Genomic DNA, 144,179 nt, shown 5'->3' on the forward strand with positions numbered 1-144,179 from the left:
CTGAACGAGAAGCCAGCGGTGATCTGCTTGTCTAAACACTCTGCATCAACGCTAAAAACCCAGCGGTGACGTCAGCGCTCATGCAGTCATTTAGATCTTCACGTCATCCAAAGCGCAGTCTTCTCACTAAAAAGTAGTTATCTGCTACGTTACAGTGGAACTACATCCCAATATCCCATCATTGTTTCTACAAGCTTGCTAGCTCACATTATACTTAGTCAGTTAGATATATCCCTCAATCTACTCTTGTTGCTGACATCAGCAGGAAAGTAGTAAAGGGCAAGAGTAATGGCCCTCACGATTCTCGTTTGCCCATGCGAATGAGCTGGTGAGATCATCACCAGCTCGTTCACTCTCGTCAAGCCTTTTTAAGACAGACATCATCGTTAGGAATCGTAAGCTTCTCATTCAGTGTTTCACATTCCCATATGTCAGGAGGGGTATTGACTTCGTCATTAAGGAGAGCACTTAGAAGGTGTGTGGAAACACCTAGAAGGTGAGTAAGGAGGCTTATAAGGCCATGCATGCTCCTCTGGGAAATATATGCAAATAAGGAAGATGGAACAGTACCTCTGCAGCGCCACCTGTTGGATGGCAGCATTCCTTCAAATCAATGTCAGACCCTTTAAACAAGTCTTTTAAATAATGAATGGGAATGGAAAACCATCCAATAGATGGCGCTGCAGAGGTATACTTACACTTACTATACCATTCAGTTCACTTAAATCAAAAGTAAAATCTATTCAAGATTCCAAGGTGGCAGCACCAGACTCGGCTCTATGTCAGTTTTCTATATCAGCCTCCATCAATTACCATTTATTGAAAGATAACCTATTGGTTTTTTATTTCAGAATTAGTTCAAGTGCCAAAACCAATTAGCTACAATGTAGCATTAATGATCACTCGGCCTCTGTTCTAGTATTAATGGAGTGTTCTTTATAAGGCGCCGTTCTATAACTATTACTATCTCTTGCTTTCTTTCTGAATGTTACATTTTAACATTCCTAGCACACACAAGTATTTTTCCTTAAAATTCTCAAAAATCAGCTTCTTGCTGCCTGTCCTCTCTGCGGGGACCCCTGAAAGCGGTATTACCAGTTTTCATGTATTTTTATTAGCCTGGTGGAACAATAAAGACTCAAATCTTGGTAAATATGCATTGCGTGAATGGATTATGCTGACACGGTGCTTCCCTGGCCTTCGTGAAATGAATAACTTTACGGCATGAATAAATCGCAATGCAAGGTCCAGTCCTCTCATTAAAGCAACCCCAGTGGAGAGCACAACAGGCTGGAGTATATTGCCTCTTTGTTTATAGTGTATATACTGGTTCCGCTGCAAGTTGCTCTCTGCAGTTTGGTTAATCCTACAACCTTAAAACGTATAAATGTCTGTGTTAATGGGTGCAGGATGAATTGTAAATGTTAAGAACTGAACTGCTAACAAGATTGTTGAAAGAAAAACTTTGAGAGCTTTCACTTAAAAAAACAGTCAGATCGAGGATTGTCTAATTTCTCATTATAAACACATTATTTCAGAATACATGAAAAAGTAACAAATGTCTATTTAAACAGAAAAAGCCATGCATGGGATACGAAAATGTAAAGGTAGTAGAGTATATAGAAGTCAAGGGGGCCAATGGCAAAGATAGAACATTTAGAGTTTTGGTTAACATTACGCACCCTAATCCTTTAGGACGAGAGGATTTGGAGGTGGTTTGCCCCCCTGTTGCTCTTGCATGATTCATGGGTTAATTTTGGGTCAACTTTGTAGCCTGAAGATTACATCTTGTACTAGTTATGTCACAAACATGCATCGGTAGCTGTAGCTCACAAAAGTTGGCTACTTTTTGACCCTTTCTACATTATGTAATGATTCCACTATATCAGAACCTGGTACTTGCCCCCTTTTATATAGCTACAACACTGCTGTGCTCTGCAGTTCAGGTGGCTAGTAGGACCAGCCATTTATGAGAAGGTGGATGCTCTCTCCATAGGATAGTTGAGAAGTAGAGATGAGCGAGCACCCAAATGCTCGAGTCCGCGTTATTCGAATTGAGCTTTTTGTAAAATTCGAGAGCTCTACTTGAGTAACGAACCCCATTGACTACAATGGGAGACTCGAGCATTTTTGTATGTGGGACACCGGGTCCCAAGCTTTTTTTTTTCCTCGGCCAGCCGTCCAGCAGCCTATTTGCCAATGACGCGCACTGCGTCGCGGCGGGGAGGGGCCAAAACAGGCACGTCACAGTGGGGAGGAGCCAAAAACTGGGGCTGGGTCAAACACAGCTTGATGCTTGTTCAAGTAATGAACGAGAATCAAGTACGCTAATACTCGAACGGGCATCAAGCTCGGAAGAGTATGTTCGCTCAACTCTATTGAGAAGTCTGTTTCTAAAACGGACATCTCTTATTCTCTGTATAGTTTCAAGTTGTACAAATTTCCAGTGTAGTTTTTTTATTTACGGATTTCTACCCTCTGGAAGTATACAGAAGTTTCTGATTATTTGACTCTGCAAGCGGAGATCTTAGAAACCATGAGGTTTAAGAAAGTAGATTTGATAATTCTTCAGAAAAATCAGTGTAAGAATTTGGGACAACCTTCCTATTCAAAATTGCAGCATAGGTTGCCCCGTTGGCCCTGGGAACCTCCATGCCGTCTAATTAAAAGTTAGTGTCCTCTTGCAGAGTTGTTGGTCACTCACACGAAATGGATTTGCTGCAGCTATTCCGCAGGAGACAATAACAAGCAAATCCGTACCAATTGGTGCAAATTTCGAGCCCTTATTTGAAGAGGTGGAATCCTAACTGAAACCATGCAGCACATATAGATGTGCGGTAGAATGAACATTCACATCGAATGGCAGTTCTGCTGCAGTTTTTCCTCACCTTGTGGACAAAATTTTTGGTACAAATATCACCCTCTCATTTGAAGTGGTAGGATCCACATTGAAAATCCACATTGCCTGTCACTTAGGGCTCTTTCCCACGAGCATATATCGCCCGCTGTTTTCACGGCCGGACGATATACGCTACATTGGGAGAGATAAAACTGGTGAATGGATGCGCAAATCAAACGTTTGTGCGCCCGTTCAGACGGCATGGGGCCCGGCGCATATGTGAACCGAGAGCAAGGCAGGTGGTTTGGTCTCCGCAACCAGAAAGGACGCACACGGGGTGGTCAAGTTAAGAAAAATGTATTTACTACAGGTTAATAAAGGCAAGTTAATGGTAAAAGAACAGGAATAAGGACAAGCAAAATACACAGTATAGTTGGAACAATTCAAGTTAGATTTCACAATATATTCCACGTTTACTATGTCCACCTCCACAGCACGGACACTGAAAGAACAATAGTCCCAAAACTATCCCTAACTGTCCCTAACTTCACATTTGGGTGCGCACCCCTCTTACCAGTGGTCCGGGTGGACTGCTTACAGTTTGTAGAAGCACGCGTTGGGGCCCAATGTCGTTCTTTCCTTGTATAGCGAAGCGTCCTCTCCTCACGATTATCACAACATCCGAGGCAATAAGATTCTTCTGAGCAGGCAGGAAAACAAAATGGATGAAATGGGATCCAATAGCAAGTAGCTCAGCACACTGACAGTCCTGCAGAATCCATACACCCCGGTGTGATATAAGCCAGGATTGTGCAGTTACCGTCCGGCACTCAACAGCACTGCCAGTCTTTAGCTTTGGCGGCAATGTCCACAGCCACAATGTCAGTATTACTGGTTAGCCACTGGGCACAGTCCTTTCAGCATGGCTCCACTGAACATACTGTCTCTTTACACTCTGTCTGCCTCTGGACTGAATTACACACAGGTTAGCTGCACAGGAAAGTCCTCTAAGATCTCCACACACTCTCCATGCAGCACAGACACTTGGTTCTCTCTGCAAAGATGGCTGCTGCTCTCTCTGTGTCGTCACATCCTGCTTCCTTCTCATACTGGGTCTGCAGACAGGCAGGCTGACCTCATAGGGGTGTGTCCCTCCAGCATCACATTCCCATTGCAGGGGCTGCTGACCAGAATCACAGAAACACATATACACTCAACTTTAACACAGTATAAACAAATGAAACTTGGCACATCATTGGGCTGTATATTAGTGCAAGTATATGCACAGAAGCAGCATTCCTATTGCCATAAGGCTGGGACACAGTCTGTATATTACATATTCCCCCCCACTTTAAGATTGGCAGTCCCTGCCAACGACTGAATATCCAGAGGGTTGTACTTTTATGCACAAAGTGGTAGTGTACCGTTGTATGGCAGGCCAAACAAACTCATCCTGCAAATACCGAACAGGGGGGGGTGCCAGCCTTTGTCCTAGTGGTCCGTCTGAGGACCTGTGAAATACTCTGGGGCACTTCAGCCATGGGCTGAGAAGTACTAGCAGACTCCGCACCAGTGGGGGCATAGGCTGGAGGCTCAGTAGTCACCGGTGGAACATCCTCAGGAGCAAGGATCGGCCAGCAATCATCCTCATCGACATAGGCCCATTCCACACCACCAGTCTCTGACTGTGGGAGCTCGTTGACGTTGGCAGTTCTGGTACAATTTGTTTCTTCAGAATGACATAGGCGCAGCATATTTCTGTGAAGTACTCGAACACAATCAGCTCCTTCCTTCTGGACTTGGTACACTGGCCCATTGGCATACTTGCGGCAAACAACACGATATGGCACAGCCTCCCATCTGCTTTCCAGCTTCCCTTGGGGCTTCTTGACACGCACCAGAACCAGGTCGCCTGGCTGCAATGGTGCTTCTTGCACTGGAGTCTTATCAGAATGAGAATGCTCTCGTAGACGCTGCCGCACCAATCGATGGATCGTCTCAAGTCTCTGCCGATGTGCTCGTACCCAGGAGTTTGGATCCCTTGGAGGGAACCCATCCACATCAGTCAGCTGTAATTCTCCCATACTTCGCCCAGAACGCCCAAAGAAGAGAGTATAAGGGGAGTACCCCGTTGTAGAATGGACCTGATTATTATAGGCCCAGACCATCTCAGACAAGAACTGAGGCCATTGTAACTTCTTGTCTTCCTCCAGCGTCCGCAGCATCTGTAGCAGACTTCTGTTGAATCTTTCACAGGCCCCGTTCCCTTGCGGATGGTATGGAGTTGTGTGCGACTTCTTTATTCCATAGATACGTTGAACTTCCTTCATTACATGGCCCTCAAAGCAGGCTCCCTGATCGGAGTGGATGGGTTGAGGACACCCATACACTCGAATGAAATCTTGACACAGAGCCCGAGCTGCTGACTCAGCTGTCTGATCCTTGGTGGCGGTTACCACTGCAAATTTGGTAAAGTGGTCCACCATTACGAGGCAATACTGATGCCCGCTGTTGGATGGGCCCACCATTAGATAGTCTATCATGACGATTTCCAAAGGTTCCTGGATCACTATGGTTTGCAGGGGAGCCCTCTGTTCTATTGCCTTATGGATCTCACAAGTTCGACAGCTGCGGAATACTTCTTCAACCATTTGACGGAGACCATGGCAGTAAATCAGACGCTGTAACCAACCAAAGGTCTTCTCGTGACCAAAGTGACCATTCTTGTTATGAGCCTCCATCGCCAATGAGCGAGCCAGTTCCCTAGGCACCACAATTTGGTATCGAACGTCGATTTCAGAAGGTAGATAAACCTTTCGGCATAGAACTCCATTTTTCATCTCCAACTTCTCCCACTGACTCAGAACCGATAATATCTCCCGTGTCAGTCGTTCTCTTTTCCTCTCTACAGGGCTTCTTGCCTTCCTCAACAAACATGATCATCTGTGCCAGCCCCTCATGGGCCTGCTGCATCTGTGCCCATTCCTGTCTTGAGGGACCAAAGAAAGGAGCCACCTCAGTCCCTTCCATTTCACACTGATTAGCGGTGGCCAAGGCCTGTGAAAATCAGCTGAAGTCAGGCACCTCCACATGCTCTAACTCATGATCCACATCTCCTGTGGGGGTCTGGGTAGTTACCCTAGAAAGTCCATCAGCATTCTGGTTCTCTGTCTTGGATCGATACTTAATGTGATAATTGAACTTAGACATTCGGGCTATCCACCTCTGCTCTAAAGCCCCAAACTTGGCATTTTCCAGATGAGCTAATGGGTTGTTGTCAGTCAGTACTAAAACTTCAGCCCCAGTCAAGTATTCAGAGAATTTCTCAGTCATGGCCCATACTAGTGCCAACAGCTCCAACTTAAATGAACTATAATTCTCAGGATTTCTTTCAGAATCCCGCAAAGACCGGCTGGTGTATGCTATAACTCGCTCCTGGCCATCCTGAACCTGGGAAAGCACTGCTCCGAGACCATACAGGCTTGCATCCGTATATAGCTGGAACGGTAAGTGGTAATCAGCGTACGCCAAGATTGGGGTCGTTGTCAGAGCATCCTTCAATTCCCGGAAGGCTTTTTCCTGTTCAGTTCCCCATTTCACAGGCCGGTTCTTCGGACCACCGGATGTGCCTCGTAGGAGGGCATTTAGTGGTGCTACTACCCTGGCAAAATCCTTAAAGGGGTTGTCCCGCGCCGAAACGTTTTTTGTTTTTTTTTCCAATAGCCCCCCCGTTCGGCCCGAGACAAACCTGATGCATGTTATAAAAAAAAAAAAACGTCCAGTACTTACCCGAATCACCGCGCTCCGGCGACTTCTTACTTACCTTAGTAAGATGGCCGCCGGGATCTTCACCCACGATGCACCGCGGGTCTTCTCCCATGGTGCACCGTGGGCTCTGTGCGCTCCATTGCCGATTCCAGCCTCCTGATTGGCTGGAATCGGCACACGTAACGGGGCGGAGCTACAAGGAGCAGCTCTCCGGCACGAGCGGCCCCATTCGGAAGGGAGAAGACCGGACTGCGCAAGCGCGTCTAATCGGGCGATTAGACGCTGAAATTACACGGCACCATGGCGATGGGGACGCCAGCAACAGAACAGGTAAGTGAATAACTTCTGTATGGCTCATAATTAATGCACAATGTACATTACAAAGTGCATTAATATGGCCATACAGAAGTGTATAACCCCACTTGCTTTCGCGGGACAACCCCTTTAATAAACCGTCGATAGTAACCGGCTACTCCAAGAAACGCCCTCACTTCTCGCAGGGTAGTTGGTGTTGGCCAATCCTGAATAGCCGCTATCTTGTCCCTCGACGGTCCCACCCCTTCTCCTGATACGCGATGACCCAAGTAATCAATTTCAGATTGAAACAACTGACATTTACTGGGTTTTAATTTGAGCCCGTGTTCCCGCAATCGTCGAAATACTTGACCCAGTTGGTAGAGATGGTCTTCAAAGGTTGCAGAATACACTATAATGTCATCCAAGTAGATGAGAGTGAACTCAAAGTTGAAGTCACCGAGACATTTCTCCATCAATCTCTGGAACGTTCCGGGTGCATTTGTCAGCCCGAAGGGCATCCGGTTAAATTCATATAGTCCCATGGGCAAGATGAAAGCTGTCTTCTCCTTGTCTTTCTCAGCCATTGGCAGCTGCCAATACCCACTAGCCAGATCTAGTGAGGAGAAGTACCGAGCTCTCCCTAGCGCTGAGAGGGACTCCTCAATCCGGGGTAAGGGGTAGGAATCTCTCACGGTGCAGGCATTTAACTTCCGATAGTCTACACAAAACCGAAGAGACCCATCTTTTTTTTTTACTAACACCACTGGAGCTGCCCAGGGACTTTGGCTTTCTCGGATGATCCCACCTTGCAGCATCTTAGTCAACAGTTCTTTCACTTCCTGATACAACCGTGGAGGAATTTGTGGGTAGCGCTCTCTAATTGGAGGAGTGTATCCTGTGGGAATCTCATGGCAGACCCCAGTTGTACATCCAAAATCATCAGCGTAACGCGTGAAAGTGGCTCTGTTTTCCCACAACAGCTCATCTATCTTCTGGACCTGTTTTGGAGAACACGAATAAGTCTCCATCTTCATCTGTTCTCGAATTGCACAGCCATTCCATTCAGAGGAGGGACCCCCATCTTCTCCCATAGACACGGTTATGGTCCACTCATCTCTTTCAGCCGGCTTCAGATGCATCGGCGTTACCCCCTTTACTTCTTCTGGAGTTACATAGATGTTAGCCAGCATCCTTCCTGGTGTCAGATCTACACTCTGGCCTGGGTGTTTACACATCGGAGTGGTACTCTCCCATTGCGAACTATTGCCAAGGAACGGGCTACCAGCGGATCAACACCTCCTTCGGCTGCCGGCAGTGGTTCTACCAAGACAGCTATGCCTTCTAATTTCCGACAGGTGCCTACAGGCATGGACACTATCATCTCCCGACGGGGTGGCAGTGTAACTTTTGTATGCATAGGGACAGAAATTCGTGCCAGAGGACGCTGTGCATCCAAGCTTTCCTGTAAGCCACATATCCAGATCAGCCGCTGGAACGCTGCTCGAGTAGGCCGATGGGTGGTAGTTTGTTTCCAATAACCATGACCTTTCTTTTCAAAGAGGATCTGAGCCAATTCTTTTAGCACATTCATCCCCAAAATGACAGGGGCCTTTACTTCATGTGGCTCCTGTACCACCACAATGCCTTTCTTACCTAGATCTTGACCACATAACCGGACATTCATCCAGGTCACTCCCACTACTGGGACTGGTAACTGGTTGCCTGCGACCACTCGTACGAATGTATGGGGATCATATTTCACATGTTGTCGGAAGTACCGTTCATAACAATCTCTACTCAGAGTCGTTACTTGAGAACCCGTGTCAATCATCCCGATAACCGGAATACCTTCTAATTCCATTTGGATGACAGGACTTGCAGCAATTAGGTCATCATCAGGGCATTTTTCCCACATAATCTCCTTCTCAGTCTCCCCTACTCTGTGCCCTACAGGAGCAGGGGACTTTAGTTTAACGGCAGTCTCTCATAAGCTTGTCGCTGGTCGGGACATCTGGCAGCAACGTGGCCCATCCGTCCACACTCCCAGCAGCGTATTTCCCGTCGTTTTGGACATTGATTTGGGCCCCTTCAGTAAGCCCCTTCGGTTTCTCCTGAGCGCTGTACTAAATTATTGGGACCCCTTCGGTAGGTCCTGTTCTCATCCCTCCAGCGGGGTTGTGGGTGGTTCTGACCTTCTTGGTGTGGACGGCCCACTCCATCTCTAGTTCTCTGGAATTCTGCAATTCTCATGGAGTTTTCATCACAACAGGTTTGCAAGCGTTCCATTTGCTCTTGCAATTTCTGCATTACTGTTAGAATTTCTTTAGCTGGCACTCTTTCTACTGTTTCTAGACTGGAGCTAGCCCCCTGCGACAAAGTGACTCCAACTGCGGTCTGGGGCTTTGGGACAATACTATTGGCACGTGAGATGGCCTCTACCTGCACGTCATGAAATTTAGCATTAGTCTCTCGTCGTATAAAGTCCTGCATAGCAACAGTCAAACTGCCGTCGCAGATCCCCAGAACAAACTGGTCACGGAGAGTCCGATCAGGGTTACAGAAGGCCGGTGAGCCTCTTTCCTTCCCTTGAATATCTCGGATCAGTTCTTGTAAGGCATTTGCATATTGGGGGAGACTTTCATTCTCCTGTTGCACTCTCTGGAAGAATCGAGCCTGCAGCGATCCCAGCAATGCTGTTTCTCCATAGATGGTTTCTAGAATCTGTACCACTTGCTCAAATGTCTGCCTTTGATCGAATGGCCTTAATATCACTGTGGTCTTAGCATCACCTTGTAACGTCAATATTGCTAGCTCTACTAGTACTTCTGGTGCGGTCTGGTACATTCGCTGGACCATTCTTATCTGCTCCACCCACATACTCACAGACATATTATTGCCATCAAATTTAACTAACTGACTCACTATAGCTCCTGCTGGCATTCCTCCTCTGGCACCATCCCCTCTAACTGGTGCATTGCCGTCCATTCTGGAAAGCGGATCCTGCCGACTAACGCCAATTTGTGAACCGAGAGCAAGGCAGGTGGTTTGGTCTCCGCAACCAGAAAGGACGCACACAGGGTGGTCAAGTTAAGAAAAATGTATTTACTACAGGTTAATAAAGGCAAGTTAATGGTAAAAGAACAGGAATAAGGACAAACACAATACAGTATAGTTGGAACAATTCAAGTTAGATTCCACAATATATTCCACGTTTACTATGTCCACCTCCACAGCACGGACACTGAAAGAACAATAGTCCCACAACTATCCCTAACTGACCCTAACTTCACATTTGGGTGCGCACCCCTCTTACCAGTGGTCCGGGTGGACTGCTTACAGTTTGTAGAAGCACGCGTTGGGGCCCAATGTCGTTCTTTCCTTGTATAGCGAAGCGTCCTCTCCTCACGGTTATCACAACATCCGAGGCAATAAGATTCTTCTCAGCAGGCAGGAAAACAAAATGGAGGCAATGAAATCCAACAGCAAGTAGCTCAGCACACTGACAGTCCTGCAGAATCCATACACCGCGGTGTAATATAAGCCAGGGGTTGTGCAGTTACCGTCCGGTACTCAACAGCACTGCCAGTCTTTAGCTTTGGCGGCAATGTCCATAGCCACAATATCAGTATTACTGGTTAGCCACTGGGCACAGTCCTTTCAGCATGGCTCCACTGAACATTCTGTCTCTTTACACTCTGTCTGCCTCTGGACTGAATTACACACAGGTTAGCTGCACAGGAAAGTCCTCTAAGATCTCCACACACTCTCCATGCAGCACAGACACTTGGTTCTCTCTCTGCAAAGATGGCTGCTGCTCTCTGTGTGTCGTCACATCCTGCTTCCTTCTCATACTGGCAGGCTGACCTCATACGGGTGTGTCCCTCCAGCATCACATTCCCATTGCAGGGGCTGCTGACCAGAATCACAGAAACACATATACACTCAACTTTAACACAGTTTAAACAAATGAAACTTGGCACATCATTGGGCTGTATATTAGGACAAGTATATGCACAGAAGCAGCACTCCTATTGCCATAAGGCTGGGACACAGTCTGTATATTACACATATACACCGATACTACCATGCCATCGCTCCTTTCCAGAGGCTCACCTCTGCTCTCTTCCCTGCTCGTTCTTTGCAATGGGAGGGGGGCAGGTCATGGGCAGAGCTAAGCCTTGGCCCGTCCTGCCTCTTCCCATTGATGGCTATGGACAATGGGCGGGAGCTTAGCTCCGCCCCGCCCTTGTCCGTAGCCAGCAATGGTAAGAGGTGGGACGGGTTGTCAGTTAGCTCCGCCCCCTCCCATTGCAAAGAACAAGCAGAGAGGAGAGCAGAGGTGAGCCTACACGGGGGGAGGAGAGCAGCTGCTAAACTCCCTTCCACCTCCGTCCGCTGTCATGGGCCCCCATAGGAGCCCATGCAGCGGACGACGTATTCCAGGACTATCTTTTGGGCCCGATGTAAAAACAGCCAGCACTATATTAGCCGTCCAGGTGCTTTTACGTTTCAGGAATACGGCCATGTCATCTGATGCATTGGAATCTAATGCGAAAACAGCTGGCTGATATACGCTAATGGGAAAGAGGCCTTCACTTTATTTCATATTTTACTGCAAAAATCAATGTTGATTAAGGCTATAGCTACATGGCAACTTTGACCGAAGATCACAGTGCAGCCCACAATCACCTAATCTAATAGAACTCAATGAGGGTGATGATGCAACCGGCAGATCACAAGAAATATAACTTTGCTGAACTTCTTGCAATCGGCTTTGACTTCTATTAGATTAGGAGATTGCAGGGCCATGTAAGCCTAGGCTACGGTTAACTTCACACAGGCGAGTGTGATATCAGGGTGTCAATCATGGCTCTATATCATGCTCGCCAGCATGCAACTTTCCCACGGATACGAGGTGTTTTTATATCAAAACTGCCAAGCATCACTTCAGGGGAAGTAGCGATCAGCTGCGACCGAGGATCGCGGAGTGTCTCCCATTGTTTTCAATGGGGAGGCCTTGAATCACACTCGGTGCCATTGAAAACAATGGGTGGTGTGATGCAAGGGCACGACCAAAGATAGGGCATGCCGTGTTTTTTTTACCATATCGTGGGGTGAGTGGGGGGGGGGGGGAAATCGCTCATGTGTATGACCCCATTCAACAGGGGTTCATATTCGTGCGAGATCTGTAGGTCTTGGAATGCACAAATCTCGGCCGTGTGAGGCTGGCCCAAGGGTGGGCCACAATACGGATATATAGTAAGATTCTCATTATACACACATGGAAAAATATTCATATTGTGCATTTGCAGGTGTCCCAGGTGTATTTTTCTCAGATGACAGCAAACTAAATCTTCTGACATGTCTACCACTACTTATCAAGAAAAATCGTGAGCTATGAATGTTAAGTATTTTGGCTGATGGGCCAGATTTTCATTGGTTGTAACAGATTTTAAAGTGCCATGGATATAACGGAGAACGAAAACTAAAAATTGCATTAAAATACATTGTAATGTAAAGCGAATGTTATGGACTAGGGATGTTTATTATGGCGAAGATCGTTTTCCCCTTTTTTGCAATGTAAAAATTCAGCATTCCCACTTATTTATATATATCTGGTGTAAAATACTAAAATGCTGATATGCGAAAAACAGCATATAGGATTTATTGATAGAGAAAATTGGTCTTCGCACATACATATCCCGCAGAACAGCTCATACATTACTCATATATTAGCGCTCCAGAGGGCACTTTAATGGATTGTAGATCAGCGATGAAAAATTGCAGTTCTTTGATAACAGAAAATCTGTGCTTCGGATGGCACAGTAAAATTGGAGCATTCACCATTTACATCCTGGGTATTTTATTTTCCGCTTATGCTTTACCCTAAACTAGCACAATATTTTATGTTGAGAATGCAGCAGACACGCAGGCAGGCAACGAGCAATGTACTACACATTGGATTGCTACCAATATAACTAGGGTAATATTGCCATTCGATCAGTTCCAAAAATTAGGGAAAGGTTCTAATTAGAGATGAGCGAGCATGCTCGGTAAGAGAACTTACGTGAGAAAGCAATGCTATTTTCGAGTAACTGCATGCTCGGAGAAAATTCAGGGGGACCGCGGGGGAGAGATCTCTCACTCCCCCCCTCCCCCAAATTTTCTCCAACGAGCATACAGTTACTCGAAAATAGCGTTGCTCTCTCGAGTAAATGCCCTTACCGAGCATCTCTAGTTCTAATCACATATTACATAGTAGCATAGCATGTAAGGCCAAAAAAGACACATGTTCATCCAGTTACCCCTAATGTTGATCCAGACAAAGGAAAATAAAAACAATGAGGTAGAAGCCAATTTTCTCCATTTAAGGCAAAAAATTCCTCCCCGGCTCCAATCTGGTAATCGGAATAATCCTCGGTTCATGTTATAATTATAAATATTGCTCAAGAAAAGTGTCCAGGTCCCTCTTGTATTCTTTTAGCGAGTTCTCAGTCACCACGTCCTCCGGCAGGGAGTTCTATAGTCTCACTGCTCTTACAGTAAAGAACCCCCTTTTATGTTGGTGACGAAACCCTCACCATCTTAAAAGGGTTTTCTCTTTTTGCAGACATAGAGCTCACATCCTTCTAAAGTGAAAAGTTATGCAATATATGCTTTGCCTTGCAGCTCACCATCTTAAGAGCTCTACTTGCTGTAAGCGAATGGAAATATTCTTTATGGTCACCAGCTGAAACAAGTGCACAGGTCATTACAGGCAAACGATGGGACACACTTGGACCTCATGCATATGGAAGGCACTCAGGGTGCCTTTTTAAGGTATCATATTATGGATCTATTCTCCCTTAGGCAAGCAATTGAAAATAGCAATATTGTTTTTTTCATAAACTCTGTATTACTTCATATGAAAAAGGAGGCAAATGGAGGTACAGTATGGACCCACAGACCTCTCAGTGCTCGGAGGTTGTAGCATGCAGTCAGAAGATAATCTTCTCATTGTATTCACCTTACAGATTCTTGCTCGATTTGTGCTGCCGATCCCACGTGGTCATCAATCCAGGAAGACTGATTCTACCCAGTCCATACAGCTCACATAAAATATTTTGGTATCTGGAAACAGAACCGACAACCGCAGCAAGGTACAGTCATCACCATGGCTCGGAGACTAGGGAGCTTGTGCCTAGTGACAAGTTGGATTATCTTGTTCAAGGATACCAATGGTGTCTCTGGCTTTTATGGGTGCGCATATTTTGTAATGATCTTTAAATATGTAGACACACTGCATGCTTTACAATCGAGACGAAGTAATGAAACACGACATATTTGCCATTTGCCAAAAGAGGTATCTACTGTTCCAGGACATCATTCATCACTTAAATGGACACTAACCTTTCACATAAACTTATGCTCATCTAGCAGTCTATGTGTAAGTTAGCAATCTTGTCATATATTTGCATTAATTTAATCTTTTTGTTTTACCATTTAAAATACAATTTGAAGTATCTGCCACTAGGGGTCCCCCTTCCTGCACTTTTGCAATCCACCACCTGTCGTTAGGCATTTGGCTTCTCTAGTAACAGGGTCATGGGACTCGGCGAGGTACTGCATCCAAAAGAGAGGCAGGCATTCAGATGCTGCCTTGCAGCTAATTGGAGCAGGGATATGAAAGGCACATGGGAAGTGTAAGAGAAGACGTCCTAGATAGTAAAGTACTAGTAGAATGGCTTAGGACATGCCTCTCATCTGTATATGGATTGCAAAAAGCAGGGCAACAGGAAAACTAGGAAACGCTACATAGAAAGCCAAATTGCTAGAACTCAAACGGAGTTCATACTGCAGAAAAGCAGTGACCAATGAGGACCTGGGCTGTTTTTGAAAATTTTTGAAAATTCAGATATACTTCAAATAGGTCCTATCGTAAATGGCAAGATGATCCAGAGTACTGGCCAGTAAAGGAATTGCCTGATACCAACTGCTCATATATCTTTAGTTTGAAAAAAAAAATCATATTTGTAACAGTATCCCATCTGATTAGTAAGCAGGGTGATAAACTTCTTGCATCCTTGAAACCAATGAACCTCGAGGCAATTTTTCCATAGGAATCAATGTAAATCCAATTAATTTGTTCTGGACATTCCAAAAAACACACCAAACCACATTTTTGTATAGCATTTAGCGCTGCTTTTTCAGCGCAGTGCTAAACACTGTACAACGCTCCCATTCATTTCAATGGGGCTGCTCACACAAGCGTTTTAGGCCCTGCGTCGCCCATTGAAATGAATGTACAACTTGGTACCATGTTTTTTGCAGCGCTACACTAACGGGTGCTGTCAGTGTCCCGGGGGCTGCTCTCCGGACCTCCAAGTCGGCTGCTGGGCACTTGTCAAGCCGGCAGAGCATCTTGCTAGTGACAGGGATTGAAATTCCCCACCTCCAGCAAGAGACTGCTCTGATTGGCTGAGTGACAGCCCGCTATGGATGCTTCAATTGCAGCCATTCATTCATGAATGGCTGGGATTTGAGCAATCCATGAATGGCTGTGATTGCACAGCGAGGTCACATGGGCTGGTGACAAAACTAGAAGCAGCCAGCGAGATTCTGTCTGGAAAAATCGGCGAAACTGGAAAATCGTCGAAAGAAGAAGTCAATGAAAGTAGAGGTATGACTGTATATATTTAGGTTCATAATAAGGAAAAAAGGTTAAAAATAAAGAGCCATCCTTGAACATCATAGTGTTTACATTTTTTTTTAATAAACAGAAAAACAAAAAAACGTGCTGTCTGTAGCAGCCACTAGAGGGAGCATAGATGCTAACCGCATACACTTATGACCAAGGCTTGTTAAAAGGTCTGACATTGACTTGCAGGAATGCTGCCTTCCAAGAAGTGGTGCCGTAGAGGCATTTTTCCATTTGTATATTTCCCAGAGGAGCATGAATAGCCTTATAAGTCTCTTCATACCTTCTAATTGCTCTCCCTAAAGAGAACGAATACCCTTCCCGACCCACATCTATAGGACTCTCACCTAGTCAAACTAGAAATCTGCTGCACACCGATTGGGTGCAAAAAAAATCCAAATCAGCGGTCTGTGCCTGGTTATCTTTCCCTTCTGGAGAAGATTCTGCTTTTAGCTCATAATTCCCAGTCATTGTTACAAGGCTTTTTAAAGTCTAGCATTGCCTTACAGGAATGCTGCCTTCCAATAGCTGGCACATTAGAGGCATTGTTTCATCTTCCCAGTTTCTTAGGATCAGAGGCATGGCACAGATTTAATATTGCAAATGTGCCAGTTTTCTGGCACGAATTGTTAATAAAAAGTTTTACATGCTTTACATGACATGTATGTGTTTTAAGACCCTTTCAGAAACTTTGACCATATTATGAAAGGAGGGACATGGAACGGGGGCATAGACTAAATGTAAATAAGGGAGATAGAACAATACCCACACAGTGCCACCTATTGGAAGGCAGCTTACCTTAGGTGGCACTGTGGAGGTATTGCACCATCTCCCTTATTTGCTTATTACCCGGAGGGGCATGAATGGCCTTACAAGTCTACTCACTCACTGTCTAGGTGCTCTCCCTAAGGAGAAAAGAGGGTTTCTAGGCTAAATGTGACATGGTGCGCCACAAATTTGGCAAAATTTCGCATAAGCTAAGGCAACCAACAGGTGGTATAAAGCTAGACTAGTTTTCAAATGCACTTGAATAATGCTAGTAACTGCCGGATGATAAATCTGGCACATCTTTGATCAAGGGCCTTTTCACACAGGACAACCTGTCGGGCACAGATGCCCAACCAATCGTCCCAGCGATGATGGTTTCTGTGCTTTTACATAGGAACGATTGTCGCTGCGTGGACACGAGACAGCCTGTGCATGCACTAAAACTGCACGATAATCATTCAGATTCTCGGCCCGTGTAAAAGGTCTCCAAGTCTGCACCGTCTACTTAGACAGTGTTTGTATGTCTGCTTTATTAACCGTATTGTATAATAGCACGGTACGGGGTTAGCGCCCACTTAACATGCTGGCTGGCTGAAGCTACTTCTATCACAGGTTTATCTTTTTAAAGCCATCTCAGCAGGAGGTTTGTTTCAGGAAAAATAGACCTCTGACAGCTATGAAGAATTTAATCAGCATTAGGAGTCCGGCTTTCAAAAACACCTCCCATGTTCCTATAATTACAAAAGTGCTCAAACTGGTTAAATGGGTTGTGCAAGATTACCCCACCCCAAGAACCACCACCACACTTGGGCAAGTATGACATTGTTTCTGTGACAGTACACCATTATTATACAGGTGGAATCCTAAAACCTCATTGTGGACATACGATAGTAGCTAGAAGGAGAAGATTGAGCTTAGAAATCATGGCAACAAGTCACACGATTAAGATCATCAACATATGTACAATTACAAGGCCAATGTCTGGAGTTAGGCAAAATGTATTTGCACTGTTCTCTAGTCTGGTATGGATCACTGGAAGATTGTAAATTGATGAGCGCAAAAAAAACAGTAGGACAGAAAAAAAAATATATAGTGGATCCAAAAAGTCTACAAATCACTATTAAAATAGCAAGTTTTTATCAAAATATCCAACAAAGACCAATCATTTCAGATTTATTTCCGTCAGTGTGACCCGTTATCGGCATAATTCCATCGAAAAACTGAAATTTACAGAGGAAAAGTTAAAAAAAAACCAAAAAACTAAAATAATGTGGTTGCATAAGTGTGAACACCCTCTTATATTTGGGGATGTGGTTGTGTTCAGAATTAGCCAATCACATTTAGGCTCATGTTACATAGTAGTCAGCACTCGGCTGCCATTATTACAGCGAGTCTGGGTTATCCCATATAAGGTTCAACTCTTCTAGGAGGATTTTGTAATTTTCTTAGGTGGTCTGTGAAGAGCTTCCAGCACATCAAAGTGATCTGATTGCTGGAAGATATCAGTCAGGAGAAGGGGAACCAAAACATTTCCAAGGTATTATATATGCCATGGAACACGGTGAAGAGGTCATCAAGAAGAGGGTTAAATTTGGCACGACAGTGACATTACAGAGAACTGGATGTCCCTCAAAAATTGTTGAAAAGACCAAAAGAAAATTGGTGTGGGAGATGGCCAAGAGGCTGACAGCAACATTAACACCTTAATAACTCAAGACGTGAGTTTCCGTCATGCGCGCATGGCACTTAGCGCAACAGGACGTAAACTTACATCCTGTGTTTAAAGGGTCACCACAGAAGCAATTGTAGCAACACTGTAATGAATGCCGCTGGGGGACCAATCATAGCGGTCGTGCCCCAGCACTGACTAACCAAGCAGAGCGCTGCAGCCTGAGTTCACATAATTTACAATGCAAGCTCCCTCTCCAATCACTGCAGCATATTCCGGGGGTTTGGTGGGAGAGAGGGGGCTGGGGAGAGCCACCTTTTCTGGCATTATCATCTTCATCATCAAGTGAGTCTGAAGCGCGGTTTGATGTGATCATAAAATTCCTGCATTGTAATGAGAATAGGCAGTGTGCCCACCCAGTGAGGACCCCAATTATAACTGTTGTCCCCTGACAAAAACATTTCTGTAGACCAGTCCCTGGTACATTTTCAAAAGGAGGCTACGATTCTGCCATTACCTGCCCAGTAAAAGGGGACGGTATAGTGTGATAATGTACAAGTTGTGCAAGACTACATCAGGGTACACCCATAGGCTCAGGATTTGTGAGGAGGACACCAAAAGTGAACCCCCAGAATAATGTTCTTAAGAGGTTAAAAGGAGCTGCAGGAACTCCTTGCAAGTTCTGGTTGCGTAGTGCATGTGACAACCATCTGCCGTATTCTTCACATGTCTGGGATGTGCGGTAGGGGGGCAAGATGGAAGCCTTGTCTAACAAGGAAAAAGATATAAGCCTGGACATGTTTTTCCAAAACCTACATTTTAAGTCTGCCAAAAAATGTGAGAGAGCGTGTTATGGTCTGATGAGACTGAGGTTGAACTTTTTTTCCATAAGTTTCAAAAAGGTATGTTTAGCACTTCTTATCACAAAAAGATATGGTGGAGGCAGCATTATACCTTGGGGGTGTTTTTCTACTGCTGGAACTGGGGCTTTAATAATGGTGGAAGGAATTATGAACCATTCCAATTATCAGTCTAGAATCATAGACTGGTAGAGTTGGAAGGGACCTCCAGGGTCATCTGGTCCAACCCCCTGATCAGTGCAAGATTCACTAAATCATCCCAGAGAGATATTTGTCCAGCCTTTGTTTGAACATTTCCATTGAGGGAGAACTCACCACCTCCCGTGGTAACCTGTTCCACTCATTGATCACCCGGAGGCCTCTTTCTACGAGCAAATATCGTCCATTGCTTCTGGTCTTTCCTTGTGCAAACGAAAATACGGCTGATTCGTCTGCACTGTGACAGCCCTTCAGATATTTGTAGACAGCTATTAGGTCTCCTCTCAGCCTTCTGTTTGCCACAAAACCCTCACACCCCTGCTAAAACACTAAAGATGAAGAGGAATGTCCCTTTCAGCAGGACAACAACCCAAATTATACCTCTATCAAGAAAAGAATGATCATCTGGCAAAACCAAAGTTCTGGAATGGCCCAGCCAGAGCACAGACCTGAATCCTATTGCTAATCTATGGTTTGATCTTAAGAGGGCGCTACACTGGAGATGCCCTCGCAATCTAACAGACTTGGAGCGCTTTTACAAGGAAGAGTGGGCAAAGATTGCCAAGTCAAGATGTCCCATGGCTGATAGACACCGACCCAAAAAGAGTGAATGCTGACAAAGTCAAAGGGTGCATCCACAAAGCATTAGTTTTAGGGGGTGCATATTTATGCAACCACATTATTTTATAGTTTTTTTTTTATTTTTACACCCTAAAAGATTTCAGTTTTTTATCAATGGAACTGTACAGATAACGGGTCACATTAAAGGTGGAAATAAATCGGAAATGATTCATCTTCGTCATATTATTTTATTTTTTTTTTTTAAACATGACCAAAACATGACATTTTTAACGTGTATGTAGACTTTTTATATCCACTGTATATGTGTGTGTGTGTGTGTGTATATAAATATATATATTATATACCAACACTGGTTCAGCTGTGTTATTTAGATGTTCGTAAGATACCACAGATCCACTGCATGTAACATCAAAAGAGCAACATGAATAGTAATTGTTAGTGTGAAGTGAACATTTAAATTCTATCAAACACGCTTCCCGAGGTTGACCGCAGGGAAAAGCAAGATCTTCGATTCTTCCTGTCCTCTGAAGATCTTCACTTTTTTTTTTTTATTCTGAAAACTGCTTGCAAATGAAATAACTCTGTGGTGTGTTAAAAAAAAATTAAAAAATAAAAAATGGGGGGAGAAAAAAAAAATACAACTTTTTTTCTTTTTAATCTGGCCTTTTATTCCTGGAGGGAAATAGGGAGTAGAGGGAAAAAGATATTGTGTCCAGCAGAACCTACGAGAGGTTTTGGATCAATAGCTGTTTCAGCGGGATTCCGCTTAATGAAGGTTTCTTCAACAGAGAGGCTTTTTTGCTAATAACAGTAGGTATTATGGATGGCCGTGTGGAGCAAAACATCTGTAGGAAAGACAAAATAATTGCTTCGTTTTGCTTTAGAAAGGATTAGGAAGAATCTAAACCCACAGCAAACCGTTTTACTTTGAGGAAGTTTGAGGACAGCTTTTCAACAACACCCCCCCATATGTTTGTATTGAAGAAGATAAATCATTAATATCTCACCGCGGGGTGAGGAGTCGTGGTTTGTACTACACAATGAGCTGAAGCTTTGAGGTCAATGATACACAATGCAGAGAGATGTGTACGACAAGGATGTGTGACATGTGTTTATACTCTACAGCATATATACTCCCTCCTTTACAGATGACATGCCCCATCTATACACACATTAGATATATATCCATATATCACTCACATACATACATACTCACTCACTCACCCACCCACCCAACTATCTACATATGCATACACGGAAACCATGAATGACCAAGTGATCCGCACCACTCAAATATTCTCCAAATTCATGGCACTCCTCCACATATTCATGAAGCGGCGCACACGTGCCGTCTGGTCATTAATGCATACCATGGCCACATCTCTGCGCGCTCGGGACCAACACGCATAAAACATTTACTTTAGAAATTCATATTTATTTATATTCTGTAATATAGCACAACAACAATTGTTATTCTCTCTTTTAAAGGCTGCAACATTTGCTGTATATGACCATGTAGCAATGGAAGAAAGATACAGAAGGCAAATAGTTAATGCTATACATTGAACAAAGGAAATCTTGAATATAATGGCGACTGTTCAAATAAATACAGTAATAAGTTGTTGATGTCAATTCATCCTTTCTGCTTAGTCGTTACATATATGCATACATAATGAGGGGGAGGTACCAAAGAAAATACAAAGTATACTCATATCATCCTGTGCTGCATCTTTAGTTTTTACTACACTTACACATGAGGGGCTAAATGGTGTTCAGCCCGCGAAACAGCAAAGGAAAGGCACTTCTAAGGAACATGTACTGGATGGAGCAGGTTACATTGTATACACGGAAGAGAGGAAACTAAACATGGATGCAAGGGTGTAACCGCGGCCCCCGCACCTTACCCCCGGAAGGTTCGGAAAATAGAAAATAGAATTCTAAAAGTCATCTTTGGTAACGCTTCTTTATAAAATATATATATCTGAACGTAATAGAGGCTGGTTTAATTACAAGGACGTTCTTTTACAATGATTTAGGCCTGGTTCACAGGAACATATGGAAACAGAAGACAGAAACATCAATGTTGATTTTTTTTCAAGTAAATTAACATAGCCCCTCATCCATAAGCATTGTGTGGTCTTGTCAGGAGACACATACTGCTCTAGGTGGGTTATGTACAATTATGTACTACATGGTCACTTCTACTTTTAAAGGGATTTGGTAATCAGATTTTTATAGTATTAAGCCGCCACATCAGTTTGGGGACATTTAACACACCCTGGACAAGTGTGTAAAAAACCAGAATGTGCGTTAATGCAAAAAAACGTACTTTTATTTCATGGCACCCTGTATGCAAATTGATCCGCCTCAAGTTACAGAGGTGGTCCGCTGGTGCCTTGAGTTACACTGTTGTCCAATTAAGTACACCCCTTCCTGCTGCCAACGTCAGCACACACTGCAGTGAAATCCCGTGCTTGCACTGCATGGCATGTCCCCATGCGAATGAATATGTGCATTGAAGTCGTGACACGTCACATCGAGAAGTCCACACGACCTAGAAGACACACGACCTAGAAGGCGCCTTGCCAGAACTACCGGAACCTACCCACAATGCAGACATACATGGTCTAGGCTACTTGCACATGTCTATTGACCCTGGGACAGAGGGATGAACAGTGCAAGTGTAGGATTTCAACATGGTTTGTGGCGACACCGGCGGCAGGTAAGGCAGCAGAGCAGGGGCGGGGCGTGCCTAGTGAGAGAACGGCGTAACTCAGGGCTCCGGCAGCCCGTCTTTGTGAATGAAAGCAGGTCAATCTGCATACAGGTCACCACGAAATAAAAGTCTACTGATTTTTACACACATGCAGTGTGTGTTATATATGTGCCCAAACTGCTATGTTGGTGGTTTACTATAGAAAGGTCTGACAACAGACTCCCTTTGACCTTTTCAGTGGCAGGTTTATTATTACCATGTCATGCCTCACAGGGCAGGTTTTTTAAATGAGTCAACAATGCAAGTAAAAACCCTGGAAGATTTCAGATGACAACTCAGTGCTCTGCACATTTCAGCACTAGAGCTGTCCACAGAAATCTTCCGGAGTTTAACTTCAGTGCAGCAAGCCCTGGACATTTTCTGGGCGTGCCACTAAAGGGGTTAAACGGGCGCCATGTAATGCCAAATTTCTCTAGCTGTTACTGCAGGAGAAAACTGTGGTCGTCAGCAGCTTCCATAAAAGCAGTCGTAAGAGCAGTTTTCTTGGTGCTTTCAGCTAACCATTAGCGGGTACTCATTTACAATTTACATTTCAGGGCCTCATGTGGCTCAGATTGTTAGGGCAGCAGTATGCAGTTCTAAGCTCTCACTCACGACCAGAAGGTTACGGGTTCAATCCCCGCATGGCTCAGGGTTGACTCAGTCTTTCATGCTTCAGAGGTCGGTAAAATGAGTGTCCAGCTTGCTGGGGGGGATGACTGCGGAAGGCAATGGCAAAAGGGTCTGCCAAGAAAATGTCATGATGTGACGTCACCCTAGGAGTCAGTCATGACTCGGTGCTTGCACCAGGGGACTTTATCGTTTACAAAAGGAGTGCAGGCCTGATGCTTCTGCAAATACAGGCCGATCTGTACGATGAACATAGACATAACCCTGTGGCATCTGAACTTACATCGCCATAGGTTTCTATGAAATAGGTCTGTTGCCCCATTGGACTAACACTTGGAGTGTCCCCATATAAAACCTGATTGGAAACGATGCTCTTGTGAATGAGGCCTTAGTCATGAATTAAGAATATAAAAAAGAAAGCTATTTACTTTAAGGATTAAAAAGATCTCACTGAGTATTTCTCCTCTGAACACTGGAAATGCGTACAATGCGCAAAACCTTGCTTGGGGTACAAAGCTTTAGAACACCAAATTTAGAGAGTGCAAACAATGTACACAACTTGAACATTACAAAAAGGCACCTAGTGAAAAGGCAAACGTGTATGTACCTGTCTCTGCATTGCAGCCATAGGTGGCTGTACGTACCAGTAAATACCTTGCATTCTGCAGCATTTGTGGACTTTCTGGTCATGCTAACATTACTTATTCTGAGCCCCCTATGGAGGAATCTATTGATAAGGCGTTTTTTCCACTGGCCAATTGCACAAACTTTACCGAAGGCAAGTAGTGATAGAATTCCAGCCAATTGTTGATTTTGGTCCTAGACTCTATTTTGCCCTAAAATAAAGCTATTAAACGGTTAATTAAAGTGAAGCAGTAGCCAGCAAATATATATATAATTCAAGGCAACAGTGGGTCATAGTCTCACTATAGAGATGTGACAGAGATACCTTTGCTATGACAAGAACGGAAGAATATCCCAGGAAGCAGAATTTTAAAAGACAGTTTTTACGTATTTGATAGAATTCACCAAAATATAGTCATTTCACTTTACAAATAAAAAAATATACTGGAGGAGGGAGAAAAAAAATAGCATAAAGTGATAATAAAACATTACATTGCACTCAAGTATTGCAAAGTCTTTATAAAGGTACAAGGTCTTTCTTCAATTACCAAAGAGAAAGGCAAATGAGCAGCAGGTAAAGGAAGGGTTAAAAGGGAAAGATCTTCTCGTCCTGTTCACGGGCAAAAATAAGGCGGGCGTTTATATGAGGTGTTTGACTGCATGTAGTGAAGAATAATAAGCCTATCCCATAGATGGTGTCCTTAGGAATAACCTTCCGTCGTCTCATTTGATGTCCACCAAGTCAAGGATCTATCTCTCCTGGCTTATTTGGTGTCCCCTATAGCCCACAACTTGTATTTGCTAATTTACATTAGGAGATACATATGACAACGTTTCGCATCATTCTACTCTTCATATCAAATGTTTTTGGAAGTGTGGATTACATGGAGATATTCATTGCTAGTCAATCCCTCGATCACCAAACATGGACTGCAGAAGGAGAGCTAGGCCTTGCATTGCAAGCTTAACTAGAAATGGTGGATTTCATCCAGATCAACCGGAAAAAAAAAAGAGAAAAGTGTCCCATCCAAAAATTGTAGTGGCCCCTCTAATATACCAAAGGCCAACTGAAGAGCACGAAAACCATACCCACTTCTACAGAGTATGCTGGGGAAATTCTTGAAAGTGATGGACGTAGGGTGGGAGAACCCTTGAGGACTAGTAATTTAGCTGGTGGCGGTCACGGCATGCATTCTCTTTGCAACCTCATACACATAGGTTACATCTGGTCTCTTCTCTGGGTCTGGATTTATGCAGGTATTCACCAACATACGCAGCTAGGAAGACAGAAGGAAAACATGTTAATGACTCATAAATCAGCCAAAAGTACAAAATCTCTTAAAAAGGGGTTGTGCAAAGAGATAAAGGACTCCTACTGACCCCCGTACTCTTAATATATTCTTGTAAACTTCACATATTGGATTTCCATTAATAAATCTCAGCTTTGTATTATGCAATGAAGGGGTTAACTACAGGTAGGTTTTTTTTTTCCCCTTTCTGGTGAATTTTTTAAAGTAGAAACTAAAAATGTTACTCGGTAAAAAAAAAAATATATATATATAAATAAAACTGTCGCTCTTTAACTGGGAGATCCTCTATGGGGCATAGTTTTTGATATGTGCCCTTGGGCTGTGACTCTGGATTCACACTTAGCAGCAAAATCACAGCCCTGCAGGCAGGACCGGCACAGCCGCTCGGCTGAGTGGTACCCTCATTATAATCCCCCCGCAGGTCGTCATGGCAACTGCCATCCTGGAGCATCCCTGTACCTTCCTAATAAGCTACCATGTGAAATGCAAATGCGGACAGTCTGAAAATTAGTCAAGGAGAATAGGCGATGAGGATGCAGATATGTGAAATATTCATGTGCAGACTGGAAGAGGAAGGGAGGGGGGTAGAGAGAGAAAGAAAGGAGTGAGAGAGAAGAGGGGAAAGAGAAGGAGGAGACAACGTGAGTGTCAGAACAAAAGGCTGCCCCTGACACTCGTGCCATTATGAAACATCACTGCAAACGGAGAGACTGGGGCAGAAATTATATATGTGCATGGCCATTATAGTTAGATGGACGTTCGGAGTCATATAGAGGAGCTTCCCATTGTGAAATCGGCTTCATAGAAACAAAAGACCGGTTCGCTCTCATGTTTACAGTAACTTATTGTATTAAAAGTAAAAGCGAGAAAAAAGAAGAAAAACAACTTACGGCAAATAACTGACGCTACGGTAATATTAAAGTCATATCCGAAAGGCACAAGAAATAGAGACACGAGATGGAACGATTCAGCCGAATAGCACTGGATTTCATTATAGCAAAACTTTCTTTAAATGTAAAATGTTGCTTGTATATGGTTTAATAAAACTAAGCAACCAGAAATGTTACTCAAACGGTTGTCAGACATCACCTCCCCCTGCAATAAAACAAGAAATAGGCATATACTCACCTCTCCCTCATGTGTCCTGCGCCGCACCTCTGGGTCTTGATGTTATGTTTACAGGCTGCCCCAGTCTGTTTACAGAACATCACAGAGCTGCAGCCAATGACAGCTCAGCGCTCAATCAACAAGGTCTGTCATTGGCTGCAGCAGCCTGCGACATCCCGTAAATAGACTGTAAAAATGACATCATAGGGTGACCCAGAGCTATGGCATGGTAAACAGTGGTGAGAGGGGAGTATATGCCCATTTCTCATTTTATTGCAGAGAGATTTATAGAAAAAGATATTGGATAACCCCTTTAGATAACATGCTAAGCAAAAACCAACACTTTATATCACTCTACAGCCTGATTCACACACAGCGTTTCGAAAGGTTTGTTGGTACTTCTAAAAAATATATTTTGGGGGAGGGGGGGGGGGGGGGGAGAATCATGCAGCTAGATGGTAAAGTCTACAGCAAATTATCCAAAACTACACATTCACATTGGGTTTGTGGCTTAATTCCCCGCAAAACTCAGCATTAGGTGTGGCGGTTTCCTTCTGGCATTCATCCCATAGGCTTTTCTATAGAAGCAAAAGTGCCAAGACAAATAATATGCATAAAATTAACACCCTCCCCCTGTCCCTTATTTTTTAAATAGAAGATTTACATAGGACACAAGCATTATAAATTGCACATAATATGCAAAATGTACAGACTTCACATTGTGGCCCAGGTTGTATAAGTTACACCTCCGACTGCTGCAATGTCGTCCGTATGTTGCAGCAAGCGACTAGTTGAGGACCATGTGCACGAGTGTGTAAAAGAAAAATATAGACCACAAAGGCAGTTCACGTTTTTGGTATACAGGTATGGGTGAGGTATATGGGCAGAAAATGTCTTTACAAAAAAACACTATTCCGAAAGAATGTAACCAGACAAAAACAAAATCCTTAGACACAAAATTGCCATCAGAGGTCCTAAAAGTATGAAAAGGCTCTCAGAGGCTCCTTGTGTGCAGTGACCTCTTTTTCCGCTTGTGTAGAGCTTGTTGACCATTAGACGCCTTTACGATGAAATTGAATAGAATTTGCCCAATTAAAGTCTGAGAGCGGGCACACTGGAATGTGAGAAGCTGGATGGTTGTATTGACGAAATGCCGCCACCTTGCGCGTTTTGACAAGACTGTTAAGAGGTGTTGGGACCAGTGGATGTGTGAGGCCATGCGCAACAGGCAACCAGACTCAGGACGCCCTCAACAGACCACCAGTAGAGAGGATCATCTAATAAGTACGAGCAGCTAATACTGTTTAGTCGCCGCCATCCAGAAACAGTTGGCACATCGTTACAGGCCCGTGTCTGTTGGAACTATTTCCAGGCACTTGATTGAAGTACGTATGGTCTCATGGTGCCCATTACATGCCCTGCTTTTGACACCCACTCACCTTCACCTCAGTTTGCAGTGGTGTCGCAAACTACAAAACTGGACCGCTATGGAGTGGAACCAGGTTGTCTTCAGTGACTAATCCAGGTTTAGTTTCGGCACGGACAAAGGCCATGTTAGTGTCTCTGGAGACCTAAGGGTGAGAACCTCAATCGTGCCTTTGCTGTGGAGCGGCACATTGCTCCCACTGCTGATGTGATGGTCTGGGGAGGCCATCGCATATGACAGTAGGTCAACGCTAGTACTGAAATTTTAATTTACACACAGCTTCTGAGATTACAATGGCCAAGTGGATGTCAATCTGCGCTTTCTGTCATTGTGATTGAGTACCATAGCAGGAGACAGGCATTACAATAGAACGGTAGTGCTGTTCTCATGGACATAGCTGCTTGACCAGCCAGCTTACATATATTGTGCCTTTTAACATACCTCCTCAGAATAGTGGTCAGATGGCAGAGGCGGATAGTCACACTGCTCTATCTTCTTACACAGCGAGTACAGGTTCATTTTGTCTCCATAGAAAGGACTTTGCAATGCCGCCATCTATAATAAAATCAAAGTAGAAGGTTATATACAGCCATTTCTTATTAAGCATAAAATAAAGAAACTACATAGCGCCAAAGGAAATTACAATAGCTCTGGTTTTTAGGAACATGTGCTTTTGCATGTCATCGTCATGAAGTTGTGTGTCGCATCACTAAACGTGTAAACTTGACCTTTTAGCGCTTTCCTGTTCTTAATTAATGAAATCTTCGAACTAGTATAGCATCATAAGATATGGTATGGGTCCTGCGGTCCTTTGGTCCTTGTGATCAGAACTTCTAAGGCCACTTTGCAAAGGTGTCCCAGACAGACTGTAGATCTACTGACGTCACGTAGATATCTATGACGCAGGGAGTATGGGTCAGTAGACCCACGGACAGGGTGGAACACTCGCCAGTAATATGCCTGTAACATGCTCATCTAACACTGGCCTAAAAGGAGGTGAACGTATATCTAGAGCAACCATGTATAAGAAATGGGTACACGGCATGCTACCAATGTATACACTGTTGTGTACACCCTTTATGGTACTGGAGGTCGGTCTCCCAAATTAGTCAAGAAGCTAAAGTTATAAAGCACAAAAACTATACCAAAACTAGCAAAGACCCGCAGTAGCATTACATTACTATTGGGGGGGTTTAATCATACCAGCATTCGATCATTCCCCTCGCATACACTTTCCATTGCTGTCGGCATCCCTTGTTTACATGAACGAATTGGCTGATTACAAATGACAATTACTATAAAAGATGCAACAAAAGAATAGTAGGGTTTTGCTTGATGTTCGGGTAGTTACACTGGGCAATGATTGGGAAGGAATGTTAATATGAATGATTATGGAAGGGATCATCGTCCCCCCATGTGAAAGGGTCCTAAAGTTTCTCCCATGACAGGAGATAAGATTTCTCGTAATCCTAAAACTTCTGGTCCAATAATAGTCTGAAAACTAAAAGAACCAACATGTAATATACATATGCAGAGTGCATTAGGTAGGGGTTCCTCCGAGTTACATGCCCTACGAGGCACAAGAATGGCTGCTGCCAAGTTCTATGAACAATGCAATGGTCACCATCCTGTACATAAACATTTCAGAAATTACCCACAAAGATGTATTAATCTAGCACATCAGCTCCCGCAGCTCTTTACACTGAACAGGTCCGGATTCAGGTCCACATTGTAAGAGTGACAAGACGGTGGGGCCTCATTTATTAAAAAATTAACGGAAAAACTGGCCTCATTGTACACGGCAACCACTCATAGCTGCTGTGGAATACTAGAAGCAACGCTAAGAAACAGATTGTTTGGGCAGTAAAGCCAGATTATCTGATAGGAAGTTTTGATGCATCTCCCACAGTGTTTTGCAGACAAAATATTCAAATTAAAGGGGTTTTCCAGGGAAATTCTATTGATGACCTATCATCAGGATAAGTCATTAATAGTTGATCGACCAGGGTCAGTCGCTCGGGCCCCCGAGTGTTCAGCTGAGCGGGCGCATGATATCAGCGCCTCAACAACACAGAGGTCAGAGTGGAAGCCTCCGTACTGACCTCCCATTGATTTCAATGAGAGCTGTGCCTGCAGTTACAAGCGCCGGCCACTACACAGAGGTTGGCGCTGAGACTTCTGCTCCAACATCTGTGTTATTGTGGCACTGACAGCATGCGCCCCGCTGAGCTGATCGGTTGGGGTCTCAAGCGACAGACCCCGGTCGATCAACTAACGATGACCTATCCTGATGATAGGTCATCAATAGTATTTCCATGGAAAACCCTTTTAAGTAGGAGGCCGGTCCATACCCGCTTCTCATATTTAAGAAAATAAATTAGATGAAGAGTATATCCAGCGGTAAACCAGTCAATGAACACCTTCAGCAACATTTATAATATATATCTACACACACACACAATAATATATAAATGTCTCAAACACACATCAAAGAAAATGGATAGATAACATGAAGGAGAAATGTAAGGAGTCTTGAATGTAATTAAGTGGAGTTGTAACGAAGAGGAGGTTATCACTGGCACAGTGACAGTGGTAAGGGGTTTCTAAAATCAGAACGCACGCAGAACGTAGCAGGATTGGAAAAGCATCCAATGGAGAACTACACATTTTATCATTTTTATCCAAAAATATGAAGTTTTGGATTATATGCCAATCAATCATCAGAACACCATGTGAATTCTAAGTACAGCAATCTTGCCCTTTACAGAGTGTTGGGTAGATAAAAGTATGCATCAGAGCTTGACTAAAAAGGAAAGGGGTACAACAAAAAAAGTTCACTCTCAGGAGTTCAAATACTTGCAGTATAAATGTTACTGTAGCTTAAAAACGCTAAATGACCAAAATATCGGCATTTCTAAAAGGAAACCATGTTCAATTTTGACACTTCACTAAGTTCATTAATAGCGCTTTAAAAAAAAGCCAACACTCCTCCCGTTGTTGAAGAGTGGACGCGGCTATCCTTCTATAGAGTAACCATTATATGACTCCGGGGACAAGCACAACAGTACCAGGGAGACACATAAGTCGTGGTGCTAAGTGCCAAGTAAAGAACGCCATCTTTAACTAAGTGTGACTAATGTTTTAATGAGATTTATAAAGTGTCTTACATGTTTTTATACAGGAGATTACATTTTAACATTCCTAACTTTCCGGTGCTTTGGTAAAACACATTCCAGTTGGCACATGTGCACGCGTTTCATACCACCTCCATTAAGGTTATAAGAGTGGCATACGTCACGGGTAAAACACCACATCTGAGAACTCCGAAGGAGCAAGAGAAAATAAATAAAACACATTAATTAAAGGTGGCGAATAAAACAGGAACGAGCAAGTGTTCAGCGTTAATAGGCAAATGTAAAATATTGGTAAAGGTGTGATATATTATATGATATCATACGGTCCTTTATGAAAACCCCATGAAATCTGGGAATTTTAGCTGAAAACACTCACTAATATAAACTATGAAATGTACTCCCCTAAAAAGGTAAAGGTGCCGCTGAATCGCTATAGAAGCCATGAGTGGCCGTGATGGCAAATCCCATCCCTTGAAAGAAGTTTAGGGCTACAATCCGGAATCCGCCATCTATACTGCAACATTTCTCCAAGAGGACCGTTCTTCTAGCCGTACGTAGAACACATGCTCTTTCTAAGCACTTCCCTGCTATTCCCGAAATCCCCCTGCCTGGCAGTGCCTCGCAGGGCGCTTCTGTCAGTGAACAGGTTAATGTCACACATTGTAGGTGGGAAGGGAAAAAAAAAAATAATAAAATAACACGCAGAACGTCCCCCGAAGGAGCCAACCGCGACTAGTATATTTTCATGCATCTCCTGCTTTGACAGATGAAAAATGTCAACTGTCCTGTTTTTATTTTGAAGCTTTATGCACTATTCATCTGCTTCATTAGTGTATCTTCCCGACTTCTCTCTGACAGCTGCTCTCTCCCGCTACCTCCCCCCTCCCTCTCCCTCCCTCCTCGCCACCTCACCCCCCCTTTTTATTTCTCCTCTCGGCAGCTGAATTTTTCAGGCTAATTTGATCTTGCACACTGAGCCGATCTTGGGGAATGATTGACTTGCTCTCCTGACCTCACGGCCTGATTAGTATTCCTGGGGTGTCGTGGAAGGACAGGATCCCACTGTCTGTCTTTAAGGCTGGTGGCAGTCTTTCTCCCTCTCTTTTGCTTTCTCTCCCCATGCTGTGTTGAAAAGCCACCAACTTACAACCTTGTCAAGAATCCAGTTGCTGTGCTTAACAATAAGACAAAGGGAAAAAATAGCATGTAATACCTATTTTGGCATGTAAAGGTCTGTATATTAAAAAGCAAACCATCTCCTTATTAATTGAGCTCGTCTCGTTTGCATATCAATTAGAAACCAAAAAAAAAAAAATAAGAAAAAAAAAATCCTTGGGCCTAATTTAACTGCAAAAGGAAAAAAAAATCACTTTGCCATTCATTTACTTTTTGCCATTTGATCCTCATTAATTCCATCACTGCATAAGTAGAAAAAGATTTTAGAATCTTAAGGTGTATCGTAATTTGCCTGAGTGCAAAGTGCAATTTTGGAAATTGTGACCCGGGATTGTTACGCCGGTTGCAATGCATTATTAAGGGAGAATTAAAAAAAAAAAAGATCAGGCGTATTGCTAATATGTTGTAATCCAAGCAAAACAATCGCCCAACTGCACCGAAGGCCTAACGCGAGAACAAGCAATTAATGAAGATTAAAGAAGGCTTAAAAGTGAAGGCACTCCGCTACACGGGTCAATTAGACTACAATTGGGAAATTAAACATTTCCATGTTAGTAGATGTGAGCGCTTTGTGCCGCGACCAGTCATGGATACACCGCCCTACCTGTTCTACAGACGCATCTTAGAGAGGTTCCTGAGCCAAGCTGGAGGTTTTCACAGATCGTTATGGATGATGAAACGTGCATTTGCACCATTTACTATCATTTTTATGAAATAAATGGAAGTTCTGGTGTCAAATGATCGCAGTAGGTCTCAAGGTCAATCTCTGGGAATCCGTTGAGGACGACACCAATTTTGTGTTGTGGTGTAGTGTGTGTATGTTCGTATGTTTTGTTTTACTTTAGATATACTTGTAGGATTAGCCCTCGTTCACATTTGCAAGGCTCCGTTAGGACTTTGTCTCCCTGTTCCCTTTTTGGAATAGAGAAAATTAAAAATGGAAATGAAGGGGGTTTTTTTTTCACCCAATGATTTTAATAGGTATTCAAAAAATTGAGAGCTTTCAGTAACAAAACCACTGTAGACTGCTGAAAGCTTTCCGTTTTTTTTTTGTTTTTTTTTTAAAACCCATTGAAATGTAAATGGGGCAAAAATAAAGGGAAACGTTTACTTCAATTTTAAATCTGTTTCTCTGCTTCAAAAAAGGTAAGCCGAAAGCCCCAATGCAGATGTGAATGAGCCCTTACTGAAATACAACAGAAATACACCTATGTAAATGTGTATGTACACAAAAGAAAATAAAAAGTATAATATATAAGATGGAACCACTATGGGATCTGACCGCTCCTGTATGAAGAATTCCACTGGGAGCCAATAAGATCCCATAGGATCTGTCAAGAGGGGGCAGGTTAGTTTAAGGAGGACTCACCAATCTGAACAGCGGGAGCAAGATTTGAGAAGAGTCTTAAAAATAAAATAAAATACTGTATTGTTTTCTGCGCTTATGTGTATTCACATCAGATGGCAGTAGAGTATGTAGGCGGATTCTCGGGACGAGAGTTGGTATGGCTGATGGGAGGAACAACTGCACATTTACTGCAGTGTATATTTTCTCAACAGGCCCCCTTGGCCCAATTGTGGAACAGAAAAGCAGGATCGGGTGGGTTTTGGGCATGTCCGGCACGAATCTGCCCTGAAGCACCTGCACCCTGTTGACTCCAGGTAAGTGTACACGGCTAAACAAGGCCTTATTCACATAATGACACCTTCCGAAAGCCTATTAACTTATCCAACAGCTATGGTTGGCAGTTTCCGGTGGATAACCCTTCTGACCAGTTCCCCAAGTAATAAAGCACTAAAATAACTAAAAGGACATTCCTTGCTTCCTTGAATCCTCCCAGCAGTCTCATCTGAACGCACCGGTCTTTACTTGGGTGCGTGTCTATAATGCACAGGTATATGGTTTACAAATACCCTTCATAATCATCTCTCACACATGGAGACACATTAGTGAATGGCTGATTAGAACTGCCGGATACTTTGTGCTGGCTCTTTACAATCTCAGAGCTACACAAGTTGGTCAAGTGGGGTTTAAAAACATTGCCAAGTTGACAATAAAGGCCATTATTGCAATTAAAGTTTCCATTTTTCTGGGATTCTACTGGAACCTAAAACACTAACACCGTACTTAGACGATACTGGTTACAAGAGCGTTACCGTAACATCCCGTATACCAAGATGTGTGCAGCGATAGGTCTATAGGGCACAACTGGAGCAGCATCAGGGGGCCGGGGTATTAGGACAGGCATGAAGGAGTTCCTGCCAACTTGGGCAGAGGGATTATTATTTGAGCCACTATGGCCCACTGCAGGCACACACTTCTTGCAATTACCTCATAAAGTAGACATCCTAATGACCAAATATCAGACTTGAAGTTGTATCCATTTTCATGTATCCTCTCTGGTGACATGTAATATGGCGTTCCCACTGTAAAGACAAATGAAGGGAAACGAGGTGAGCAATTATACATACGTGGCACCAAGCCATTTAGGGGATTTCGGTGTCTGTACTTTGGACCCTTTACAGCTATGGTTGGTGCTGGCCATGCACAAAAAAAGGGTTCTAAGTGTGAATGTACATGGGCGGGTTTGAAATAAGGAAACAGGTGCAGGCGACTATAGCATGCAATGCAAAAGTGTTTCTTCATGTACACAAGTGGAAACCAATGCCGGTTTCCACTCATAGATGATGAAGAAAAAAAACGCAGCATGCTCCATTTTCCTGCAGATGCCACACAGACGGCTGCGGATTCCACAGGAAAAGCAGGAGTTAAAAAAACAAACAAAAAAAAACTGAACTGTGCATGTCCGATGGCGAGCCATGTCGACCATCCGCGGTGCAGAAAGGAAGTACGTACAGGTACGGGCGGATGTCGATTTGGCACAGGGTTGAATCCCGCTGTGGGCTCCCGCATGGGAATCCGACCCGCCCAAGTGCATGTGGCCTAATGTATAGAAAGATGCCTACAAATATACAGAAGCATGGGGGGGGGGGGGAACAACTTCCTACGGAATTACTGAAGGAAATACTAGTGTCTGGTACCTCTGAAGACATTGCAAAGACTCAGAAAACTAACCCCCAAAGGACTTTATATTACGGGGACTATAATTAGGAGCTCCAGAAAGAGCATTATTAAAACGCTTTAAAAATAGTCGTTGATGTTCATCAATTACAACACAGTAAAAATCAGCGAATCAGACGTTCGTTAGGATAATGTAGCCTAAAGTTCATGTAAGGCGCGTTATACGTGTAAAGAGGCCTTTGTCGTTACTAGATGGGATGCATGTACATTCATTTGGGCAGATTAATACGGTCTGATTAGAAAGTGTAAACTGGGGACATTTATAAAACTCTAAAAAAAAAAACAAAAAAAAAACGGTCCTCGCAGTCCTTCGCAGCCAACTACAGGGCAGCTGTAATTGTGTATTCACCTCTGGTAAAATGAAAGCTACACAGCGATTGGTTGCTAGGGGCAACTAAGACATTTTCCCTTTTAGATAATTTCATAAATCCACCCAAAGTCTTATCACGGTGACTCAGCTGGATGATAAATCTGGCGAATCTGTAGACTCTCTAGTCTAACTTTCTACCACTTATTAGCTAAATTTAGGCCAGATTTGCAAAAAATTTTTGGCACATACTGTCTAATTCAAGCCACACTCCTTTTCCCCGACAAGGATAAAAAGAAAAAGTGTCTGAAAGTGCCGAAGGCACAAAGCATATGGAACAATCTGCTCCAGAAACCTGGGTAATTTTCAATACTGTGCTTCTCCGATAGCAAGACCTACCCTGATAATAAGTCCTACCCAGATTTTGAAATATAAGCCCTCCTCCAAAAATAAGCCCCAGTTACACTAGATAAAAGCAAAAAAATACATCATTACTCACCTAGCCGGTGGCATCCCGGTTCCTCGCGCTGGTCTCCAGCGCTGCAGCAGGCCGCTGTGTCCTCTGCGCTGATGGCATTCTCTTCCTGGTGACAGGGCTTTAAATACCCCACCTCCAGCATGCGTGTGCTGCGATTGGATCACGAGCGCTGCTGGCTCAGCCAATCAGAACTGGCGCTAGATCATTCACAGCCATTCAGTGAATGATATCACTGAATGGCTGTGATTGGTTCATCGAGCGCCGACTGAGTAGCTGAGCCAGTGGAGCTCGTGATCCAAATCACAGCACACACTTGCTAGAGGTGGGGTATTCAAAGCACCGTTAGTTACCAGGAAGAGAATGCTGTCAGCACGGAGGACACGGCAGCATGATGCAGTGCTGGAGACCAGCGCGAGGCACTGTGATGCCAGCAGCTAGGCAAGTATAAGGCACCCTGAAAATAGGACACTGTGCCATTTTCGTGGCCAAAATTTACATAAGACCATGTCTTATTTTCGTGAAAACACAGTAGTAAATTTGCCCCAATATGTCTTTCCAAACCGGAAGTCTTAACTTTCTCTCACTCTTAAGGCCTTACTCAGACAAGTGTTTGAGTTGAGCCAGAGAACCTTGGGTGCCACTTCTAAAAAGCTGTCTGATCGGTGTGGACAGTGACATCGCATGTCGTATTCAGGTCCATGATACCGGACCAGAATAGGATACGCTGCATTTTTTTTTTCTCAACACAAACCACCATTCTACGAAAAAACAAAAAGTTCTATGTATGAATAGCCCCAGTGACTGTAATTGATCAGTGTGCTGTCCGTGTGCAGTCAGTTACAAACTTAGACACTCTTGTGAATGAGCCCTTACAGTCAAAATGTTGTTCAAAGTCACTTTCGACTATTGTTCGAGCTCCTGGCATCTATCAGCACACAGTTTTTATCAACTGTATAGCACTTTCTATTCAGAGGACCTCCACAAATAAAACAAAATAAAAATAATAAATTTTGTAATAAAAAAAAATATATACACACATTTTTTAATTATATATATATATATATATATATATATATATATATATATATATATATATATATATTTTTTTTTTTTTTTTTTTTTATTTATTTATTTTTTTTAATTATATATATTTTTTATTTTATATAATTTTATAATTCTTAATTAAATATGCCAATAGAGACGTTGATGTCCCTGTGTAGCCTTAATCACCTCACCTATAGGGATTCCTAGTACACTGGGGAATGAAAAAGAAAAAAAAAAGGTAAAAATAAATAAAAATTATATATATATTATTTTTTATTAATTTTCATTCCTCCTTCTGCTAAGGATCCCTGTAGGTGATGATGTCACTGTGTAGCCTTCATCACAAGCCTCTATCAGTTGCAGACGCCAGACAGTAAGGCTTACGCCGTGCATACAGAGCCTTCCTATACCAAAAGATCCAGCTAGTCTTTCCACGGCAGAAGTGGGAACGTCTCTTGTAACTCCGTGTTTAATTAAGCAGAGTCGCACTAGGGCAATAACTTCCTTATAAAAGCATGACCCCATGTTGTAGCATTTCCTTCTCTAAAACATACAGACATGATGTAAAAAGTGCAGAATATACAACTAGTCTGACTAGCGCTGTCACATTTTCGGAGAGCAAATAAAAAGGCTTCTTTTTATGGGGCACTTGTAATTCTTTCATTATACTGCTGGTAAAATGTTCTTCTACCGTAGGCCAATCCCATGAATTTCTTTCTCCCCTTTAAATTTTAACAACGCAGCCATAAAATAAATAATCAGTGGTTATGATGGCAGCGGGTTCTTTTAATGTCAGTGGCAGGGTTAAAGGTCATCATAACAGGAAACTCCTGAAAGCTACGTGAAATTAATAGTGTGTGCCCCAACACAGGTTAATAAGGCTTTCCGGAGGGGGCTGTGGGTTTCACAGCTGACACATGGCATCAGACGGGGCAGTAAAACACCCGCTTACTACCCGTGCCTCTCAGGACGGCTTACCTAAAGAATGTGCAGCTGTGGTTTTGGAGCTGAAGAAGCGGCCCAAACCTAAATCCCCCAGCTTCACCACGCCTGTGGCTGTTATAAACACGTTAGCTGGCTTAATATCTGGAGAGGAAAACAGAAGTTTGGGTAAGCAGACAAAACACACAAATAAGACGATTCAGTAGGGTGCTATGAGGACTGATACAATGTATCACACGCCGGGGAGCAACAGCCAGCACACTACACATGTACATATCTTCTAAGGAAAGTAACAAAACGGAACAGAAGAGGACAAAGAATGTCACACGAGTCTACTTGTGCCTCTCTACAGTAACAGATCATCGCTGATGGGATTCCAGAACGGCTGGACGTCATCGGAAGGTCTTCTACAGTCTAATGCAAAGCATGCTGAACCTGAATCCATAATATAGATGGTTGCAGTAATAAGGTAATCTTTACTTATATACCTATATTCTAATAGGCTGTGAAACATATCACATCTATATAATATAGATATATTTAAAAGATCTTCTCCAAAAATGACGGTAATCTCCAATGAGCAAACTGAACAACTATTACAAATACTGCCGCATTCTTGAGATCTACCATCAACATTAAAGGGGTTGTCCCGCAAAAGCAAGTGGGGTTATACACTTCTGTATGGCCATATTAATGCACTTTGTAATGTACATCGTGCATTAAATATTGGCCATACAGAAGTTATACACTTACCACTCCGGTGTTGGCGTCCCCGTCTCCATGGCGCCGACCAAAGCCTCCTTCTTCTTGCACAGTCTGCCCTCTTCTGTCCGGCTCCGGCGTGCTCGCTGTGCGGCGTGAGCACGCCGGAGCGGCCCCTTCAGCGCAAGCGCGTCTAATCCAGGCAGAAGAAGGCTTCGGTCGGCGCCATGGAGACGGGGACGCCAGCGCCGGAGGGGGTAAGTGTATAACTTCTGTATGGCCAATATTTAATGCACGATGTATATTACAAAGTGCATTAATATGGCCATACAGAAGTGCTGAACCCCACTTGCTTTCGCGGGACAACCCCTTTAATCCTCTCTCTAAGTAGTATCATGTCTGGCAATTTTCCGTCCTGCTGCAGCCCGTCTGCCTGGTATAGCATGTGCGTTGGAACCCACAACTGCCCCGGTCTGCCAATGACTGCGCATGCTCAGAACGTTTATCCCTTCGGCACCTTACTGCGCAGGGTCAGCAGCACGCAGAGCAAACTGTCATAACAGCAAGCCCAACTGGAATGCGGCAATGGTTCTTCATTATTTAACTCCATGTTCTGCGCCATGAAATTACAGAGCGTTCTAACCCCAACAGTGCAGCCTATCACTGCATATGCTCAGATGTGTCATTAATAGCCAGCTGAGCATGCTTTCACCACAATGTGTTCTTATTGTGCATACTTGGCCGTGTTATTGACTCCTATGGGCTCCATTCGCCTCAATAGAGCGCTAGAAGACCGTAATAAAGGAAAAGCATGAGCAGTAAAACATCTTCCACTGTGATGGACGCTAACTAGGCATGTCCGGTCACATCCAGTGACATCGACGAAGCCTTTAGAAGACTGCCATAAAGGCTGAGCAGGCACAGTAAGCCATTTTAAATGCACATTGGCCCAGAGAAGATGCTGGCGTTTCTGGATTGTGTGGATATATGGCTTCTTCTGTGCACAATACAGAACATAAACATTGTGGTAGAGTTAGCTGACATGACAAAGCTCCAGGTATTGTATTTTTTTTTTTACTCACCTGCGCCTTGAATCCAGCGTTGTCCTCCTCTTAAAGGGGTTGTCCCGCGCTGAAACGGTTTTGTTTTTTTTTTCAACCCCCCCGTTCGGCGCGAGACAACCCCGATGCAGGGACTTAAAAAAAAACAAACCGCTCAGCGCTTACCTGAATTCCCGCGCTCCGGTGACTTCTATACTTACCTGCTGAAGATGGCCGCCGGGATCTTCTCTCTCGGTGGACCGCAGGGCTTCTGTGCGGTCCATTGCCGATTCCAGCCTCCTGATTGGCTGGAATCGGCATGTGACGGGGCGGAGCTATACGGAGCCGGCATCCTGCACGAGCGGCCCCATTGAAGAAAGAAGAAGACCCGGACTGCGCAAGTGCGGCTAATTTGGCCATTAGACGCCGAAAATTAGTCGGCTCCATGGGAACGAGGACGCTAGCAACGGAGCAGGTAAGTGAAAAACTTCTTATAACTTCTGTATGGCTCATAATTAATGCACAATGTACATTACAAAGTGCATTAATATGGCCATACAGAAGTGTATAGACCCACTTGCTGCCGCGGGACAACCCCTTTAAGTCCCAATGGTGTATGAAAATCTGATTCTATCAGAGTCCCATGAACTCTCCCCTAGACTTGTTTAGGAGGGCATGCACACAGGACTCTGAAAAAATGTCAGATTTATTTTGTTGCACACTAACTTCAGGAGGAGGACACCGCTGAATCCAGGGAGTGGGTGAGTAAAGAAAATACATCACCCCGGCTCCCTATCACATCCCACAACAACAGCATAACTTAGTTCATGGTGCTGTTGGGACATGACAGTGGGCTGCAACTAACAGAATGGTATTTAACAAGGAGAAATGTAAAGTCCTATATCTGGGCAAGAAAAATGGGAAAAGCACATACAGAATGGGAGGAATTGGGCTAAGCAGCTGCACATGTGAAGACTTGGGTATACTAATAGATCATAGACTGAACATGAGTCATCAATGTGATGCAGCAGCCAAAAAGGCAAACACATTTCTGTGATGCATTAAGAGAAGCATAGAGTCTAGATCCTGTGAGGTAATTATCCCCTTCTACTCTTCCTTAGTCAGACCTTATCTGGAATACTGTGTCCAATTCTGGGCACCCCACTTTAAAAAAAAAGACATAGATAAACTGGAGCAAGTTCAGAGAAGAGTTACCAAGATGGTGAGCAGTCAGCAAATCATGTCCTATGAGGAATGGTTAAAGGATCTGGGAAAAGAAGGCTTGAAGGAGACTTAATAGCTGTCTACAAATATCTGAAGGGCTGTCACAGTGCAGAGAGAGCAGTCCTATTCTCAAGCAAAGACTAGAAGCAATGGGATGAAACTGAAAGGGAGGAGACACCGATATGATATTAGAAAACACTTTCTGACAGTGAGGGTGATCAATGAGTGGAACAGGTTACCACAGGAGGTGGCGAGTGCTCTTTCAACAGAAGTCTTCAAACAGAGCCTGGATGAACCCTGAGCAGTGGGTCGGACCCGATGACCCAGGAGGTCTCTTCCAACTCTACCATTCTAGGATTCTATGACAGGTTCCCTTTAACTTGCATTTGGGGTGTGCACCGCGAACTGTGTTCACAGACCATCATTTCAGGAATTTTTCCTGAGCCCATGCAGTGATTTGCAATACAAAATCATGCCCGTTTTTAATGCAGCGTCGCCTGAGGGCCCATAGATCTCGAGCGTCCAATATTGACAGTTGCCTTTGCCCGTTGTGCACACGAATTTCTCCACATTCTCTGACTATCCTGATATTATGTAATGCAGATGGTGGGATATTCAAAGTCTTCACAATTTTACATAGATGAACATTTTTTCTGTAATTGTTCTACAATTTTTATATGCAATTTTTCATAAATTGGTGAACCTCTGACCATCTTTGCTTTTGATAGATTCTAGATTCTTAATTCTCTAACTTTTTTTTTAGTAGGAAATTGACCCTCCAGCTGTTCCTCATTCGTGCCACTTTTCCAGCATTTTGTTACCCCTGCCCCAACGCTTGTCAGATGGGTAGCTGCCAATTTCTAGAAGAGTTAATGTCTTTAAATGAAATGAAGAAATGTATCACTTTCACCCCTGAAAATGCAGCATGCTGCGGGGTTTTCTTATTTGCGCGTCCAAAATGCACACGCCAAATACGTGCATGTGAACGAGCCCATTGAAATTAATGGGTTCTGTTTGCTGCGTTTTGTGCAGAAATGCATGTGTCGCCCCATTTTAGATCAGGCATGATGAATCAAGATGCAACAAATGTAAGAGGCGCGAGGTGGTTCTTATGTTTTGAGCATCTTGGGCCGGTTGTGCGCCAAAAACAACAGCAGGTAAAATCTTAGATTTGCACTATAATTTCCGCCAGTTTCTGTCCCCAGCGCTTTATGTCGTAAGAGCAGACACAAAGTCGGGGAACCAGGGAGTAGAGAGAACCCATGAGGATTCTGAAAGTGGACCAAAATAATGATATTTACAAGATTAGCTAGCCATTTGTGGATAGCGGATGTGGTTCCAGTCCTAATTTTGGCACAAAGTGATGAGGGACAGATTCTGTATTCTAATGCCGTGCACCGTGTAGGATAAATGACATTAGCGTTGAAGTCTATGCTCCTGAGGGGTATTGCGATTGCCAAATATGTATTTCTTGTTTAAGTACTTTTGAACAATGAATAAAATCATTAATGCAAAAGAAGGCTTTTCTTAAATATTTTTTATTCAAACCTGAGCTTTTTCTCTAGCCCTGAGGGATGTCAATTTGCAATCTACTCTGAAGGCTTCTATAATTTATTGGAAGGCTGCTGTACTGCGATGCAATGTGTCTGTCAGAGGTAGCGGGCCCTGCATGTCATCACAAGCCAACGCTCTCAGTGCCTCGGAAAAACCAATTAGGTGCCAGGGGCCATGTCAGTTGACCGTGGCATCTACAGGGTTAAACGGCTGGGAATGCAGCTCTCTCTGACCTTGGCTGCTGCAGTGGGTTGCTGGCTCTACATTACAGTCAACAGCAGCTGCTTGGAGCACAAACAGCCGTAATGCCTGTGCCACCCTCCGCTGGGCACATACAGCACAATGCGGGAACGTCCACATAGACTTCAAGCATTTAACCGGTTATGGAAGTACTTCCACTCAGCTGCGGCTACATACATAGGGATTATACTATATGTAGCAGTCTGTTCATACTGCTCGTTCAGTGCTCGCACCAGGAAAGCTCACACTGCATATGCCAAACGGATCATAAGAACTCCTTCCATCCTTACCCATTGGGCTGGTATAGGCGGGGTTTCCTTATTCCAACTCCATGGAATAATGCAGTGAGCTACGCTATCCCATATAAACCAATGCATACTGCATATACATCAGGAAGACCTCCCGCTGTATACTGTAAGCCCTGTGGGAGTAGAACCTACACTGATGGTATAAACAAAGTTACAAACACTACTTGAAATTTATGAACACTTCCAAAAATGTTCCGCTTACATGCCAGTAAGGCTGCTTACACATTTGCACTGGGGATTCCACCTTCCTGCTCCGATCAAAGAGCAGGAAAGGCGAATCCCTCATGTTGAACGGTTCAGTCCCTGGCCGAAACCGAACAGCGCCGGGCAGACCCCACTGACTACAATGGGGTCCGACTGCTTTCAACCCAGCTACCTGGATTTGAGACGCAGATGTGAAACCCCCCTCTGGGCTCCTTCACACTGGCGATCACGATACGAGTGTCAGAAAATCACTGCAAAATTGCAACTCTTCCCCGCGATTTTTGAGTGTCAGCGTTGCTCTTTCATGCAAAAACATAGCTGCTACTTGCCATTTCTTGCGCATTTTTGCGACAAATAGGACTTTCTAATGTTAAGAATGCATTGCATGAAAAATCACAAGTTCGTGCTTTGCGATCCGATAAAAAGGAGGCTCCATAGGGAAACATGGGAGATTTTAAAAAAAAAACAACAAAAAAACACAACATTGCATCAGTGAAAACATTGCAAATGTGAAGGAAACCATTGAACAGCATAATTCTGCGTTTTCACTCTCTCGCATCGCGGGGGGAAAAAAAGCAAAAAAAAAAAAAAAAACACGTGCGATTTTCTCGCCAGTGTGGAGGCGGACCTAAAGCTTACAAGGGAAGCGGTCAGCCCCTTTACACCACTCTCTCTGAGGACAGCATAAACCAGTGACAGACACAGTAATTTCAGCAGTCTGTCACTTATTTGTGAATTTGCAGAAGGCTCAAATCTGCTACCTTCCATAGGTTAGATGACAGAGGAGTGCTTAGACTGGATGTAACAGAGTCTACCGCGAATAGGACTCAGTCTCTATGCGTTTGAAGCTTTAGAATGTCAACTTGTATGCTCTTATTCAATGACAGCAAGCAGGGATCTTGAAATTGTGCAGAAGTGTAACACAAAGTATATTAGAAAGCCGCAGAGCCTGTCCTTATTACAGTAATTAGGCTCTATATAGGCATAAAAAGGAAAAAGCATTTTAGGGAAATCTTCCTTTTATGAACTAGCACATGACATGCTCAGCATTAGACGATGGCCTGTTACCTCTGTGCATGACTCGCCGGGAATGCATATGTTCTAAGGCACTGCAAAGCTGCACAAAATACTTCCAAACGGTCCTCTCAGGAATCAAGCGTTTGTGTTTTTTGAAATGCTGAAAGACATTAAAAAAATAAAATAATTAGTCTATCATAGATCATAACGCCACACAGCCTGTGCGATGCTGGAGAAGTATCGTAACGGACTGCGTCTACTAGAGGAAGTGCAGCAACTCATGGTGGGCTGATTCAGGGCAATAGGGGACATAGAAATCCTGGTGGTAACAAGTAGACAAATCACATATGGCCATATAAAAAAAAAAACGAGGAAAAAAAGATGATATTTACGGTATGTTCATGTAGCAGCATTTACTGCACAACCTGCGTAAAAATTCTCGGCTTTATGCCACAGATCTGCATATGGAATGTTCCCTGATGATAATGCATAAAATCAGTGTGAGGAATTCGACACGGAAAAAAAAACGTATTTCCGCGCCAGGAAAGGACGTTTGCAGCCATTTCCACTGCGTGAACATATGCTTTAGGGTTCACAAGTTGCGGATTTTGGTATGGATCTGCAACAGAATCCACAGGCCTACATTGTGCTGCGTATTTTAGTGCACATCCGCACCAGAATCAGCGTCAACTCCTCACCGCTTGATGTGGAATTTGCTGTGATTTTTTTTCCCTTAAATTACTTTTTATTCAAAAGATGTTCTTTTTACGAAGCAATTAGAAACATATACTTACATTTTCGTATTCATATAACATATATGCAATTTTGCTCTTTCAGCTGAAACAACAAAGTAACGACATCAACGTGACTTTATTGAAGTACGCAACTTCTGATTTAGGCTGCCTGTCCACGGGCGTTGCAGTATCCCGTGGTCTGGGAGCAGGAGCCGGCAGACCGATCTCCGCCGCCAGTTTATCTGATAGATAGGCTGACTGCGGAGAATCGCGGTAATTCGCAGCATGCTGCAATGTGCCAGCCGCGAGCGGAGAATCACAATGATTCTCCACTCCTGGGGGGGGGGGGGGGGGGGGGGGGGGGGGGGAAAGCACTCTCCATAGCAATGCTATGGAGAGCTTTCACTGCATTCTCCGCAGCCGGATTATCGCCACGGGGAATGCAATTCGAACAGTGGACCTTATAGTAATTCCTGTTGGTTACGATATTAATTTTAGATATGATCCCATTATATGTGTAGAAAGTTGTCTTAGTTAAAGGAAGTAAACAAAAAGGGATCCAATCTACAGCAAATTTCACACTGTCAATTGAAATGATGGATTTTACTGCAGATCCCTCTAAAATCAGTCAAAATCCAGATTTTGACACAGAATTGATGCAAATTTTGGTATGGATTTTCCGCTGCAGAAAATCTGGACCAATTCTGCCATATGTGAACATACCCTTATATAGTGTAAATAAAGACACACACTTAGAAGACTATCTCCCAGGAAGATGTGCCATGAAGTTAATCAACGGAGAACGTCAGATCTAGTTTGATCAGGAGAAAGGTGAAGAACCAAGACCATGAAACAAAAATACAGGACCTATACCAAAGCAGTAAAAGAGGGGAAAAAACTAAAACCTGGGCATGTGCAGTGCACTCGCAGCCATACAGTCTCTGCAGAGTTCTACCAATACGTTCATGGGCACGAGCCCTTCCATGTGAGGTACGTCTGTTTTCTTACTAGTCAAAAAAAAAAAAAAAATGTGGCCATCTAACGAACAGGAGAGAAGACCTATCCATGCAATATCCTGCCGTAATATACTAAAATAGGGCAGTGTATTTAGGGGAGACATCGTTTCTAGTCTTAAAAGCGCGATGGAACGGGGGAGAGTCTGTAGACATCGCAAAACCTTTCCCAAAAAAACAGAATAGACCCATTATCCCATCTTAAAAACTTGATTCAGTGCATTTGAATATGGGAATTTTCAACTCCTCCGCCATCCGCAGAGGGTAAGTGTGATTGGGCTCCAACCACTGGCAGTTGCACAAGGTTGAATGGATCAACAGCTGACATACGCGCACAGGGGGCGTCACAGGACCCTTTGTTCTTGTGTCTGGTGGAGGTCCCAGAGGTCGGACCCCCCCACTGATCACTTATCCCCATGCTTCACACCCAGCTGAAATTTACATAAAAACGTATAGAAAACTGAAAAATACATTTGTAATAAAGTTCAATCATGGCAGCTTTGGGACTTTGGTTACCGCATTGTGGCCTCAGGCTCCTTTTACACGCTCTTGTGACGTCATCACTAGCTCATTCGCTCCCGTGCCGATTGTTTAGACCGGCAGATTCATCGTTGACTCGTTCAGTGTTCCACATTAAACGACAATTGAAGGAGCCAAGGAGGATTTTTATACTGCAGAAACTGAATGACGAAGAGAAGCGAATGATTCTCGTTAGTCATTCGATATAAATGCAACCAGCAACTGAACCACCATCGTTCACTTTTGTTCGTTCGAACGCTAATCGTTCCGTCTATAAGCACCTTCAGGGCTTCCTTAGGGTTACGTGTGTATATATACACAAATACAATATTTAGGGCTCATGGCCACAACAGCGTTTTCACGCGTGCGTCATGATATATGTGGCTGGGAACTGGAGGAAGGGGGCGGTCCAGACTACACGGCCTGACCGCTGTCACAACAGATTGAGCACTGAAAGAGACAAACGGCTCAAAAGCTGAAATAAAAGAGCGTAGGTATAAAATATGAAGTTGTCAAGCATTTTAAGTCTTTTTATCCTCCTATATCTCAGGACATAACACTGAAAGTCAAGCTTTAGTATAGGTCGTTAATGTGTGATCTCTGCAAGTTCAACCCTTCGGACCCCTACTGCTCAGCAAAACAATAGGAGCATTTAAAAGGGGCTTTAAAAATGTGTCATGTAGCAGAGTGCAGAATACTGTGCACATCTATCACCTATTTAACGTGAAGAAGAGGCGGCTAGCGGATGGGATTACCGGACAGGTAAGTCCTCTCAAGGTCACAATTATGTTAAAAGCAGCTGTGCACTAAAAAAAATAACCAAGTGGTTAGTGCTCTATATATAAATACCGTCAATAGGTGTAGAAGCAGAGCGAAAGTGTACCATAAAAGTTAGAAAAGCAATGTTTCCAGCACTTCGGGTAATCTAATTTCCACAGTGTTATTTCTAGCATGTAGTTAATTTTAATGGTAAAAGTGAAACTTTCCCAATTTTAGCTGAGGAAAGAAAGCCCTGATTTCAGTATGTTTATGTGTATATTTTATTTTTGGTTTCTTTGAAAGCGTTCTGTTTTTTTTTTTTGAACTTCTGTGACTTCAGGTGATCTAAAAATGTTTTTCAAGAAAATCCCTGTGGTTCTATACCTTTGAAAAAGTTTACAGCGCATTATAACAACTTGTATCCCAGGCAAATGATACGGTACGCCGCATGAAAATGAAATAGATCTATAACTTGTAAACTCTGCATCGTGGCCGTGCAACCAGTCTACACCAGATTTACACATCAGAGAATGTTTGATGTCAATAAGATGGAGATCAGCTTGTTAACATATGCATGAATGAAATATCAGCTCGTTAGAAACCTAGTCTGTCCCCTATATAAACAGAGAAACCCACACGCCCATGTAGAGAGAGACATGATTCATAGGCTACTAATGTACTAAAAACATTGACACACATGTTCACCTTAGATCACTACTTTACATATAGAATCCATCTACATTAAAAGCGGAGGGACTTTATAAATACATTGCATTAGTGATCTGATGTGGAGTTACAGCCAGAAATATTAGACAAGAGCAGCGCTCACAATTCTGCAGATTTCAGAGCCAAATCTCCCATGTTTTTGGCCAAAAGTTCAGGAGGGGTAACATCTCTCCTTAGGGAGAGCACCAAGAAGATGAGTGAGGAGACTTATACGGCCATCCATGCTCTCTGGGTAATATGCAAATAAGGAAGATGGAATAATACCTCTGCAGTGCCACCTATTGGATGGCAGCATTCCTTTAAATCAATGCTTGAGCCTTTATACAGGTTTGTAGAGCAATGATTGGGAATTGAAAACCAAGCCATAACCCATACACAGACAGCTGTTTCGGGGGTTTTGCCCTCATCGGTGTGGAGTAGGATCCTGGCTTGGATACTGAGAGGCCTGTGATGTGGGTCAGAAGGGGTAACACCTCTCTTTAAGGAGAGTACCAAGGAGGTGAGTGAGGAGACATATGCATTCTGGCTTGGTTTTCAATTCCCAATCATTGCTATACAGACCTGTATAAAGGGTCAAGCATTGATTTGAAGGAATGCTACCATCCAATAGGTGGCACTGCAGAGGTGTTGTTCCATCTTCCTTTTTTGCATATTACCCAGAGGAGTCTCCTCACTCACTTGCTAGGTGCTCTTCCTAAGGAGCTATGATACCCCTCCTGACCCATGTCACAGGCCTCTCACTAGCCAAGCCAGGATCCTACTGCACACTGATGAGGGGTAAAAAAAACCCTGAAACAGCTGTCCGTTTATGGTTTAAGGCTTGGTTTTCAATTCTCAATCATTGCTCTGCAGACCTGTATAAAGAGTCTAACATTGACTTGCAGGAATGCTGCCATCCAATAGGTGGCGCTGCAGAGGTATTATTCCATCCTATTTGCCAAAACTTTGGACAGATTTAGTTTAAATAATACTTTGGCTCTAGAGGACCTGGTAGATCCATACTTTACAAGGCACTGATTTCAACGGGCACGAAGTCTCGGCATTTTTTTTTCCTGTGGTGGCGCTCCAAACACTTGCATTGATCACTGTTAAATAGACCGGTTTTAGATAATATTCCCTCCTCTGCTTATCCCCATGTAACAGAAATAAAATTTTAAGCAATGAGAAATAATCAGCAAGTTGCGTAGTCGCCGCTGACGGTTCTTTTTGACATTCACCTCATTCAATTGTTTGCTCAGATGAGTAAAACTTCACTCAACCAGGAAAAGAAAAACCTTATGGAATTACATGCTACAAGATGTAACATCAAAGAGGATCCTAGCTGTAAAAACACTACTTTCAGACTGAATGCCGGGCGCACTTATCAGAGGTCAAGGAGATGAAAGAGGAACAATTGTCGCCAAGACTCGAACACCCTGCCTGTAATTGAAAGCCGCGCTCCATAAAAAGCAACAAACAGAAAAGTCCCAAGGATGTAACAACAGGGAATAGAAAACGAAGGTGGTGAAGAGCAGAACACGGCTTGATGCATTCATCACAACCGTTGGAAGTCGAACAGTAAAGGCATGTTCACATTTAGCCAGCTGCCACATCTCCCTTACTGCAGGTTCGAACCTCGGATAGGCGATCTGCTGCGGTGAATTGTAATTTACAACAATTCTCACATTCATTTCTTTCATGCCCCTTAGCACGCCGCTGTATCTTTTTTCATTTTGTGGAAATCTATATTTTAACACACACTTTAGCGGATTTGCATTGCGGATTCCGCAGCAAATACAGCTTATAGGATGCAATTGAAAAGCGATTTTTAATGCATATGAGCGGAAATCAATTGCGATTTTTCGCTCACGGAGGGAAGAAAAAAAAAATTGCAGCATACTCTTATTTTTAGGCAGATTCTGTGCGGACAGCTTCCAATGAAGTCAATGGACACCGTCAGATCCTCGGCCCTTCCGTAATTCTCATTGAGAAAAGGTTGTGGGATCCTCGTCATTGCCTAGAAACGGCGCTGCAAAATCTGTACTGCGCATGTCCGATGGCGAGCCGTGCGGACCACCCGCGATACAGATTGAAGGGGAAAAATAAAAAAAGCAGGTACACATGGATGCCTCTGCTGCCAAGGCGGGATTCCGCATGCGGAATCCGACCCGGCCGTGTACACGCAGCCTTAAAGATAACCAATCACAGGAAGACGTTTATTTCATTACAACAAATAGTAATCCTCCAAAAATATATAGATTCTTCCTAAACACATTTATAGAAAAAAAAAAAAAGAAAAAAAAGGGGGGGATGGGGGGGGGGGGGGGGGAGAGGATGAAAAATGACCCAAATGGAATCCAAATTTCCAGGAGAGAAGCTTGAATGACGCCCAGCGGAATACCCTGTAACGTTACCAGAAGATCTCCCGGCTGTATTTGTAGCCATTAGTATAGAGCTGCCTATATACTATATGTAGTGCGTCTTCAGTCAAAGCCGCAGTATGCTCTGAGCCGCTCAGGTCACTTGTGAGGTGCCCCAACACCCGGCTCTCCTTTATTTATTTTTGAACAGTTATAGTTCGGAAGATAAGTTTTTGGGTTTTTTGGGAGGACTATTGTTTTTGGTAATAAACTACAAACGCACACCCCCGTGATCAGTTCTCTTTCAAGACTGAAGGGGGAAAAAGATATATGTTCCCCCCCCCCCATTTACCCATTAACCCCCTATTTACCATTACTTTTTTGGAAGAAAAGGGGAGGGGGTTGCCCAAGGCATCAGCCTGTGAAGACTCCAAGATAAATGTAAGTACCTTTATCATCCTAGAGAGGTCCCCGGCATCTGCAAGTTCCAAGACTATGTTCAGCTCGTTATCCTCAATGAATGATGCATAGTATTTTATTACATTTGGATGGTTCAGTTGCTGAAAATAAAGATAAAAAGAGGAATTACAACCCATTAGCTGAAGTGGGTTAAATATTTATTACTACTACATCATCTTTACATAATCCACAGTTCCTTACAACTTCATGGGTACATAGAGGGATGAAGTCAGACATTGCATACAGTATAAACCCAATAACCAGACTGCACAATAGGGGTAGGGACCTGCTGGGAAGAGCTTACAATCTATGTGGAAGAGGGGTGACAAGACGGACAAGTGCTCGTCCTGCACAATGGTCTAGCTATCTTTTATAAATGGGGTGGTATACGCAGCACAATGTGAGCCAGCCAATATCTACACATAAGTGCATTCGTACGTATGGGGTGAGTGGGATACCGTGATTGGGTTTGGATGGACAGTGTAGAACCAGGATAAACAGGGAACACTTAGATTAGGCGATCTCTATGCCTCCCAAGAGAGATGTGTTTGTATGGAATGCTTAAAATGGGGGTCTGGAGCGTTAACCCAATTGTCCGTGGTTGCGCATTCCAGAGACCTGCAGAGGCTCTAGAAAAGTTTTGGAGACAGGAGTGTGAGGCTCAGACTACTGCAGAACTTAGTCTAAGGTCATTAACAGAATGGAGAGCATTGGTAGAGTAGTAGACAGATGAGGAAGAAGATCCAGGGCAGCCAGCACTGTGGAGAGCTTCATGGATGACAGTGATGAGTTATATGCCATGTGCAGTGACCGGCACACGGTGGAGCAATCAGGGAAGCAGCAAGACAAAGACAAGCCTGGCTGCTACTGCTGAGGATGGATTGGAGGGGGGAAAGATTAGTAGCGAGCTGCAGTAATCAAGCCGAGAGTGGATCAGGGCAACAATGAAAGTTTTAACCGTTCCTACAGTAAGAAAAAGGGCAAATTTTGCAAGTTTTGGAGGTGATTTTGAGGTGCAGGTGACCAAAGCGTGCAAGTGATTAAATATAAGGAGAGAAGGAAAGCTTTGAGTCAACTATGACCCCAAACAAGCAGGTGGGCTGTCTAGAAGTTATGGTGGTACCGCACACAGAGATGGAACGATCAGGATTAAACAAGCAGATCAATCAGAGTGAGGATATTATGTAAGAGACAGCGAACAGACAAGCACTGGTGTTTGGCGGTAGGGCAGGGGTGATGTCTGGGTAAGTGGTGTATAATTGGGAATCATCAGTGTAGAGATGGTACAGAAATCTAAATCTGCCAATAGTTGGTCCAATAGGGGCTTTATAAATGGACTGCAGAGTAACGGGGTAGAGGGTCAACACTGTACATATTTAGTCTTTGTCTAAACTTGATGTTTTACTGAATAAAAATGTAAAAACGTATGAAATGCTTAGAACTGAACTTCAGCATACCACAGAAACATCTAACTAAAAGAGCTAAAAACATCAAAGCAGCAAATTTTGTGAAAACCAAGATTTGTGTCAATCACAAAACTTTTGGCCACAACTTCACGCAGACAAAGGTAGATGAACATGGACTCTCAGCTAATACAATCACTCATCAGGGGAAACGTTTAAGGGGTTGCCCAGTGACAGACAACCCCTATTCAATAGGACACTCTCTGTGAAATAACAGATACTACCCATTCCGTTGATGACAGGATCCGGCGCTGCAACTCGCTGTAGACTGGATGTTTGTTGCAATATAGGTCACAGGAAATTACGTGAGCACTGCAGCCAATGAGGGAGGTCTCGAACTCCTGGCATCATGGCGCTCAGGATGTCAGCGCCGACACCAGGAGAACGGGTGTTGACGCTGCAGTCTCTGACTTCCTGTGACATTATCGGTCACCAGAATTTTGAGGACCGTAGGGAACTGCAGTGCTGGATCCCGGCAGCTGTAGTGGGCTAAGCAGATCTCCGTTTACCATTTTAACACAAAGAGCCCTATTGAAAAGGGGTTTCCAGGAAACAGACAACCCCTTTATTCACTGGGGAACACAGTTTTTGGTGACTGGGATGTTAGAACTTTTTGGTGCGTATTTTGGGGTCATAGATTTTGAAAATGACAGTTTTTCTCCATCAGCTCTGCTTATCAAGATAGGACATATGTCCATATAAATGTATACATGTTGTATCATACATGTAATAACTGCCAATTAAAAGCCGAAGGTACAAAGATGAATCCCAAGAAGCCTAGAACACAAAAACAACAAAGGCTTCTTCATTGAGAGGTCGATGAAACTACGTTTCTGTGATTCCCTGCGATAAGATGTTCCTGGACATTCGCGCTGGATGTTTTACCAGTAGTCCGCCATCATATGTGTATCTCATCGTCTACAGTACTGGTCTTCCACGGTCACCAGTAGTCCGCCATCATATGTGTATCTCATCGTCAACTGTACTGTTCTTCCACGGTCACCAGTAGTCCGCCATCATATGTGTATTCCATCGTCCGCAGTCCTGTTCTTCCACGGTCACCAGTAGTCCATCATCATATGTGTATTCCATCGTCCGCAGTCCTGTTCTTTCACGGTCACCAGTAGTCCATCATCATATGTGTATCCCATCGTCCGCAGTCCTGTTCTTCCACGGTCACCAGTAGTCCATCATCATATGTGTATTTCATCGTCTACAGTACTGGTCTTCCATGGTCGCCAGTAGTCCACCATTATATGCATATCCCATCGTCAGCTGTACTATTCTTCTCCAGTCCTTTTCTGGTGAAATCCTTGACCCTGTTCATCACTTACATCACCAAGACAACCTGGAAATCCATCCGCAATGACTGCAGGTCCTGCAATCTGATGCTCGTGTTACACCCAAGTGTTCAGAAACAGAATTGAGTGTATTCTCCACAAGTTCACCGGAGTTTACAGCCTTATAGTTCCCAAGGAAATGCTTTATAACCCTACAAAACAATGACCACGCCTCAAAGTTATCCACCGAATCTTGGAAACGCTGGAGTTCCTGAATCTGTGGTCCTTCGAATTTACCTGCTTTTAGCTTCTCCACGCTGATTGCGGGAAATTTTCTACATCTGTAGCCGAAACGCCCTCCATTCCTTTTAAATCTCTTTACACAATGTTTCATCAACCCAAGTTTGATGTGCGGCGGTGGCGATATGTAACAGATGTACTAATAGTAAGCAAATGCTGGCGGGAAAATGAAGGAAATATAACAAAAATAGATATGGACATCAGGAAGATCTCAAAAACAAGAGCTCCTTGAACGAAATGGATGGGATTTTTGGAATCGGCAGCACAAAAATAGCCAGAATAGAGTCTAAAAGTCAAAGCACGATGCAAAAATGTTTTTTGTTCCCCAGTATAATCATCTTTTTAGCCACCAAATGCAAAATCAAAATCTGGAAGGAAGTTGACCAACAAACTCTTCATCCATGAACAAATTATTTTTTTCTTTAAAGCTTCCAAAAAGATTGTTCATCCATTGCCCAATGTCAATAGATCTACCATGCCTCACAGAGAACATGCCACACCGTGAAGATTTTATTGCAGCATTGTGCAATTTTCAAGGTACATTTAGAGAAACAAGTTATGCAAATTGATGCAGTTTATGATCCAGCCTGTGAATCCAACTCTGGCGATGCGGTCACACCCATGTAAACTGCTTTGTGTTGGATCCAGATTAAAGAGTGAAGATGCCTCGAAGACACATGTGAGAGCCATTCCATCAAGTAGCCGAGTTTACTGGAGGTTTCATTCCAGGGCCACCCGCAGCCAGTTAGTCTGTACATTGTAACGTTGCATAAACTCAATGGGACGCCATAACAGTGGGTTAACTTTAGAGAAGGTGGTCAGCAGAAAGAAGTGAGCATTGTTGTAGTGGACTGGAGCACTGAGACAAACGTCACAACACACGGCTCAGCGCATCTGGCATCATGCAGTAGCGGCTCCACAATCTACACATGACCACACTCTGCAGCGTATGGAGAGATTTGGATGCGACAATACAGACTATGATGGTTTCTCGAAGATTGGCTGTGGCAGGTTTGCAGTCAAGCCATCTATTGCGAAGACGGCCGCTCGCACCACACCATCGTCACGAACACTTGGAATGCCGTCATTCCAGAGCTACCGACCCCGACAAATGGAACAGTGTGTGGTGTTCTGCAATGCATATAGATTCTCTCAGCAATGTTGATCATCAAGCAGGAGTCTGGAGGCGACATAGCGATGGGGCAGATCCTTCCAACATTTTGGAGCACAACACAGCTTGTCAACCTGGAGTCATGGTTTAGGATGCCATCAGTCTCAACACCGGATTGCCTCTGGTATGCATCAGGGGTACACCGAGAGCATGTCATAATGTTAATGAGGTTCTGTAGCCAGTCATGCTACCACATCTTCAGGGTTACATAACGCCATTTTCCAGCAGGCATGCTTTCAAGGTGTCCAGGTGATCCCTCGGCCAGCACCATCACCAGATCAATCTCCAATCAAAAATCAGTGAGATGTGATTGGATGTCAAGTGGATGCTCTCATACAATCTTGAAAATTATGAAGATGAGCTGTGGACTATGGTCAACTCTACCCCAGGACAGCAGTCAAGCACTCAATGAATTGATTGCATTAATGACTATTGTCCATCATGGTTGCTGCACTACTTACTGATCATCCTATCTATTGGGCCACAGGAGATGTGTAATTGCAATTGAACGATTGTTCAGAAATTGTGTGTGTGTTGAGTTCTTCACATTTTTCCATGATGTGGCATTTTTTCTGTCAGTCATTCATACTGGCCATACACACTGCCTAACACCCAGCATGGCCCAACATGTGTACGGTAGCATCTGAGAAACGATCGTTAACCAGAGGATTGTTCATCCAGCAGTAGTTCAGCCATCAGCCCCTTACGGTTTACTGCGTATGGCCACCCTAATTAATCATTAGCAAAATTATCTTAAAAAAACACAAAAACGTTTGAATGTGTGAAAGTGAATAATAATCGTTCACTCTAAATACGAGTCAACGACGAACGAGAATAATTGGCATTTCATTCGGCGTTCATTTTCTGTAGGCATAAAAATTAGCGTTGGCTCGTTAACTTATCGTTCGGTCCCTCTCATTCACTTATACAGGGACTGAAGGACACTTGTTTGAACGAGCCAACGAGTGCGAACAAGTTAGCCGTGACGTCGCCCGCTCGTTCAAGTGAGAATCAGCTTGTCTAAAGGACCATAACAGAGTGATTTAATCTTAGCCGTGCCTAGTTGTAACAAATGAGTTACATGTGAAAAAATGGCAACCGATTCCAATAGTGTCAAAAGTAAAAAAAAAAAGAAAAATATCGCATCACAATGAACAAACATGCAAATCGCATAGCATGCGAGAGCGATACCATTTTATTTTTAATTTTTTTTAAAGATCCCATATGTGCAATTCTTCATAAGGGACACCCAAGATAGGACATGCAGTCAATTTTTCAATCTTGTAGCATCACTGCGAGATAAAGATCGCTCATGTGAATAAAAACATTGAAAACAAGGTGTCATTTTCAGGCCAAGTTCCGTGCATACTGCTATCGGCCAGAACTCGAGCGCGAGTTTCGCCTGTGTGAATGCACCCTAGGCTGGGTTCACACAGGGCGGATTTGCCGCGAAAATTCCGTGCGGTATTTCGCCTCGGCAAGTCCGCCTGCAGCCGCTAATCTCGGGATTAGCCAGCCAAGTGGACGAGGTTTCTCAGAAATCTCGCCCACACAGGACGGCCAATCCGCTGCGGTTAATCCGGAAGAAACCGTGGCTGCGGCACAGCTTTGCCGACCGCAGCATGTCCACTCTTTTTTTTCCTCTTTCCGCTGTGGCCACGCTCTCCTCTATGGGAGCGCCGGCCGCAGCGGAAGAGCGGCCGGCCGGGCCGCTTCAAAGCCGCCGCGGGTTTTTCCGCGGCGGTTCTCCAAGCGGAAATCTCGCGGTTTTCCCCGTGGGAACCCAGCCTTAGGGCTTATTCAGAGGACCGTATATCGGCTGGGTTTTCACGCCCAGCCGATATACGGTGTCCCTCTGTAACAGGGGGAGGAGGCTGGAAGAGCTGGGAGCAGTGCACTGAGCTCCTGCCCCCTCTCCACCCCTCAGCACTATTTGCAATGGGAGGGGATGGAGCTAAGTTATGGGACTTAGCTCCGCCCCCTCCCATTGCAAATAGTGGCAGGGGGCGGAGAGGGGGCAGGATCTCAGTGCACTGTTCCCGTCTCTTCCAGCCTCCTCCCCCTGTTAGAGGGACACCGTATATCGGCTGGGCGTGAAAACCCAGCCGATATACGGTCCTCTGAATAAGCCCTTATGCAGCGTCTTGAAAGTAACAATGTCCCACCAAATCTCTTATTCCGCATCATTGTGGATCTGTTGCTAATAACCTATTTAATGGACAATCCAATAGATTACTTATTTAGATATCATTAACTTAGTTACTTATAAACCGGAGTGATCCACCGCACGTTCTTCTCTACCAGTTCTTGCACTTTTTTTTTTAACCTTACCTTCTGTTTTATCAAGTTCTATGGTTACATATCTAGAACACCGAAAACAAAACTGTGTTTAATTGCAGTGCTGGCTAACTATCAGTAAAGCACATGTGCGATCTTCATTCTGGAACCAAATAGTTGGGGGTTAGCATATAATCCCACGGTGTTTGTTATGAGGCGACAGCAAAGTGACTTTTAATGCAGTTTTATCCTAAGATGTAAACATCTTTCTTCCCTTATTTAAGAAGATGCCAAGTTCACAGGAGATGTGAAAACTAAGTGGTTCAAAGCCTTCATGTGGCACATTGGAAAAAGGGTCTCAGCTAGACGAAAGGAACAACAAAATCATCAAAGCTTCAGATTTCACACAAAAAGCACATTCTACAAACAAATCTTAGGGGGTGCTTCAAAAAGTGTTTACCTTAAGGAGGTCAATCTCTTTGATACAGTCTGCTCTTGCCTTGGCATCCATTAAATCAAAAATCTGTGAGGGATTAAATAAAGATGAACATGAGGTTATTTACAAACACCCCGTTAATGTGGAGGCACGGCGGCGATGGGGCCGATTACTACGCGTTGGGGTAATGTCACCGCTTATCCCACCGGCAGAACCAGGCGACGGATACAAAGATGCGCGATATGCAAATGCGTGGACAGAGTTAATGAAATGCATGTAACATCCCATTTTAATGTAGTCACCCACAATTAAGGCTCCTAAAAGCCATTCTCTGATGACAACGTGTGGTAAGAGGCTTTGATTCCAGCTTTCCGCATCTCGTACTTCACAAATGTGAGCCGCATACATGAAACAGTCACTGTGGGCCTTTCAAGGAGATAAAGCTTGTGAGCCGCCCTTGGGGAGAAATGCTGAGAGTTACAATCACATCTCTTCTCCGCGGTGACAGCAGGATGGATGGATCGGGGACACACAGTGACTTGTCATTGGAGCCGCTCGCACCGCCGCCGCGGCGATCTGCTGGAACCTCTGCCGTCAGCTGCACGGCTGACAGGAGGCTTGCACTTACTTCCCCCATTCTGTTAAAAGATATAGGCTTTGCCCATGGATGGGGTCCTCTGTGACTGTTCGGTCTTTAATACATCGCTTATGCAAAAGGGTTAATATGAACATCCCTGGACCAAACTGTCCAAACACCATGACTAAGGCTCATAGTCGGACACCTTCCACCACTCCGACAGATCTGCTTGTAGTACATGCTTGTATTCCCCATAAAACAACATTTTGGGACATCTTTTCTTTGAACGCTGCGCAGTTGCTCTGTTATTCCTCCTGGAAATGTATGAACATATTGACAAGTTGGTTTTACCACTCCCCCTTGTCAAAAGCGGCATGATTTTTTTTTAGTTCAGGGCAAAAATTAGTACTTACTCAATTGTTAAATTATTTATACGTTTCCAAGAGGAACAACATTTAAAAACAGGGCTGTGGATTGGTAAACCGAACCTCCGACTCCTAGATTTCCCCAGACTCCAACTCCTTCATTTTGAAGTGATAAATTGTATTCAACTGGTAATATCAGGCTTTTCATCGCCATGATGATAAAATAAAACACACCTCATCCTACATCCTAGGTAGGCCCAATGTCCACGGGCCGATTTGAATTGCAAAATCACCTCTGCGGATGATCTGCAGTTCAAGCCACCCATAGGGAAACATGGGGGTCCGCAGTTGAATTAAAACATGCAGATTTGATTTGCGGACCTTTGGATGCAGAAATCAAATCGCAGCATGCTCCATTTTCAGTACGGTTCCCGCACGGATGGCTTTCATTGAAGGCAATGGAAGCCATCCGATCCACAACTGACATTGCGAACAGGCTGTGAATTCCACAGGAAAGCAGGAGTTTTGAAAAAAAAAAAACTCTACTGCGCATATCCAACGGCGCGCCAACTGGCGCTTCCGCACACATCCTCAGTAGAGAAAAAAAAGAAAAGAAAACCTGGACAGTTTCGCACAGTCAGTCATTGGCCACGAGCAGGGTCGGATTCCGCTGCGTGCTCCCACATGGATACGAAACCTTATCAATGCTTTTCTTTTTTTATAGAGAGAGGCATAGATGAATGGAACATACATTTATAGGTCATTTCAAAACTTTCCGAAATTACTATAGAAGGAATTACCGAACAAACTCTGCAATGACTTACTAATCCCATAATATAAATATCTAATTAATTCATTGCAGAATCTGTTGCCTATTTCAGGTATTTGGAAAGGTCATAATATAAAATATCTATGCTTTATAAGCTGGAGTCGGTACGTTTCTACCCGCTCCACAACTCGGCCTCCACGGCCCTGCATTTGAATAGCACTATTCAAAGTTCTAAAAGTAAAGCCCAGCACTGTCATATCATTGGAATTACAAGTATTTACTAAAAACAGACCTGACGGACAGCAGGCAGATCTTTTTCAGATTTTCAATAGAAAAATAATTCAGATCAAGAATAAAAGTAAAGTAAAAGTAAAGAAAAAAAAGTTTTACTTTTACTCCCAACAACAGATTTCGAACTACGAAATGAACTCCACGACTAATGCGTTCCCAGACTGCATGCGCCATTAAATTAGGAGGAAGGCGTAATCAAGCCCATTAGTACCTTCCTCTGTCGCTGAACTATATGTAGTTATGACTATATGTATCCTAGAAAACACAAAGAGCTACAGGTGAAGCGGTGGACGAGGATATACCTATACAGTGAGAGACGGGAGGGCTGTCTAGTGGACGTGACAAAGTAACAAAAAGTCTGTATTGACTACATGACTTGGAGGTTGTGCGCTTGGCCATATTAGCCCTGTTAGAGAGTCTATGGCTGCCGGGAAGTACTGTAGAGTCTTCTGATGACCGCTGTCCTTCGCACCAGAGTATACATGTTACTGTATAGAATGCTTTCAAAGCAGAGCAACATCTCTTTTGGACTGCAGGTGTGTTCTAAAATACAAACCGATGTCTATCATATCTGTAAAAGGGTAATAAAGTGTAAAAAGAGAACAATAACTAAGTGAGAGTCAGGCACAGAAAGCTAAAATGATCCCCGATGCGACCGAAAAGACAGACCGTATCCAGTTTGGGGGCCCAAATAAACGGCAGAGGAAAAGAAAGAATTACATTGTGCGGCCCAACTGTGGTTTGGCAAACTATAGCTCCAAATGTACAAAATAAGGTATCACAAAAATCACAAAGGCGGCTTTGAAACGCTTCATTCTAATGAAAAGGAATCTCCAGCCGAAGAGTTGAAACAAATCCACAGTAGTAAGTTTTGCATATTGTAATCGCATTCAGAAAGCTGCTGGCAGCTGTCATTCACCGCAAAGACAGAGAAAGCAGATCGCCCACAAATATATGCAGATGGTATGCAGATTACAAGGGGAACGGGAATCAAAGTCAAGGATGTGCGCCTAAATGAGATGGCTGAGCAGTGGGGAATGCAGGCGCTCATTGTGATGTTCTGCGAGGACCCGGTCAATAGGCACAGACATCATATAGGCGATTCCGAAGTCGGACACCATTCATCTTCATATCAGCCATGGCTACTTATATATGTACACAGCCTAATGAACGTTAGACATCTTGCAGCTAGTTTATATCCTACCCGACGTGGATACATCATTAGGCTGCTATTTCCCATCATGTATAAGTTATAGGTTACTGCTAGTAGTAAATATGTAAAACCTAGACAAATGTATTAATTTATATGTATCCACAACGGAATGCTGTGGGAGAAAAGTAGTATTAGTAACATTAGACAGCAACGATCAGGTGATTTAATAGGATGACTCCAGTCCAATATACAGCTCGCCATTCTGGACTATAGAGGGGTTTCAAGCGTGGACACAAATCTCCATGCTTTAATGCATGTGCGGAAGCCAATGCTTCCCTATGGGCAGCTTCATTTGCAAATAGTCTGCAAATCAGATCTGCCAGTGGACATTGGGCTTAAATTCTCTTTCACACGACCTTATAGGTTTTTACGTTCACCCGTATTATCGCGTGATTGAATAACCGCCTCAATCGAGTCGCATACTTTAGCTACGTATTTTCAACCATTCACACGCGCCGCTGCTGTGTATCGGCAAAAAAAATATGCAGAAGTGCGAAACCCCATCGATCGCTGTAAAATGCTCAGAATGTCCAATAATGCTTAGTTTAGGCCAGCTGTGTCCTTTTCCCGGCGTTGTACACCTGTAACTCCCTCCCCCTACTTTTTTTTTTTTTTCCGGCTTTCCATTTAAAGTCTATGGGAGCTTCCAGCGTTTCTCGGCCAAAGATAGGGCAAGACCTATCTTCTGATGCAGTGTATAAGATGTGGTATTTTTCCCGGCACGTCTTTTGGGTTTTTTTGCACGCCCCAAAAAAAAAAAAAAAAAAAAGTCATCTGTATGAATACATTGGAAACAAATGCTTTGGACGGTCATGATTTTTAGCCAATTTTTTTTACGCAGCTAAATACCTGTGTAATTACATTTGTGCGAATAAGGCCTAAGAGGTGTTGTCTCATTGGGACAAAGCCGGTCTGTACGCCCTACATATGGTGGCTCTATACAAGGGGGGTGTATGGTTGGGAAAACCTCTTTAATTATACGTGAAACAGTAGTATTTGCTTTGTAAAATTTAACCCTGTCTTGTGAGACATTGAAAGATACAAACTGTACAAGTCAATATGAAAAAAAAAAAAAAAAAAAAAACAGTACAAAAAAAAGTCTCCCTTACCTGGACTTTTTTTAAAGCAACAGGTACTCCATCCAAGAGGCACGAGGCTCTGTACACTTCACTGAACTGACCCCGTCCAATCTTCTTCTCAATCTGGAAGTTGCCCAGTGTATTGTACCCCATGTCAGGCCGCAGTGCTTTCTATGAAATATAGAAGAAAGAACAGAAGGCTTGTTGGTTATCTATATATATGCAAAAGTCAGCATTTGTAGGTTTGTTTTTCATAAGCTACTACACGCCTTGATGTATCTCAACCAAACACATACTCATGATCCAACTACAAGATGGGAAAAAAGTTAAGATTTTAAAAAAGAACGAATTACAACAGATTATAAAAAAAGTTAAAGACTAAATCATTGGTTAAAAAAGAAAAAAAAAAAAATTGCAGTAGGATTGGGGGTGCAATGAATTTCGTTTTAAAGAGATGTAAATTCTAGTAGGACATTAGCTCTGTTCATTGCACCCCCAGATGGAAGGCAGGCCAGCGTTTATAACCTCGTGGGAAAAAGAACTTAAAGGGTTGTCCTGCGCCAAAACGTTTTTTTTGTTTTTTTTCAATAGCCCCCCCGTTCGGCGCGAGACAAACCCGATGCAGGGGTATAAAAAAAAACAAAAAAAAACACGGATAGTACTTACCCAAATCCCCGCGCTCCGGTGACTTCTTACTTACCTTGCGAAGATGGCCGCCGGGATCTTCACCCACGGTGGAGCGCAGGTCTTCTCCCATGGTGCACCGTGGGCTCTGTGCGTTCCATTGCCGATTCCAGCCTCCTGATTGGCTGGAATCGGCACACGTGACGGGGCGGAGCTACGAGGAGCAGCTCTCCGGCACGAGCGGCCCCATTCAGAAGGGAGAAGACCGGACTGCGCAAGCGCGTCTAATCGGGCGATTAGACGCTGAAATTAGACGGCACCATGGAGACGAGGATGCTAGCAACGGAACAGGTAAGTGAATAACTTCTGTATGGCTCATATTTAATGCACGATGTATATTACAAAGTGCATTAATATGGCCATACAGAAGTGCTGAACCCCACTTGCTTTCGCGGGACAATCCCTTTAACATAAAACGGACAAAGAGGTGAGGTGTGTGTTGGGTCGCTCCCATGGTCATTCCAAATGCGTCAGATTTCTGCCTATAAACTGGCCGACTCAAATTTTTGCTGGCGATGTGGGGACCATTTGGCCTCTCTATTCCACATTTGGTGGTTTTGCCTAAGTACTAAGACCATTTTGGGAACAAGTGTAACTAACTTTCCAGGACTAGCCTAACTACCCGTACAAAGGCTCCAATCCGATCCGCCCACTGCAAGTCAGTGAATTGCTAAAGTTAACGAAATCCGCAGATTTGAAGAACTGACAAGCTGAGCCTCCAGAACACGATAAATTGAAAACCTTGGCAGTCCAGGTTTAGTCCCAATATGGCTACCTAATGGGTTCTCTGGAATAGATGCATCTCCTAGGCACGTGACTTGTAAATGGTTTCATGTAGCAAATATCATTTATGGTATAGGTGTACTATGCCATCCTATCCTTGATGTGGAATGTAGCCTCTATCTTCCATTCTCCCTCCCCTCTCCTGTCCCCCAACCCCGCCACGGTACTGGTGTATTATGTTACCACCGGAAGTAAGGGGTGGCGACATAACACAGCTGTCAAAAATATCTACTAACGCCCCCAGCTGCTGATTGGCTGGGGGCGTGTTGAATCCCCCAGGAGCAAAGTGCCGATGCTGGGAGCTAGAAGAGGCAGAGACAGGAGTACAGCGTCGACCGTAGGGGCAGAGGCGACGGCAGGAGCACAGCGGGCATTGCCATTCTGAAACGGCAGAAGCACAGCGGGGAGGCTGCGAAAAGAGTCAGTGGCAGGAGCACTAGCAGCAGGACAAGAGAGAGCTACTGGCAGACGCAGCAAGAGAGCCACAGTTCGTAGCAGCAGCGTCTGCACTAAATTCTGCATGCCCTGGAGGCTTAGGGTTTGGGTTTATCTTCCTGTTAGACTTACATAGAATGTAAGCCTAACACAAAAACAAACAAAAACCCCAAGCCTCCAGGCCAGGCAAACATCCTTGCCGACGTTACTGCTAGGAGCCTTGATAAATCCGCCAAATCAGGAGCTAGGGGCGTGACAGGCATTCCTCCTGTCAAACCCCTAGCTTACGGTGGCGTCAAGGTACACCAGTACCCCCCGCCACCCCTTCCTCCCAGCCTTTATTTCTTACTAATGTTATGAATAAAGTTAAAACAAACATTTTCAATCAAGATTTCATGGAAAGGTATATGCAATGTAACCACATTATATTACTATTAGTACTGCTATGCTATTGTATAATATATATATTCCTTTATTTAAAAAAAAAAAATACATAGCATTAGCAAATCTTTCTATAGAGGGATGTAAATCTGGGCAATGGTGGGTATTTAGGTTAGTTGGATTTAAAAATAAGATCTAAAATGCACAATAAGAAAGGAATGTATGGACTGGGCGAAACCCTATGTAGCTAGGAATAAAACAGCAGCATTGATCATGGATCACAAATACTTAGCATTAACCCCGGAAAGTCGGAAATAGAAGCTTATTTCCAAATTTTCACTCAGGTTCTAACAGTTATACTCTGCCATTTCTTTGCATAGAAGGTGTCCGAATCTCTGGTTAATTTACTGCTTGTTGCAAGACGACAGAGGAATCAACAGCCGCAATATCTGGAGAACAGAGCATATTAGATATTGCAAAATCCTGCAGTCACCTACCCTGTTTCCCTGAAAATAAGACACCCCCTGAAAATAAGACATAGCATGATTTTCCAGACTTTTTGAGGATGCAAAATGATTTTTCAGGCTTTTTGAGGATGCTTGAAATATAAGGCCCACTCCAAAACTAAGCCCTGCTAACAGTTAATTAAAAAGTCAATTTAAATACTGTCTAGGCAGCTATACATGTAAAAAAGTTAAACCTTTTTGAACTAAAATTAATATAAGACACTGTCTTATTTTCGGGGAAACACGGTATAAGGTGTTTTTTCCAAACACACTAAAATAGAACTCTCAAAATTGGAATACCCCTTTAACCTTTTCTTATGATGACCAACAGGTCATCAATAGATGATCAGCGTCACTTCGATCCCCGCCAAGCAGCCTATTGCCAGTGCCAGTAGGATCAGTTCAGTAACCTACGTTAGTATTACAGTGCAGCTCCTGTTGAACTCAGTATGAGCTGTGCTTGCAATATCAATCCAGGCCCCTTCCAATGGACAGCACTGCCTGCTTTCTTTGCTGACCATAGTGACAGCAGCACCAGGTATCAGCTGATCGGCGGTTTCCGGATGATGATCTACTGACATGTCAATCATCAAAAGAAAAGTTGACGTTTCAGAATACCCCTTCAAGAATTATTTCTGTAGCTTGTCCCATAGCTCAAATAGGTCCAAACATAAGCAAAGTATCTGTCATAATGTCAAGAATCGGCAAGCTCATAGTCTCATCTAGGAAAACGGATACTAAAATTATTAGCCAAGCGATTAGAGTTATGTGAAACAGGACTTTAACCTTCAAAAATACAGATGACCCTCTGAGACAAGACGGACATGAAGGGGAGTAAGATTTAGCACCTGAAGTTGTTCTCTGTAAGCCCTTTCATCTGCCAGTTCTGGGTCCCGTTTTCAGCTGTTCAAGATGGCCGCCACAATTTTCTAACTACAATGTGCACAGCTCTGCGATTGGCCAACACTGATCATATGAGCAGCTCTGGCGAAAATCACAGAACAGGTCTAGTGCAGCTCAGATGGTCGGCGCAGAAGAACGACGGCAGCCAATAAACAAACCTCCCTCTCCGGTTCCAGAACAAAATTTTGTCCAGAAAATTGCTTTAAATGGCATTCAATTCTGCATTGAAAATTTATAAACTAAGAGCCCACATTAGAAAAATACCCTAATGATGCCGTGCTACAATAGCTTCCTATTTTACAAGCAGTATTGTTAGGTAACTAAGTTCATCTACAGTAACTTTAGCCTCACATGCCGATGAACACCCCAGGAGGCAGTTGAAGCATCACTAGTGCTGCACTGCAGGTCTGCTTTTACAATGGAAACCAATTTCGATTCGGTTATTTAAAAATATTTTATTACCCCTTATGTAAAGCATCAGAGCTACAGGCTTTATAGACCCAAACGAACAAAATTAATGTTTGCCAGACAGCGTACGGTCAGCTAGTTAAATCTACTGATATTTCTCTTTTCCTTCAGGGATAAAATGGTCATAAGCACTGCTATTTTTGCAAAGGTTAGCTATTGTGACATTCAGTAGTGCTCATCACAAAACTTCAAAAAGGTATGTAAATACTGAATCGCTGACTCTGAAACACAGTTTACAACTTGAGATATGAGGAAATACTGCATTACTGCATATAGATGTGCTCAGCACACAGCCGAGTGTAAAGAATACTTAGATGGTTTACAAAAGCAATAAGGATTAGAGATGAGCGAGCACCAAAATGAGGGTGCTCGTTACTCGAGACGAAATTTTCGCGATGCTCAAGGCTTCGTTTCGAGTAACGAACCCCATTGAAGTCAATGCGACTCGAGCATTTTTGTATATCACCGATGCTCGCTAAGGTTTCCATTTGTGAAAATCTGGGCAATTCAAGAAAGTGATGGGAACGACACAGCAACGGATAGGGCAGGCGAGGGGCTACATGTTGGGCTGCATCTCAAGTTCCCAGGTCCCACTATTAAGCCACAATAGCGGCAAGAGTGCCCCCCCCCTCCCAACAACTTTTACTTCTGAAAAGCCCTCATTAGCAATGCATACCTTAGCTAAGCACCACACTACCTCCAACAAAGCACAATCACTGCCTGCATGACACTCCGCTGCCACTTCTCCTGGGTTACATGCTGCCCAACCCCCCCCCCCCCCGCACGACCCAGTGTCCACAGCGCACACCAAAGTCTCCCTGTGCAGCCTTCAGCTGCCCTCATGCCACACGCTGGCCTCATAGCCACACCACCCTCATGTCTATTTATAAGTGCGTCTGCCATGAGGAGGAACCGCAGGCACACACTGCAGAGGGTTGGCAGGGCCAGGCAGCGACCCTCTTTAAAAGGGGCGGGGCGATAGCCCATAATGCTGTACAGAAGCAATGAGAAATCAAATCCTGTGCCACCGCCATCAGGAGCTGCAAACGTGGCCATAGCAATGGGGAACCCATGTGCCACACACTATTCATTCTGTCAAGGTGTCTGTATGCCCCAGTCAGACCGCGTTTTTTTTATAAATAAATAGTCACAGGCAGGTACAACTCCGCAATGGGAATTCCGTGTGCACCCACAGCATGGGTGGCTCCCTGGAACCCACCGGCTGTACATAAATGTATGCCATTGCAGTGCCCATCACAGCTGAGGTAACGTCAGGTTTAATGCAGGTGGGCTTCGGCCCACACTGCATGCCGCAGTCTGACCGGGTTCTTTAGAAGTGGACACATGGAGTTACAACTCCGTGTGGACCGACAGCATGGGTGGCTCCCTGGAACCCACCGGCGGTACATAAATATATCCCATTGCAGTGCCCAGCACAGCTGAGGTAACGTCAGCTTTAATGCAGGTGGGCTAAAAATTACTAGGATTACACTGTAGGCGAGGGCCCAAAAAATTGGTGTACCAACAGTACTAATGTACCTCAGAAAAATTGCCCATGCCCAACCAAGAGGGCGGGTGAATCCAATTAATCGCTTTGGTTAATGTGGCTTAATTTGTAACTAGGCCTGGAGGCAGCCCAGTTAAAATAAAAATTGGTTCAGGTGCAAGTTTCAACGCTTTATTGAATTGAGAATTGAAACGTATAAAAATGGTTTACAAAAGCTATATGACTGAGCCTTGTGAGCCTAAGAAAAATTGCCCGTTCGGCGTGATTGCGTGAGGTTTCAGGAGGAGGAGCAGGAGGAGGAGGATGAATATAATACACAGATTGATGAAGCTAAAGGGTCCCCGTTTTTGATGGTGATAGAGAACGATGCATCCATCCGCGGGTGCAGTCTACGTATTGCTTAGGTATCGCTGCTGTCCGCTGGTGGAGAAGAGAAGTCTGGGGAAATCCAGGCTTTGTTCATCTTGATGAGTGTAAGCCTGTCGGCACTGTCGGTTGACAGGCGGGTACGCTTATCCGTGAGGATTCCCCCAGCCGCACTAAACACACTCTCTGACAAGACGCTAGCCGCAGGACAAGCAAGCACCTCCAGGGCATACAGCGCGAGTTCAGGCCACATGTCCAGCTTCGACACCCAGTAGTTGTAGGGGGCAAAGGCGTCACGGAGGACTGTCATACGATCAGCTACGTACTCCCTCACCATCCTTTTACAGTGCTCCCGCCGTCTCAGCCTTGACTGGGGAGCGGTGACAGTCTTGCTGGGGAGCCATAAAGTTGTCAAAGGCCTTGGACAGTGTTCCCCTGCCTGTGCTGTACATGCTGCCTGATCTCCGCGGCTCCCCTGCTACCTGGCCCTCGGAACTGCACCTTCTGCCACTAGCGCTGTCGGATGGGAATTTTACCATCAGTTTGTCCGCCAGGGTCCTGTGGTATAGCATCACTCTCAAACCCCTTTCCTCTTCGGGTACGAGAGTGGAAAGGTTCTCCTTATACCGTGGGTCGAGCAGTGTGTACACCCAGTAATCTGCAGTGGCCAGAATGCGTGTAACGCGAGGGTCACGAGAAAGGCATCCTAACATGAAGTCAGCCATGTGTGCCAGGGTACCTGTACGCAACACATGGCTGTCCTCACTCGGAAGATCACTTTCAGGATCCTCCTCCTCCTCCTCAAGCCATACACGCTGAAAGGATGACAGGCAAGCAGCATGGGTACCGTCAGCAGTGGGCCAAGCTGTCTCTTCCCCCTCCTCCTCAACGCGCTGAGATATAGACATGAGGGTGCTCCGACTATCCAGCGACATACTGTCTTCCCCCGCCTCCGTTTCTGAGCGCAAAGCATCTGCCTTTATGCTTTGCAGGGAACTTCTCAAGAGGCATAGCAGAGGAATGGTGACGCTAATGATTGCAGCATCACCGCTCACCATCTGGGTAGACTCCTCAAAGTTTCCAAGGACCTGGCAGATGTCTGCCAACCAGGCCCACTCTTCTGTAAAGAATTGAGGAGGCTGACTCCCACTACGCCGCCTATGTTGGAGTTGGTATTCCACAATAGCTCTACGCTGCTCATAGAGCCTGGCCAACATGTGGAGCGTAGAGTTCCACCGTGTGGGCACGTCGCACAGCAGTGGGTGCACTGGCAGATTAAACCGATGTTGCAGAGTGCGCAGGGTGGCAGTGTCCGTCTTGGACTTGCGGAAATCTGCGCTGAGCCGGCGCACCTTTCCGAGCAGGTCTGAGAAGCGTGGGTAGCCTTTCAGAAAGCGCTGAACCACCAAATTAAAGACGTGGGCCAGGCATGGCACGTGCGTGAGGCTGCCGAGCTGCAGAGCCACCACCAGGTTACGGCCGTTGTCACACACGACCATGCCGGTTGGAGGCTCAGCGGCGAAAGCCAGCGGTCGGTCTGCTAGGTCAGACCCTGCAGCAGTTCGTGGGCCGTGTGCCTCTTCTCTCCTAAGCAGAGTACTTTCAGCACGGCCTGCTGACGCTTGGCCACCGCTGTGCTGCCACGCCGCGCGACACTAACTGCTGGCGACGTGCTGCTGCTGACACATCTTGATTGCGAGACAGAGGTTGCGTAGGAGGAGGAGGAGGAGGGTGGTTTAGTGGAGGAAGCATACACCGCCGCAGATACCAGCACCGAGTTGGGGCCCGCAATTCTGGGGGTGGGTAGGACGTGAGCGGTCCCAGCCTCCACTAAATTCACCCAATGTGCCGTCAGGGAGATATAGTGGCCCTGCCCGCCTGTGCTTGTCCACGTGTCCGTTGTTAAGTGGACCTTGGCAGTAACCGCATTGGTGAGGGCGCGTACAATGTTGCGGGAGACGTGGTCGTGCAGGGCTGGGACGGCACATCGGGAAAAGTAGTGGCGACTGGGAACCGAGTAGCGCGGGGCCGCCGCCGCCGCCATCATGTTTTTGAAAGCCTCCGTTTCCACAAGCCTATATGGCAGCATCTCCAGGCTGATCAATTTGGCTATGTGCACGTTTAACGCTTGAGCGTGCCGGTGTGTGGCTGCGTACTTGCGCTCAAACACTTGCGCTAGCGACGGCTGGACGGTGCGCTGAGAGACATTGCTGGATGGGGCCGAGGACAGCGGAGGTGAGGGTGTGGGTGCAGGCCGGGAGACGGTCGTGCCTGTGTCCTGAGAGGGGGGTTGGATCTCAGTGGCAGGTTGGGGCACAGGGGGAGAGGCAGTGGTGCAAACCGGAGGCGGTGAACGGCCTTCATCCCACCTTGTGGGTGCTTGGCCATCATATGCCTGCGCATGCTGGTGGTGGTGAGGCTGGTGGTGGTGGCTCCACGGCTGATCTTGGCGCGACAAACCTTGCACACCACAGTTCGTCGGTCGTCTGCACTCTCAGTGAAAAACTGCCACACCTTTGAGCACCTCGGCCTCTGCAGGGTGGCATGGCGCGAGGGGGCGCTTTGGGAAACAGTTGGTGGATTATTTGGTCTGGCCCTGCCTCTACCCCTGGCCACCGCACTGCCTCTTCCAACCTGCCCTGCTGCTGCACTTGCCTCCCCCTCTGAAGACTTGTCCTCAGTAGGCGTAGCAAACCAGGTGGGGTCAGTCACCTCATCGTCCTGCTGCTCTTCCTCCGAATCCTCTGTGCGCTCCTCCCTCGGACTTACTGCAATTACTACTACCTGAGTGATAGACAACTGTGTCTCATCGTCGTTGTCCTCCTCACCCACTGAAAGCTCTTGAGACAGTTGCCGGAAGTCCCCAGCCTCATCCCCCGGACCCCGGGAACGTTCCAAAGGTTGGGCATCGGTCACGACAAACTCCTCCGGTGGGAGAGGAACCATTGCTGCCCATTCTGGGCAGGGGCCCGAGAACAGTTCCTGGGAGTCTGCCTGCTCCTCAGAATGTGTCATTGTAATGGAGTGAGGAGGCTGGGAGGAAGGAGGAGCAGCAGCCAGAGGATTCAGAGTTGCAGCAGTGGACGGCGTAGACCTCTGGGTGGTCGATAGATTGCTGGATGCACTTTCTGCCATCCACGACAGGACCTGCTTACACTGCTCATTTTCTAATCAAGGTCTACCGCGTGGACCCATTAATTGTGAGATGAATCTGGGGACGCCAGAAACGTGCCTCTCTCCTAATCCCGCAGCAGTCGGCTGCGATACACCTGGATCAGGAGCTCAGCCTGTGCCCACACCCCGACTTGGGCCTCCGCGTCCTCACCCGCGTCCACGTCCTCTAGGCCTACCCCTACCCCTCAGCATGGTGTATTACCAGTAGTGCAGAAACAGAACGCTGTAATTAAATGTGCCACTTATTGGCCTGTGGTTGGAGGCTGACTTCGCTTACGGAACGCACAGCAGAGCCAGGAAAGAATTTTGCGCAAGCCTGTAGTGAGACGTAGGTGCGTATGACTGAGCTAGTGGAATTCACAGCGCAGAAGCAGTCAAGTGTCCAAAGGCCACTAGTAGGCCTTAAGTATTTTGCTTCTATTTTTTTTAAAGGCCGAGCTGAGACAGCAGACAGATACTGTAGGCAGCGTATATATGTATACTGTTTCCCTCTGGACGGGATGATGTAACGGGCAACGCAGAGCCAGGAAACAATTTTGCGCAAGCCTGCTGTAACACTTAGCTGCGTATTAATTAGGACTACTACCCCCAGCAGAGATGCAGTACACTCAAGACGGTCACAGGCAGCCCAAAGATAGTATTTTTTCCAAAATTTGTTTGAAAAAGCACACTGCCTATATAGACAGTATATATCTTTCACCTTTCCCACTGTCCCTGCCTCACCAGTACTGCCCCTATACTCTGTACAATGACTGTAGACTGAGGACGCAATGCTCTGCACGCCCGATATACAAAAAAAAAATAAAAATATGCAACACTGCTCACAGCAGCCTTAACAGTACTGCACATGGTCAGATGTGGCCCTAAGAAGGACCGTTGGGGTTCTTGAAGCCTAAGGGCTCATGTCCACGGGCAAAATGAGATTTAAAATCGGCAGCGGATCTCCCGCGCGCGGATCCGCACCCCATAGGGATGCATTGACCACCCGCGGGTAGATAAATACCCGCGGATCGTCAATAAAAGGGATTTAAAAAAAAATGGAGCATGAAAAAATCTGGACCATGCTCCATTTTCGTGCGGGTCTCCCGCGGGGTCGGCTCCCGCGGGCTTCTATTGAAGCCTATGGAAGCCGTCCGGATCCGCGGGAGACCTAAAATAGGAATTTCAAGGATTTACTCACCCGCAGCGGGGCGCGAAGCTCTTCTCTTCCTCACGGCCGCATCTCCCTTGCTTCGGCTCGGCGCATGCGCGCGGCACGTCGACGACGTGCCGCCGGCGTAAGGAATTCATCCGCCGGCCGAAAAAGAAGATCCGGCCGTGAAGAAGAGCAGAGCTTCGCCGCCCGATACGGATAGGTAAATTCCTTTTTATTTGTATTTTCAGCGCTCACGTCCGCGGGGCAGGAGGGACCAGCTGTAGATTCTACATGTAGAATCCGTAGCGGGCCCGATTTTCCCCGTTGACATGAGGCCTAAAATCACTCCTAACGCTCTCCCTATAGCAGCTTCGGCACCAGCAGCACTGTCCCTGATCTCTGTCAGAACGCATCTGTGGCGAGCCGCGGGAGGGGCCGATTTATATACTCGGGTGACACCTGATCTCGCCAGCCACTCACTGCAGGGGGGTGGGATAGGGCTTGAACGTCGCAGGGGGAAGTTGTAATGCCTTCCATGTCTTTCTATTGGCCTTAAAAGCGCGCAAATTTCTCAGGGAAGGAAATGTAATGGAGTCGAGCACCGCGTGGTGCTAGTCTTGAGTAACGAGCATCTCGAACGAGCATCAAGCTCGGACGAGTACGTTTGCTCATCTCTAATAATGATCCTTCGGATACAGCAAAGGATCCAAACATAATTGGACTATAGTCCCATTTGGACACAATGATTATCGCTCGAATTTCACTCAAAAGCCATCGTTTAAGCGATAATCGTTGTTTCTATCTAACGCCCGTCGTTCAGGTTTCATTAAGATTCGCTCATCGTTGTTTTCAGTCCCTTAAAATCTATTGTTCGGCCGTTTGCTTCTCGTTTGGTTAAAATGACACTGTTCAGTCGTCCAGCAATTTGAGGGGAGTTTACTATGCAAACGCCACACAACGATAATACAATGACTGAAAAGCCCGACATTTTCCAACGATTTTCGTTAGGTCAAAAACGTAAATCTTTAAAAGCAAAAACATCACTCATTTTTATCGTTATAAAGAACTTCGAGTGATAATCTATGTGTCTAAATCAACTTTATGGCAAAGATTTTCATTTTTCCAAGGATATTAATAATAAAAAAAATACAACCACCAGAAAAGGATAATGGGAGTCGCTATACGGTGATCAGCACCCCAACATATAGCCATTACCTGAATCAGCCCAATCCAAAAAAAGGAATCTAGGCTGGGTGATTTATACATCTATATTTGAAGATCATAAAACTGCTGCACTGCTCCTCAGAACTTGGTTACCTTCTTACCATTAAAGTACAATATTGAGAATCATAGAATGGTAGAGATGGAAGGGACCTCCAGGGTCATCGGGTCCAACCCCCTGCTCGGGGCAGGATTCACTAAATCATCCCAGACAGATGTCTGTCCAGCCTTTGTTTGAACACTTCCATTGAAGGAGAACTCACCACCTCCCGTGGTAACCTGTTCCACTCATTGATCACCCTGAGGCCTCTTTCCTACAAGCAAACATCATCCCGCCGTTATCACGGTCGGGCGATATACGCTGTGATCTGATGCATTGGATTCCAATGCATCAGATACATGGCCATATTCCTGTGACGTAAAAGTGCCCGGCCAGCCAATATAGAGCCATGGGTTTTTACATCGAGCCCAAAAGATAGTCCTGGAACGATCTTTTGGGCCGGAATATGTCGGCTGCTGCACGAGCTCCAATGGGAGCCAATGACAGCGTCCGGAGAAGGGAGGTGGGAGGAAGTTTAGTAGCGTGACTGCTAAACTCCCTCCCTCTTCTTTCCTTTGGCTGATTCCAATTGGAGGGGGAGGGGGTGGAGCTTACCATCGTCCCGCATTTTCCCATTGCTGGCTGTGGACAAGGGGCGGGACTAAGCTCCCTCCCCTTGTCCGCAGCCAACAATGGGAGGTGGCAGGACGGGGTGGCGCTTAGCTCCGCCCCACCCCTCCCATTGGAATCAGCCAGAGGGGAAGAGAGAAGAGGTGGGCCTGCGAGGGGGGAGGGAAGGCTCAATGGCATGGCGGCCTCTGCGTATTTGCACCAGGGCCGATGCCGTGTGAATGGGCGCACAAACGTTAAATTTGTATGCCAGTTCACGAGCTTTTACACCGCAGATGGTAGCGTACATCAGCCGGCAGTGAAAACGGTGGCCGATATACGCTCGTGGGAATGAAGCCTTGCTGTCAGAAAGTTTTTTCTAATATCTAATTTGTGTCTCCTCCCTTTCAGTTTCATCCCATTGCTTCTGGTCTTTCCTTGTACAAATGAGAATAGGGTTGATCCCTCTGCGCTGTGACAGCCCTTCAGATATTTGTAGACAGCTATTAAGTCTCCTCTCAGCCTTCTTTTTTGCAAGCTAATCAGCTCCAGATCCTTTAACCGTTCCTCATAGGGCATGGCTTGCAGACAGCTCACCGTCCTAATAACTCTTCTCTGAACTTGTTTTTCGTTGTCTTTTATTCCAATTGGGGTGCCCAAAACTGGACACAGTACTCCAGCAGTGAACTCAGTGTTTGATAAAGCATTGCACATATGGAGCAATGTCCTCCAACAGGTTGGATGGGCATTACTGTTGATCAAGAACCTACTGCTACAGCCAATGACAGAGCTCAGGGACCATCACGATTACGGGACTGCTCAGGCCAACTGCAGCTGGTAAACATTACATCTGCAGGGAGACCTAGAGCTGCCATCGGGGGACTTGCGGGAAGAGGAGTGTATGTGAAAAAGGGGTCCCCCGTGTGAGAAACCTAATAAAGAGCTCATAAAGTGGTTGCCAGAGTTAAAACTTAATTAATTGACATCTTGATTTTAAACTTTCTCACACTGAAATGGGTTGTATCATGAAGGCTGTCCATACTGGGGGAGGTGTTCTATGCTGGTTGACTTGATCGGTCCTTCTATTACAAGGATGGCCATTCATCTGAATAACTGCAATGTAAAACCACAATTTTCCTGGGCTAGCCTTGACAAAATTGACAGCTTCCCTAACAAAATTAGCTGTTTGCCAGGGCTGCTGGGAGCAGGCCCCCGGGGCGAGCAACTGATCAACCTCATGACCGCATTCCGAAAGGGGTCATCTGAGGAGACAAGTCCCTTTAATGACTTGTACGATAGCATTTTACAAAACACACAAACCAGATTTCAGTCTTGCCCCTTACCGACAGTAATGGCAAGCAAGTCTACAGAGCAGCAAATTGTCAGAAGGATTAAGAGATGGTTAAAATAGTCCACAGGTTAAAATTCTTAAAAACCCCAAATCACACCCATTACAAATAAGCTACTATACAAGCCAGCAGTAGCCATAAACCACTTTATACATTTGTAGTTACGCGGTTACAGCCCTTTGCTGATATATTTCACCTAGTGTGCCTAACCTTGTGCGTCCTCGAAATGCGTTGTGTACCTCTAGTGGCACAAGAAAGATCAGTAAATCTTGATGTGCAATCACAAAGACATATGTACTAAATGAAAAAAAAAATAATTTTGATTAGACAAAACCTAGTTCTTTCTCCGACTTTGAGAACGCTTTCCAACTTGACAAAGATTAGCGTGAGTCTCTAAGACACAGTGACAGCCGCATGCTGAGTCCAAAGTCTGGCTAATGTGTTTTGGCATGCGAGTTTGTAATCACACATTTACATATGCAATGACCTATATTTGCATGTCAGATCACACACTGTCTGGCTTGGTTAGGGCCAGGCGCCTCCCTGAGAGAGGAGACCAGAGTGGCTGTCCAGGGCCAGAGGGCCACGGGTTTGCTCTGCGAGATAGGGTGAAGCTGCCTCCACTGATTAGGCTGACGAGTCCTGAGCATTAGACACTTCATTAGAGGTAATCTGTTTAACAGTGGGCAGTGTATGCAAACTTCACAGCCCAATTTTTCATGTTCCCATCCAATGCCTCCCCCACAATTCTTCCTTACAAAGGGCAGAGGGGGTCACTGATTTAACAGTCTGTCGCATCTGCACTGTCACAAGAGTTCTGGAGTTAAAGAGTTCGACATGGATGAATGCCTCATTTTCTTCTAGGGGGATTGCAGTAATTTGCACAAAATTTGTGAAAGAACCAAGATAACCCCTCGATGCTTGATTGGACCAAATACAGAATATTAAACGATGCTTTGAAATGTTAAATATTGCAGAAGTCTGGATTTACAAATACTTTATTCCAAAACTCGGCACGATGTTACTACATGTTTTACAGATTTAGGTCATTATCTGCATCGTTTTGCAAAGTTTGCTAACCGCATGCGTTACACAAAATTACCCATTTTACAGAACTTCTATAATGCTCATCCAAAAGTCGATTGTATTCAGAGTGTGCTATGGGGTTCATGCACAACATGGCACAAATTTCTAGGTTTCAGGCCCCCTGCACACTGCAGAATCTGGCTCCGGCAGCAGCGGGGTCCGCGCGTACTTACTCTGTAGCCAGAGGGCCTGTTCTTACAGATGAAAACTGTCGGCTCGTCGCCGCACATGCACAGTAAAAAAAAAAAAAAAAAAAAAAAAAATTTTTTGCTAATTAATTTTTTCCCCACGCCTATGCTAGGAGGCAATGCGGAATCCGGGACCTGTCCACGATGTTCATTGCGGACGGGCTGCGGATCGGACGGCTTCCATTGACTTCAATGGAAGCTGCCCGTGCGGAATCCACACAAAAATGGGGTCTGCTGCGATTTTTCCTCCGCGAGCAGAAATCGCAGGCGACTTCTGCTCGTGTGTAGAAAGCAGCGGATCCTCTATAGGAAGTAATGGGTGGTATTTGCTGGGGAGTCGCTGTGCGGACGCCGACCGCGGATCCCGCAGCAAATATCTGCCTGTGAGTAGGAGCCCTCAATCAATGGCACTATTATCTACTAAAAGGGAAAAAAAACTGAAAATACCAAAATTCATTAAAAAACAGGTACAAGTTGAAGGCCAGGTTTTGTGGAGCAGCAATCAAGCACATGTGCTGCTACTCTATGCACGCTATGAAAGCAGCTGGCTGTGCTGGCCATATCAATAACCCTCATAGAGGTTGTATGGACCACTGCACCATAAAAGCTGGGAATCCCCGTTTTAGTGATTGCGCTGGCAGCAACTGTGGGACCAAACTAACTTTTATCACCTGTTTAGTCAACAGGGAATGAGTGTTGGGAATTGGAATACTCCTTTTAGGAGCCAGACCAATGAAAGGAGTACTGAAGATTTTGTATTACAGTATTAAACAAAATATCTAGATTTTAATCTTTTTCACATTGAAACGGGTTGTATCATGAACCCAGAAAACACGTTACTAATAGTGAAAACTATTCAATGAGAATCTGCCACGGCAGATGGATATATCATATATGAAGGGCGATCGATCGTAAACTTAGATTAGAAGGTTCAGTCTCTGAATTAGAACTGCAGATTATGTGCTTGTTTTCCTCAAGGGACTGTCCAGGAGTAGAACATATGAGGTGAAGGACATCTACTAGGTCTAGACGAAAGAAGGTTTGTACATCAGTGTAAAAGGGATTTCTTTACTTCCCTTAGCACTGAGGCTATGGAACTTCCTACCAGAGGATGGATGGTGCACGGTCCACCGCAGTGTAGAGTTCAGCCCTTGCAGGCAGGGAGGCACAGTGAGTGTATCACTGCTGTAGACCAGATTGGTAGATCCGCTCCTCGGTCGTGGCATGTTATCAAGTGGTTTGAAATAAGGGCACAGTATAAAGACCCCGGGATGAATTCGGCCCCTCTCCCTCTCCCCTCTTCCCCGTCCCTACACCCAACCACTACAGCAGCCATGAATAAATAGCAAAACATTTGCTACAAATGTTTCTTCATTATTGGAATTAATTAGAGGTTACTAAAGAGCTGTCAATATATTAAACAAACCCTTATGTACTTTACTAAGAAGTCTTATACATTTATTGACCGAATAGTAAAATAAAAGGTAGTTAGGCCAGATATTGTCCTTCTCTTTCACACGAGTGCTGTTTTGATGCCCAGTAGTTGCGTCAAAAATCGCATCTAAAAGAACCCATGGTTTTCTATGAATTCTTTCAGATAAGCAGGGTTTGGTTTTTTTTAAACGCAACGAGATTTCTCGCCGTCAAAAATAGGACATGTCCTATTTTTAGATGGCACAATGCCGCCGGCTCCCATAGACTCCTATGGGAGCCGGCTGGCAAAGGGAGGGGGCGGGGGAGCGGCACACGCACCAATAGCAGCCGCTACGTGCTCGCAGCAGCTATTAGTTCACCCAATATAACACTCAGGTAGACAGTCACCTGTCTAAAGCACCATAAACTAACTTAAGGTAGTGTTAAGTGAGTGACAGGGAGCCAGTGGATGTATTGTTTTTACACTCACCTACTCCTTGCTTCCTGACACGCACAAAAATCTGACTCTTTTCAAAGTTCTGTGAGCATGCTCTTTCATACAAGTCTGTGGAAGAGTCAGATTGGTGTGCTGCGCGGACTTCAGAGGCGGTCCCTGCAGGACCCAGGAAAAGAGTATAAAAAAATCCATCACCTGCTTCCCCGTCACTTCACCTAACAGCACCAGAAGTTAGTTTATGGTGCTTTAGGCAAGTGGCAGCTTCCATTTGAACTACAAGTATCAATATGCAATAATGCACAGTCTCAAGCGGCTGATCAAAATAGGCGCCTACTAGTTTGCTGCTTCAAGTTGAGCTAGGAATGAGCTGTCAGAACATAAAAGGGGGCTTCTATATGGGCAACCATTCAATTGAATGGCAAGTAAACGTGTGACCGGCTGAAGGGTCATCTAGTGATATAAGCAGTTTGCCAATGGCAGTATCAACTTGGAGAAAAAAAAATTGTCTTTGCAAGACCCCTTAATTAAAGTGTTTATGTCTGAATGAATTGCCACATAACCTCCCATTATTTGTTACTATTTTTTATGCAGTGGTGGCATTCTGCAGTGCTAAGAAAGACCTATTCAAAAGCGATCCTCCAGGCCTGGACAAACAAAGATTGCCGTACCAGTCCTCCGAATACCTGATGCACACTACACATTGATATGCATGACAGTCTAAGATATTGCATGCTGTACTGCCCATGTGAGTAGCATTGGTTAACCAAAGCAGGTGTAGGGTCTTAGACTCATGATGAATACTAATACATATTGTGCCTCGGTAGTCAGAGAAGCCAGTCCAGCCATCTTTGTTTGTCCAGGCCTGTAGGGGTCACTTTATCATTTGTCCCTAACATGAGAGAGACCAAAAAGAAGAGCTCGACAGTTTCAAGTTCTGCATATGGAAATCTACAACCCCAACTCCAAAAAAGTTAGAACACTGTGTAAATCATAAATAAATATATAGAAAGGAAAATTAATCATTTGGAAATCTCATATAGCCATATTTTATTCACTTCTCAGAAGGTGCAAGGCAGACATTTTCCTGTATCATTTTTTAAAAATTAACTCATTTAGAAATTGACATCTCAAAAAATCTGGTCCAGGGCCATGTCTACCATTATGTAGCATCCCTTTATCTGTTTACAAGTCTGTAAACATCTGGGATGTGAGGAGACCAATTGCTGGAGTTTTGTCCCATTCTTGTCTGATGAAGGATTCTAACCCCTTAGCAGTCCTGGATCGTCTTTTCCTGATTTTTCGTTTCATAATGTACCAAATCTTTTCTATTGGTGAAAGGTCTGGACTGCAGACGGCGGGTTCAGCCACCTGACTCTTCTTCTGTGAAGCCCTGCTGGTGTGTTGGATGTAGTATGTTGTTTAGCATGGTCTTGTGAAATGTGCAAGGCCTTCCCTGAAAGAGACATTGTCTGGGTGGGAGGATATGTTGTTCTAAGACCTCTATATACTGCTCAGCATTGACCGTGCCTTTTAAGGTGTATAAGCTGCCCATGCCATAGGCACTAATGCAACCCCATACCATCAGAGATGCTGGCTTTTGTACTGTGTGCTGATAAGCTGGATGGTTCCTCTCCTCTTCAGTCCGCAGGACACGGCATCCAAAAAGAATTTGACATTTTTATTCCTCTGACTACAGAACAGTTTTCCATTTTTCCTCAGTCCGTTTTAAATGAGTTTTGGCCCAGAGAAGATGCCGGCCTTTCTTAATTGTGTTGATATACGGCTTCTTCTTTGCCTCATACAGCTTTAACTTCCATTTGTGGATTGCATGGCGAATTGTGTTCACAGACCGTGATTTCTGGAAGTATTCCTAAGCCCATGCAGTGATTAAAGGCTGATTTAGACAAAATGATTTTCGCTCAAAAATCGTGCAAAGCCATCTTTTGAAGATAATCGTTGTGAATAACTACACTGACATCGTGCAGATTTCGTTAAGCCGTCGCTGATCGATGATCTTTCAGCATGCTGAAAGATCAGCTAAGTTATCAGGGATTCACAGCGGGATACAACTGATACTATTGTTTCAGCTCTATCCCGCTCCCTGAATACTGTCTGGGTATGAAGAACACAGCTGTATTCTTCATACCCCGCTCGGAGCGCTCGGCTGTATAACAGCCGGGCGCTCCGAGCAGAGAACAGCTGGATGCAGAAGACAAGCAGCCCCAGTTGTTTTCTGCATCCTCCGCTCAGAGTGCAAGGTAATCGCTCAACGTTTGAGCAGTCACCTTGCGCTGTAAAAAGCACACAATGATAATCATTGTGTCTAAACCAGGCTTTACATTACAGAATCGGTTTAATGCACCAACGACTGAGAGCCGTAGATCTCCAGCATCCAATATTAAATGCTGGCCTCGCCTTTGTGCACAGAAAGGTTTCCAAATTCTCTCAATCCTGAGATTTTGTACTGTGGACCAGTAGAATACTCGGTCTTTCCTGAAACTGTTCCACAATTTTTTAAATGATCAATGTAAAATTGCAGACAGTCTTTCATTCTTGTTTCTGAGACTCGGCCTCTCTAACATGCTCTTTTTGTACACAGTCATGTGACTTAGTAGAAAACGGACCCTCCAGCTGTTTTTCATTAGTACTTTTCCAGCATTTTGTTAACCCTGTCCTAACTTTGAGATGTGCTGCTGCCATCAATTTCTCATTAAAGTTAATTTTTAAAAATGAAAATGGAAAAATGTTTCACTTTCAATTCCTGATGTGTTCTATGTTCTATTGTGACCACAATATGGTTATGGGGGATTTTCATATCAATGCATTCCTTTTTTTAGGTTACATTTATTTGTATTTTACAACTTTAATGGAATTGGGGTTCTTAAAGCATACATATAAAAGAATTGCTGACTTTTCAAACAATTCATACCTGTGGTTGAAACGGAGGGACAGGTGGTCCCTGCATGGCCGGACACTGCTCCCCCATTCTATTCACACAGGCACCTCACAGGTCTGCAAAAACACATCAGAATTAGTATAAAATAAAGACAGCATATATGGAAGCAATGAATTAGGCCTCATGTCCACGGCACATGCAGGTCAGCTTAAAATTGATTTTTTTTTCCCCCTTGCGGGAGATCGCGGACTGCGGATTTTTTCCAAGCGGATGTACGCAGATGCACTGCGGATTATCCGCGCTGAAAAAAACTGCAACCCCACATCCCAGCCTTTTCTTCACCTCCCTAATTGCTTTTAACCTTGAAATCAGCAGCAGATCCATAAATATATTTAAATGTATTTGTGGATGCTAGGCTCCCATAGAGATAAATGGAGCCAGATCCCTGGTAAAATGGAGCATGCTGCGATTTATTATCTGCACTTGGCATCCACAAATCATTTAAAATCAAATCTGCCGGACTTAAGTGAAGTGCGGACTCCCAATGCTTCTATACGGGCGGCGAGAGCTGCGGATCACCCGCGCGGGTTCAATAAATAAAATCTGCCCGAGGACATTGGGCCTTAACAAGAACGTTACACCTGCATAGGTACAATTCACAAGCCGTTCCACTTTCCTAGTTTGCAATAATGTAGACTCCAAACTAATCAACTTGCATGGCATCCTGAATTACTGACCCTTTCAGACTATACATGGAGGCCGCTGGGTGCTGCTAAGTAAGAATATATTTAGGGCACCTCAATATGGCCACAAAGATAAAAGAATTACAGAGGAAAACAAAAAGTTTGTCCTAGTTAGAGGAGAGAATGCTTCATCCTCAGGTAGGTCACACGCTGCATACCCCTACTGTGCTGGAAAAGAGGACTTGCTTAGAAACACCAGGCACATTTTCACAATTCATTACATGGACCTAGTAGAGTAATTTAACAGAGTGTTAATTAGTTTTCAGAGCTGATACTTATTTTGATAACCACTGGCTATGCTGAAAAATAATAAGAGCTTCTACTTGCCCGTAAGAGCTTCTACCGAGAAGCGCTGTCTGTGGGGCTCCGCTGCAGCTTCTCCCCGAATCCCCGAAACTTGTCTTCTCTTCTGGCCGGGGATTGAAAAATCCCCACCTCCTGGAAGTGCTGGCTGTGATTGGCTGACACTTAGCCAATCACAGCCATTCATCGAGTGCTAGCTGTGATTGGCTAAGTGTTAGCCAATCACAGCTAGCACTTCCAGGAGGCATGCATTTTTCAATCCCCAGCCAGAAGAGATAAAGGAGAATAATGCTGGGGACACAGGGAGAAGATGCGGCCGGGCTGACAGCGCCGGAGAGGTGATGTATTTGTTTTTTGCTTTTCTTTTCTTGCAGCCAGGACTCAGATTAGGGCTTAGGCAGTAGGATTTCCTACTGTCAAAGTTGCATTGAACGTCACGAAAAATGTGTTTTTATGCGATGCAAAAGAGAGGAAGGCTCCATAGGGAAACATGGCGAACAAAACCTCCCGTGTCGTGGGCATATTGCCGGACCAGCAAGATTTTTGTGTCGGATTGTTGTATGCTACAAAGCATCACGTGTGAAGCAACCCATAGGAAAGCATGGGTTTCACATACATGCGATTTTTGGCAACGCTACAAAATCGCGCGACTTTGTATTACATTTCTGTAATACTTTAGAATGACAAGCAGAAACTGTAATGAGATGCAAAAAAGGGGGAGGAAAAGTTACTAATAGTAAACCAAAAAGTAACAAAATATTGTTACTTTAATATTAATAAAATGAGAGGCACACATATAAGACTTCCCATAAGAACATACACTCAAGCGAAGGAGATCTGTATGAGGAATGCGAGTCAGCGAAGGACCTGTAAGATAACTGGGAGCTGCAGATGCTCACAGCACTCTGTTCTAGATAACACCGAACTGGAAAAATACAGGACACAGGTGGTGGGGGCTTATGGGATTCGTACCTACATCTCAGCGGCCGTCATTTCCAGCTCAGCTCATGTGGGGACAATGGAGAAAGCGTTTACCTGGTATCTCCATTGTCCCCAAAACACCTAGCAACAAGCACTCCCTGCTGACTCAGGAGGTCAATGCAGAACATGTAGTAGCAGAAAGGGACACTGGAAATCAAAGCCAAAATAACCTAAATGATGCTCTTCTAATCCAGCAGTCAACTATCTGGGACCCCCGGACCAGTAGATTGGCAACCGTGTCATATACAGGAGCACAAAATAAGTAAATATTTATATCAATACTTCAGAATTCAAAACTATGATGTTTGAAGTCTGACTGAGGTCTGGGATCTCATTCATATCTTAGTTGGCCCGTGTCAAGTTGGGTCGAAAATCAGCAATAGTTGTACCATATAGAGGCAGGACCCTACAGAGTACCGAGAGTGACACCGGTCACTGAAACGGCTAGGGATTGCCTTCTCGCTCAGTGTAAAAAGGCAGTTGTTCACACAATGAAGGGAGGCAGGTGGCCGGAAGACATCCCGTGTGAAAGTACCCTAAGGCCACTCTCACACATGGGTCGGCAAGGCGATTCAGTGGCCATAAGACTACTTTCACACTTCTGGATTTGGCTTACAAAGACTGGTACAAAATGCTGACCAAAATACCCAAATGTAACCTAAAACAGAACAAACCTCTGATGGAAGGATCTGTACCTCCTGGTTGTGGTTTACAAATACAGATGGTATAGGTAGAAGGTAACATTGGTCTTGGTTGGACCAGTAGAAGAATTATTGCCTATATGTTCACCCTTAGCAGCACTTTATCGTCTAAACAGGCCAAGTCATTCAGCCATGTGTCATTGACTGTCATGGGTGTTCATAAAAGCCACAATTCTTTAAAGGGGTTGCCCAGGAGTTATCGCTCACCTGTTGAAGCACTTGTTCCTACCAGTCTTGGTTTACTTGGCTGCAGCGATTATGTCCTACATCCATGTGACTGCTGTAGCCAATCGCTGGCCTATGTGGCCTCCTGCCATACACAATACCCACACTGCTAATGTCAGCGATAGGCTGCTGTGGTCAGGTGATGTACGGCAGGTCATTGTTGCAACAAAGTAAATAAAGACAGACGGGAACTAAGGGACCTGTGTCAGTCCTGGGGCATCAAGGCAGGGCATTTAACAGGCGAGTAGTGCTTACTTTTTTTTTTACACTTCATCACATTTCATGCTACTAAGCTAATGGCATAAAATCCCAGAAATATATATTTTTTAAATAAATTCTAGTAATTATTAGGAAATTATAGTATCTGGTGGCACGATGTGCTACACAGCTCTGCTACATGCACGTCACACACACAGCTCTGCTACATGCACGTCACACACACAGCTCTGCTACATGTACAAGACATACAGCTCTCCTACATTTACATCACATACAGCTCTGCTACGTACATTCTTCATCCTATACAACAGGGATCACAAGCAGCACTCGATATGAAAAACCTGTGAAAATGTCATCGACGTGCTCCGCCCTGTTCACATGATGATGACATAACCACAGATGATCCTTCATCCTGAGTTACATGCTCGGCCCCTCATCACATGACAATGACGTCATCACAGGTCCTTCATCCCTGTGCAGATTATGGGTGGACTACAAACCTCCTGCGACCTGAGTTGCTATGGAATAACGAACACCTAGCCAGACAGCAGCCATGTGTGTGTACAGGACCTGTAATGATGTCACCATCATGTGATCAGGGTCAGAGCATGTAACTCTCAGGCTGAAGGACCTGTGATGACGTCACAGTCATGAGATCAAGGGCGGAGCATGTAACTCACTCACAAACGGACAGATGGTCTTTAGTATTTTGGGGGAAAAAGTAAGATCCATCAACAATAGATTTGCTGCTGTATGTGCCTTTACTGATCCTCATAAATGCCCATACAGATGTTTTTCCTCTGTAATTCCAAACAAATCTAACAAAAAAGTAAAGTCCAGGCCTTGCTACGCCAGATGCCATATACATGGAGGGATCCCCCTCTAGAAACACTGCTGCTATGGGATAATCTCTTCATAGATGAAGCCTGGGGGAGCCTGAATGGCACCACTCGGGAGGCAGCATGGCTCCGTTCACATGGCTGTGACATGTATATAATACCCAAAGAGGAAAGCAGAAATACATGGTAAATGCTACATTGAGCCCATCTAAGTGATGTCATTTATAGGTGGGACTTTAAATAATCCATTTCTCATTCGCTTTAAGAGTTAAAGGGTAACTCTAGCAAAAATACATTTTTTTTCCCCAATTGCTGCACTCCTCACCTTACTGGAGGTCTCCTATGCATATTACAGTCACTTCCTCGCAGTGCAGCCTCCTGTCTGGTAATTATCAGGCACCACTCTGATTTCTCTCCGCTTTCTCCTCTTCTATGCTAGCAATATCATAATATATCAGCACAGCATCACATGACCACCTAGAGCCAGGACATCTCTGCCTGCTGGGAGGACACTGCCATTACCGTCAGGATTCTATATTCACCTAAATTAGCTAAAGGCCATAAGTATACCGTCAAGGTGGCTGAACTGTTGCAGTCCTCATCCCTCTATGACAGAAGTATCCAATCCTCATCAGTGACTGTGATAGGAGTTTGTCTGCTGAGCACCTCCACATGTTTTACGTGCCCGGTTCTCAAGTTATTTCACACAACATCTATGCAGTTTCAAGGTTTGTAAGCAGATTCATAAATTTAAAAAGTAAATGTCAGAAGTAGATAAAGTGTAAGAGCAAATAAAGAAATCAAGCCCCACCTGTGGTAACCCTGCTAGCAGTGACAAGTTATGCCACTTGTGTGACTTGGATACATGCAGGACATAATAGTCATCCGACACCAGTCAGTGACTACCCGTCATCTAGTCACACCTCTTCACCATACAATGCCACACAAAGTGAATTCCCAATGTAGCAAACAGTACATTTCTGCTCTCCTGCAACCACACCGTTGCAGTATATGAAAAAAGTAATCAGGTGTTTTTAACCATCTGCCCGGAGCTTTAATAATGCCTGTGCTATGTGTATATAAACGGATAATCATGTGAATAGGTCTATATATGACGATACAAAACATGGAACAGGAAGTGTTGTCATTGGGTATAATAATGCGGAGATAACACCAGCATCACAACAGCAAATTCAAGAAGTGCTGATAAGGCGGAAACCATTAATGGGTTTTTACTATAGATGAGCAAATATACTCGCTAAAGGCAATTGCTCGAGACGGAAGGTTCGGGTGCCGGCAGCGGGCACAGAGCTGCGGGGGAGAGCGGGGCAGAACGGAGGGGTGATCTCTCTCTCCCTCTCTCCCCCCCCCCCCCCCCCCGCTCCCTCCTGCTGACAGCCGCTACTCACCGCTCCCCCGCTGCCAGCACCCGAACCTTCTGTCTCCAGTGGGGAGATACTCGCTAAAGGCAATGCTCGCTCGAGCAATTGCCTTTAGCGAGTATACTCGCTCATCTCTAGTTTTTGCTATTGCTTTATTGTCAGGACCGGTCATCCATAGCTTCAGGATCCCCACTATACAGCCGATTCCCAGGCCGGCTGGAATCTAGAAGATGGCGCTGTCAACATTGCAGCAGCCCGGTCTGGTATTTCAGACACAGTTCCCACTCAATTAAATGTGATCTGCATCCGCAGTACAAAACTGTGCCACTGCAATATGGACAGCGCTATCTGCACTGTGAAAAACAGCAAGCGTTATTTTAGCTCGGATTCCACAAAGACAGCTTTCACTGAAGTCATTGGATGCGAGTGTTAGGTCGCCCATATGCAATTAACGCTGCGTATCAGTGGTGGAAATGCTCGCTACTTCATAGGAAAATAGATAGAAAAGCCAGATGGAGAGGAGAGAGTTCTTTCTTCCCAGTGGACGATAAACTGTGCACATGCAGAAAACCGCTTGCACCTGTGATCCTCCGTGACCATTCACAATTACTTTCCGCGAATGATCGCATGTCTTCCACTGCGGAAATCCGCATGTGAGCCTGGCCTTACAGACGCATTCCCCTGACTCCAAAACTACTTATTTTTTCTTCTAGAGCCCCCCCCCCCCCAGCTCCTGCTCCATAAGTACCCCATCCACCACACAATGGTGTAGTTTTTCAGAGAGATGAATGGGAGGTTGTTAAAGCATCATTAAAAACAATTGTCAGTGCAATCTAATGAAGAGGCCCTCATTAGTACAAGGATGTACTTACCGACAAGAATAATTCCACTTAAAACATTTCTAGAGGAATCACTAATCTGCCGTTTCCACTGAGCTGGTGGGTGGAGACTAGCTGCTACAATGTCTCCCATACACTGCACATAGAAGACGAGAACTTGCTCCCCTACTTCTATCTCTCATACAGAGAAAAGCAGCAGCAACAGCATGAAGGACATTATAGAGAAGTACTCAGCAGTGTAGATGTGATTACAGTAACTGCAAGACATTACACCATTTCCTGTAGAACACTCTTTGGGTCCCTTTGCTTCTCTCATTTGGCTCCTGCTCCCTCTCTCCATAGGTTGCTAATGACAGCATGTATCTGCATCTCTCAGTGAACCAATCCATCTTGTCTACCAAGATGGATTTTAGTTTTGCAATGTGAGCGAACATTTGGAAGGTGGGGGGGGGGGGGGGCTGTAAAGTACAGAAATAAGATTGGCTCTTAACCCAAGTTTTTGCTCTTAAATTAAAGCAAAACTGGAGGAGAGAGCGCCTGCTCTCAAGTCAAAAAGCTGGTAAGCTGAGGCACTCGTAACCCAAGGTATCACTGTACTTGGCAATGTCCAACACTCCCATTGAAATAAATGGCGCGCATGCATGATCCTCTCCGACCCTGAAGTTACCCCCAGCCATGTGGATAGGTGCTAACTAGATCTTGGCTCATCCCCTTTACAAGTCCTACTGTCAATAGTTGAGACAGTCCACTGGAGTCTTTGGGTACGCTGACTCGTAGCGCAAATGCTGCGGAAAAGGCAAAACCCACAGCACCTCCGCATCAAAACCAGAGTCAAATTCTGCACTGTTTCCTGCAATAAGACTGTGCGGTAAGAAGAGCGGCCGGCCGAAATCAGCTGCGGATGTGCAGTCCATTCAGAGTCAAAATACTCACCAATGGCGCCAAAAATCCGCTATGCCTGAATATACCCGTTAACCACAGTACACAAGGACTTAAATGAAGAATTATAAGTTATAATGACTCTCTCCCCACAAGCCTAATATATCTCATGCTGACAGCTTCCCTTTAACCCATTCCCAGCCACTGATTATACGTGCGACGGTAAGAATGATGTTATTTTTAACGGCGGGGTGACGAAGAGCCGCGAATACAATCACAATACGGAGGGTAAATCTGTCCCCATCACCTATCATCAGTGACATCTCCTAATCTGCCCATTCCTATCTTTACCATAATAGTCTACATATCTGGCCGCCGACCTTGCGGGAGGACCGGTTGGTACGGAGTATTAATAGTCGCAGGCAGTAACAGGCGACTGACATTTTAGAAGTTCTTATTAAAGCATCAAGAAACCTTCCGAAATAATGAAACGACCATTAGTAAAGCAACCCAAGCCCATATATACAGGGCGGCTGCGTTCCCGGCTTACCTCCCATAACAGAAGCCTGGGACAACATATACAGTTCCACATTCTGTCGTATGAATGGCGTACAGGTCGGTCCGCCAGGATGGCACGCCATGTTCCCTCGCACGCCGTGTGTTTAGCAGAACAAACAATACAAAGAAGTGACAAGAAACCTTTAACAAGGGGAAAGCAAACTAAAGCAAAGCCCTTGTGTGACAAACCCTCGGCTGCATGCCAGAATGTGAGAGCGTTCCATCTGACGGAGCAACATGAATAATACACCAGTCACCCTTATCACAAGTCAGCCAGCAGACACAAACACAGCCAACCATTTCCCTTCACCAACTTCTGGCAATTACACAATGCAGCCGAGAGGACAGAACGCTTTGCCATCATCTGCCGTTAAATGGACATACGTATAATAAGTCCCAGCTGTGTTAAAGGAAGGCACTCCATGCACCTCAATGGCACTGAAGTGAATGGAGCTGTGGCCGTACATGTGCTACCCCGTTTCCCCGGAAATAAGCACCACCCTGAAAGTAAGCCCTAGCTGGATAACATTAAAAAAAGGAATATAGTATCCCTCCCGATGCTCTCCGGAGCTCCAATTTGCTTCCTGCAGTCCTCTTTCACCCACCGAGGATCACTTCCTGGTTACGGGATTCATACATCCCACCTCCAGGAAGCAATGGCTCTGATTGGTTCTTGAGTGCTGCTCAGCCAATCAATGCAGCTCTCGATTAACCAATGCAATGGCTGTGATTGGCTCATCGAGCCATTGATTGGCTGAGAAGAGGTCGAAGGACCAATCCCAGCCATGGCATTATGGAGGCGGGATTTATAAATTGGCCAATCAATGCTGAGGCAGCAAGATTGCGTGAGAAACTCGCAAGCGATAGCATTGTAGGAACAATCGTGATCGCCAGTGTGTAGTGGCCTGTAGGCCGACCGGAGGCTCCATCACAGATCTGGCTCAAAATACCAGAAGAAAAAGCGCTACATGCAGCACTGTCTATTCTGTCCAAAAGTTGGGCAGAAAGCAGGCGGACCCCACTATAGTCAATGGGGTCCGTCCCATACTGTTGAGTTCCGTCCTAAGATGGAGCTGCTCAGCCACGGTGATTCCCCTTCCCAAACAGAGCAGCAAGGCGGAATCCAACACAGATGCAAACCCCCCCTTCCAATACTTGAGGGCGTGTTGTGATGTCACCGACACCCTCTATGTAGCAGAGCCGACTGCGTGCTCAGTATAACAGTGGAGGTGCTGGCGATGCTCCTATTACAAGATATGCTGCATAGAAAGCGGTCTGCAAGAACTGTGCTACACAAGCAGGAAGCTCGGGGGCGCGCTCACACGGGGCCAAGAGGCCGCACGCTCAGGGGAGGTCGGGGGCGCGCTCACACGGGGCCGAGAGGCCGCACGCTCAGGGGAGGTCGGGGGCGCGCTCACACGGGGCCGAGAGGCCGCACGCTCAGGGGAGGTCGGGGGCGCGCTCACACGGGGCCGAGAGGCCGCACGCTCAGGGGAGGTCGGGGGCGCGCTCACACGGGGCCGAGAGGCCGCACGCTCAGGGGAGGTCGGGGGCGCGCTCACACGGGGCCGAGAGGCCGCACGCTCAGAGGAGGTCGGGGGCGCGCTCACACGGGGCCGAGAGGCCGCACGCTCAGGGGAGGTCGGGGTGCGCTCACACGGGGCCGAGCGGCTGCACACTTTGCAGCATTTCCAGATTTAGAATCCGCATCATTGGTTTGGATTTTGACTTGCTATGTATTTGCTGCTGACGTAAGAAGATACAGCGCTCCCCTCACCTCCCGAGTCTTGGCGCATCTGGTATCCAGCAGCCTATAGCGAGCACATCGCCACTGGTTAGATGATGCCACTTCTGTGTCACCTGACCAGCGGCGCTGCACTTACTACAGCCCACCAGGACTTTGGAGGTGAGGGGGGCGCCACCTCTTCGGCAATCAGCTGCAAATACGTAGCGGATTTCAAGTCAAAAGCCAAACCAATCATGTATTTGCGCTCAGGGTAATCATACCCTTATTCAGTCCCTGGTCCAACAAGCCCTGCCCTTACCAAGTGTGCCCACCAGCTCTTACTACTTTCATTAGAATCCTTTCACACGGGACGATTGTTAACGGCGCCCAACAGTCACCCCAGCAATCATCGATCTTGTGCTTTCGCGCCGGAACGCCGATCGCCCGGTGACTGCAGACGGAGCGGGCCGGAGATCACTTCTGGCCACCATTCTCTTCTGTGTGCGCATGAGATTTCTCCGAATCTGTGACAGTCTGCAGCATTTCCACAATGTATGGCGATACCACAAGTGCAGCGGGATGGCAGCAGATTTCCCACTTATTACTATTAATGGATTGATAATTATTAGCTTCTTTCTCAGTGAATAAAGATAAGTGCAGGGGGGGGGGGGGGGGCGCTTGTGTAGACAGACCCTTCCCAACACCCACGTGCGGCCTGCACACAAATGGGTTTGCATTGTGGAAGCCACAATCAGCATCTGCACTGTGGATCCACAGCAAATGTTGTTCAAGGCCCGCTGTGGGAGATCACTTTTGCTGCTCACTAGCGGAATCGAATGCTACTCCTACAAGCATACGCAGCATACCGCAGCCCTTCCACAATTGACATTACGGAAAAGTCACAGATTCCAAGTTATCGCCTAGCGACGGAAAAATAAACATTTAGAAATAAAATCTGTACTGTGCATGTCTGACAGCGGCACGCTGCAGCACCGAAAAAGGAAAAAAAGACAGGTCCGCAAGGTCGCCGGCCGCAATGAGAACCGGATTCCGACTCGTTCGTGTGCAGGGGGCCTAAGAAGTAGTCCTGTAAAAGCAGAAGACAAGCAGTGGATTGCGGGGGAAGGGCTGCACTTCAGCCATGATTTTCAGTGGTAACATAAAAAAGAAAGCCTAAATGAACTATATGACAAGACTGATGAGGCACGCGGGCTACTAGATGAGGCACGCGGGCTACTAGATGAGCCAAAGTTGTCTGAAAAGTTAGGTACACTTTAAGCAACAGCCCAAACATATGAGAGCCTTACTAGGAGTCTAACTGATGCGGGCCCAGAAGGTTATGTCCAAAACAACCATAGAACTACTGACACAAAGTCCTGCTGGCTGGAGGTAATTGCGCAGAATATCCGGCGGTGCTGCTCCGTAAACACTTCCTGCAATGACATCTGCCGTGCCGGTGGATGAGGAAGAGTGCGGAGCAATTCAGCAGCTACAGAAGTCTGAGTCCGTCTCCAGCTGGCCAGAGAAGCTGACAGGCACAACAGACAGCTCCAGGGTGAGCGCTCCAGCCATCAGCAGGGGTGTCAGCAGTGCGGACCCCACTGATCAGCACTTCTGGGGGGGTCACACTGACAAGTGCGGCTACTCCTACAGGGCGGAATAGCTGCGGAAATTCCAGGTGGAATTTCGCTGCAGCACGTCAGCCTGCGGCCGCTAATCCCGCAATTAGCCGGCCGCGTGGACGAGATTTGTCAAAAAGCTCGTCCACACGGGACGGCCAATCCGTTGCGGCAAAGTAGGAGCTGCGGTGCGGATTTTCGGACGCAGCAGGTAAAAAACTAAGTGCCAGGGGTTTTGAAGCTGCAAAACCGCGAGATCTCCAGCAGGATTCCACCCTGTGGGAACCCAGCCTTAAGAAGTTAGCAGGCCCATGCTGCCTGAACCACACCGCACGCATCTAGGTCGTCGGCCCCGTAATACGGAGGTGCGTCCCGATCAGACCGCGGGTCTCCGGCCCCCAACTGTCATAGGAACGCATGGTGCTCAGAATTCAGGTCAGATCGGGACGCACTTCCGTATGACGGACACAAAAAACGGAACCAAAATACACAAGTGCGTTCCGGTCCCAGACGAAAGCATCGGATTCCGCTTACAAATATTCACAGCGGAATACCTGCAGGCGATCGTAGAAACTGCGAATGGTCGTGTGTGTATGGACAGAAGACGCCTCCATTTTCGCGCCCACAGACGATCCCTGAAACGTAACACCTACCGTTTCACCCCGTTTGGCAATTTTCTGTCACCACTCCGTTTTTTTTTTTTTAACTGAAGCAAAAGTGCGACTGCGGCGCTTCAGGAGCCGTTTGCGTTGTTTTAACGCGGTACCAAACGTAAAACTATCCGCTTCTGTACGTTTAGCCCCTCCCACCACGGAACAGCCAGACGCTAGTGTAAACCGCTGCCGAGAAACCTGCGGCTGCAGCGTGCAAACCTGTCTGTGCGTCCGGCAGCGTCGTCCTTGTGACCGGTACCAGATCATGGCCGGGCTCACCAGAGCGCAATGTCACGGCGCATTCCACGGTGAGGGAGTCCATGACGGTGCGCTCACCGCGTACGACACGCACGTATCAAGAGAACGCAGCCTGTTCTACTTTACCACCTGATGGAGCGCCATTGTTCTCTATCAGGGCGTAATCAGCGCCGTACATGCGTAATTGTACGTGCGGCGTTTATACGCAATATCTCAGGAAGTTTTTTTAAAAAGCGAAGCTGGCGCCTGACAGCGGGCGCGGGATAGTCCGTCACGTGCAGTCAGAGCTCACTGCCGCATGCGGCTCACACAGCGGTAAAACGCTGCGTTATACCAAACGCTTGTGTGATCCGGCGTAAGGCTCCGCCCACATCAGCGCCTCCGGCAGGAGCCAACGCCAGTTTCTGTGAAAACCACAAAGTAGTGCCACGAGCTGCGCCATATTATCCGTAAATTCCTGGCAGGCATGACAGCGCCAAAGTGAACCCGTTATAGTCAGCCGTCTCCGCTCGGTCAGATCCGGCACTTCCACGGTCGCCATTGTCAGAGCCAAGTAGCGGAGGCCGCCGTACAAGCGTGAGCGAGCCAGAACTGCGCAGCGTGCCACAATGGGAAGCAAATGACCCCCATTGTAGTCAGGGTTCCGCGCCACCCCGACCATTAGATGCTCCGCTCGCTGGGATCCACCTGCCATAACAGAGCGCAAAAAAACGTAGCCAGGACGCTGCCGCGAGCATCGCCGTTGTTACGGCAAAGGGTTAATACATGCGGATTTCAGTGTCCGTTTTTCCTAGGGAAGGTCTGCGTAAATAATAATCAGCCCACCCGGCCGGAGCAGCAGAGTGCGCAGTGTTGTGGTGAGATGAGTTTGTCACCTGGCACAAAGTGTTTTCCATAGTTTTACACTGGACTACAGCTGAACAACACAAACTGAGCTCTGCTACATGTAGCCACTGACAAGTCCTTTCATTCTACAGTGGGGCAGCCGCCAGCACTACTGAGAAGTTATAACGTCACTCGGGACGGCTCCGAGGAAGCAGCTGCGTAACACCATACAGGCGGGACGGGAGCCACTTCCTGGAGGACTCCCAGCCCTGACATAGAGACGAAAGACGAGAGGGTCTCACCCGTGGCAGGCCGCTCTGTACCAGCACACACCTCTCCGCGGGCCGTCGTGTCCTCCGCACAGTGCAGCTCGGCCTGCTGACTACAGAGGATACAGTCTAGTGGGCTACAGGACCTGCGGTGACGTCGTCAGCATGTGACCAGTCACGTGCGGGGAGGAGTCAGGGCTGTGCTGGCGGCAGGGGGTTGTGGAATGTGTAGGTGCGGCGGTTAGGCGTTCCCATAGCAACGCCGTGTAGAAGAAGATGTGTGACGTCATATAGTAATTGGTAGTAGCAAAGTGCAGACTGCAAGACCAACAATGCAAATGTTAAGACCCAAGTGGGATATTCTGCAATAGGCACTGCGGAAAATTGCGCACCAGAACCCACAGCTTCTGAGCGAATTAAAATTGGCGTAAATTCCGCCAGCAGTTCCGCATCAGAATTCACACAAAGGGCTTATTTACACAAACGCATTTACGGATTCAAACTTTGCGTACGCAAGGAATAGAATGTGCTCTACTTTTCTGCGTATTTGTGCATCAAAAGGTCCCCATAGAAGTAAATGGAGGGTGCGCAATATGCAAGGAGATGCGTGATACGCTGTGTAATTCCGCTACAAAAAGCTATCTGGGACTAATTAGCTATTTCAATCAGTTCGTCTTTGCCGCATGCCTTGTAGTAAATACGCCAATGTACGCGCAAAGAAAGAAAAGCGTTGTTCGTACCGCAAATATACAGCGCCCAGGTGTGCACAAATACCCAGCGCCCAGGTGTGAAGCTGGCTCTAGGCTACCGACACACGGGTGAGTGCCATACCGGGCCGAGAAATTAGCTCGATATGGCGCTCGCCCATGTACGGCTTTACGCCGTGTGAGGCGTTTTCCTGGTAAAAACACCTCCAATCACTTCTGTGAAGTAGCGATCCTGCGGCGCGACTTGCAGACGAACCGGAGGATCGGCAAGTGTTTCCAGTGAGAAGCCTTGCATCGTACTCGCAGGCACCTCGAACGGCGTGCGGTGTGTTTTTTGGTCTCACTGAACACAATGGGCGATGCGTTCAAAGGAACCTGAAAGGACACGCAGCCATTTGCTGCAGTACGGAAAAACAATTTTTCTTGGATTTTGGATTGAGCGCGGTATGAGGGGCGCAGTGAGCCGAGATCAGTGTTTAAAAGGGGGTTTTATTTTTCATAGTCCTCCCCAGTTTCCCCACCGCCTCTGTATTTAAAATGAATATACTCGTCATGGCGGTCCATCCAGGTCCACGGACACCACTTGTCCAGGGAACGTAGGGGGGTGCATATTACCTGCTGCCCTCCTCTATGGCTGTAGTGCCACAGATCCACCTGTTTCTGGCGCCCTTCTGTGGTGCACCAAGATGCATTCAGATCCACATCACGTCAATTCATGCTTTACCTTTTCACCCTTTGCAATACATAGGGTGAAATCTGCAGCAGATCCTCATGTACAACGTGCAGATTTTGCCTTGCAGTTGCAGCAGAGACTGTTAAAGGGGTTGTCTGGGACTTCTCACACTGATGACCTGTTTTCAAGATAGGTCATCGGTATTTAATCAGTTGGGGTCCACCGCTCAGGATCCCCGCTGATCATCAAGCCCACGATCAGAGTGGACAGCATTCAAACCAGATAGTGCTATCCATACTGCAGCAATCTGTTTTGATACTGTAGCCATTACTACCATTGAATTCAATGGGAGCTGTACCTGTAGTACCAAACTGAGCCACTGCTATATTGACAGCGCTATCTTCTTCCAGAGCAGTCTGTTCTGAAAGCAGCTCAGTGATTAGCTGATCAGCGGGGATCTCTATTAGCAGACCCTCATTGATCAGCTATTGATGACCTCTCTTGAGGACAGTTCATCAATAGTAAAAATCTCAAAAAAAACCTTTAAACAACATTATCTGTCGCTTCCTGAATCTAGAGATCTCCTAAGTTTGAAGATTTTAATATTACAATTTTTCTAATGGGTCACAATTGTTAAAAGATTTCCAGGCAAAATTTATTGATGACCTATCCTCAAGATGGGTCATCAACAATCAATGGCTCAGGACAGGGGCATAACTATAGAGGATGCAGAGAATGCGGTTGCACCCGGGCCCAGGAGCCTTAGGGGGTCTATAAGGCCTCTCTTTTCCATATAGGGAGCCCAGTACGATGACTAAAGCATTATAGTTGGGGGGCTCTGTTACAGATGTTGCATTGGGGCCCAAAAGCTTCAAGCTACGTCTCTGGCTGGGGACCCTCTACTCAGGATCCCTGGTGATCACCTGATAGCCCAGCAGGCCAGACATGCATCATAGATAATGGGAGAGGAAATACCTCAGCTGGCTTCACTCCTATTGAAGTCAATGGGAGCTGAAGTGGGTATTAGACTTCTGGAACTCACCTCCGCCATTGATGTCAATGAGAGTGAAGCCAACTAGAGCATTTCTTCTCCTGTCCCTTATGATACACGTCCGGCCCACTGCACTGACAGCGGGCCGGACGATCAGGTGATCGCTTGGGATCAGCACTATTCTGAGGATCGGTCATCAATAGTTTTTGCCTGGAAAACACCTTTAAAAGTGGAATGCCCCTCTAAATCAGACCTACAGAAGGTTGTAGTCCAGCAGCTCTGGTGTTCTGTTACTGCACTTATCCTGTGAGCTGTTTTTCTGTAGAATACGGCTAAAATGTTCCAGACTAATCGGCCCCCCATTTTAAACCTACTTAGTAATGCTGCCTGCGTGAGAATATTGCAGTGGATATTTTTGTGATAAAGGTGTTAATCCTAAATGACCCAAAAACCACTTTCACACTTAGGAATTTTGGTCAATATTTCCCATCAGTGTTTGTAAGAGTGGAACAAGACGGAAAACACTTACAATGGAAAGATTCGTACCTCTTCTGTGTTTTTGGACCCACTCCTGGTTTGGGCTTACAAGTCCTGATACAAAATACTGCTGTGTTCTAATGACCTAACCCGGTAAATATGCCATATCCACTGCCACTCTTTAGTAGAAGGATCAGAACATTCTGTTTGTGTCTCTGAAGGTCCCAGCCTCTTACTGCTCGTCTAATTGTGACCTCTTGAATGACTGAAGTGTTTAGTCTGGTTTAGAAGTCAAAAGTGCAGAGTGGGGACATGCCAGAGACGAGGAGGGATCCGTTTTCTGCATGCAACAGGCTGGTCGGAGGAAGACTAAAATACTACAGAGAAATACCGATTGTACATTGCAAGCTAAATATAGGTCTCAGACATAGACTTGTGTGCCAAGTCACATATTTCAGGGGCTCGTTCCGTCACGTCATTGCCTAAACTAGAATAGTAAATACATATTAAAAACAGTGCATTCTCAAAACAGAAGCACCTTATGCACCCTATTACTGTTGACCTTCGTCTTTTAAGGACAAACTATACCTTTCCTAAATTAGCCGATCAGCTGGTTGGAAATGTATTCAGGAGCATCCAAAATAAATGTACCGTCTACCTGCAGAGAATAAGACCAGCCCTGTCGCACAGCCTTGTACTGCTCACCTGATCTCATTCTCTAACTGGTTTTTACAGCAGGAGATAAAAGAATGTGACCTTTTTATCTTTACCCTCCGTACCTGTTACTGGATTGAGATTTTTAAGGTAAGTGTGGTTGTAGAGGTGAGATACATTTCTCCCACATACCTCTCCCATGTGGAGTAAAGGGGCATTTAGGCCCAACGATTCTCACTCAAAATTTGCTCAGCTGTCTTTTGAGCGAGAATTATTGGGTCTAACTGCACGGACATCATGCAGTTTTCGTGCACGAGTCGTTCCGCGCTCAATTTTAGTTTTCTTGCGCTAAGATTCTTTCAGCTCATGTCCCGCTGGTAGTTCACAGCGAGACGTGAGCTGTAAGCATGGAGAACAATGCAGCTGTTTGCTTATGCACGACAGCTGTATTGTTCTCTGAGCAATAGCAGCGGTGTCCCACTCCGCCTCCATAGCTCTTAAGCAGCTACTTAGCTACTATAGACTATGCAAAGATGATCACTCAAAACTGTTACTCAAACTGTCATTAGAGCGACTTTTGAGCGATTATCTGTCAGTGTAAATGGGGTCTTACAGGGAGAGTATCACCTGCTGGCTGATAGATTAAGCAAGATAGTAGGTGGAAATTTAAAGGTGTTGTCCTGTTGCAGACTATTGATGGCTTATCATCGGGGTAAGTCATCAGTAGTAGATTGGCTGGGGTCTATTGCCTGGGACCCCTGCCGTTCAGCTGTTTGCCAGGTCCGTGTGCTTGTGCACTGAACTGATTTCTGCAGAAAGCAGACAGATCAGTTCTTAATGTTGTGGCCAGGCTTGGTATTGCAGGCAAAGTTACCATTCATTTCAACGGGAACTTGGCCTTCAATACTAAGTCTGGCCACTACACTAAGAATGGAACTGTCTGCTTTCTGCAGAATTCAGCTCAGTACAGGAATGCAACAGCCCAACAAATAGCTGATTGACAGAGAACCCGGGAAACGGATCCCGGACAATCTACTACCGATGACTTATCATAAATGAATAGGCCATCAATAGTTTACAGCCAGACAACTCCTTTAAGGAGCAGCTAAGTGGTTTTAATTGGGAGCACAGTAAGCTGGTCTGTGTGAGTCTTGCACTTGGACTATAAGTATGGTTGCTAAAGCCGGTTGTTTTTGTAAGCTGGCAGAAAGAAGCTCTCTAGCTGCTAGGGAGGGTTCTACTGTCTAATAGTGCAGGACAGTCAAGCTATTTCTTTTGTTCCTGCTGCGTTATGTTAATTTTATTTTTCAACTGTGCTAATAAAGCTGGCCAAGTGTCAGTTTAAAACCTAATTGTAAAAAGGAGAAAATAATGGACTGTGGGCGCACCCCTTGTAATGTAAAGTGCATAAAAGCAAAGGGATCAACCCAAATTCTTCTTTATTCATTAAATTATAGCCAGCACAAATAACGCGTTTCGGGGGCGCAGCCCCTTCTTCAGAAATAAATACAGGGATGTTGATGGATATTCATGTCCTGTACTTCCACCCTTCTCTTCTCTTGAGTTTAAAACCTAGTCTTGGCTGCTGATTTCATCTCTGAGTGAAAGAAGTACACTTCCTTTGACCCCAGCTCAGGCCATCCCAAACTAATCTCCTCACTAGAAACAAATTAATAATTTTAAGCATTATGATAAACCTGCTAAATGAGGCCTGAACAAATCTTAGCTAGGTCTAAGAACAAGCTCCAAGCATTAACCCTTTCCAATCCAACTTCCGCACACTCCCCAGCTCTTATTTATTTTGGGTGGAAAAGCGCATTCTGGATTCCTTGGAATTACTCAACAGAAATGCATAAAAATTATGTCATGATGACTTTATTAGTGATTTTTTGCATTTAATTAAACGTGAGTTATGAGTGTTTCACATCTGGAAGATTATTTATAATAATCCTATAAATATATGTATATTGATATTGCATACAATTATATAATAAGACTATTCATTTCTATCTATCTATCTATCTATCTATCTATCTATCTATCTATCTATCTATCTATCTATCTATCTATCTATCTATCTATCTATCTATCTATCCACTTGGAGGGGTTAAGTGTAAAAACCTGTGGTTCTCCAGGTGCTATCACCACAGTTAGCCCACAGCCAAACCGGTGTGTGACAAGGCAAATTAAAATTTGCCTGCCTAACGGTTTGCTTAGGCCATGCATTCAGCTGGTGCTGTTGACAACACGCTGGATTCAGCCGTGCTTTCCAAGATCAAGTCTCCCCAATTTTGCAGCTAGTATCACTGGCTCACCATGGGGAGGCTGCAGCAAAACCACATTTATCTCCTTACTGTCTGGTGAAGCTCTGGCCTGGGCTATACCATCATGGGAGTACAACAGTTCCATGGCTTCCAGCCTTCAGACCTTCATGACTACCTGGTCAAGTTTCCTCTGCACTACTTGGTCTACCGTCCAGTATGCTATACAGTTCAGAACGCTGCCCGCAGAATTGGAATGGAACTCCAAACAGCCTTCTAAAAGGGGCTCAATAACAGAATTAAGGATGAATTAACAGGCAAAGAACTATCCTCATCTCTAGAGGGTTTCATCACCCAAGCCTCCAGAATTGGCATTCACTTCAGGGAATGGCAACAAGAGTTATCACATGAAGAGAAAAGGGTTCGGCTAACTCCTAGTTTCTCCTGACCACTTCAACCTTCTCCTGATTTTCCCACTGAAGAACCCATAAAGGTCGAGAGAGTGAGGCTTGTCACAGAGGAGTATTTGGGTAGACATATGCAAAAGTTGTTTATGTACTGCTGTGGTAATGGACATTTTCTGAAATCTTGCCCAGTGAAGCCAGGAAACTCTACCACCTAGGGTCTGAGGGATGGGGGAGAGGCGGCCCTAGGTCACGCTGAGTCCTCTCCAAGATTTCTACTTGCTGTATCTCTGATGCATGAAGACTCACAGTTTTCCACTGAGGCTTACCTGCAGCTTGAAACGCTACCCCTGAAGAAGCCCTTGTCCGTTACTTCTGTTGATGGGGAGTTCCTGTCTGACGTTATCAGGTTTGCCACAGTTCCTTAGGATTTACAGATTAGAGTCTTGCACAGAGAAAAAAATTCTTGTTCTTCCCAAGTCTATAAACTCATTGTTGTTGGGACTTCCCTGGCTCTATCAGCATTTTCCAGTGATTAACTGGCACACTGGGCAGATCTCACATTGGAGTACTTATTGCTATACCTACTGTCTGTGCACTGTGATTCCAGTCCTGAGACCATCATCTCCCTCTGAGCTTCTAGGTCTCCTGCCTCAATACAACATGTATGTAGTTGTGTTTAGTAAAAAGGAGGCTGAGACACTATCTCCACACCAACCTTATGACTGTCTCATCTATCTACTTCCTGGCTCATTGTCACGCACAGGCCAGAGACTCAGGCCATGTCAGACTACATTAAAGCATAGCATCATACAGAGGTCTTCTCCAGCAGGTGTGGGGTTCTTCTTTGTAGAAAATAGACAATTGGATCCCTTTGGTCATGCATTGATTACAGAGGCTAAATGCTGTTACAATAAAGAATAAATATCCACTACCATTAATATTTGAACCGTTTGATAGATTTTAAGATGCCACCATCTTCACAAAGTTAGATCTTTGCAGGGACTATAGCCTGATTAGGATTTGTGAATGAAATGAATGGAAGACCACTTTTAATACTAAAGATGGACACCTCGAGTTTTTGGCGATGTCATTTGGCCTATGTTTATTACAGCTGACACCCGCGCCCCGTTTGGCCGATCGCGGCTATTAACCCTTTAAATGCCGCTGTCAGTTCTGACAGTGGCATTTAAATCCCCTGAACAATGTTCGGGTGTCTCGCACGGCCCCACGTGGTGAGATCCGGGGAGCCGTGCAGGTGTTATGGCAGCCAGGGACCTTCTGAAAGGCCCCAGGGCTGCCTTGAAAGACCGCCTATCAAGCCATCCCCATGGTACAGCGCAAATACAGATGCGAGTGTGCCGTGGGACCGGACGGCATCCATAGGCTTCAATGGAAGCTGTGGGAGACCCACACAAAATGGAGGATGCTGCAGGTGCCTTCCCGCACGTGCGATCCACGCGGCAGGGAAAAATGACATCTGCAAGTATTGAATTACCTGCGGGTGTCCAATGATTCCCTATAGGCGCGGATCATGCGTGCGGGACACCCGCGCAGATTTACTAATTCCATTTTCCCCGTGGACATTGGGCCTAAAGGCCCATTTAGACACAACGATTATCGCTCAAAATTCACTCAAAAGCTGTCTTTTGAGCGATAATTGTTGTGTGTAACTGCACTGACATCGTGCAGATTTCGTTATCCCGTCGCTCATCATTGTCTTTCAGCTTGCTGAAAGACAACAATGAGCCTTATCAGGGATTCACAGCGGGATACAGCTGTTACTATTGTTTCAGCTATACCCCTCTACCTGATAACGTGTTGAGTATGAAGAACAGATATAACAGCTGGGCGCTCCATGCAGAAAACGCCTGGATGCAGAAGACAAGCGGGGACACCCCACTTGTCTACTGCATCCTCCGCTCCGAGCGCTCGGCTGTTTAACAGCCCGGCACTCGGAGCAGAAAACAGCTAAATGCAGAAGACAAGCGGGGACATCCCGCTTATCTTCTGCATCCTCCGCTCTGAGCGCCGGGCTGTATAACAGCCAGGCACTCAGAGCGGAGGAACAGTGGGGACACCCTGCTTGTCTTCTGCATACTCTGCTGGCAGCGCAAGGTGATCACTCATTTTGAGCGATCATCTTGCACTGTAAATGACACAACGATGATCACTCAAAAGTCGCTTGAGCGATATCTTTTGGGCGATTATCGCTGCGTCTAAACCAGCCTTAACAGTGTACTGTAGGTTGTAATCCACCTTTAATTTCTGTTGAGAGTCTATTGCTTTAACAGCATTTAGATTTGATCAGGTTTTAAAACATGTTAGAATAATTAAGGGTAATGGATTGGGATTACAGGATTCACCATTTTATTTAACTTCTTACCTCAAATACAGCAGTGTTAGCGTATTAATAACGACAATTTTCAAGAGGTGAATGTATGGTGTCCTGCCTTTTACATTTACTCTTTATTAGGTTGTCAGGAAGCACTGGCAAAAGAAAAATAGTTATATAAGAAAAGAACAATCCCAAGTAAATGTCAGGAGTCCTTTCAGTAGCGCTGCTATCACTGATTGTGTATTTGGATTTTGTTCTAACCTAAGGATCAAAGACCGTTGCTGCTTGAGTATTTGATGAGTTATATAGAATTTTACCTAAATGTATGGTAATGTCTGCTCTCAAATGTGTCTTGAAATTGAAGTCTGTCTCTTTTACTAGCAATATACTTCTACTTATTGATTAATTGCATTGCAAAAAATTCAATAAAGGGCTGGGAATGTGAATCTCGCACATTGATGTGAACAGCATCCTGCTGATTCTCCAGAATAATAGCAGCACGTTCAACATCTTGAGAAGCCATGAGACATGTTAAGTCTTAGCGGAGCAAGTCAGAAATTTCGTGTTGATGGAGAGTACAAACATTATCATGAAATCTAATGTATTTTGTATCATTTAAGTGAGGATTAAATGATGGACACTGCTCATTGGACAGTGTATCTCTCATTGTCACATTCGTGGAACATCTATGGGTTGCAATGGCCACCAGAGACCTAAGAAGGCCTGCCAAGCTTATAAATTACCAATTGCAAGAACAGTAAGTGAACACTTTGGAATTACCTTGATTTTTATATTAAGTACTAATAAAATAGCGTCTGATAGTCTTGATTTGTGCCATAGATAACAATCTAGTAGTTAAAAAACAGTTGTATGGTTAATGCGTTTTACTGAGCGCATTGAGTTAACATCCACAGTGCAAGGAGAAAACATAAGTGAAGACACAAATTTAATAACCTGTAGAAGATCCTCCTTTAGCAGCAATCACCTCTGCCAAACATTTCTTGTACCTAGTGAGAAGGAAACTTAAAAGCCCTTTTACACACAACAATTATCGCTTGAACGGCCAAATGACTGAACGAATGAATGACTTTTTTTGCATAAAATGATGTGCATCCTCTCAACTGCAATCCTCTCCATTTCCCTCACTAGCTTCAGTAAACTCAGTATATGTTGTTTGCTCAGGTGGGTGTGTGTTTATGTGAGGAAAGGTCTGGTGGGTAGGATTTTAATTAGTATGAAGAAAATTCATTGTCTTCTACCTGTATGAGTAAACAAGTACTCCTGTTTGGGAAGGTAAACATTCAGCCCTCCCCTTAAGTCTTTCAGTCTTGCAAGCGAATGCCATTCAAATGGAACGAATACTGAACAACAATTTTTATGCCGGCTAAAACTGATCGATAAGCGAACGAATTGTACATGACGGCCATTTACTCTTATCGATTATAGCTCACTTTTGCTCGTTTGAACGAATTTTGAGCGATAATCATTGCATGTAGATGGACCTCTAGGCTATTCCTCTTGAAAATGTGTTTTAGTTTATCAATATTTCTGGATGACTTGTATACACAGCCCTCTTTAGGCCATGCCACTGCATCTCCATAGGGTTAAAGGGATTGTATCAAGAAAGCAACTCCTGTTCATATGCCCTATGAATACATATGAACATTATAGAGTGGGGTCTCCTGCTTGGGACCCAGTCTATAGCTTAAACGGAGAGCTCTTCTTCTAAAAGCAGCTCCTGTTCTGGCAGACTTTGTAATGTCTGTAACAGTGCTGGCTGGAAACAACATGGCAGAACTGGACTTTACCTACAAAAGCCACCTTTCCTGATACTATCGCTATCTCCCAGTAATTCTACCCCCAGAACTTACAGTCGGACTAAATTATGTATGTCTTTTTCTAATCTATTCCTGACTGTAACACCAGACACAACCTTGCCTATCGGTAAAGCTATCCCTAATGGAAACCCTATTGATAGAAGTGTAAATAGAAAGGGCTGGGCTCCATAGCAGAATTTTGAATCTCTCCCCAGCATGAACATTTACCAGCTCATGTCAAAGTTAGGTAAAAGTTCAGATAGGAACACACTTTTCCACATTCCTGCCAAGTTATGCTTAGAACAAAAAGCTAGGCAAATACGAGTGCCCTTACCTCTACAGACTTCCAAATTGTGTAATAAACAGTTAAGCACTGATATGTTACTCCAGACCCGACCATTAAATTTATTCAGACCACATCCAGGATCCCAAAATTATATTGCATACTGTTACTGAAATAAATACTATACAAAGACCCATATTACCACCGTGCAGTGACCATATACAGTGGTAGATGCTAGTTTTACATAGACATTCAGCCAATTGTATACATGATTACAGTACAGTTACCTCAAGTGACTTACCAGTGTCTTCCCCTCTAAACGGAGACGTTCACTTTTCCTGTCACTTGCATTCAGCTCAGACCGCCATGACAGCTTCTCTAAGACACAACTTTCTCTGCAGACTTTGATACATAGACATTTTGGCTCCTCAGTTTTCCAGTACTATCCCTACCTTTCCCACACTTATACACAATTTCCCCATCCATAATGCTCCAGCTAATAATGCCACCTTTGATGCCCCAAACAGTAATAGCATCTCACAGGCTGCACACAATAATCGCCTCTTTTAGTGCCACAACACAGTAAAAATACTCCCTTATTTTCATACTCCGTAATGTTCCCTGTATGCCCCGGCTTAGTAATAAATGCTCCTGGTACACACCCACTTTCGTAATACTGCCCACTGAGTGCCCACCAATGCCCCTTGTATGCCCTCACTTTAATTATAATACCCCCACTTAAGTTAGAATGGCCCCCGTATACCTCCATTTTAGGAATAATACCCTCTTTTATACTGTAAAATTAAAAAACAGCCTATACTGATCTCTTTCTCTTTGTCAATTGCTCCGGTCTCTTGCTTTCCAATGTCTAATCCTAGGACTCTGCCATCGGTATCAACGCTAAGGCTTAGAAAGCACATGACCAGCCAGGGAAAATTGGATCAGAGGTTAGGGAAAGAGGTAACATAGTATGTAAGGACGAAAAAAGACATAAATCCGTCCAGTTCGGCCTGTTACCCCCCCCCCCCCCCCCCACCCTCTCCCCTCCAAATGTTAATCCAGAGGAAGGCGAAAAAAAAACATTTAAGGAAAAAAATTCTTTCCTGTCTCCAATCTGGCAATGAGAATAATCCCTGGATCACCGACTCTTGTACAGTCATAAGTAATTATATTAAAGGGGTTGTCCCGCGACAGCAAGTGGGGTTAAACTCTTCTGTATGGCCATATTAATGCACTTTGTAATATACATCGTGCATTAAATATTGGCCATACAGAAGTTATACACTTACCCCCTCCGGTGCTGGCGTCCCCGTCTCCATGGCGACGATCAAGCCTCTTCTCTGGTCGCCGCAACAGTCGCGCTTCCGCAGAGAGGAATCTTCTTCTGCAGGGTCCCGGCTCACGAGCTGCGTCCTGGCTCCTCCCCCTTCTCAGCATCATCGCGTAGCTCCGCCCCATCACATGGTGCCGATCAGCCAATGAGGTGGCTGTAATTGGCATTGGAGCTCAGACTGGAGAAGAACATCCACGGTGCACCATGGGAGAAGACCAGCGGTGCACCTTGGGAAATGACGGTGGCCATCTTGGAAGAAGAATTATATAACTTCATGAAACAGCCTCATGGTGAGTAGAAACGCTCTAAAAAATTGATTTACATGTGTAGTTTGTGATGCTTGCTTAACATGGGGGACTGGGGTGTGAAAATTTTTTTCGTTTTTGCCGCGGGACAACCCCTTTAAGTTTCTGGGTTTTTTTCTTTTCCATTTGTAATAACCACAGACTCACCCGATGAATTCTAATTAATCAGCTATGGGAAAGCCACGTAGCAAATGCTTCAACAACAAAGTAGAACATAGGAGATGGATGATACGTGTTCTACAAGAATGGCTATTCATCTGAATGGTTGTTCTGTAATACTACATACTTTTCCTATCGTCCATTGGTGAGTTCCTGTTCTTCAATTTTTGTTACCTACTAGTGTTGATACATGCTTCGTATTATTGCTCATTTGACTGTCTGTTTTCAAAACTCCATCCTCTTGTAGCAGAAAAACCCATTCAAAAATCAGCATGCTCATGTATGCGGGGAAAAACCTTCAACTGGATCTCACCCATCACGATAGGGTGCAAAAAACAGCCAAATTTGGCACAAACTTGTAGCAAATTCGACAGTAAAAATTATCCACTACATCTGGACCTTTACTAAGGCTGCATGCACATTGGAGAGTCACATTCCACATGCGGGAGCCAACAGCGGAATCGGACCCTGTGCCTTGCCGGCATCTGCGCGTACCTGTATCTTCTTCTTTGGACATGTGCAGTACAGTTTTTTTTTTAAACTCTCGCTTTTCCCATGGAATCCGCGGCCCGTCTGCACTGGCAATTGCGCATGGGCCGCGTGTTGGCTGGCTGCTATTGACTTCAATGGAAGCCGCCAGTGCAGGAAAATGGAGCATGCTGCAATTTTTTCATCCGCTAGTGGAATCCGCAATTGGTTTCTACTCATGTGCATGAAAAATCATTTTTCCATAGCATGCTATGGAAGGTTATTGCTGTGGAACCCAGAAGTGGACACGCACTCCGGATTCCGCAGCAAAAATCCGCCCGTGTGCATGAGGCCTTAGCGGGCATCTAGTGGGTCCTGATCCCAATTATTTCAATCTTACATAATTGAATATGGCAGTTCCGGGGGCCAATCCTTCTATTGCTATGATACATTTACTTTTGCAGTAGTTGGTACTGACCATGTATCTTGTTAGTACAAATGTGTGAGTGGACAAGTGTCAAGAATGCAAACTAAATGTTTGTTGTTTTATTCTGCTGTCCTAACCTTCTGAGAAAAATATTCTAATGCAAGTTGCTTGAAAAAATAACCGAGAGGGGGAATTTCATCCAGTATGACAGAGTTTCAGTGTGTCTCCTTCATGTCTCTCTCCGCACTACTGATCACATCATGAAAGCTACATGCCCACTCTGTGTGATGAGGTCTCCAGCGCTGCACTCTCTCCTCACTCCTGCCAGTTGCTCAGTGGAGCAAATCAGGCATCAGGTCCCAGACACGTAATGTGTGTTTATTGCTGTGAATGTCCCAATAATAAGGCCTGAGAGCAGCTTTCACATCAGCGCTGACATCAACACCTGCTAAAAGACTCTAGTCCTGCTTTGTCTAACCCCTGCTCTATATACATTATACGTAGATCAGTATTGTCACACCCAGGGGAAGTCAGCAGCATAATACATACTCGTCTCCTGCTTCCTACTAGGACCCTGTCTTATTCTTTGTATACTCGGAAATGCTCAGGCTGGCTCCTCTGTCAGTATTTTGCATTCTTGTACTATGTGCTTCTATGTAAGTAGTGTTCTGTTGCTGCCACATTGGGAATCCTTTACACAACATGGATTTACTGGGGTTCATTTGTGAGAATAAATTAGCATGAATTAAATACATTTTGTCACAGTTTCACCCCTTACAATGCAATGATTTGAGTGCAATGAGCTGAGTCATCAACATTTTAGGGAAGTTGAGTTCAAACCGTAAAGGAGAAAGTCACCGTGAAGTCTTCTTATATCCTGTAGAGCACCTGAACCTCTTCAGAGTCTTACATTTCCATCACTGGGCATTTCCAACACTCACATTATTGTACCGTTGAATTCAATAATATAGTAACTTATGAATAGTTTTTTTTCATCTCCAGTCACCAAATGTGACTGTTGACTGTGTTCTAAAGGGGTTGGAAGCTCCTGGTTAGGGAATTGGGCCCACACATAATTGTTGCAACAGGTTTTGGTTTTCGTTCACGGAGGTCTTGTTTATGCTAGTTCTGCTTTGGATTTTCCTCCCAACTTTCTCTAGCACTGGTGGCAGTGTCTACGGTAGTGTTCTGTTACTTGTTGCTCCTGCCTAGCAATTAGGGAAGGCTATTATTCCTGTCTTGGCTGTGGACCTGTGCGGATTATCCTCAGTCTTCATCTGATCGTTGCTGGAATCAGAGCTGGATCTTGGTCTCCAGTTTTTTCCTGCTCATCTAAAGCTAAGTTCTGTGGTTACTGTAGTTGTATTCTTACTTAGTAGTATACCTCTGTTCCAGATAGGGACAGTTAGTGACCGAGGATCGTGGGTTGGGTGTGTTTTTATCAGGACGGGACATCTGCTATAGGCAGGTACAGTCTCTTATTCTGAGTTATATAAGGGAAGTTCCCCTCTCCTTTTGTTATTCCACACGTCACTTGTGGTGGTTTATGTTCTTTGTTCCACTGTGTAAACATAGCTCAGGAACTGTTCAAGGGAGCGGTTTGAGTACATCCTAGTCAACTTTGATCCAGGAATTATTCTGACTGCCATTATGGAGTCGTGAAGGAATTGTTTCCCTCAAGGGGGCTAATTGGCTTTGCCTCATTGGGTTTTTTTTGCCTTCCTCTGGATCAACAAGGGGGTGGAATCAGGCTAAACTAGACGGACATTGTCTGCTTTCAGCCTAACATACTATGTTACTATTAGAAATGAGCGAGTATACTCGCTAAGGCACATTACTCGAGCGAGTAGTGCCTTAGCCGAGTATCTCCCCGCTCGTCTCTAAAGATTCAAGGGCCGGAGGGGGGGCAGGGAGCGGCAGGGAAGAGCGGGGAGGAAGGGAGGGGAGATCTCTCTCTCCCTCTCTCCCCCCCGCCCCCCCTGCTCCCTGCCGCAACTCACCTGTCACTGGCACCGGCCCCCGAATCTTTAGAGACGAGCGGGAACAAAAATTAGGGAGAGCGCCATAGCCAGAAGGAAAGAGATAATTGTATGGGATTCTACTTACCAGGTGTCAGGCGGAGCAACAAAAAACACTTTTTGTGTCCCGCCTGCACCGGGAATCCAAGTTCGCCTTTTCTAAGGTTTCTTTGCTGAAGGGTCTTCTTGTCTTATCCAGAAGAGTAAATCTATGTGTATCTAATAGTACTCAACCATACTGTCCTGGAGAGCAGCAGCTTATAGAAATACCCCAAAAGTTTATAAAAACATACGGGGAAAAGGTAATAAATAAAAAAACTGAAAAAAACTCTCCCTCTCTCCCCCCCCCCCGCCCCCCCTGCTCCCTGCCGCAACTCACCTGTCACTGGCGCCGGCCCCCGAATCTTTAGAGACGAGCGGGGAGATACTCGTTTAAGGCACTACTCGCTCGAGTAATGTGCCTTAGCGAGTATGCTCGCTCATCTCTAGTTACTATGGATGTGACAATAATTTTTTTTATAATAGCAGAAGATAAGATGTCCTCTTATTTTTACTAGTTGTTTTTTTTTCAGTTTTTTTAGTTTTTATAATCATGAATCCACTAGAGATGAGCGAACACGTTCGGCCCCGCCCCTTTTTCGCCCGAACACCGAACTTTGCGAACACTTCAGTGTTCGGGCGAAAAAGTTCGGGGGCCGCCGTGGCAGCGCGGGGGGGTGCGGCGGGGAGTGGGGGGGAGAGGGAGAGAGAGAGGGCTCCCCCCTGTTCCCCGCTACTGCCGCCCGCGCCGCCGCGCATCTCCCCGCCCCCCGGCGGCACCCGGACCTTTACGCGCGAACACTGCAGTGTTCGGCAAAGCCGGTGTCCGGGTGCGGATGTGTCCGTAACGGACACGTTCGCTCATCTTTAGAATCCACATGTACTATGAGAAAATACAACATTGTATTATGTGTGGTAGAAGGAAATATACAGGAATAGAACTCAAAAACTGGCACCTCACTTTAATGTCTTCTCACAAAACAGTAAAGGAGCCCAATGACTTCGAAGATATAAAAATACTTAACCCATATCTTTGTAATTTTCAGTATTAAATTCATTTTTTTACCCTTAACTTATAGGGCATATAAATGGTTAACAAGGGAAAAAAAGGGACCTTGCACACAAATTGATAATTACACAGCCATATCTCAGCTCCCTAAAGTCCTTGATGCTTTTTGTGCCTGCATCCCAACCCACCGCATTGGACCCTTATGTCTTATTTAAACATTTAACATTTAAATTAATATTCTGTAGGGAACACTTGTATTTAAGAACAAGACTAAGATGTAATTAACATCGAAGTTAATGCTTTTAGATGCTAACGATTAATCTGGTACATTTACATTTAAAGTTGATAATTTGGCAGTGTTAGGAGGATCAAGCGGGTCTCTCCTGGGTGTGAGATGCATGTCTAATTTGATTAGAAATATTTAATTGTACTAAAAAGATTTAATAGCAGTGTGGAAATGATACATATATACTGGTTTGAGTGATAATTTAATTTATTAATACTGGTAATACTAGTAAATGTTAATGTGGTGGTCTGGAAGGCATAATTCCTAATAAGGAGAAGAGTTTGTAATTACTGCTTTCTATTTTCATTTTTTGCCTTAATCTGACCACATATGAATGCTTACAAAAAAACTTGGGTTCCATACACGTTATCACTATGGGAGATAATGCACTTCTCCTCAATGACAAAGTGATAGAAGAAGTATCAACATTCCGATATCTTGGAAGCTCGGTACGTAGCCACAATCATCTTGAGTCGGAAATCTCTTCACATATTGCCGAGGCTGCTGCTGCCTTTGGAAGACTCGATCAAAGAGTTTGGAAATCGCATGACCTCAAATTACAAAACTAAGCTCCTGGTTTATAAGGCAATTATATAACCTCTACTGCTCTATGCATCTCAAATGTGATGCCTTTACAAAGGTGATAACCAGCATTTGGACATTTTCCACATGAAGTGCCTTCGGGCCATTCTTCGTGTGAGCTGGGGGGATTGTGAAATATTGAATCATGTACCATTTCATTTTCTTGTGACCTGGGTTGAGCACCCTGCTCAATACAAGAATTGCTTTGTACACGCAGTGCTATGATTTTTTTTCATCCGTGTTATAGCCATAGTTCTTTAATTTAAAATAAAGGTGTCATCATTGCATCTGAAAAGTAGGGGCAGAGTGCATGGATTACTCAGACGGAGGTCAAAGAAAACTAAATTGAATCCAGTACTGACTCATGTAGCCAGCATTCTTATCTGAACATCTACTCATTCCTTCCAAGCACTTTGCACACTTTAGGGCTTCAGTGGTATGTTCCATGTTGGCGGGCAAACAGGCTGAGGAGATGATAGTGTGGTGTAGGAGGGCCATGCACAGCCAAAATATTGATAGAGCAGGGAACTGTTAGTCAATATTTGGAAACAAGCAATAAAGAGGAAGCTTTATAAGTAGAGATGAGCGAACGTACTCGGTAAGGTCGATTTCGCAATCGAGCATCGCGATTTTCGAGTACTTCACTACTCGGGTGAAAAGTACTCGGGTGCGCTGTGGGTGAGCGGGGGGTTGCAGCGGGGAGTGGGGGGGGAGAGGGAGAGAGAGAGGGCTCCCCCCTGTTCCCCGCTGCTACCCCTCACTCCCCTCTGCAACCCCCCGCCCCACAGTGCACCCGAGTACTTTTCCCCCGAGTAGTGAAGTACTCGAAAATCGCGGTGCTCGATTGCGAAATCGCCCTTACCGAGTACGTTCGCTCATCTCTATTTATAAGTGTTATATGGTTGATGCAGATTTAATCCATATGGTCTGGCATTGTGTCAATTTTGGAATGGGGTGCTAGAGATATTTTAAAAAATAACTTTTCGACATTGGTCTTAGTCCCAGAACCTGTATACTGGGTTTCCTCCCACACCCCAAAAACATACTAATAAGTGAATTTAGTTTGTGAGCCCCATGTGGGCAAGGACCAAGAAAACAGTCTGTGAACATCACAGCTAAAAAAATATTCGTTATATAAATAAGTAAAATAAATAAAACAATAACTTTCTATAATTGAAATCAAAATTATTCAACCCCGTAATGCAAATTAGGGTTATTTACCAAATGTACTAAATTTCAGCTGTCTGCAAAAAAAAAAAACTAACGAAAGAATTTAAATGGCTCAACACAACTAATATAATAAGTGGTTTTTCCAAATTCAACATGAATGCCTCATTTAATGACTACTGCAGTCTCAACCCACCTATCACAAGCATCTTTAGTACTTGGTAGATCACTTGCTGTTATGATCTGTTGTAAACATAATGCATAGGCAGACATCACCTTCTGACAGCGTTCCTGAGGAATTGTAGCCCATTCCTCATTGGCAATGGCCTCCAGTTCACTAATATTCTTGCGATTGCATGCGGCAACCAGCTTCATCAAATCCCACCAAAGATTTTCTATGAGGTTCAAGTCAGGCAACTGTGATTTGCTTTCTTTTTGTATCCTTTTGTTTGTGCAAGACAACAATCTCTTCTCTTAACTTTTTTGAGCCACTCTTATCACTTAGAAATATGGCTAACATGCAGTCATCACAATCAACAAAGCCTTAGCCAGTCCAGGTAGTTCATGTGTTTTATCTCAAACACACCTGATGCAACTAGTGAAGCCATTGATTATTTGCATTAGGTGTATTTGAGACAACACCTTATTTGTAAATTTGTACCCTCATAAGGGATTCTATTTAGGGGGTTGTGTAATCCTGAGACTGCCATAGTCATTAAATATGGCATTTTGTGTTGAATTTAGTGAAACCACTTTTTTTTACAAAGAGCTGAAAGTTTGTAAATTTGGCAAATAAACCGATATTGCAATGGTTATTGAATAATTTTGATTGTAACTGTACGTTTAGTATAGGAGCTTCTTCAGGACTTCTCACACTTTTTGTATTTGGGCCTCACCCTGTACAGCTGCGCTTCTCAAACTTTTTCTACTTGGGCCTTACCAGCTAATCCATGATGATAGTCGGGCCTCACCAGCAAAGAAATACTACCGTGCAGTACCAATACCTCCATAACAGTGCTAAATAGCAACCTCATCTATCAGACAGACCATATAAGTGAATGTATTAAAGTTAAATTGAGTGACTTACAGGTGTAGTTATGGTTTCCCTATACTTCTCCAACCAGCCCAAACCACCAGTCACAATTTCTTCTCTGCAGAACTTACCACTAAGACATGCTTGACTCTTCACTTTTCCAGCCCCCTCCCCATGTGCATGCACTTCAGTATTTCCAATGTTTTACCATAGAGATGTATATCCTGATTACTTTCATATTCCAGTCAACCATGGGTTCTGCAGATTTGTGGCAATTCATTTTGAAAATTGTAACTTGAATGGCCATGGTATATTCTGGGAAAACCCCTTTCAGTATTCGGTAACTCAGCATGTGGTTTAATACTGGTTGGTGTGGGCACTTGACTAGTAATGAATCTGTAACATATTTGCAGGGTTTTTTTCATTTTGGAATTTTTAGTGCATTTGGGCTTCCTATAAAGCCTCTGGTGTCCTAAGCTTGAGATACTTAAATGCATAGTTTTACTACAGGATATATCATTCCGTTTTCATCAGGAAGTGTCCCCGCAGCCCCACCAGAGGCTGTATAGTCCATAATGATTGCAACCCTATAAATTTACACCTTTGCATTGATTTACATGTTTTGCCTTCAGGTGCAACATATGTTCTCTTTTAAAACAAGCCTGAATTTCTTGAGCTTCATCTAACAACCTGATGGAGAGAGAGGCAATAAAACATATCAGTCTTGTGCTTGAATGTGTATTCATAGGCTGAAGAGTGGCTGATGTAACACATAGAAATATTTAAAATGTAAATCAAAATTGTGATACCACAAAGCAGCATATTTATTCAATAAATGGTTCCCCTCCTATAACCATGGTGTTCCGCCTTTTGAGTCCATATTCTGAACTGTGAAAATTTACATTAAAAGAACCCTTTTGAAAAACATGCTCTTTATTACATATCATAAATAAATATTAGCACTGACCCACAAAAACATCAAAATACAACAAAAAAGCAAAAAAAACCCGTTAAGAAGACCCTCAGTAGACAATATATATATATATATATATATATATATATATATATATATATATATATATATATAATTAGACAATGCCATCATTGATAATTATGAATATCTGTCCCCAAAGCATATTTACTAATTTGGGGTAGAAAATTGAAGCAAAAGCATACAGTACTCACAAATCTTCCAAGAAATGGATATATTCCGTTGTCATTTCCCAGACTTGTTTTCATCCATAAGGCTCAGCTTTCGTCAGAACACAGAATAAGTGTATGACTGGGCACTAGCCCTGCAGATGATCCTATAATGCCCCTCACAGAGAAGGGTGGTCACCCTGAAAAGAGCGTCCCCGCAGTACTGAAGATTTGGCTCCTATAAATGTGATATCAGAACCCTACAAATTGATTACAGCCTTATCCAAATAAGAATCCAATTCACATCCCATATCCATTTCATCCTTGGCGATGACCGGATTCGTTAGGGAATATTCTAAAAAAGATATCAATTTACATGCTGCCATACACTAATGAAACCATAGTGTCTAATGATGTTCCTAGATAATACAGGCATGTGCGCCAGAACAGCATTCCTGCAACTTTTATCAGTCACCCCCCCAATGTATGAGTAGACCAATGAGAGAAAACATATCCTGACAGTGCCCAATAAAAGTTACCTCCCTGTCCGCTTAGAACAGCCCACTCATAGCCACAGCACATGCACCACGCTCAATACTGCATTACCTTTAGAGGCAATAGTGGGTAGTATTGATTTGTGGGGTCACAGAAGGAGCATTTGCACTGTTGGGAGTGCTGAGAGAGACATTGAAGGTAGCTGCTGGATGGGGAGATTGCACAGAAGAGTTGTGGCTGAAAGAAGTCTTTATGGCGGTATGGGCCTAGATAGAACAAAAGACAAACACAGACTCCAATCAGAGAAGACATAATTATTGCCACCCTGTAGAACTGGTAGATGATCATCAATTGGTGACAATTTTTGGCTGCTGTGCTATAAAAGTTGTTTTATAGGTATAATGTTGCCAATATATATTTTTTGGGTGCGGGGATAGTTCTGAGTTTTGCTATGGAGTCCCATGAGTTCTATGTATGTCTCTGGTCTAATCCCCCCATTAGTGATACTTACGAACAAAACTCTGGCTTGTTTCTGATCTCTCCTTCTTACCACAATTTAAGGGTGCTTGAGGAAGACTCCAATCCCAGGTCATAACATGTAGCTGTATTTTTATAAAGTCCATCATAGTGGAAAGCATCTTGGACTTTTACTGGACATCTGTGAGCAGTGTCAGTGTGCTTGTTGGGTCTATTCTTCATCCATCCAAATTAAAGGGCATTTGAAAACTGATTTTCTGAAATGGACAGCGCCTTCAACTAGAATGTAAGAAATATGAACTTACTGTTCTAGAAAACTAACCACATTTTTTCATTCATGATTTTCTGGTTTTTTTATTCTTCATTTTTTTTTCATCAAACCCTCGCTTTTTTAAATGATATAACAGATCCTTCTTTGATAAGCTAGGTCCAAAAATTCCACTGGATTCTTGTATTGGACTCTTACATCTTTTTTGTCATGGTTGATTTGGAGACATAGATAGGGCTGGCTTACCTAATGAACTTGGCCAGACAGCCAGCCCCTTCACACTTGTTGCCGGATCTTGTGTTACACACCGGAAGCTGGAACCACATGATGTAGACTGAAATTGGGCCATCTGTAAAGTTTTTAGAATTAACCCTTTCCAATCCAATTTGTATCCTGATTTTCCTAGGGGGCTTATTTTTTTTTCTGCCGTTATACAACGGCGCTATATGCTGGCTAAAGCCAGTACTGCAAGAGGTGACACGTTGGATAGGCTCTGACAGCAGAGAGGCTGGCAATATACAGTAAGAGAACCCCGACGGATGTCTTCCAACATCGGAGCTGTACAGCTTCAAATCATAATGTCTTCAGAGGTCAGACAGTGGATTGGAAAGGGTTAAAGTATATTAGTAACCAGGCAGCTGCCTAGAAACATGTGCTGCTACCAGCAGGTGACCCAGCCTGATACCCTCTCTTCAATTGAGAATCACTGTTGTCACCCACTATGGAATAAAAGGGCTGGTGGCACATACTGAAACATGCCACTAGCCCTGTATTAAACAGAGAAAGATGACTATGGTGCCCCAGCGCTAGAACCCTGATTGTTAGTTGAGTAATGTACTTTGTAGTGTTGATGCTTTGCTATAACTGAAAAAAGTGCTACTTCAATGTTAGCCAAAAGAAAGGCATTTCAAGTGGAATGCAGGAATTATTCTTGAGAAATAATTGCTTATTAAACCCTAAGGAGCGATATACACAGTATGTTTCAGGGCAAACTTCGCTTTCAAATCATATATAATTTAGCATTTTACATACTGCTCTAAGTTATGAGTATATTAGCAATGAAAACATATGGCTTTAATATTGTTTTATGAAATCTATCCATTCAAGTGGTTAAACCTGATTTACAGTTTAATAGTATGACATAAACCTAATCACCGAGATATAAAATTTGGATTTTTTTTATATGTGTAAAGCTGTATAACCTTGAAATAAGTAGATTTGGAGTATGCACTATATTTGGCAAGTTCAATAACATATAATAAGAAGTGCATTTACATCACTATTTAAAGGATGCCTGTTAGAGATGAGCGAGCACGCTCGGTTGAGGAAGTTACTCGAGCAAGCATTGCTCTTCTCGAGTAACTGCATATTGGTCCAAGCAGATTCGGAGGGGATGTCGGGGGGGAGGAGAGAGAGAGAGAGATCTCTCTCACTCTACCCCCCCACTCCGCCCGGAGAGACAGATGTAATTGGTTGCGAGTGGCAGCGCGACACAGCTTCAGGATGGCGCGGCAATGACAGACTGAACAGTTGCATACAAAACAGGTTACACTCTATAGAAGGGGTCGTATACTTTCAGCTTTATGTACTAAGTTGGTAGCATAAGCTCTTAAAGCGTCAGTCCTCTTTAAGTGCCATTTTTATTACTGGGCATCTCGTGCCAACATATATTTCAGTTCCTTATTAGTTCCTTCTGGCAGCAGCAAGGCACATGGTGTTCCTCATATTTTATCAGCGTAACTTTACATCTCATTAACTGTTACATACATAATCATACTGGCCATAAGCCCTGATCTCAAATGCCCCGTAGGCACACCGTTCCTTGACTACTGAACACATCACACATCTTAGACATCATCCATAGCTTCAGAGGCCATCACATCATCATCGACTAGCGGTTACTTTACCGCATTACACATTTCTTAAATGACATTGCTTCACGCTAAGCCCTATTGCTTCTCTGGCCTGAGCCTTACTGCACCATTACAGTTACTATGTCATAAATACTTCATACACCTAATATGCATAAAATTGTAACATCACCCTGTATATAATACTTCCCCACTTAACCTTAACCCTCGCAAGGCTATGTATTCTAGCTCATTAAACTATGGCGCCATTATTTAACGTGTCATACTAACATCTCATTACAGTCCTGTGGGTTCATTTACCCCCATCCTGGCCAAGGAGTTTCCCTCATACGATACCAAGGGTTGTCGTTCATTCATACTTTCCTGGAGCCTCTGTTGCTACTTGCTCTTACTTAGTTTGAAGCTTCTGTGGCAAATCTTCTGCAACGCCACTACGGTGACTGGCAATTTGGGGAGGGAGTTTCCCTCTACTCCTGTGCGCTGTGAGTTGTTTCACCCCAGGGATGCAGCTAGCCCTCCATCTTCACCCCCTGGGTCTTTAAGGCTCATAGTGTTCACTGTCTGAATGGCTGTTTCATCCGCTACTTTACTGGCCCAGCAATGGCCACCACCATAATGTTGCTGGGTGCTGGCTCTGCTTGTGTGGCTGCATCTATGTCCGGCTGCTCCTCTCTACCTCAGGGTCTTCCTTGGTTTGCCTGCTCTGTCTGGACTGTGATGCAGCTGCAGCACTTTATAAAGAGCACTTATGGCACCAAAAATTCCCACCCATCATGCTAAGAACAGGGACTGGTCCATGAATCCTTTCCTTGTATCCTGGCAAGGAGGACAGGAGAGCAGCCCAGCCAATCGCACCCCCTTCCCAAAGGGGGTCCATATACAGAAGAAATGAACAAATCCAAAAAAGAGGCTTCGCGCTCCAGCAGGAAAGGACCGGTATAATCCAAAAGACTAGCGATTAGGTCTTTTATTCCATCAGCAACTCGTACAGCGCGTTTCATCGCGAATACCACGACTTTATCAAGTACAACAAAACAATCTTACACTACACAATTTATAAAAAAGAAATCAGGGACTTGCATGTTAACATAGCAATGATCGCTGGCCGTGGCGTCTAGGTCAATGCAGATACCACTTCTGGGTATCATGACAGAGTGGTTGATGAACCTATTAATGGACTGATTCTTCATAGCGTTGATGTGCTAGATGCATCACTACTATATCACTGGGGAGGACGGAATTCCCTATTCAAGCCTCCTGTGAGGCCATAACAAAATGGCCAACATGGCATACGCCTAAATTCTCCTCTCCCCAGCCATATCACTGGGCCAGCAGAGGGGGAACACACACAATGCAGCAGCACTGTTCTTTGACTGACACTAGCAAGCACCAGCCTCGTGTTCCTCACCGCTGTCCCTTCCAGGCAGGGTATTTGACTGGAGGAGGCATGGCTAAGCCTGGTTGTCAGCCACTCTTCTGTAGGGGGAGGGCAGGCATTGCCTATTCTTTACACAGAGACGGTCCCATAGAGGTATGATATATATTGTATGGGCCATCCTTAGCTTCCTGAGGATAGCTGAAAAGGCTAATAGACACTAAACTTGTTTCAGAACCCAGACTTCCACCAAGAAAACCTTCTGACATATATTTATGATGCACCAGAAGCTTTCTATAACTGCAACCTAATTTTACAGAGTATTCTACTTTTCAAATTACTTAATTTTTATTACTGCTCCAATACCTTTAAAACTTAAAAAATTAGTTTGCAAATTGGTTTTGATTAAAAAGATACTACTATTTTGTGTCTAGCTTCCGTGCAGGTCCTATGTCGATCTTATGAAGCTATGTGTTCTCATGGTTCCAGGCTACAAGTAAAACTGTATAGCATGTAGTCTGATCTTACAGTCATGCTTTAATTCTTTCTAATTTTGAAAGAAACAAGTCAGATGGATAGAAGTAAGGCTACTTTTACTCTGTTTTTGTGAGCCATTTCATGTACGCGGCAGAAAGGCTGTGGCAGTATAAGTCAAATGAATCCATAGGTCTACGTTCGACCAGCGTCTGTCAGGGATACTAATCCTTTTCTGGATGAAATGGCACAGCAGACTCTGCTATGCCATCCTGATGCATCCTGTAAAAAACTTATTAGTTAAAGGTTTACCATGATAGTCTAAGGTGAAGGATTCCACTATATGGCATCCATCACAGACATCCATTTAATGAATATGTCTTGAACATGTCAACTGCTTTTCATAACAGACAGATACCATTATTGCCTATGGGTGATGGATGCATTAAATGGATGCCTAATAGTAGCACCTGTCACCTACAATTTATAATGACATTTGTTTAATGGGTATATTTTTACTGGATACTATTATATCCTATGGGTGATGGATGTCTCTGTTAGGCAATGATCACAAGTAGTGTTGAGCGAAATGAAACAGTAGAACCCTATTTTGTGTCGAACTTTGCTGAAAGTTTGGTTTGACGCAAACTTGAACCTCAGGCAGTTTATCTCAACTGAACCAGCTAAAATGGCTGCTTCTTCTTTTTCCTCTTCCTATTTTTTTTCCTTCTTTCTCTTCATCTTCTTTCTTCTTCCTATTCCTTTCCCTTCTTTCTCTTCCTATTCCTTCTTCCTCCTCATGCTCTTCCTTTTCCTTCTTCTCCTTGCTCGAGGGCTTTGTTGACCATGGCGTTTGACTGTATGTTAGAAATATGGCTAGGTCAAGAGATTGGTCCAAAAGTATACAAAAATAGCAACGAATGTTCCTTGAGATACACTTGGAAGATTAGTTCACAAGTTTAAAGTTAAAGGGGTTGTCCCGCGAAAGCAAGTGGGGTTATACACTTCTGTATGGCCATATTAATGCACTTTGTAATGTACATTGTGCATTAATTATGAGCCATACAGAAGTTATCAGAAGTTATTCACTTACCTGTTCCGTTGCTAGCGTCCTCGTCTCCATGGTGCCGTCTAATTTTCAGCATCTAATCGCCGGATTAGACGCAATTGCGCAGTCCCGGTCTTCTTCTTTTCTGAATGGGGCCGCTCGTGCCGGAGAGCGGCTCCGTGTAGCTCCGCCCCGTCACGTGCCGATTCCAGCCAATCAGGAGGCTGGAATCGGCAATGAACCGCACAGAAGCCCTCCGGTCCACCGAGGGAGAAGATCCCGGCGGCCATCTTCACCAGGTAAGTAAGAAGTCACCGGAGCGCGGGGATTCAGGTAAGCGCTGTGCGGGTTTTTTTTTAAGTCCCTGCATCGGGTTTGTCTCGCGCCGAACGGGGGGGCTGTTGAAAAAAAAAACAACCCGTTTCGGCGCGGGACAACCCCTTTAAAGGAACATTAACTGCATTACTTGGACATGTCAAAAAGAAGAAGCTATCACTAACTGCCCCCAGTTTCCATGACGCAGATGGTCAATAACCATGGAGTAAGGGTAAATGACATTCAGTCAGCACAGATTTTTCCATTTGCACAGTAAGGTTCATGCTAAATGCTGAATGTTTTCATGTCCAAACTCCAAGATGTAAACCTTTACTGACCCAAAAATTTAGGAGAAATCAATTAATTCCAATGTGCTCTAAACCATATAAATAAGCTATAGGAGTTTAGGGATTCTGTTCTGTGGACCAGTGAAACAAAACTAGGACTTTTAGGGCCTATGGATCAGCAGTATGTCTGGTGGAGTCAGAATAAAGCATATGCTGAAAAGAACAGTGAAACATGGTGGTGGCCCGGTGATCCTCTAGGGCTGCTTTGCTTCTTCTGGCACTGCAAACTTGCAGCGTGTGGAGTGCAAGATCCATTCAATCAACTGCAGTACCAGGAAATCCTAAGAGAGAATGTCATACCTTCTGTAAGGAAGCTGAGAATTGGGCGTTGTTGAACTTTTCAACAGAACAATGACCTCAACTACCTCAAAGTCCAGCAAAGCTTGGTTTTAGAAGAAGTCCTGGAAGATTCAGGAATGCCCATCACAATCACCTGACTCTGATTGTTCTCAGTAAGAGAAAACAAATAATCTTGTAGATATGATACCTTTTAATGGCTAACAAAAATACGTGATGTTATAGCGAGCTTTCGAACCCTGCGTTGGTTCGAAAGCTCGCTATAACATCATGCATTTTTGTTACCCATTAAAAGGTATCATATCTACAAGATTACTTGGTTTCTCTCACTGAGAACAATCCCATTTTGCTCTACAGGCTAACACGGTATCAAACCTTTTTTGAATCACCTGACTTGAACCCCCTAGAAAATCTTATTGAGATTTGAAAAAGATGGTTGTTTCATGCAAGCCCAAGAATATTAATGAACTGGAGTCCATTGCCCATGAGCAATGCGCTAAAGTTTTTCAGGAATGCTGTCTGAGGCCTTAGTCACACGGGCGTTTTTTCGCGTGATTTGCGCATCGCATGACGGATGCGCATGCGCAAATCGCGTGACCGGCGCCAGAAAATCGGCCGAAAAAACGCCCGAAAATCTGCTCCTAGCCGCGTTTCATTAGAAACGGGCCGGAGCTGTCCAGCGCATTGCATTCAATGGAGCCGGCAATACAGCCGGCTCCATTGAAAGCAATGCGCTGCGGGCGAGCCCGGGATGAATTGTCGGGAAGGGCTTAAATATATAAGCCCTTCCCTGCAATTCATCCTAAAATGTGTTAAAATAAAAAATATATATATACTCACCTTTCCGCTGCAGCCGGAGTTCTGCCGCGGCCGCTGTCAGTTCTCCTGAACTGCTTCTCGGCACTATTCAGCCGGCGGGGCTTTAAAATCCCCGCCTGCTGAATGATCTGCCTCTGATTGGTCACAGCCAGACCAATCAGAGGCAGGTTTCACTCACCCACCCATTCATGAATTCATGAATGGGTGAGTGACTGCTGCCTCTCATTGGCTCAGCGGGAGCTGCCCCTGATTGGTCCCGCTGAGCCAATGAGAGGCAGCAGTCACTCACCCATTCATGAATTCATGAATGGGTGTGTGAGTGAAACCTGCCTCTGATTGGTCAGGCTGTGACCAATCAGAGGCAGATCATTCAGCAGGCAGGGATTTTAAAGCCCCGCCAGCTGAATAGTGCCGAGAAGCAGTTCAGGAGAACTGACAGCGGCCGCGGCAGAACTCCGGCTGCAGCGGAAAGGTGAGTATACAATTTTTTTTTATTTTAACACATTTTAGGATGAATTGCAGGGAAGGGCTTATATATTTAACCCCTTCCCGACAATTCATCCAGCGCTCGCGGGCAGCCCATTGCTTTCAATGGAGACGGTTGTATTGCCGGCTCCATTGAATTCAATGGGCAAACATCGTTCTTCTCTGCCACAGCTGTCACAGCTGTGGCAGAGAAGAATGATTTGTATTCTATATGTTCTCAATGGGGTCGGCGCTGCTGCCGCCGGCCCCATTGAGCGCATATAGAGAAGAGAACAGGAATCGCAGATCGCACATAGGTGCGATCTGCGATTTCTGTTCTATAATTTATCGGACGAGCGCATAAAAAGCACTCATGTGTCCGATACCATTGCAAAGCAATGGTTTTATAAAATCGCCGAACGCATGTGCATGCGCAAAATCGCGGCTAAAACGCCCGTCTGACTAAGGCCTCAAGATGGTGTCTGGCTGTGTATCATTTTTGCCACAAAGCTGTGCTCTACCAAGTACGAAAGCCACTTGGCATGAAGGGGTTGAATAATTCTAAGGGTGCAGTAGTCATTCAAAGTGCCATTTTGTGTTGAATGCAGAGAAACCACTTATATTAGTTGTGTTTAACTATTTTAATTTGTTCTGGTTTCATAATTTTTGTGCAATCAGCTAAACATTTGTAAATTTGACAGATAACACTAATTAGCAAAGGTGGGTGAATAATTTTGAATGGAACTATATATGTCTTTTGTTTAAAGTGAATAGTATGTAAACCTTTGCACAGCCTTCACATTTATAACCCTTAGGGTGCGGGCAGACGAGCGCATAAACGGCGCGTTTTTGCGACCAAACGTATATACGTGACCATCTGAGGCAATGGTTTCGAATGTATTCGAATGGTTTCGAATGTATTCGAATGTATTCGTTAGGCTGCCTTCACACTTGCGAGAAATTTGCATGATTTTTGAGCGATGCGATTGTGCGAGAAAACCCAGAATTAATGAAGCCCATGATTTTCAATGGCTTCATTTCCATTTGCGATGTTTTCTGTTCTGCGATGTTGCGAGATTTTAAAATTGCTGCCTGCCCTATCTTTCCCCGTTTTGAGCTTTTCTTTTTCTCACCCATGTTTCCTTATGGAGCTTCTACTTTATTGCATCGCAACGCACAAACTTGCGATGTTCGTGCGATGCATTTTTTGCATTAACCCTTTCCAATCTACTGTCTGAAGACATTATGAATAAGGCTGTACAGCTCCGATGCTGGAAGACGTTCGTCGGGGTTCTCTTACTGTATATTGCCAGCCTCTCTGCAGTCAGAGTCTATATAATGTGTCACCTCATGCAGTACTGGCTTTAGCCAGCATGAAGCGCCATTGTATAATAGCAGAAATAGAGTAAGAGTAAGCTCCCCTAGGAAAACCAGAATACAAATTAGATTGGAAAGGGTTAAAAATTCCTATTGTTTATTACACGAGAAAGCAATGCCAGGTTTTTCAGGAAAAAGCATCATTGACGCTCAAACATCACATCGACGGAAATGCAATCTTTGTCTAAACCTAAATGCCCAAAGTCATACTTCATTTTCTATCTACGCTAGGAAAAAAATTAATGTGCCGCTTGCCACAAATAGAGAATACGGATGGAAAGTAATTAGTCAGCATGCAGGGTATTATACCGTATTTTATGGTTGGAACCATCATTCCTGTTTAGTAGCAGAGCCCATCCAATGAATGAATAATGAGGAAGAGTTTTCTTATTTAAGTTTTAGTTTATTATTTGATGTAAATGAGAATCGCCCTTTAAACATATATGAAACCTCACTTTCTTAAAGTTTTCGATATGTCATCTACGTGTCTCTCGGAGAACTTTTACTATTTCTCATCACCATGAAAGCCGTTTTTATTGTTCGGGTGAATGACAGTTGAGCCAAAAGTTAATTTTGCCAACCGTATAGAAGTTGAGAGCAGACCCTGCTGTTCAGGTGACTGACAACATGACCAAAGGATCCTCTCTCTCTGAATCTTTTGCAGTCCCACATCAGTCACCGCGCTTTCTGCACAGATGGAAAGAGGAGGAACCATACAGTGACTTGTCAAAGAATACTTCCTACAGCAGTTATTGTAGGTGGGAATGGTGACTGCTGCTGGGTACTGTGGAGATGGGGAAGTACTAAGAGAACCAGGAGAAGAGGTCACAACCCTTCCTCTACCATCTCTACCTCGGTGCTCTGTAATAAGAACCTTGTGTATGTGAAAACTTTGTTAAAATAGCATTCTATGTAAATTATATATGTATTAAATGACATAGAAGATATTTTAGGTATTACCTTTACAGAAAACCATATTATCTATCTTTCTAAGTATTTGTTTTAAAATTAAGGCAGCTCTCCATACTTTCTATGAAAAAGTAGGACCACTTCAGGCCATGGTCACATCTGCACTGGAGGCTCCATTTGGTACATCCAACAAGTCCGGCACAAATTCCTAGAGGAACTAGTATAGCATGTTGTGCTATTTTATCTGGGAAAATGCATTCCGGAAGTCCACGGACCCCATTATAGTCAATGAGGTTCTTCTAGGTGCTGTTTGGCTCCGATGATGGAATTGAACAATGATATAGAGAAGTGCAAATGTTATAGAGACCTTGTTAACCCGTATAACATTTCAGCTTTCCTAACTTCTAAATAGGTTACAATCCCTGAGTAACATAGTAACATAGTAACATAGTTCGTAAGGCTGAATGAAGACAATGTCCATCTAGTCCAGCTTGTTTAGCCTCCTGTTTTGTTGATCCAGAGGAAGGCAAAAAACCCCAAGAGCAGGAGCCAATTAGCCCTTTTGGGGAAAAAATTCCTTCCTGACTCCCTAATGGCAATCAGACTAATCCCTGGATTAACCCCTAATAGTTCCTACCTGCCTGTATACCCGGATTAACAAGGCAAGGTATGTCAGAACAGAAGGCCACACGGCACATCTTGTATATTTGTGCACTGTCCCTGTTTGGCGTAATGAAAAGGAATTCCCCAAACTACGTAAGGCCTGAAAATAATTTGTAGCGGCTGGACTGGCAACTTTGAACATCTGAGTACTGCAATATTCCACACACCAAAGCGTAGTTTGTCTACTTTGCTGCTATATACATATCTGTCCCTCACAACAGACCATGTGTTATATAGATGTATAATATGTAATGCAGCTTCTTTGTCATGTGCTCAACTTTAAAACGTCCACTGGTTACACTCTGCCTATGTTATATATGACTGCGTCATGTGATGCAGGCATGCAGTGAAACTGCTGCCCATATTCAAGATTGAGAGACACATTTGGTGACATCAGCAAGGCTCTCTGGCTACTGATTGGCTGCATGCTGACCTCTGCAGCAGACATTATGGGAAATTGGATTTTCCCATTATTTTCCCGAAAAATCGGTCTGGACCTACTTGATTTGCTAAAATCATGGTGGTTTTATCACCCAACTGATCCATGGCACATGTTAGGTATGGGGGGACTGTTTTAGATTTTGCATTGGGAACCAGAAATTACAAGTTATGCCTTTAATTAACCCTTTCCAATCCACTGTCTGACGTCTTCCTACATTCTGATTAAAGCTTCTACGGCTCCAATGTCAGAAGATGTCCGACAGGGTATTCTTACCGTCTGTTACCAGCCAGTCCGCTGTCGGAGCCTCTCTGGCGCACACACACTGGTTTTAGCCAGTAGATAGCACCGTAGTATAACAGTAAAAAGAGAAAGCCTTTTAGGAAACCCTGAATCCAAAATTGGATTGAAAGGGGTTAAATGAATATCTGAAAAGATTCTGCAATTAAGGCTATATTCACATAGCAAATTCTGTAGCATTTCTGCATCAAAATCTGCACTACTGATGCGGATTTTGACTTCAAATCAGGGTTGTCTATTCTGTGAAGGGCTTTGTGTAAAAAATAATAGACCTCCCTGTCTCAGTATGTCACTGTTATCTATATATGTTACCTTTCATTGTAATCCTGCCTGTGATGATAATGAGATGACTACTGAAAAGTTCTCTTTACGGAATAGGAAGTGTCAAACTATTATTAGACATAGTGGCCAGAGTGAAAACTGCAGCATATTAGGATTTTTTTTAAAAATATTGATAATGACGTTAATGTGAAAAAAGTTACCAAAAAATATAAAGTTACCATAAAAATATATGTTTAACAAAAAAAAAACTTGATTTAAGCAGTAGATTAATTTAAACATTTTTGGATAACACATTCAGTTTAAGCGGCTTGGTTCAAACATGCAAAAACCCTCTGCAGATCTGAATTGTAGATCACAAATCTATATTTCTGTGTGTCATTGTCCTTTTGTCTAGAAGATACTTTAGCTGAATTTCTTCAGAACAGTTATGAGATTCTTGAGTATTCTTTGCAGCAGTTTGATAAAGGTCAATAGAATGCAGTGACCCACATCAGTTATAGACCCATTACAGGGAACCGAGTCTTATTGTGGGAAATACAGATAAATCTGTCAGAGATTGTATCTTTTGTAGCGTTGTGCATGGTTTTTAATAACTTGTGTGATTGTAGTTAATAGGCAGCAATTGCAGAAATGAGAGAAAAAATGTATTGAAAATAAACTGGTTGTAATAATTTAGCAACCATTGCGAATAAAGATGGCATTGTTGCCGATATTATACATTGACTGACAATGGAGCTGTCAGGATGGGTGGCTATCGGGGTCGCCGTGCCCGCACGGCGGATGCTGTTGCCCCTGCTGGGAGTGCGCGTCGCAGGGGGACTCCTACGCTGGTCATCACTCCTGGCCGCCCGACTCCTACACGGCGCAGAGGTGCTAGGAGCATGGCGGCTGCTGCCCGGCGCCGTGTCCCTGTTTCCATGGCAGCCTGCTGCATCCCTATTGACCTAGCCTGATCTGCTAGTGCTGAGGGAGGTTCTCCCAGCACTTTCTGATTATCCTGCTGCTGTCAGGTGCTTCGCCCCAATCAGCTGCTGTTGCGGGAGCTCTGACAGCTTTTAAACCCTGCAGTGGCTTCCTGACACTGCCAGTGTTTGTTTAGGCTTCCTTGCACTCACCAGCGTTACCTTGGATTCCTGATTACTAGTGTATTGACCGCGGCTTTTCCCCTGACCTGACTTCGTCTCCTCCTTCTGTACTGTGTTTCTCCGGACTGACTTTTAGTGCTTGACCTTGGCTTGCTCCTGGACTGGTTTGCGGTTTTTCCTTTGTGCTTCGCTGTGGTTGTCTGTTTGTCTGTCCATTTGTTTTCTGTTTCCAGGGATTGTGGATTTCCCCAGCATTCCCTTAGCCAGTGTAGGGACCGTCACCCAGTTGCCCGCCTGGGGTTAGCCAGGAGTGGAGGCAAGTAGGCAGGGACAGGGGTTGTGGGCTACGTTGCAGGGACCCCTGACTCCTGCTTTCCCTGGTTTCCTGACAGAAACACTGGCCGCAAAACATTTTCTGGTTCCTACATCCATCCAGCCAAACTAGTCCATCCATGGAGGCTGTATCAGCCCTAGCTAATCAGGTGCAGAGCCTGACAGGTAGGGTGCAAGATTTAATCGCACGGTTCCTCCAGCAGGAACAGGCTGGGGCCAGCGCACCAGCGGTGCCGCCTCCTGCTCAGACGGATAAGCTTGAACCCAAGGCTACCCTCCCTGATTTTTTTTCGGGGAACCGGAGACAGTTTTTCTCCTTCCGGGAGGGGTGTAAGCTGTATTTCAGTTTGCGTCCGTACTCCTCTGGAACCAAGTTCCAAAGAGTGGGAGTTGTCATATCCCGCTTGAAAGGTGACTCGCAGAATTGGGCTTTTTCCTTGCCCGCCGACTCGCCCATCAGGCAGTCCCTGGACTCTTTCTTTACCGCGTTAGGCCAGATCTATGACGAGCCAGATCGGGCCGGGTATGCGGTTTCCAGGTTATTAGAACTGCAACAGGGTAGACTGGCAGCGGAGGAATATTGCTCTCAGTTTCGAAAGTATTGCGCTGAATCTGGTTGGAATGACTGAGCCCTTAAGGACTTATTTCTGACGGGTCTCTCGGATGCTCTGAGAGACCTCCTTGTTTCGTATCCTGAGCCTGATAGTTTGGAGCAAGCCATGACGCTAGCCATTAGAGCTGACCGCCGCCTTCGGGCAAGATGCTTCCCCAAGACCAGTTTTGGGTTATCAGCCCGTAGGACTGACGTCCAGGGTTCACCAGCTGTTTCCTCGGAACCCATGGAACTGGGGTCCATGTCTCCCAGACAACGCAAGGAGTTTCGTCTCAAGAACCGACTGTGCTTGTACTGTGGAGAACCAGAACACCAGGTCGCATCCTGCGAGAAGAGGCCGCAACCGGGAAGACTTCCGCTCCTAAGTGATGTCCAGGAGGATCACTTAGGAGCCCAGGTACCCCCAGAATGTTCCAAGTTGTTATTACCATGCTCTATTGTGTTTGATTCCTTCCATGTTTCTGGTCAAGCCTTCATAGATTCTGGAGCAGCCGCCAATTTCATTAATTTTGATTTAATTGCTCCCATAGCCAAGGTGTTAAGAAATCTTGATCCTCCCGTCCAGGTGTCTGGAATTGATTCTACACCCTTATTAGCTGGACATGTCAGTCGGGTCACTCCAGAGCTGAAGTTTTCTGTGGGGGCCTTGCACACAGAACCTTGTACCTTTTTGGTCATGGAAAACTTATCAGTGGATGTGGTGCTCGGCCTGCCGTGGTTAAAGGTACATAACCCAGTCATCAACTGGGAGACTCTGGAGTTGGTCCGATGGGGGGCAGGGTGCACTGAATGCAAGGAACTGACCCTGCCACATTATTTCTCCTAATTTGCTGATGTATTTTCTAAACGGTTGTCCGATGCATTATCACCTCATCGGGAGTGGGATTGTAAAATCCACATTGTTCCCGGGGCTAAACTTCCAAAGGGGGGTATATATAACATCACTGTACCTGAGCAAGAAGCCATGAAGGAATACGTTTCTGAGACTTTGGCCAAGGGCTATATCCACCCATCTGAGTCTCCTGCTGGGGCAGGGTTTTTCTTCGTAGAGAAGAAGGATGGCGGCCTGCGGCCATGCATCGATTATAGAGGGTTGAATAAGATCACTGTCCGTAACCAGTACTCTCTTCCTCTGATACCTGATCTCCTGAATCAAGTATCAGGAGCTAAATGGTTCTCCAAGCTGGATCTGAGGGGAGCTTATAATCTGATCAGAATAAGAGAGGGAGACGAATGGAAGACGGCGTTCAATACGCTATTAGGGCATTTTGAGTATTTGGTGATGCCTTTCGGTTTATGCAATGCCCTGGCCGTCTTCCAAGGTTTCATGAATGCTATATTCCAGGATGTCATGGGCATATTCTTGGTGATCTACTTAGACGACATCCTGGTGTTCTCCGCTGACTGGGAGTCACACCTTTGTCACCTACGGATAGTCCTCAACCGACTTCGGGCTAACCAGCTGTTTGCAAAACTCGAGAAGTGCTTGTTTGGGGTCCAGGAGGTCTCATTTTTAGGGTACATAATTACTCCATCTGTCATCAAGATGGATCCAGGGAAGGTTAGGGCAATAACAGACTGGGCGCAACCTACTAACCTGAAGGCCTTAGTCAGACGGGCGTTTTTTTTTGCGCGATTTGTGGATCGCATGACGGATGCGCATCCGCAAATCGTGTGACTGGTGCCCGAAAATCGCCCGAAAATCTGCTCCTAGCCGCGTTTCATTAGAAACGGGCCGGAGCTGTCCAGCGCATTGCATTCAATGGAGCCGGCAATACAGCGGCTCCATTGAAAGCAATGCGCTGCGGGCGAGTGTGGGATGAATTGTCGGGAAGGGCTTAAATATATAAGCCCTTCCCTGCAATTCATCCAGAAAAGTGTTAAAATAAAAAATATATACATACTCACCTGCTCCCGGCAGTCGGAGTTCCCCGCGGCCTGCAGTGGGTGTGAAGGGGGTGTGAGTCAGACCTGCCCCCTGATTGGCTCAGCGCTGATAGGTGCGATCTGCGATTTCTGTTCTATAATTTATCGGACGAGCGCATAAAAAGCGCTCATGTGTCCGATACCATTGCAAAGCAATGGTTTTAAAAAATTGCCGGACGCATGCGCAAATCGCGCAAAAAAACGCCCATCTGACTAAGGCCGAAGGCTTTGCAGCGTTTTCTGGGATTTGCCAACTTCTACCGCAAATTTATTAAGGGTTTCTCAGTCATCGCCAAACCATTAACAGATTTAACCAAGAAAGGGGCTGAGGTTGGCAGCTGGACACCGGAGGCGGTCACCGCCTTTTTGAATCTTAAAGAAGCCTTCTGCTCCACGCCTGTCCTTGTTCAACCCGACTTGAACAGCCCCTTCATTGTGGAGGTAGATGCTTCTGAATTTGGAGTGGGCGCCGTCCTGTCTCAGGGTCCCGCAACCCTCTTTAACCTCCGACCCTGCGCGTTCTTCTCAAGAAAATTCTCGTCCACTGAGCGTAACTATGATATAGGTAATAGGGAATTGTTGGCCATCAAGTGGGCTTTTGAGGAATGGCGGCATTTCCTTGTGGGAGCCAGACACCAGATTACTGTCCTCACTGACCACAAAAACTTGGTGTATCTTGAGTCAGCTAAACGACTAAATGCCCGGCAGGCGCGCTGGGCCTTATTTTCTTCCCGTTTCAATTTTGTTGTCACCTTCTGGCCTGGGTCGAAGAACATTAGAGCCGACGCGTTGTCGCGTAGCTTCGATGTGCCTGAACCCGTGGATTCTCAGCCAGAGGGGATCCTCGCTCCTGAAGTGGTTCTAGCGGCCTCAACCCCCGGTCTCTCATCTCTGCTACATGCCGCCCAGCAAGGTGCCCTGGAGGCCCTTCCGGAGGGCAAACTGTTTGTTCCCCTCTCCCTGAGACTACGGGTTCTCGAAGAGATACACTCTTCAGTTCTGACCGGTCATCCTGGCATTAGGGGGACATTGGATTTATGCTCCCGGTTATACTGGTGGCCCCAGATGTCCCGAGATGTCCAGGGTTTTGTCAAGGCCTGCGCTGTTTGTGCTCGGGGGAAGAATGTTAGGAGACGCCGTGAAGGTCCTATTCTTCCCCTACCAGCTCCATGTAAACCTTGGTCGCACATATCCATGGATTTCATTACGGATTTACCCCCGTCACAGAGAAATACCGTCATCTGGGTAGTGGTTGATAGATTTTCTAAGATGGCCCATTTTGTCCCATTAAGTAGATTACCCTCAGCTAGGGACCTAGCTGATCTGTTTATTAAGGAGATAGTCCTTTTACACGGTGTTCCAGAAGATATTGTTTCTGATCGGGGGGTACAGTTCGTGGCACAGTTCTGGCAGGCGTTCTGTAAGCGCATCGATGTTAACCTGTCGTTCTCTTCCGCCTTTCACCCTGAGTCCAACGGACAGACGGAGTGTATGAATCAGGAACTCATTCAGTACCTTCGTCTGTTTGTCTCGGACAACCAGGAACAATGGGTGAAGTTTTTGCCTTTGGCGGAATTCACTATAAATAACCATACCAGCTCATCATCTCAGTTTTCCCCCTTTTTCTGCAACTACGGGTTCCATCCCCGCTTCACCATATCTGTCTCCTTGCCGTCGGATAACCCGTCGGCTGATTCCTTTCTGGGGGAGCTGGACGCAGTCTGGGTCCAGGTTCGCAAGAACTTACTGGAATCGCAGGAGAAGTTGCAGAAACAAGGTGCTGGTAAACGCACTCTGTCTGACCCCTTTGTAATTGGTGACCTAGTCTATCTGTCCACAAGAAATTTAAAGTTGAAGGTACCATCGCTCAAGTTATCTCCTCGTTTTGTCGGGCCATTCCCTATTTCCAAGGTTATTAACCCGGTGGCCTATGAACTAACCTTACCTGACTCCTGGAAGGTGCATAACGTCTTCCACAAGTCGCTCATGAAGAGGTTTGTTCCCCCGGTATTGCCCACCCGCAAACCTCCTCCTCCCACCCTTGTCCAAGGAGAGATGGAGTTCGAGATAGAACGAATTCTGGACTCCAGGCGGGTACGGGGTGCTTACCAGTATTTAGTGCACTGGAAGGGGTTTGGACCCGAGGAGCGGTCATGGGTTCCGGCCAAGGATGTTCATGCTCCGCGGCTAGTTCGTCACTTTCATAGAACCTACCCCCTCAAGCCAGCACCGGGTCATGGGGGTCCGGTGTCCCCCCGTAAGAGGGGGGGTACTGTCAGGATGGGTGGCTATCGGGGTCGCCGTGCCCGCACAGCGGATGCTGTCGCCCCTGCTGCGAGTGCGCGTCGCAGGGGGACTCCTACGCTGGTCATCACTCCTGGCCGCCCGACTCCTACACGGCGCAGAGGTGCTAGGAGCATGGCGGCTGCTGCCCGGCGCCGTGTCCCTGTTTCCATGGCAGCCTGCTACATCCCTACTGACCTAGCCTGGTCTGCTAGTGCTGAGGGAGGTTCTCCCAGCACTTTCTGATTATCCTGCTGCTGTTAGGTGCTCCGCCCCAATCAGCTGCTGGGGCGGGAGCTTTGACAGCTTTTAAACCCTGCAGTGGCTTCCTGACACTGCCAGTGTTTGTTTAGGCTTCCTTGCACTCACCAGCATTACCTTGGATTCCTGTTTTCTAGTGTATTGACCTCGGCTTTTCCCCTGACCTGACTTCGTCTCCTCTGACGAAGGACTGACTTTTAGTGCTTGACCTTGGCTTGCTCCTGGACTGGTTTGCGGTTTTTCCTTTGTGCTTCGCTGTGGTTGTCTGTTTGTCTGTCCATTTGTTTTCTGTTTCGAGGGATTGTGGATTTCCCCAGCATTCCCTTAGCCAGTGTAGGGACCGTCGCCCAGTTGCCCGCCTGGGGTTAGCCAGGAGTGGAGGTAAGTAGGCAGGGACAGGGGTTGTGGGCTACGTTGCAGGGACCCCTGACTCCTGCTTTCCCTGGTTTCCTGACAGGAGCTTTGTGCACATAATACATAAATATTTCTAGTTCTGTAAAGCTTACAATTTCTGACTTTGATTGATGACCACCAGTAGGCCTTTTTCCAGAAGTAGGCTGCCACCTTACAGTTGTCTAGTCCATGACCAGTATGGGTGTCCCTTAATAAATGGAGCGACCGTTCAGATGTCTGAGAACTAGGCTCCTGCGCTAACGGGCGAAATTTGAGAAACCTATCATCCCGGTTCCCTCTGTCACCCGTCACACCTCCACAGTATGAGTGCAGCATGCCATTGGGTTGCCAAACTAACTAAAGCTGAGGCTGACAATTGACTGAAGTTATCACATGTATTTGCCATGTGATTTTCATAGAGCCTTGTGTGGCACAGAGTGTTAAGGCCTTAGTCAGACGGGCGTTTTTTGCCGCGATTTGCGCATGCGCATGCGTCCGGCGATTTTATAAAACCATTGCTTTGCAATGGTATCGGACACATGAGCGCTTTTTATGCGCTCGTCCGATAAATTATAGAACAGAAATCGCAGATCGCACCTATCTGCGATCTGCGATTCCTGTTCTCTTCTCTATATGCGCTCAATGGGGCCGGCGGCAGCAGCGCCGACCCCATTGAGAACATATAGAAGACAAATCATTCTTCTCTGCCACAGCTGTAACAGCTGTGACAGAGAAGAACGATGTTTTCCCATTGAATTCAATGGAGCCGGCAATACAGCCGCTCCATTGAAAGCAATGGGCTGCCGGCGTGCGCAGGGTGAATTGTCGGGAAGGGCTTAAATATATAAGCCCTTCCCTGCAATTCATCCTAAAATGTGTTAAAATAAAAAAAATTGTATACTAACCTTTCCACTGCAGCCGGAGTCCAGCCGCGGCCGCTGTCAGTTCTCCTGAACTGCTTCTCGGCACTATTCAGCCGGCGGGGCTTTAAAATCCCCGCCTGCTGAATGATCTGCCTCTGACTGGTCACAGCCCTGACCAATCAGAGGCAGGTTTCACTCACACACCCATTCATGAATTCATGAATGGGTGAGTGACTGCTGCCTCTCAGCGCTGAGCCAATCGGGGGCAGGTCTGACTCACATCCATTCATGAATTCATGAATGGGTGTGAGTCAGACTTGCCTCTGATTGGCTCAGCGCTGAGCCAATCAGGGGGCAGGTCTGACTCACACCCCCTTCACACCCACTGCAGGATGGCCGCGCGGAGCTCCGGCTGCCGGGAGAAGGTGAGTATATATATATTTTTTATTTTTACACATTTTAGGATGAATTGCAGGGAAGGGCTTATATATTTAAGCCCTTCCCGACAATTCATCCTGGGCTCGCCCGCAGCGCATTGCTTTAAATGGAGCCAGCTCTATTGCCGTCTCCATTGAATGCAATGCGCTGGACAGCTCGGCCCGTTTCTAATGAAACACGGCTAGAGCAGATTTTCAGGCGATTTGCGGGCGACTTGCGCGCACCGGTCACGCGATTTGCGGATGCGCATCCGTCATGCGATCCGCAAATTGCGTGAAAAAACGCCCGTGTGACTAAGGCCTAAAGCAGCAGAAATGCAGTCCTAAGCTCTCACTCATGACCTGAAGGTTTTGAGTTCAATCTCTGCATGGTTCGGGGAGCCGGCTCAAGCTTGACTCTTTTCGAGGTCGGTAAACTGAGTACCCAGCTTGGTGGGGGTAATAAGCAAAAAAATACCTGAAAGTGCTGTGTAATAAGTTACTGCTATACAAATAACAAGATTTATTTAATTTAATTTAATTTATTGAGCTACCCGGAAGTTAGTGGGGGGCTGGAACAGAATGAACTGCAGTAGCTGGAGAAGAAGCGGAAATGTATATAAGCTTTTTTATGTTATCACATATAAGGGGCATTCTTATAGACTGTTGGTCTTTAGACCTTAGTGGGGTTATAAGGGAGTGTCGTAACTCAATGAGGGCATAAAAGGGGTATTATCACTAGATCAGTTCAGTTACTGACTTTGGAAAAAAGCGGAAATTATTACTGAGTCGGGGCATAAGAGAGTATTATGACTGAGTATAAATGGAAGCATCATTTTTGACTGTTGGCATAAGGGGGTATGATTACTCATTGAGTTTTTTTGTTTATTAACCAGAATTCTATGAATTTATGTTTCACCTATATATACCGTTTGATGTTAAACAGATCAGTTTTTTAGATGTCACTCTCACAGGGTGCTTTCAGACGAGAGTGTGCTGAATTGAATTCCATGAATGGCAGAGTACTGCCTGTGATTGGCTGAGTGCTGTGACCAATCACAGGCAGCGCTCAGCTTTCATTCAATGAATGGCAGAGCGCTGCCTGTGATTGGCTGAGCGCTCAGCCAATCAGATTCAGCCCTTTCAGCAGGCGGGGATTTTGAATCCCCGCCTGCTGAAAGAAACTCAGAGCAGTGACAGGACCCAAGCTGCTAGACATGCCTTAGCCACGGCAGTGGTGGAGAGGTTTTTGGTTTTTTTTACACCAGATAGGAATGATTTTCAGGGAAGGGATTATATTTAAACCCCTTCCCTGAAAACCACTGCAGGGGTGCCGGCATCGCGGTCACCTGTCACAGCTGCCACAGCTGTGACAGCTGTGGCAGAGGATTCTTTACTGTGCGCACCTATGTACGTACACTCTTGTGTGTTAAATTCTCTTTTTTTAAACTCTCTGCATCTAATTCAATATTGGCTGCATCATCTTATCATCCTCCTCAGCTAATTAAAAATATCCCTGTTGGCAAATTAATTAGATTTAATCATAATTGCACTGAGCAAGAAGATTAGATAAGGATTGGGAAACAAGGTGTTTAAATCTTGGCAGTAGAGGACACCCAACGTGGACCCTCAACAGAGCTAAGAATATAGTACATAATTTGCCACGGAAGGATTTATTGCACAAAAAACGTCATGTGACAGACAATAAGGTTACTCATAGACATCAATCATTGGAATACAGTATGCAATACAGGCAAATATTTATCATCATACACAAATGTATACCCATATTGCTAGAGGATCCAATGATACGAAAAGCTTTCCCATGTAATAATAGATTTGAATCCAGACGGGCTCCTACTTTGGGGTCTATCCTGTCTCCCAGCATGTTGATTCACATTGCAATATTGGAAAAACATGGTTGTCGGCTGAAGGGGTTTATCCTTGTGGTCATTGAGTGTGTAAAGTTTGTAAATTTGCAGTTAAATCCCCTTCCTTTCAGTCTACAGTGACTAGTCAGATAAAATCTCTTCCTTCATTAATTACAATTCACATAATGTTATCTATGTAGTCACATGTAAACTTTGCAATTTGCAGTGTGTATAATAGACTGCCACTGCTTGGAAAGTCCATATTCATAGGCATTTATCTGACACTAAGAATCCAGCAGCAGTGGGAATATCTAAAGGTCCATTTAGATGGGACGATTGTCGGACAAACCATGCCCGACACTCGTCCCTGTGTGTCCTCACTCCTGTGCTGTTGCATGGGAGCTAGTAGCGCTGGCTCGCTCACAGAGCGGCCAGCAAGGGGGCGGGGAGGCTGCAGGAGATTTCTCTTCTCGCACTCCCCCGTCCCTCTCCATTGACTTAACATAGCGGCCGTTCAGTACTGAACAGCTGCTATTTACACTGAGCGATCAGCGTTCAGCTCATCGTCCATCGTTTATGCAGCATAAACGATGGACGATGAGCTGATCGCTCAGTGTAAATAGCAGCTGTTCAGTATTAAACAGCCGCTATGTTAAGTCAATGGAGAGGGGTTGGGGGAGCATGAGGAGAGAAATGTCCTCCAGCGTCCCCACTGTGAGCCAGCGATACAAGCTCCTGTGCAACATTCTATTATTGTATTCCTTTTTATTTTAAGAAGTGCTTTGTGTGTATTTTGTACATTCCTTGACCTTTTGTAGGTATTTAATTAAAGCAGTTTTTAGAATAAAGATTAAAACTAGAGATGAGCGAACGTACTCGGTAAGGCCGATTTCGCAATCGAGCACCGCGACTTTCAAGTACTTCAGTACTCGGGTGAAAAGATTCGGGGGTCGCCGGGGGGCGGGGCGTGGCGTGGTGGAGCGGGCGGTAGCAGCGCGGAACAGGTGGGAGCTCTCTCTCTCCCTCTCCCCACCACTCCCCTCTGCAACCCCCCACTCACCCACAGCGCCCCCAAGTACTTTTCACCCAAGTAGTGAAGTACTCGAAAATCGCGGTGTTTGATTGCGAAATCGGCCTTACCGAGTACGTTCGCTCATCTCTAATTAAAACCTTACTAGCCGATCCTTGAGCTTTAACAAAGTAAACCATAACCTTGAAATTGTATTATTGTGTGTTGTCTGGTGGAGATCGGGAAGGCCCGAATTTACACAGTGAGCAGAACCAAGGTGGCTGATCTATGTGTCAGTAAATGGTCAGTAGTGGTAGCAAAGCATATTCAGGCTTGCTAGTCTGCGTTGGGTACGATTCAGGCTCCATCTTGCACGAGTGCAGTAGTCAGGGAGCTGAAAATAAGTCAACCGGTATATTATCTTAATTCTGGCTGACGTGTTGACTACTTTACTTGCCCCTATGCCAAACTATTTTGTTGTTTTGTTAGCCGTTTAGCCATTCACGACCCTCGGCGACCCAAAAAGCGAGCTCCCTTCATGTTTTTCGGTTTTGCACTGCTTCTTTCTATTGTGTGATATCCATGCCAGTATCAGCTCTGACAGTATCAGCCATCGTGTTCTTTGGCGTCCGGTCTTCTTTTGCCACTGATCTGTCCAAGCATTATAGATTTTTCTAGTGACTTTGCTCGCATTACATGGCCAAAATAAGCGAGCCTGAGCCCGATCATCTTGCCCTCCAGTGATATATTGGGTCTTATACGATTCAGGACTTCCCTGTTTGTTACTCTTGCCGTTCAGGGCATACGCAGCTTTCGCCAGCACCATAGCTCCAACACATCATTCCTCCTATCATCATTTTTCGCAGTCCAGCTTTCACATTCATACATGGCTATGGGGAAAATGATGGTTTGCACTATCCTACGTTTAGTTGCTATGCAGATATCCCAACTTTCCCAGATTTTATCCATGTTCAGCATCGCGCTTTGCCACAATCCTATCCTACGTTTTATCTCTGGCATAGATTCTCCAGCCTGGTCCATGTTTGAACCAAGGAAGTTGAAGTCTTGCACGCATTCTATAGTCTCGTTGTCAATTTTGTTTGAATTTGGCCTTTTTTTGCAGTTTTTTTGCATTTTTTGCAAGCTATTTTAACACTACAATACTACACCTTCCTGGAAAATGTTAATACAAATAATATTTTCAAACGTAGTTGTACAACAATCGCCAAGTATATCATCATACATCAAAGAGCTAATACAGTTTTGTTGTAATAAAATAAAGTAAATTGATTGCGCCCTTGTGGCACCAGTTTGAAAATTTGATGGGATGCATTTCCACCTAGGATAGTATCCCAGGGTTAAACAGGCTAATATGATTTTACAATTTCTTTTATAAAATGGTAGCATTTAGGGAACCCCTGAACAGGTTCCAAGGAATCCCAGAGTTCCAGAAAATCCTTGTTGGAAAGTGCAACCTTCATAAGTAGGAAAAAGCAAGTTGCAAGTTAGTTATCATATTCTCATTTGCGGTAGAGGCACGGGAGTATTCTGATCTTAATGTATTCTATACATAGTACACTAGGCCAAATTAACCTGATGATGTAACGAAGCTTGCAAGGAATGATATTCGTAAGGCATCCCAATTATTTGACTATAAATACCTACTGATATTCTATTCTAATCTTGTCCACAGCTCCAAATATGTACCATGTGGATATGTTGGTGATGACGTGGCTGGTTGCTTATAAATTCTTATTTTTAATGTTGTTCAACAGAAACATGGAGTCTTTTTTTTTTTTTTAAAACCTCTTCTTTTGTCATTTAGTTATAACATAACAATGAGAATAATAGAAGTAATGGTGCATTGCATTACAATATGGAAACCGCATGAGTTTATACATAAACCTGTAAGATTCTAGTGGTTAGAGCTTCCAGTTACCTATATACCATTGTCAGAACATGCATTTAAAGTAAAAAGGCAAGACATGAAAATGGGAAACGATGAAAGTCTGTACAATATATTGTCAGAAATTGATATTTGTAGTTGTGGGATTGTTCACTAATCACAGGTAATACATGTATCTATTGCGCATAGTGATTTATACAATAAGTAGATTACTAGCTCCAGTATAAGGGCTTGGTTAGACAAGCGTGTGTTTTCTGTGCGCATAAAGCACGCTTCTAAAAGAACCAACAGGTTCCTATAAAAGCGTTCATATGAGAGGAATTTGAAGAGCAAAACCGCGCGCACCTAAAAAAGATAGGACATAGGTAGTGTTTTGCTGGAGTTTCCATTGACTCCTGTGGGCGCAGGAGTTAATGGAAACTCCTGCACACACAACAGCTTCCCCCACTGCTTACAGCAGGGAATTTAAAAGGTGCTTCTGGCCAGAAGCACCTTTTAAATGTCCCGCTGTTGACCCCTTAGTTCCCACGGGGATGAGGGGATTTTCTGAGGGTTCCGTTAATCCCTGCAGAGAGTCCCCTCATCACTGAACACAGTACCAGCACTGTTACAGTGTTCAGTGATGAGGGGACTGTAGCGGGGACAAAAGATTTCCCTGCCACAGCTGTGGCAGAGGACCGCGATGCTATCCCATTGTTTTCAATGGCATTGCTGTAGCCCCATTGAAAGCAATGGGATAAAGCTAATCCCTGCAGGGATTTTTGGAGAAGGGCCAAAAATATAAGCCCTTACCTGAAAATTACCCCTAGCACCTGGAAAAAAAATAAAATAAAAAATACATCACCTAGCAGCACTGTCGGGGCTCCGGTGTGTCTTCTCCCCAACTCCTCAGCACTCTTCTGAATAATTTCTTCTGGCTATTGAATAACAGCTGAGCGCTGCCTCTGATTGGTCACAGCACTCATCCAATCAGAAGCAGCGATTTCAGGAGGCTGGGATTTTTAAATCCCCAGCCAGAAGAAATAATTGAGAAGAGTGCCAGGGAGAAGGCGTGCCGATGCCCCGGCAGCGCTGCTAGGTGATTTTTTTTTTCCAGCAGCTATCGGTTATTTTCAGGTAAGGGCTTATTTGTCAAGCCCTTCCCCCAAAATCTCTGCGGGGGTTACCTTCATCCTATTGATTTCAATGGGGCGGCAGCAGTGAGATAGCATCGCGGTCCTCTGCCACAGCTGTGGCAGGGGATTCTTTCATCCCCGCAGGGAGTCTCATCACTGAACACTGTGTCAGTTCTGTCACAGTGTTAAAGGGGTTGTCCCGCGCCGAAACTGTTTTTTTTTTTTTTTCAACAGCCCCCCCGTTCGGCGCAAGACAACCCCGATGCAGGGGTTAAACAAGAACACCGGACAGCGCTTACCTGAATCCCCGCGCTCCGGTGACTTCTTACTTACCTGCTGAAGATGGCCGCCGGGATCTTCTCCCTCGGTGGACCACAGGGCTTCTGTGCGGTCCATTGCCGATTCCAGCCTCCTGATTGGCTGGAATCGGCACGTGACGGGGCGGAGCTACACGGAGCTACATGGAGCCCCATTGAGAAAAGAAGAAGACCCGGACTGCGCAAGCGCGTCTAATTTGGCCATTAGACGCTGAAAATTAGACGGCTCCATGGAAACGAGGATGCTAGCAACGGAACAGGTAAGTGAAAAATTTCTGATAACTTCTGTATGGCTCATAATTAATGCACAATGTACATTACAAAGTGCATTAATATGGCCATACAGAAGTGTATAGACCCACTTTGTTTCGCGGGACAACCCCTTTAAGTGATGAGGGGACCCTCGTGGAGCAGCTGCTCCAGTGAACGGGGAAAGTTTCATGTGTTGTGCATTTTGCCCGTTCATGAATTTTCCGCGTATGTGAGGAACGCATTTTTTCGCACAGAGGTGCACAAAAAAGTATGCTATTCTAACTAGGCCCTAAAAGATGGTAATTCCACTGATTTCCACATCCAAGAGTGTTTCCATTATCAGTTTATCAATATAAATCAACACCAAATTGTGACCAAACCATGGTACCCAGCAGAGGCGTAGCTAAAGTCTTGTGGGCCCGAATGCAAACGTTGAGCATGTGGTTCTCCTACAAATTTCCTCTATATTGATGCAACACTAGCAGGTGGGAGCATTGATAGAATCTTAAAAGATTAGGCAGAGGCAGCGCTCACATGGTGTTTATGTCAGAAATCATGAAGCATATCATTGGCTGAGCGGTAATATGCAAAATGAATGTCATATGGCCACTACATCTTCTTCTGGTATTGGAATCATAGAATGGTAGTCTGAAGGGACCTCCAGCGTCATTAGGTCTAACCCCCTGCTCAGTGCAGGATTCACCAAATCATCCCAGACAGATATTTGTCCAGTCTTTGTTTGAAGACTTCCATTGAAGGAGAACTCACCATCTCCCATGGTAACCTGTTCCACTCATTGATCACTCTAACTGTCTAGTATCTAATCTGTGTCTCCTCCCTTTCAGTTTCATCCCATTGCTTCTAGTCTTTCCTTGTACAAATGAGAATAGGGCTGATCCCTTTGCAGTGTGCCAACCCTTCAGATATCTGTAGACAGCTATTAAATCTCCTCTCAGCCTTCTTTTTTGCAAGCTAAACATTCCCATATCCTTTAACCGTTCCTCATAGGACATGATTTGCAGACTTCTTACCATCTTGGTAACTCTTCTCTGAAATTGCTCCAGTTTGTCGATGTCCTTTTAAAATTGGGATGCCCCAAACTGGACACAGTATTCTAGATGAGGTCTGACTAAGGAAGAGTAGAGGGGGATATTTACCTCAAATGATTTAGCCTTCATGCTTCTCTTAATACATCCCAGAATTGTGTTTTCCTTTCTTGCTGCTGCATCACATTATTGACTCATATTCAGTCTGTGATCTATTAGCATACCCAAATCCTTTTTACATGTGCTGCTGCTTACCTCAGTTCCTCCCATTCTGGAGCAAGTATTACCCTTCTCTTCATGATTTGAAAGTTGGGAGATAAGGCTAAGGGCCAACGAATGTTCATGCTGTGTTTTACCTATACCGATCCCTATCCTATCCAGTCCCATAATGTACACTATAACCAAATGGCCTGTGCACACCTTATGTGTATTATAGCTACTTACATGCAGTGGAAGGTTTCATTCACACTTGTATGTGTTGGCTCTGGGTTCTATTTACATGGAACAGGTGCAAATTGAAGAACCAATTTGTTTTATAGAAGTATTCACAGTTCCAATATTCTGAAAAGAGATTTTTTTCTACACATTGCACTTATTTTCTAATACACCCTGCATGTTCCATCAGATACTGGTGTACATACTACTGGGCTCATGCATAATGATAAGCTCAGTGATATATATGGCAACCAATCAGGTTCCAGTTTTTTTCACTTAGAAATAAAAGCAGTTTTAATCGGTTGCTATCAGCAACACCATTGCCTTGTCTGCCCTAGTTTTCATCCGTGAGTCCTATTATGTGTTCTGTGGTTGCCTAGTATCACTCTGCAGCTCTGTATTTCATTGCCGCAGATAATAGGCTGTCAGCATTCCAGGAACATGCAAAAAAGCAAGATTATAGTTTTTCTTGTAGTTCATGGAGAAAATCCATGGCCTCTCTGAAAGCTGTTTACTGTCAGCCATGTTTGGTAATATGTATTTATTACTGGTCTGCTGTCCGAGAGCTGTGCCAGCCTCTATACCATAACAGGTAGGTCCTACTGATTTTTCCTACTACTTTCCTAATCAGAAAAATACCCATACTGGCAGCCATAATATTCCACATACTACTACAACTGAGCGTGTGCAGAATTCTTGGAACTTCTAGACAGAGCGAGAGTGACTGGTGAGGGTTCAGCTGAAATAGCTCTCACCTTCAGCAGAATGTAGATAAACCTCACATCGCAAAGTTCCTCAACCTAATTCCAAGAATTTTGAAAAAAAATCAATGATAAAAGACCATATGTTAAAATCACTAGTGTGACAGGTCCTCACTAATGTAGATTTTGGACATCCTCTAAAAGTTGTTG

General features: G+C 44.8%; 1 protein-coding gene across 3 annotated transcripts; it reads right to left on the reverse strand.

The window, feature by feature from the left end:
- Positions 1 to 21,072: 21,072 nt before the first annotated feature.
- Positions 21,073 to 105,347, reverse strand: NEK7 (NIMA related kinase 7). 3 transcript variants are annotated; one of them, XM_066597180.1, is made up of 10 exons: positions 105,259 to 105,347; positions 81,367 to 81,449; positions 61,763 to 61,903; positions 57,463 to 57,525; positions 50,502 to 50,612; positions 44,014 to 44,122; positions 37,710 to 37,817; positions 34,153 to 34,247; positions 27,952 to 28,065; positions 21,073 to 24,944 (listed from the first exon to the last, which is right to left on the reverse strand). In XM_066597180.1, exons 2-10 carry the CDS (start codon positions 81,421 to 81,423, stop codon positions 24,834 to 24,836), a joined length of 909 nt encoding a protein of 302 aa, XP_066453277.1. In that variant the 5' UTR covers positions 81,424 to 81,449; positions 105,259 to 105,347; the 3' UTR covers positions 21,073 to 24,833. The 3 variants fall into 3 exon arrangements, with proteins under 3 accessions (XP_066453277.1, XP_066453276.1, XP_066453278.1); XM_066597179.1 differs by lacking the exon at positions 105,259 to 105,347 and adding an exon at positions 94,386 to 94,515; XM_066597181.1 differs by lacking the exons at positions 81,367 to 81,449; positions 105,259 to 105,347 and adding an exon at positions 94,386 to 94,506.
- Between the last annotated feature and the right edge of the window lie 38,832 nt (positions 105,348 to 144,179).

This window comes from Eleutherodactylus coqui, chromosome 3 (genome assembly GCF_035609145.1).
Source record: "Eleutherodactylus coqui strain aEleCoq1 chromosome 3, aEleCoq1.hap1, whole genome shotgun sequence".
In the NCBI taxonomy this organism is placed as follows: Eukaryota; Metazoa; Chordata; class Amphibia; order Anura; family Eleutherodactylidae; genus Eleutherodactylus; species Eleutherodactylus coqui.

Excerpts from the sequence above, each read along its gene's own strand:
- NEK7 (XM_066597180.1), bottom strand. The coding sequence starts at position 81,423 with ATGGGGGAGCAGTGTCCGGCCATGCAGGGACCACCTGTCCCTCCGTTT. Across the intron at positions 57,526-61,762 it reads TTGCTTTAAAAAAAGTCCAG|ATTTTTGATTTAATGGATGC; the intron begins GTAAGGGAGACT and ends AATCCCTCACAG. Across the intron at positions 44,123-50,501 it reads ACCTCTCTAGGATGATAAAG|CATTTCAAAAAACACAAACG; the intron begins GTACTTACATTT and ends AATGTCTTTCAG.